Consider the following 141,187-nt stretch of genomic DNA (forward strand, 5'->3'; position numbering starts at 1 on the left):
CGACATAGCAAACGATTTTGAATAAAAAAAATAAATAATAAGTGTCCGGGGGTGGACTGTGTGGCAAATCAAATTCTTTGCATGCTTTTACATACTTGGCTAATAAATCAATCAAATTCAACGTATGTTGCAAAACATACTTGGCTAATAAAGTGTGATTATTATTATAATTAATATATTATTATTACAATACAGTTTCAGGCGGCGGCGGCGGGGACGGCAGGGGGCGCACACGCGCACGCGCACTGCAGGGCCGTCCGCCAGTGGCGCCCGGCGAGCGAGGCGCATGCGCAGGACGGCAGGCGGACTCAAAGTGGCGCGGCCGGGGCAGCGCGCGTGCGCACTGCGATCTTCTGTCCGTCGGGCGCCCGTCCAGCGAGGCGCATGCGCGGAACCAAGGCGGGCGGTGCGGAGGGGGAGGGGGGGGTGTTGCACGCACGCGCACGCGCACTGCACGGCCGTCCGCCGGTGGCCCCGAGAGGCGGGCGCGGCCAGCGGGGGCGCATGCGCGGGGCAAGGGGGGGGGGGGGGGGGGGGGCGGACGGGTCAGCGCGCGTGCGCGTGCGCACCGCCACCTTCCGTCCGACGGGCATTGTGGGGACGCGGAGAATCCCAAAATGGCGGATCTGGCGAACGAAGGTAAGGGAGTGAAAACGGGCACGGCGCTCCGGGGATGCGGGACGGACCAAGGCGCATGTTCGGCCGCGTAATCCGCCATGCACAAGGCGGAAATATCCATCCATCTGCCAGCCAGAAGGGTTACGGCAGCCCCTTCCCAATGAATGGGAGCATCAGGGGAGAGGAGTAGGACACACACCCACAACAGAACACCGGCTAACGAGGCCTCGTTGAGTTACAGGATGGGGAGGGCACACATTATTAATGACAAAATTAAGTGGAAATAATCTGTTTGATGATTTTGGAAATGAAGGATTATACGGTTGGGAAAATTACTGAAAGGGAAGGTTTAAAAATAGATCAAGCTACACCAAAGTAGGTGACAGAAAGAGACTTCTGATCTGTCTGAAAAAGAAAGGGGGAGGTATGCCAGGAGTCTAGGACGAAAAAGTAAAGTGATAGGACGCAAGAAGGGTGACACCAGGATAAAACTGATCAGGAGAAAGGAGAGGAATCCCTGTCTGTCTTTGAAGATGGGTGAAGGAAAGTAATACGGATCAGAGTAGAGGGAGCGAGTAGGGTGGAGGATGGGGTTAAGATAAAGAAGAGCTTTAGAAAACAAATGCACATTTTCCCTCCGTTTAAGGACTGTGATCCGGTTTGGGGGGGATAAAGCTAGATAGTTTGGCAAGAGGAGGCCATTTGAGGTGAACTAAGGGAAGATAATTTGGTGGAATGGGAGAAGTATGGTCAGGGCATCGTGCAGAATTGAAAGGCAACACAGACACGAAGGAAGGCAGATGTTGGAATCTTGAGTAAAACATAAGGTGCCACAGTAACTTAAAGGGTCAGCAAAGGAATGGATCAATGAGGTTTTGGGTCAGGATCCTTCAGACTAATGGGAATGGGTGGGGGAAGTGCGTTTGTTGGTGGGTGGGAGAGAATATGAGGTTGAAGGACAGACTTGGGAATGGAGTAGAGGGAAGACATGAATGACAATAATAAGAAATTCATTTGACTCTCGAGCTAGGTGTGTCATTAATTTAGATCATGTCTGATTTTTCTACGTGGGTTCATTTTTCTGCACCACCCTCCACCCTTGGGTTTTAATATCCAGATATCTATCAATTGAACTATAAGATAAAAACTGTACACAGCGCCGACCCAACCACAAATATTTGCTGTACTCAACCTGAGAAAGACAATTAATCCCTCTTAGATTTTTCTCTGTTACCTAAATTTTAATCAATTGCAATATATTACTAGCCATTCCATGTGCTATACCCTTGGTGTAGGAAGGAACTGTAGATACTGGTTTAAACCAAAGATAGACACAAAAAGCTGGAGTAACTCAACGGGTCAGACAGTATCTCTGGAGAAAAGGAATAGGTAACATCTTGGGTCGAGACCTTTCAGTCTTTTTTGGTCTGAAGAAGGGTCTCGACCCAAAATGTCACCTATTCCTTTTCTCCAGCGATGCTGTCTGACCTGCTGAATTACTCCATCTTTTTGTGTTCTCTTTGCTATAACCTTGGTTATAACCTTCCTTTATATGACCTTATTAAAGGCTTTCAGAATATCTAAATACACCTTGGGGCAACACTTTATAGCAGCAGTTAATGTTGTTATTTCACAGTAATGTAGCTACCTTATATTTCTAGTGAGCCAGGTTCAATCCTGCACTAGGTTTTATCAATGTATGAGCTTATATATTTTGTCTGTGGCAGTGTAGAAATTCCCATGTGCTCTGGTTCCTCCCATATCCATAATTGGTAAAAGGTAACTAAATAAACCAATTAAAAGCATCTTGACTGAAATACAATATAAATACTTTGCCTTTGCCTTAATTGAAGAAGGGGAGTTAATAGAAATTGAATAGGTCAAAAATATAGGAAGGGCACATTAAATACTTAGATAGACACAAAATGCTGGATGACATTTCGGGTCGAGACCCATTTTCAGACTGAATCGGGAGAGGGAGATACAGAGATAACGAAACGTAAGATGTGAAAACGAGACAAAGGGGATGAAGATCAAGGAAAATGTAGAATACATCATTGTTAGCTAGGAGAAGGTTACAACAAAGCAAACAGATAAAATGTAAACGAGGACAGTCAGACTAGTCGGAGAACTGGGAAGGGGAAGGGATGGAGAGAGAGAGGGAAGGTAAAGGTTACTTGAAGTTAGAGAAGCTAATATTCGTACCACTGGGGTGTAAGCTGCCCAAGCGAAATATGAGGTGTTCCTCCAATTTGCGCTGGGCCTCTCCTTGACAATGGAGGGGGCCTAGGACAGAAAGGTTGTGTGGGGATGGGAGGGGGTTAGCAACCGGGAGATCAGGTAGGTTTAGGTGGACTGAGCCTCCAAATACTTGGTAATAGGTTGAGGAGAACGTCCATTTGGGTTTCTAGAAGGCTTGTGACAATGCGACATAAAAGGTTGATGCACAAAATGAGAACTTTGGGCAGGTATGTTAGTATGGATCGAAGATTGGTTGTCGTATCGACAGCAAGATATCTGAATAAATAGCCTTCTTTAGGTTTGAAGAATGGTACTAGTGGCTTCTCCCAAGGACCGTTGCTTAACCCTCAATTATTTATGACGGAGTAGGGGGCAGAGTGACATATATTTGCTGATCAGACTAAAATAGGCGGGGGTGCATGTTGCACTGATAACATTTGCACAAAGTACAAATGATCTCAGTGCACTTAAATCACGTAAAGTTATCAGGCTGGTACTGCGAGTGGGTTAGAATGGCACATTGATTTTTTTTGTACGGGTATTGGAGCTCTGAAATAGGGACATATTGTCACTTGTATTAGATGTTGGTGTGGATGCACTTGGAATACTGTATATGATTTTGCACTCATTTGAGAAAAGATATACTGGCATTGGAAGCAGTAAAAGATTCACAAGGTTAATTCCTGAGAAGTGATGGTTGTTCTATAACAAAATGCAAAACAAATTACACCTGTGTTCTTTGGAATTGTGAAGAATAAAGGGTGATCTTACAGAAAGATTTATAAGAAGGCCGTCAAAGGATACAGTGGAATATGGATTGGTTACAGTATGGTTGAAGAAATGGTAGAGTGAGCTTAATTTGAGCAAGTGTGGTGTGTCACCATTTGGGAGGACAAATATAATGGGAAAGTATACAGTTGATGGCAAGACCCTTAACAGCATTGATTTACAGAAGAATCTTGTGGTCCAAGTCCATAGTTCCCCAAGAGTGGTAAAGCAAGCATATGATATACTTGCTTTCATTAGATGTGCTATAAGGAAAAGTTGGACAAATTTAGATTGTTTTCTCTGGAGCGTTCGAGGTTGAGGGGAGACCTAGACTGATGGACTCGAGCAGTATGGAAACAGTGGAGAAACATGATGAAGGTGTATGACATGATAATAGACATAGAAAGGTAGGCAGACATTTTGTGGGGTGGAAATGTCAAAGATGAGAAGGCATAGCTTTAAGGTGGGAGGGGCAAAGTTTAAAGGAGATGTGTGGGGCAAACATTTTGCATAGAGAATGGTGGGTATGCGTGGTATACCAGGGGTGGTGGTGGTGGAAACAAACACCATGGTAATATTTAAGAGGCTTTTAAATTGGCTGTTATATCCCATTGGCAGGATAGACCTTCCAGAGGTGGTGGCACTGTAGTATACAGCTGTTAGAGAGAGTATCCCCTGTTCAACATCAGCTCCAGATCCAAGGAAGACTCACGGCATTAGGTCATACGTTGGAAAGGAGACATGCTGTTCCTCCTCCCTCAGCTGATGAATCAGTGCTACTCCATGTTGAACGACACTTGGAAGAAGCACAGAATGTATTCTGAGTGGGGCACTTATATCGATTTACAGAAATAGCTTGACATCACCATCCTAGATCAAGCTGATCAAATTCTGAAGGATAAAGCTGCAAATTGAGTTTGCGGCGGGTATTGAGTAAAGCAATTTAAAGGACAAATATGCTTGATCCAGTGCAAAAAAGACTGCTGGAGGAACTCAGCGGGTCAGACTGCATCTGTTGAGGGAAATGGTTAGTCGGCGATTTGGATCAAACTCCTTCATCCAGACAGGTCAAAATAACTTGATCTAGTCCTTGCCAATATATCTGTAGATGCATCCATGATATCATTGAACAAGGCCACTGCGCTGTCCCTGTAGAGATAGAGGCTCATCTGTATATAAAGTTGCTCTCCATCTTATTATGTAGTGCTACACATATGCTAAATGGAACAGTTCAAAACTGGGCACAACGATCAACAGCAGCATAAATGTAAATCTGTAACCTTGTGTCTTGACATATTCCATAGTCTACCATTGCCTAATGGTATAAGAGTCTAGCATGTGAGTGCTAAAGAGGAGGTTGAAGCATGGGCAACCATGTTGAGACGGACGTGCCAAATAGATGATCCACTTCAGCATCTTTCTGAGTTTCTTATCAGTGAACAGCTGATTTGATTCACTCTATATGACATTGAGAAATGGCTGAGAACACTGAATGTGGCTTAGTCAATGGAGTCAGGCAGCATCATGGTTGTAATACTGAAGAACTGTGCTCCAGAACCAGACGTACCTCTGCTAAACTGTTCCAGTTCAGTAGCAAAATTCAGTTGCCTTCCAACTAGCAATGCAAAAAAACTACCCAAACCAATTTGGCTCTTCTTCCCGAATATTCTACTGTCATCGATAGTGCTATTAAACAGCACTTGCTCATTGATGCCTAGTTTGGGTTTTACCACAATCACTTGGTTCCGGAGTGACTTCCTAGTACAATAAGACATAATTTGACTGGCTGTGGCATCAAGACATGCGGGTAAAACTCAATCAATGTGTGTCACAGGAAAAATACTCCAATGGCCAGAGGCATCCTTTGCACAAAGAAAGATGGTTGCATTTGTCAAAGGCCAATCATCTCCGTCCAAAGCCTCATTGCTAGAGATTCATCAGGGCATTATCTTCAGCCCAATTTTCAACTGCTACATCATTTTCTTCTGTCAATAGACCAAAAGTGTGATGTTTGCTGATAAAGGTGCTATTGAAATTGAACATTGCGATCCTCGTCAAATGAAAGAGTCTGTGCCTGCATGCAGCAAGATATAGACAACATGCTGGCGTGGGTGAAGTGGCACATATCATTCATGCCACACAAGTGCCAGACAATAATCATTTCCAAAAATTGAGAATCCAAATTGCAATGCTTCCCATTGACATTCAAGATTGAGTCGCCCATAATCAATATCCTGTGATTATCATTAACATTAACCAAGGAATCAACTGAACCAGCCATAATACCGCGGTTGTACGTGCAGATCAGAGGCTTCTTGTCTGTGGTGAGTGACTCGCCTCCTGACGCCAAAGGCCTTTCCATCATCTGCATTGCACAGATCAGAGGTGTGATGAAGTATCCCATTTGCCTGGATGAGTTCCATGAATGCCAACAACTCAAAGCTCTGTACCATGCAGGACGAAGCTAGAGTGATTGTCACCACGTCAATCACCCTGAGCATACGTTTCCCCCACTACATTCACTGCATCATGTACCAAGTCACGAGCGTTTAACTGTCATACCTATTGAGAACAGAACAATGACATTTTAACTTGCTGTACTTTAACAGACCTATAAATTCAATAACACACATAATCTAAAAATCAAAAATATTATAAATTAATAGCCATAATAACCATAACAGTGCAACATTTAAATGCACCAATCTGAGATGAAATTAACTGGCACTTGGAAATATCTGAGTAAACAAAGAAAAATGTTGTATCAGTAACTTAATTGAAATATTTGGTATAATAGATAATGAAAGGAGTATTTTGGAATGTATTTTGCACCCGCTGAGTTTCTCCAGCAATTTTGTGTACCTTTTGGAATATAACATGGAAACACAATTTTAGCACTAGAAATAGGCCATTTAGCACCTGTGGGGAACAAAGACTTCAGGACACAAGTACTCAAAGGCTTTGAATGTAGAGGGAATGTTGAGAAGGGTTGTTTTTGAAGGCATGCAGAATAGCTGGATTCATAAATAAGGTTGTCAACTACATGAGAAATTATTCATACCTAACCGTTACAAAACATTGCCGTGCCCCCAACTGGAGTACTTTGAATACTGTACTTTGGGAAAAGTTTCAGAGGGTGAAGGGAAGATTTATAGAATAGTGCCTCAGATGAATGATATAGGGAGAAACTGGATGACATTTTTTTTTAAAGAACTTAATAGAACTGATAAAAGTTATAATTTAGGTGGCACTGTGATGGATTTGCTGCCTCGCAGCATCAGAGTGTTTGTCCTGACCTTTGGAGTACTCTGTGTGGAGTTGCATGTTCATGTGATTGTGTGGGATCACTCCGGGTCTGTACGGTAATTAGCCTCTGCAAATTGCTCTTAGTGTGTAGGGAGTGGATGTGAAAGTGGGATACATTGCTAAAGATTGGTTGAAACATTCCAAACAATCTATCAAAGTGGAGTTCGTTAAATAATTGAATATTAATTTACAGCGCTCTAAAAAAAATAAACAATTGCTCATTCAAAAAAAAACCCAGGACAAATAATGGACTGGCAGACATCAGTGCTGCACTAATTTGCAGTTACTCTGTTAAACCAGCAATGCCGATGTACATTTTGCTTGTTTCCAAATGAGAAAACTCCTGACCATTTCCTCATGGTATATTTCACTACTGTTGAACTAAAAGCAAATTTGACAGAAGTATTTTCGAGTGAAAGTGTGTTCTTGTGTCCAGGGGATACATTAGAGGAACCGCGGGTGTAAGAGGTGTGTGTTCAGTATTGCATATGTGTTATTGGATATGGAAAGCATGAATCTTCATACCATAATGGCATGGCTTGTCTATGTTTGGTAGCAAGGTTGAATAGGAGTGGAATGTTAGCGACTGTGTAAGGGCAGTGTGAGACAGACAACTGTATGGGGTGGGGCACCTGTGTGTGAAGTGAGGACAGGAGTGAGAGAATAAGAATATGAGAGAGGTTCAGGAGCAGCCCACATAGTCAATGAGCTTACACAAAAATGCTGGAGAAACCCTTCTTCAGACTGATCAATGAGCTTGTTCTTCCATTCAGTGATAATATATCGCTAAAATTTACATTAACTGCATCTTTCCACTATCTCCATTTCCTGCATTTTTTGTTTTCTTAACACCAAATCCATTGATGTTAATTGTGAATACACTCTTATACTGTGTATCCACGAGCACTGGGGCAATCCTGTGAGAACATTCTGCTTGGTAATTTGTGTGGGACTGTCCTTGTTACAGGAATCAATGCTAAATGCCTGTACAGAATAGTATATTATTATTTTATGTTCTTTACTAACTCCCTTGTAATCATTTTTCCTTGTGTGAGGAGTAGAGAGTGCACATTAACTTTGAAAGTTTATGACAATATGTTTGGTATGATAGCATTTGTAAAGAGAAACGTTTGGAAAGATTTAAGTGAGAAACATGAAAAGAATGAGAGCACAAGGAATTGTATGTGATGTAAGGCAGAAGGGAGATGTAAGGCAAATTGTGAGTGAGTGTCTGCATGTTAGAGTGGTGATTATGAGCATGCTGTCACAATAATGTACAGTATAGAAATGTGTTTGAAAGTAGCGAGGTATAGCATGGAGAAAGGTAGACAAAGGTGCTGGAGAAACTCAGCGGGTGCAGCAGCATCTATGGCGCGAAGGAAATAGGCAACGTTTTGGGCCGAAACCCCTCGGGGGTAAGAATGAGGCGATCATAAGGGTGAGAAAGCAAAATAGATTATTATGTGCTTGTAAATACTAAATTAAATCGTGTGAGATTCATATGTTTTGTATAATCATTTAGTCTTAAAGGGTGGGAAAAGGCCCTTCGGCCCAACTTGCCCACACTGACCATGTACACTAGTCCCACTTGTCTGCCTCTGGCCCATATCCCTCTAAACCTGTCATATTCATGTACCTGTCTAACTGTTTCTTAAATGTTGTGATAGTCCCTGCCTCTGGCGGAGGTGGGCAGGGTGGATATGTGTGTCAGAGATAATGTAAGGAGTACAGAGTACTTAAGTGTGATGAGTGTGCTTGATAGTGTATGTGATGGTATTGGAGATCGTATGAAGATAGGATGTGCAACTACGTTATGCGTGGCATATTGTCCATGACGAGCAATCTGTGGAGAGGATTGAATGGGGTTAGTGTTGTTGCATGAGTTAAGGAAGCATGTGGAGGTTTGGAGGGTCCTGTGGTTCAGATGGAAGCGGAAATGTGAGGGAGAAAGGATATACTGTTTGGACTTGTGCACATGTGTGACAATGCACCTGTTAAATGGAAGTATGAGATATATGTTGGAGAAAGTGAAGAAGTGCGATTCATGAATGAATGAAGGGAATGTGGAGTAAGAGGGATTGGTTGCAGATGGGTTTTAATGGACTGAATGTTTTCAGCAGTTTTCATTTGAAAGGTAGTTGTGATTTAAAATGTACATGCTAATTTCTTGTCTGTTCTTTGTTCACAGAGAAGCCTGCCATTGCACCGCCTGTTTTTGTATTCCAAAAAAACGAGAAAGGACAGAAGGTAAGCATTCTACCAAGGCACTGATTGAATTATATTTCATTTTATTAAACAACAGATCGGCAGTGAATTATAATTTGGTTGTCTTTTTATGAATTATGAAATGCCTTAAAGTTTTCACTTCTCAACCAGCATCTTGATTCTTTTTAGAGGAGTCTCTTGAGTCCAAATTAAGTGACTGCTCTGGAAATGTGTTTCAGCCATCCATTACTTGGAGCAGGGTAAATTTAGTTTCTTATTTATAATCCTTGTTTTATTATCAGAAAATGTAATATTTTTCCTTGATTATCTTCTTGACTGAATCTGCAATGAACGCTGCTTTTTTGTCACAGAAATACTATTGTAAGATCATTTTCATTAATTTTCTATTTATCAGCAATTACAGAAGTAATCTAGCTTTGGTTGTTTTTCCTGTTGAGTGTTAATGGGAGAATAATTTTGCATATTGATGACTTTCAATCCAGCATATTTTATGAGTTTTGTGAATACTTTGTTAAGTTTAGTCACCGTGTATCAATATGGCAGATACAACATTTCAGTGTGTTGGATGTAAGTTGCGTATTTCAGGATAGAAATGCAGAAGTTCTGATGGCAGGAGGGCCATTATTAAATTATTACAATTTAAGTTTCAGAAATAAATTTCATCCTGGACATGATGTTCTGGTAGCGTGTGATTGACAGTAGATTCTGATAGGTTTTAACGAATAACATTGTAAGATTATCTTTTTACGTTTTTATTGCTTTCTCTCCTGCCCCTTGGGCTTTCTGCTCCTCTCCCTTACTCCTTTGTCCTGTCATTGTCTGCAGAAGTTTCTTCCAGCTGAGCACTACTTTTTGGGGAAATTCAACTGAAATGTTCTGACCTAATGTGCAGGAAGGAACTGCAGATCCAGCTTACACTCTGCTTACACCCCAGCGGTATGAATATTGACTTCTCTAACTTCAAGTTAGGAACCGCACCTCATATTTCGCTTGAGCAGCTTACACCCCAGTGGTATGAATATTGAATTCTAACTCCGAGTAACCCTTGCTTTCTGTGGAATAAATTAATTTGGAGGGAAATTAAAGGAAAAAATGAAAAGTTACAGGTTTGCTTCAAGAGACTTTATTGTTAAATACTATTCTACGAAAATATTCTATCAACGACATAGTACCAATTGTTTCATTAGTCATAACATACTGTTCGCTTATGTTAATCTTATTCAACAACAGATGATTAATACAATTCAAACACAATGCATGCAAATCTTGACATAATTCTTTCTCATCTATCAAGCGGCCCACGTCACCATCCCCATCCCAAGCTAATCATAAGCCTCCCATTTACTGCAACGTATCTACGCTACTAGTGGCAGGGGGTGCGGGTGATCTATTGTAACTTCTCAGAAATGTAAACAAACTTCGTTATCTCCTTCCATTTCATGTTTACATTCACCATCCACAATTCATCACTTTCCCAGACTGGAGGTAATACGTCTAATCTTACTTTGCCGATTCCCACAAACTTTTTCTTCCACACTTTCTCTTTCTCCATCCCTCCCCCTCCCCCTTCCTAGTTCTCCGACCAGTCTGACTGTCCCTGATTTCATTTTATCTCTGTTTGCTTTATTGTTACCTTCTCCTAGCTAACAATGATCTATTCTACATTTTCTTTGATCTCCACACCCATTGATGTCTCGTTCTCCCACCTTACACTTCTTTATCTCAATATCTCCCTCTTCCCGACTCTCAGTCTGAAAAAGGGTCTCGAGCTGAAACGTCACCCATTCCTTCTCTCCAGAGATGCTGTCTGTCCCGCTGAGTTACTCCGGCATTTTTCTATCTTGTTCTGTCCCAATGCTGGACCTCTGTTTTTGAATAAGCTTTTGATGAGGTCTCTTAACCTTTCTCTTCCAGTTGTAGTGTTAAATTTTCTCGCTTTATTTGAAGTTGGCTGGCTATTTTGTTTCACAATAAAGCATTATATATATGCAAGTTGTTATGGATGAATTAGGAGAGAAGGAGAAAAGGAATTGGCATGTTGTTGGGAAATGTGAGAGCAGAGGTGCGAGGGTAGGCTAGAATGAACTGAATGGTGCATGAATGGTATTGTCTTTCTGCTGCCTGGATAGCGCGTAACAAAAGGTTTTCACTGTACCTTGGCACACGTGTCAATAAACTAAACTGAAACTGATGAGTTGAATTGGATAGTGGGCGGACAAGTGCTTGAAAGGGCTTGAGCAAAGGCAGTAATGGAAACGTGCCCATCGTATGCTTAGTGTGGGTTGCTGCACAAGACTGAAGGCAAAGTATTTGAAGCAAGAACAAATCAGTACAATTCATTGCATTGGAGGCTGAAAGAATGTACTTGAAAATGAGTGGGATATGGGTCCAAGTTGTGGAAGAAAGGAGAGAACGGAACATAAGTTAAGATGAGCAAAAATGCTTTTGGGTGGATACAATGTGCCATTAATGTTTAGTTTAAAAAGGTTAGCATTTTGATAAAGAATATCACTACATTGCTGATCGCTCCCAAGTTGATCTTTTTAAGTATAAATGGGATATTCGTTACTTGCACCATGAAATGGAGGTGCTGATATGGACTTTGTAAAGGGCCGTGGTCAACAGTTGTGCAAGAATAATTGTGCAAGGCGTGCCACCCTGCAAGCAGCACGACGGCTGCAACGGGCCTTTATGGCCAGCTCCTGCATAAGGTCTCAATCGGCTATTTCTATACACTTTGTACTTAATCTGGGATTGTACTTATGTCTGGTAATAATTTGCTGAACTGCATGCAACAAAAGAATTTCACTGTCCCTCGGTATCAGAGATAATAGAGAACCATTGAACCTCCCTGTTTACATGTGTAAATGGGGAAAAAGAGATTGCCTCTTTTTTGAAGAAAGGTTGGATTGCAGAAATGCAGGTATTGCAGTGACTGAATCATGCAACTGAAACAATTCCATCACAGAAGAGAAAACAAGGGCATAAGAAGTTTTGTCTGGTTCTGTAAAACTGCTGGTTTGGTATCAGTATAATAATAATAATAATATATTTTATTGTCATTGCACATAAGTGCAACGAGATTTGGATATGCAGCTTCCATCCGACATCATAACTTAAGTAACTACTAAAATTTAGGTTTAGATACCCCGAGAACATGGTTTGTAAAATAGTCAAAACAGATCAAAGTGCAGATGTGTCTGTGTGATGTGAACATCCGTGGGGGCGGGGGACACGCAGCAGGGCCGGTTCAGAGCAGCTATAGCTCTGGGAAAGAAGCTGTTCCTGAGTCTGGAGGTGCGGGCGTAGAAGGCCTTGTAACGTCTGCCGGAGGGGAGTAGTTCGAACAGTCCATTACAAGGGTGTGAGGAGTTTTTGTGAATGCTGACGGCCTTCCTGAGGCACCGTGTGTGGTAGATGCCCTCCAAGGCTGGTAGCGGTGTCTCAATGATCTTCTGCGCTCTGTGGATGACACACAGAGATGCCATACGATAATATGCTCTCTGTCGTGCAGCGGTAGAAGGTTGTCAGCAGCTGTTGGGGCAGACCAGTCCTTTTCAATGTTCTCAGAAAGAACAGTCGTTGCTTTGCCTTTTTGACCAGCGCAGCGGTTGGTGGACCATGTGAGGTCCTCTGAGATGCGAGTGCCCAGAAACTTAAAGCTGGACACTCTCTCCACACTGTCCCCGTAGGTGGAGATTGGGGGCTTATTCCCCCTTCTGTGACCTCCTGAAGTCGATAATCAGGTCCTTAGTCTTGGAGGTGTTTAGTGACAATTGTTACGTGATTATCTTCGGGCTCATTTTTGAGAAGGCTCCGTTCCTTCAACTGTAGTAAGACGCTGCAGATGTTCTACCAGTTGGTAGTAGCCAGTGCCATCTTCTTTGCTGCCATGTGCAGACGCCAATAGGATTAACAAACTCTTCAAGAAGGCTGACTCCGTCCTGGGGGCAGAGTTGGATTCATGGGAGGTGGGTCTTGGAGGAGATGACGCTCCTCAAACTGCAGAGCATCTTGGACAATACAGCTCACCCCCTCCATGACACACTGGTCAACCTGAGGAGTACCTTCAACAACACTGGTTCCACCAAGATGCAGCACAGAACGCCACAGGAGATCTTTCCCCCCTGTGGCCATCAAACTGTACAACTCCTCCACCGTCTGTCGTGGGGTAGACTGTCTCCCCCCCCCCCCAGACTTTGCACATCCCCAATCCTTTCCACTCGTCACTTTAATTTCACGTATTTTCTGTTTTATGACGGCTGGCCGATCAATTTCCCTGCTGGGATAAATAAAGTTCTATGGCATCATATTTGGTTCTTGTACCCACATTCCCTTTCACACATTTGTGCCCGGGTTCTTGAATTCCCTTTCACTCGCTTGCTTCTATGAAACATACCATGTTCACAGGAAAATTGATTATTCTCTCGTATGGCATCTAAAAGCAATTCAATCGAAAGAGTCACAAAATTCTGGAGTAACTCAACAGGTCAGGCAGTATCTCTGGAAAACTTCGATAGGTGACATTTCGGCTTGGGACCCTTCTTCATCTGAAGAAGAGTCCTGACCTGAAATGTTACCTACCCATGTTCTCCAGAGATGCTGCTGGACTCGCTAAGTCACTACAGGACTCTTTGTGTCCATTTTTGTAAACCAGCATCTGCCGTTCCTTGTTTCATTAATTGAAAGAGTGTCACGTGCAGCCTGGAAATTCTGCTTGTCCGGCACTAGTATCGTCCCTATTGTGCCTATTAATATAATTTTGAGTTCTGAAAAAGCTTGATCTGGTATCCAGAACCTGCAACCACACACGGTTCCAAGACAGTTTTCAAAAGATTTTCACAAGGTTTAATGATGTTTATAAATTGCCCCCTGTCAAATTTGGGTGTGATGTACAGAATTGCATCTTTTCCTCCCTCAGGACATCAGATAAGCCTGCTCTTTCAATACTTAAAAAAAGCTTTTAAATTGCAAGATTTAGCAAAAGGATTTAAGTATAGGAGCAGGGAGGTTCTACTGCAGTTGTACAGGGTCTTGGTGAGACCACACCTGGAGTATTGCGTACAGTTTTGGTCACCTAATCTGAGGAAAGACATTCTTGCCATAGAGGGAGTACAGAGAAGGTTCACCAAGACTGATTCCTGGGATGTCAGGACTTTCATATGAAGAAAGACTGGATAGACTCGGCTTATACTCGCTAGAATTTAGAAGATTGAGGGGGGATCTTATAGAAACTTACAAAATTTTTAAGGGGTTGGACAGGCTAGATGCAGGAAGATTGTTCCCGATGTTGGGGAAGTCCAGAACAAGGGGTCACAGTTTAAGGATAAGGGGGAAATCTTTTAGGACCGAGATGAGGAAAACATTTTTCACACAGAGAATGGTGAATCTCTGGAATTCTCTGCCACAGAAGGTAGTTGAGGTCAGTTTATTGGCTATATTTAAGAGGGAGTTAGATGTGGCCCTTGTGGCTAAAGGGATCAGGGGTATGGAGAGAAGGCAGGTACAGGATACTGAGTTGGATGATCAGCCATGATCATATTGAATGGCGGTGCAGGCTCAAAGGCCCGAATGGCCTACTCCTGCACCTATTTTCTATGTTTCTATCAAATCTCGTAAGGCTTTTCATATAACTTTGCAGAGGATTTTGTATATCTAAATCTTTTTAATAGCAAGGCTTTCCCTGGCTTGGATTTGAATGAAATGTTCCTGTTCCCAGTTCCTTCCCAACATCTTTCATCTTCCATTTCCAATCTGTCCTCTTTGCTCCTTCACACCTTGAATACAATTTTTCTTCCAACTGTTACTTTTTGCATTTCTGTGCAGCTGCTTCCTGGGTGCCACTTCATATTTATCAGTGGAAATGCAGCCCGTGGTATGGAATTTTTCCTTTATCCTTAATGCGGAACAGTAAAGGTGTCCACAATCTTCTTGGTAGATCATTTTTTTGTATTCTCCACCAGAGAGTGATTCCTTACATGAGGTGCCATCTCCACATACAAAAGCATAGGAAACAACGATATGAACAATGAAAAGTAGAACTGTGGAGATAAATAAATGAGACACAATCAGAAGGGAAGACAAAGGAAGGTCGAAAAATGAAAAAGGGGGAACAGAAACCCAGGAGATGATTATTCTTCTGACATACTGACAACTGTATGGAAGTTATTCTCGTGCTGCACGGTGGCGCAGCAGTAGAGTTGCTGCCTTTCAGCGCCGGGGACCCGGGTTTGATCCCGACTGCGGTTGCTGCCTGTACGGAGTTTGTACGTTCTTCCCGGGACTGCGTGGGTTTTCTTTGAGATCTTCGGTTTCCTCCCACACTCCAAAGACGTACAGGTTTGTAGATTAATTGGCTTGGTATAAGTGTAAATTGTCCCTAGTGTGTATAGGATAGTATTAGTGTGCGGGGATTGCTGGCCGATGTGGACTTCGTAGGACGGAGGGTCTGTTTCCGCGCTGTATCTCTATAATAAACTAAAACTAAAAGAAGATTGCAAACGTCTCAACTAGCCGGCAATTTGTCGACTTCACTTTTGTTAAGAGTTCTTAGTTGCAAAGGGCAATTGCACTATAATTTAAAATATGAATTCTGTGGGCTGTCTCTATAAAAACAGTTTTCACTTCACACCATTAAACCTTTATAGCTTTATTATATCATAGTTACTGGACGAACTTTTGGTTTTGGCCAATATAAACAGCAATGTTATACAATGGTGTGGAAAATTGGTTTCTGATTTATTTGTGTATGTTAAAACGTGCATGTAAAATACATCTCTGATGGTTTTGTCTCGTGGAGGATTTGGGATCAAGTAATAGGAAGATGTAGCTTTAACAAGTGAAAACAATTGCAAATCTTTAACACGGCTGTTTTAAATGGTTGTTGCTAATTAGCTTAAATTGGGTGCTGTTTGGTCAAAGACCTGCGGGACTCACAAACTGGTGACAAGTTAAATAAACCCCAACTAATTTGTTTTGTCCTTTTTTGTAATATTATCGTTAAATCTTTCAAATATAAAGAGTAGCTTATTTATTAGTTCATGAATTTTTAAACCCAGTCTAATGACCCACTTCTTCCAGATGGGCCTAACAAAGTCCATAGTTCATTTTTATTTGCATGATAGTTTTATTTTTCATTCAGATGCTAATCAAATACAGCAGCTGTCTTGTATTAAAAAAAAAGGCATGGGAACTAAATTTAACTTGAAGAGGTTCATAACTGAGTACAAGATAGCAATTCTTAATATTAAATGCTGTTTTATTTTGGAGAATTCACTGCATGTAATTCCTTTGTCTAAAAGAAGGAGTGTTATTTTGGGGGGAAATAACCAATTAATTTGAGAGTTGTAGTAACATAATGATTGGATTACTGCTGCTGATCTCAGGTTGCATGTTTGAATTCTACCACAGGGAATTTAAATTTGTTCGACTCAACAACATTGGAATGAACAGCAAGCACAAGTAAAAGAAGCAAAGAAACTGCTGTGTCATTAGTTTCAATTCAAATGTGGTCAAATAGAAACATAAATAATGCTAAAAGGCGAGATTTTTAATATTGTCCCAATATATTAGAAAAGGAAGTCCGTTGTTATTACCCAGTTTGGCTTACTTGTTAAGGGCCTGTTCCACTTACGCAATTTTTTTCGGCGACTTGCTGGCATCCGTCATAGACGCAGAAGGTCATCGAAAATTTTCAACATGTTGAAAATCCAGCGGCGACCAGAACAAGGTACGACTCTTTGGGCAACTACTCATGACCGTACAGGTGTCACCCCGCGACATGTCGACACGTGACGCCTGTATCGTTGTAATTAGTCGCCCAAAGAGCTGTACTTTTTTCTGGTCGACACTGGATTTTCAACGTTGAGAATTTTCGTCCCTTTACTCCAGATTGTATCTGCTTGAAATCTTCTCTCTTCATCGGGCAATTAGGCATGGGCAGTACATATTAGCTTTGCTAGTGATAACCTGAGAATAAATAAAGATGAATAGTCGTTCACCGCCATTTATAAAAGTGTCTAACCTCGATTTCTAACGTTTGAAATGTGGGCGCCACATTTTCATTCCTCTTGCAGCAGAGGGACCACTGATAATCCATGCAGCTATTTTGCTTTAAGATCTTTGGCCTGTTCTTTGCAACTAGTGTGAAGTTAAGTTGAGTTTATTGCCATATACACAAGTGCAGTGAGATGCTGGTACCGTGAACATCTTGCTTCCAACAGTATCACAGGCACATGGAATGACACAGCACACAGAAACATCAATTATACAGGACAGTGAAAATTAAAACCGTGCAAAAAAAACCTCAGTGCAAAAAAATTAGTAATCAAGTCCATGGTAGTGCAAAAGGTGATATGGAGCATTCCTTTACTGAGGTACGTTGTGGAAGCCAGTTCAAGGACCCTTTTGGTTGTGGGAAAGTAAATGGCCCTGAACCTGATGGTGTGGGGTTATAGACTTTTGTACCACTTGTCTGACGGTAGCAACAAGAAGAGGGCATGGCCTGGATTATGGGGGACCCTTGATGGGAGCTGCTGCCTTCTTGAGGTAGTGCGTCATGTAGGTGCTTTTGATGGAGGGGAGCGCTGTGCCTGTGATGGACTGGGCTAAATCCACCACTCTACAGCTTCTTGAGTTCCTGTGCTTTGACATTGCTATGACAGTAATTCGGGATAATTTCTACGGTACATCTGTATGGACGTATTATGTGGTATGCCAAATCTCTGAACAATTTCTGAAGGCAAGCCTTCTTCATGATTACAATTATGCTGTGCCCAAGACAAGTTATCTGAGATGTTTACGCCCAGGAATTTGAGGCTGCTAACACTGATCCACCAACACACTAATCAAACCTGGCACATGGTATTCCAACTTACCTTTTCTGAAGTCAACAATCAGTTCCTTGGATTTGTGAGTGAGGACGTGTTATTGTGGCACCTCTCAACCAGATATCCTATATGTCCCCTTGCCCTTGATTTGCCCAACAACAGTGATGCAGTAGGTGAATTTGTGGATGGCATTGGAGCTCTGCTTAGCCACATAGTTATGTATATAAAGAGAGTAGAGCAGGGGGCTAAACACACCACCCCCTTGAGGTGCATATGAAGGAACTGCAGATGCTGACAAACCAAAGATAGACAAAAAAGTAACTCAGCAAGACAGGCAGCATCTCTGGAGAGGAGGAATGGGTGACTTCAGGTCGAGACCCTTCTTCAGACCCGAGGTGCACTTGGATTGATGGCCAGTAAGGAGATATTGTTACCTGACTGATCCACAACTGATTGAGGAAGTGGACGATCCAGTTGCAAATGTCCAGGCCTTGGATCTTGGTGATGAGTTTGGAGAGAGGGATGATTTGTTGATTGCTGAGCTTGACATATGTGTTCCCGTTATCCAGATGGTCCAGAATGGAGAGCCAGTGAGATAGCATTTTCTGTTGACCTGTTGTGGCGATATGCAATTTGAAGCAGATCCTAGTAATTTCTGAGGCAGGAGTTGATCTGTGCCATAACCAATCTCTGGAAGCATTTCAATATGATGGACGTAAGTGCTGCTGGACAGTGGAATACAGAGAGTTGTGAGTCTGTGGAATTCTGTGCCTCAGAGGGCGGTGGAGGCCAGTTCCCTGGATACTTTCAAGAGAGAGCTTCTTAGGGCTCTTAAAGATAGCAGAGTCAGGGGGATATGGGGAGAAGGCAGGAATGGGGTACTGATTGTGGATGATCACATTGAATGGCGGTGCTGACTCCTGCACCTGTTGTCTATTGTCCATAAGGCAAGTCACCATGGTCTTCTTGGGTATCAGTACTACAGTTGACCTTTTGAAGCAGGTGGGAACCATGGACTGCAGACGAGAGATGTTGAAGATGTCCTTGAATGGTCTAACGAGTTGGTACGCATGGGTGTTTAACACCGGGCCAGCTAAGTTGTCTAGCCGGGACACTTTGCGTGGATTTACCTTCTTGAACAATGGGCTCAGCGACTGAGATTATCAGTGACTGTGGGGATCATGTAGGCATGTCAATGTTCTCTCTTCCAACGTTTCCATAAACGGCATTGATCTTAATTACTATGGATAGTGTTAAAATTCACACTTTGGCAAATATTTAATTATGCTTTTACTTAACCATATTTGAATTGGAACAGTCTACATTTGTCACAATGATGTGATCACTTTCTTGTGATAGCTGTGTGTTTTCTATTGTAAAACACCAAGCAGTGGAGGAATTCAGTGGGAAGGGAACGTCTGGGGAGGAAATTGTTTTTGGTTGGGAAGAAACCTTTCTGAAGTTGAATTGTCAAAGATTTTCTACAACTGCTACCTCTATTCAGCAACCTGGTAGCTTTGGGTTAGATGCAGATCAATCACTTCTCAAGTTCACGTTAGAAATTATATCTCTTTCTGTAGCCCATCTGTCTGCGTGCCTTCTGCAAATATTTAGATTCCTCATTTAGTTTAGTTTATTGTCACCTGTGAAAAGATTTTGTTGTGTGCTAACCAGTCAATGGAAAGACAATTACAATTGAGCCATCTACCATGATTTTTATTAATTTTAAAATTCCTTTCTTCCCTATTGTTTACAATTATGAACCGAATGACTTCCATTGTTTTTAACCTTCCTGCTAAAATATTACACAATTACAGCATTCAGAAAATTATTATTACTCTTTCTACATAAGATTTGCAGATTGCCAATGAAGAAAAATGGCAAACTCCTTGTGCCACTTTAGTAAATCAGTGGCTACGATGTTCCTTGTCACACACGTATTCTAAAATATTTCGTCTTCAGTAATATTTTGGGACTCGAGTCAATTGAGTGACTTAAATAAATGTATTACACATTAAAATGCTGAGTTGATTGTTGCTTTGAGGCACAAAATATATACTAGTTGTGTAGGAAGGAACTGCAGATGCTGGTTTACACCGAAGATAGATACAAAATCCTGGAGTAACTCATCGGGACAGGAAGCATCTCTGGATAGAAGGAATAGGTGATATTTCGGGTCGAGACCTCTCGGTCTGAAGAAGATTATACCAGTTGTATCTGACGATAGTTACATCTGACTGATTTGCATTTGAATGGAGACAAGTAATGCTAACTAGAATTGGAATGAGCTCTTTACAGTTTGTAGACAGCAATATTCTATAAACAGTAATGTTATAATGACCAGATATCTATTCAGATAGTTATCATTTACTCATTTGTGGTATGCAAGGAAAGCAGTCTCATCTAGAGACACAGGTTCAGTAAAAACATTACAGCGATGTTGGCTGAAGAATCAACATTAACCAGGATTGGAAACCTTTTGCTCCCCCATTATATTGTCAAGGGAATGGATAAAACTTGGGAAGAGATTATCGGGATTCAAGGATTAGCTCACAGGCATGTTAAAGAATGCACCATTCCCACGACACTCGGGAATCTCTGTCCCGTGACTGCTCAAAGTGGAGAAGAAATGTTGTTGAGAACATTGCGTTCATCCACTGAGAATTCAAACCTTGCATTAGCAGCTGGAGGAGAATGATACCATCAGTCTAAAGAAGGGTCCCAACTTGAAACGTTGCCTGACCTGCTGAGTTTGTGTTTTGGTCAAGATTTCAGCATCTGTAGCTCATTGTGCCTCAATTTTATTGCTTAATAAACAGATGTGCATGCAGATCAGCAAAGTCTGCACGTTTAACTATTTACTAGTTTCGTATCATTGGCACCTTTGAATTGAAGGGAGAATCGGAAGGCTGTAGAGGCCAAGTCAGTGGTTATTTTTACGGCAGTGATAGACTCTCGATGAGGTTATGGAGAGAAGGCAGGAGAATGGGGTTAGGAGGGAGAGATAGATCAGCCATGATTGACTGATAGAGTAGACTTGCCAATGGCCAAATTCTACCTCTATTCCTTATGACGTTATGACCTAATTACCCATGATTTTGTCCATTGACCCTCTTGGAACACTGTGTAAATATCAGATGAAGTCTGGGTATGGCTCAGGAGTATTGTTTAGTTTAGTTTAGAGATAGTTTAGTTTAGATATGTAGTGTGGAAACAGGCCCTTCGGCCCACCGAGTCCGCTTCGAACATCGATCCCCGCACATCCTGGACACAGTAGGGACAATTTTTACGTTTACCAAGCCAATTCACCTACAAACCTGTACGACTTTGGAGTGTGGGAGGAAACCGAAGATCTCGGAGAAAACCCATGCGGCCACGGGGAGAATGTGCAAACTCCGTACAGACATCACCCGTGGTCAGGATCGAACCCGGGTCTCCGACGCTGTAAGGCAGCAACTCTACCGCTGCGCCACTGTTGTTCTCCCTGCTGCTTCCACTCTGCCTCAAATCCATTACTCCACCTTCCAACAGTTGGACAATTCACCCACATTGACATCCGAGATCTAATAAAAGACAAATAGTGTGGCCACTCAAGCATGCAAAGTGTTGAATAAATGTTGATTATTACCTGGTGTCATACATGTTAACGTGATTTAATTTCACATTGTACAATATTGACGTGTTTTTTTGAAAAATAAAATGTTCTGATTTCATATTTAGAACATCTAAAACATTTATCATAACTGTGTTTATAGGAAAAACTTGAACCAATGAACTCGCCTACACCGCCATCAAACAAGGTAACAATAAATTAAGTTGCAAGATATCAAGATGAATTGTTGGGCTAATTTGAAACCAGAAGCAAAAGAGAACAATATACTGTGGTGCAACATAGAGTTTAGGATTGGTTTTTAAGGAAACTTAAATTACAGTGACAATAATGACATTTTTGAAATGCTGAGATACTTTTGGGGTCTGACAGTAAACGTATCTAGATTAGGAGAAGGACTGAGAATAAGAATTAGACTTGTTTTTAAGTGAATGTGGGAGCATGCGGTGCTTTATGAATGTGGTGCATATCATGGGAATCCCTTCTATTTAATTCAATTCAATTCAAATTTATTGTCATTGCACAGATACAAGTATATGTACAACGAAATGCAGTTTAGCGTCAGTCCGTAGTAATTATGCAATATAGAAATAAAAATACAGAATAAGCAAACAATGTGGACAGAGAGACTGGAGAAATCTATTGGCGGGACTCCGAGTTCAGCAATGTGATAGTGTTGTTGTAGAAGCTGTTCCTCATCCTACTAGTACGAGACCTGAGGCTCCTGTACCGCCTCCCTGATGGGAGGAGGGCAAACGGTCCATGGTTAGGGTGGGAGGGGTCTTTGATGATCTTCCCGGCCCGTCTCAGACACCGTTTTCGGTGGAGGGCATCCATGGCAGGGAGCGGGGCACCGATGATGTACTGAGCGGTTTTCACCACCCGTTGTAGTGCCTTTATAAACCTTTATAAAACTTTTTAAGACCCACATGTATATTTTATACGATTTTTAGTTCACAAGTGCTGCACGTGCAAGTTGATACGGCATAGAAACAGCAAAAAAGGTGTCGCCAGAACAATGATTACATAATGAAATCACAGTGTTGAGAAATAGAAGTGTCTCAGAAAAGGGACTTGAATTCAATGTTTACTTAGCACGTGAAAGATAATAAAGAGGAAGGAAAGTGTCTGTAAATGGCTCGATTGTAATGTACTGTCTTTCTGCTGACTGGATAGCACACAACAAAAGCTTTTCACTGTACCTTGGTACACGTGACAATAAAGTTTAGTTTCAGCAAGAGAATAAAAGGAAAACAAAAGTTTTTAAAAAACGCTTACGTTGATGTTTTTATAAATGCCTTCAGCAACAAGTCGCAGTTTGAAGGATTTTCTTAACTGATCACTCACTGTCTGGGCAAGTTAAATGGAATAGCTATATTGTTAAAACAATATTTTCGCTCTTAATTACAGTGGTAGTTTAATGCAATATCTTTAAGAAATTAAATATAAGATGCTATTTGGATGAAGCTTGAAACAAAATAATTTGACTTCAGGCAAATTGCAATTGAACATTTCCTCTTGTTCTTTAATTGTGGGCACATTAGTAACACCAAACAGATGTTCTAATGAACCATGCAAGCTCGCTATCAATATTGTTTTGGAATTTCAATTGATAAAAAAGAGGATATCATAAGCAAGAGATGTCAATGCCTGCCTTTGAAGCTTCTGATTACCTGCAGTGAACTCCTTGTTTTTAAAAACATTTAAAAGTATTAGCAATTGATAATATTAAGATTATTTTTAAAACACATAATGTTTAGAAACAATTGAATAAGTTATTATAGGGGTGGCACAGTGGCGCAGTGGTAGAGTCGCTGCCTTGCAGCACTTACAGCATCAGAGACCCAGGTTCAATCCTGGCTACGGGTACTTGTCTGTATGGAGTTTGTACATTATCCCCGTGACCGCGTGTGGTTTTCTTCGAGATCTTCGGTTTCCTCCCACACTCCAAAGATGTACAGGTTTGTAGGTTAATTGGCTTTGGTATAAATGTAAAACTTGTCCCTGGTGTGGGACGAATCCAATGTTAACTTGGCACGTGAAAGATAATAAAGAGGAAGGAAAGTGTCTGTAAATGGCTCGATTGTACGGAGTTTGTACAGTGTTAACCCTGACTGCGTGGGTTTTCTCCAGGTGTTCCAATTTTCACCCACATTCCAAAGACATGCACGTTTGTAGGTTAATTGGCTTTTGAAAATTGTCCCTAATGTGTAGGATAGTTCATTGTGATCATTGCTGATCATCCACAATCAGTACCCCGTTCTTGCCTTCTCCCCATAACCTCTGTATGGGTGATCATTGACCGACACAGACTTGGTGGGCTGAAGGGCCTGTTACCTTGCTGTATCACTAAACTACTATCACTTAAATGTTGTGAGCGTGTCTGCTTCCTCCACCAGCTCAGGCGGAGAGTTCAGACTCCAGCCACTCTTTGTAGACAAACAGAAGCTCTCACTACTAACTCAATAGCCATTGCAATGGAGAAAAATGTCTTTAACATCTAATCTATACCGATACTCCTCGTTATTATTTGTATCTCAGTCAAGTTCTTCTTCAGCCTCGCAAGGAAAACAAACCCTTCCTTTCCAATCTCTCCTCATAATAGAAATTACATTCTAGGGAGAATTTAGTTCAGAATTAAGGACGTTCTTTTAGGAAGGAGATGAGGAGAAATTTCTTTAGTCAAAGGGTGGTGAATCTGTTGAATTCTTTGCTACAGAAGGCTGTGGAGGTCAAGTCAGTGTATTTTTTTAAGGCAGAGATAGATAGATTAATCGAAGATAGACACAAAATGCTGGAGTATCTCAACGGGTCAGACAGCGTCTCTGGAGAAAAGTAATAGGTGAGGCTTCGGTTCAAGTCCCTTGTTCAGAATGTGAATCTTATTTTCATTGTTATTTTGTATGTTGTAATATGAAAATCTATGCACAGCCAGGAGTATTTTGAAATTAATTTTTCAATATATATTTTAGAGGCCTGTGGATACTTCCAACCCCGAAGACGGAGAAGGTGAGTGCACAGCCCATTCTGATATTCTTTTGAGTTCTAATTTAAGCATTGTATCTCTTTATTCAGGAATATAGATATTTAGTTGATAAACTGGGAAATCTGACCCCTGTCAGGCAGCATCTGTGGCAGTAGCAAATAACAATTCAGATCACCAAACCCTTATTTGCTTTTCTTTCCACAGATGTCGCCTGATCTGTTGAGTATTTATGGTTTTTCGATTTTACTTTTGATCTAGTATTTGGAGTATTTTGGATTTAGTATTGTGCTCGTGCTAATCTTTTCAAAATCAATATTAGAATACTTCCTGTGGTATGCTGCCAATAAAGATAGTCCATGTGAATTGTAGTCGATTGGAGATTGACCAGGTTATTAAAATTGTTGGCTGATTATAGTTAAACCTATCTTAAAATGCAAAAGCTTTTCTTTAACAAACCGCTAAGTGCATTTAATATAATACGAGTATTTATATAATTACTGCTTTTATATAATTAATGCTTTGAACCAGTTCTTTATTGCAATTCCTGCCTATGATACAAATTGTTGGCAGTGCAAAAACAGCTGAACACTTTTTGATCAGCGTAATTGTACTTATTCATTCAAAATGGTTTAATATATGATGGATGTTTAATAAAATGCACAGTATTCTTATCAGTGCAATTAATTCATTGCTTCAGATTCTGACCGAGATGATGGAAATTACCCACCACCTGTTAAAAGAGAGAGATCATCATCTTTCACACAGGTGTTCCCACCTTCCCAGCCAGGTACATGGTTTCCGTTTGAGTGATAAACCTTTTAATGTTTTCTATTGTTTGTACTCATTACTTCAATCATGGGGGTTTACGCATTTGATTCTCTTGCTGGTGATACCAAACAGTTTATTTTTGTTATATACGGGCGGTCACGGTGGCGCAGCGGTAGAGTTGCTGCCTTACAGCGCTTGCAGCGCCGGAGACCCGGGTTTGATCCCGACTACGAGTGCTGTCTGTACGGAGTTTGCACGTTCTCCCCGTGACTGCACGGGTTTTCTCCGAGATCTTCGGTTTCCTCCCACACCCCAAAGACGTGGGCTAATTGTCTTGGTATAAGTGTCAATTGCTCCTAATGTGTGTGCAGTATTGTTAAGGGGCTGTCCCACTGCGGTGACCTAATTGGCGAGTTTAGAAGAGTTTCGGATAGTTTGAAAAAATGTCATGTTGAAGACCTCCTTCGACTATGCAGAAGACCTTCTTCGACTTCCTTCGGCTATGTTGAAGACTAGCTTTGACTAGCTTCGGGAAAATTGGACACCGAATAGTGGAGAGTGAAGACAACCTCCTTCGATCTCCTTCGACCTCCCTTCGACTATGTTGGAGACTATCTACAACTACCTTCGACTACCCTCGATTACCTACGAATAACATGCCGACCTACTTGGACTAAACCTCCGAGTAAAAGAAAGTTATCGATTTTTTCAAGGGCGACCTTTTTTTACTCGCGGGCATTTTTCAAAATGTTGAAAAATACGCCCCGACCCAGCTGAGGCCTCGAGTACACGGGGACTACTCTCGAGCATGAAGGAGAGTTACAAAGACCATCTAGGACCTTGTGTCAACCATGCTGCAAGTGTGAGTCGAGGGCAAACTCGCCAGAACTCGCGGATTAGGTCGCCACAATGGGACATCCCCTTTAATGTGCGGGGATCACTGGTTGGAGGGCCAGTTTCCGCGCTGTATCTCTAAACTAAACTAAACTAAATGTAAGAGGGAATGAAAGTTAAGCAGGTCTCTACTGATAAACGAGGAATTGATAATTATAGAAAAAAAGCAACAAAGAATATCTATTTACAGGTCTATGCTTTAGGCTTACTAGGCGTAAAGTAAGGCTCCTCTATATTAGATTCATTCATAATTTAGTAAAACATTTCAAGAAAATAAAGTAACCGTCTATTTAATGTTATTTGCTGTATTTGTCAATCCACGATTCTCAGTTCCATTTTTTTTAATTGTCATTGGCCGACTTGTCAGTTGGTCACATTACATTTATGTGCATGTTCTTCGGCCCATCGAGTCTGCGCCGACCAGCGATCCCCGCACACTAACACTATCCTACATATGGGAATGGCAATTCACAATTTTAACGGAAATCAATTAGCCTACAAACCTTTGGAGTGTGGGGGGGCGGGAGACCTGAGTACCCAGAGAAACCCCACGCAGGCCACAGGGAGAACGTACAAACTCTATACAGACAGCACCCGTAGTCAGGATCGAACCCGGGTCTCTGGCACTGTAAAGCAGCAACTATACCGCTGCGCCACCGTGCTGTCTTGTTTTCGTAGAATCAGTGATAATTTATTGTATATTTATTTATTGTTGTGTTGTATTTAATGTGCTCGTAAATTTGCAGCGTAAGAATGTTGTTGCCGTCCTGATGCATATGACAGTTAAACGCTCCTGGTGCTTGCTGTCAGCTGGGCTGTGGGACAGACTGAGGAAGCTAGGCTGTACTAATGGACGGGCATGAACTGAGCCAAAATAACAGATGGATGGATGACTGGAGCATAAATGGCTAGTTCTGATACTATTGAAAGTGATCCCATATGTGATATTGGCTCAGCTCTTCATTCCCATTAGGACAATCTGACCTGCTGGGCATGTGCCACAGCTATGCTATCAGCAACATGTAACAAAGAAGCATAATTAGCTTCTACCTGTTTCCATTAGTCCATTTGACCTATATTTGACATAGCTTTGATGTTTCAGTTTGAAGCAGGGTCCCGACCCGAAACGTCACCCATCCCTTCTCTCCGGAGATGTGCTGCCTGTCCCGCTGAGTTACTCCAGCATTCTGTGTCTATCTTTGATGGTTGTGTATTCCCTTTGTGTTATCCATCCCTTCTGCTGCTATCTCTGTAACTGAAAGCCAACTTTTTAAAATCTGTTTTACCTAGTCTTCAATCTAATATTTATTTTTCCATAAATGTTGCGTGCCCTCCTGAGTGTTTCCAAAATTTTCTTTAAAAAAAAAAAAAATTCTTGGTTTCAGGATACAAGTATACATTTGTTTGTAGTCGGACTGACCAGTATTTAAGAAGGAACTGCAGATGCTGAAAAATTGAAGGTAGACAAAAATGCTGGAGAAACTCAGCGGGTGCAGCAGCATCTATGGAGCGAAGGAAATAGGCAACGTTTCGGGCCGAAACCCTTTGGGTTTCGGCCCGAAACGTCGCCTATTTCCTTCTGACCAGTGTTTAGTTAGCTTCTGTCAAGCGGAATATTGTAAAATTCTTTTTTTCTGGTAAAACGCCCATCTTGAAAGGTCCAAAGTGAAGTGAATTTGTCTTTTCAATTGCTCAACGACAAGTGAAACAGTTAGAGCTGCTGCCTCACAACTCCAATGAATCCATGTTCATTTCTGACCACTGTCAGTGATGTTTGTACATTCTCCCATTGACCGCCTGGGTTTCCTCCCTCATTCCAAAGATGGTGATTAGTTGGTTATTGGCTGGCTATTGTAAATTATCCCTTCAGTGTAGGTGATCAGTCAGACGCGGGGCTTTGTAGCATGGGTTGGCAGCGAATGCGGTTGTTTTGATCACCGCGTTATAAGAAAGATATTGTCAGGCTGAAAAGTGGGTCAGTGGTCGGAGGGGGCGTGGGAGACGGCTGCCCTGCCAGCAGCGTGTTCGTCATTTATTTTTAATGTCTCTTGGTGTGTCTTGTGTGAGGGGGGGTAAGGGGGGAACCGCTTTCGGTTGCCTCCTCCACGGAGAGACGACTTTTTCCACGTCGCCTCCCTCGCGGCCTAATACCAAGGATTGGTGCGGCCTTTCCCGGAGTCGGGCCCGGAGTTTCAGCAGCGGGCGCAGCGTGGACTTTCCATCGCGGAGCGGGCGAGCCCTTGCCGGAGTCGCCAGAAGGGAGTGCTCCGATAGCTGGCCCGCCTGACCGTTACAGCCTGAAGCCGCGGTCTGCGGAGCTTCTAGCCGTGGGCGCGGCCTCCGGAGCCTGGGACCCCTTGCTGGAGAAGAGCTCCGACCGCCGGCCCGTGGCCGATAACATCCTGAAGCCGCGGTCTCCGGTAGGGAAGCGCCGCTTCGGGACTTACCGTCCCAACGAGTGGGCTTGTACATCCGGCCGCCTGCAGTGCGATTGCGGAAGTGGACCACGGGGGAACAATGGAGGAGGACTGACTGTACTTTGTGCCTTCCACCAGAGTGGAGAATGCTGTGGTGGATGTTTGTGTTAAATATTTATGGTGAATTGTGTGTTCTTTTTTGATTGTACCGCTGCTAAAGAAATTAATTTTATTGCACTTTATTGTGTATGTGACGACTAAATTGATTGATTGATTGAAAGGGTGCAGAGAAGATTCAGACCCAGGTTCGATCCTGACTACGGAACTGTCTGTGCAGAATTTGTACGTTCTCCCTGTGACCGCGTGGGAGGTGCGACTAGTGTAAATGGGGCAGGTTGGTCAACGTGGGCAAGTTGGGCCGACGGACCCGTTTCCAAGATGTAGGCTGTGCCTGCCTAATGACTTGTTTATGCTGTTGCCTTTGTTTGTAGATTTTTAATATGTATATACTAAAATGATGTGATAATGTTTGGCAGCCTGCAGAACTGGAGTTGTTACAACTAATTTGATCTGTTGACGCTAACGGCAGCTGTCTTTATCTTGCAGTTCCAAAGAATAATGTCTTTATGCCATTGAGTTTCTGTCAGGCAGCGGCCAGCAACTCTGACTCGGAGCCAGGTAATGTCCTATAATCCATCACTCGGAAATAGTTGCCCTGTCTTTGTTCTCTTCGTGCTTTATTTGAACATTTTTGTATGTAACATCTTGAAGTGGGAAAGGTGTGCTCCTGTTGTAGACTTTGATTAAGCTTTATATGTACTCTTTGTGGGATGCAGAGTGTAATAATCCTGAAAGGAAGTGGGTAGGGGTGCATGAGTCTAAATACACATTCATTTCATGTGACGAATAAAACCGTATTGTATACCCACGGGGTATACAGCTTAAGGATAAGGGGGAAATCCTTTAAAACCGAGATGAGGAGAACTTTTTTCACACAGAGAGTGGTGAATCTCTGGAACTCTCTGCCACAGAGAGTAGTTGAGGCCAGTTTATTGGCTATATTTAAGAGGGAGTTAGATGTGGCCCTTGTGGCTAAGGGGATTAGGGGGTATGGAGAGAAGGCAGGTACGGGATACTGAGTTGGATGAGCAGCCATGATCATATTGAATGGCGGTGCAGGCTCGAAGGGCCGAATGGCCCACTTCTGCACCTAATTTCTATGTTTCTATGTTTCTAAATGATGAGCGTTTAATGCCAATGGGCCTGTATTCGCTGGAGTTAAGAAGAATGAGGGGAGACCTCAGTGAAATGTAAGGAATAGTGAAAGGCTTGGATAGAGTGGATGTGGAGAGGATGTTTCCACCAGTAGGAGAATCTAGGACTAGAGGTCATAGCCTCAGAAATAAAGGATGTTCTTTCAGGAAGGAGATGAGGAGGAATTTATTTACAGAGAGCGGTGAATCTGTGGAACTCTTTGCCACGGATGGCTGTGGTTATTGGTTAGTGGATATTTTTAAGGTAGAGATGGCGGTGCAGGCTCGAAGGGCCGAATGGCCTACTCCTGCACCTAATTTCTATGTATTGGACTTGCACAAGGACTTTGCATGGTATGAGAAGTGAATGGGTTGTGCTGCCAGATTTACTTTGTATCGTAACTTAATTAGAGCAACGTATTAATTTACTGGTTTCCCTTTCTATGTAGATGAAAAGAACATTGGCTTTCGACTGAAACCCCCGACTCTAATCCATGGCCAAGCTCCCAGTACTGGTGAGTATTATATAAGGTTGTAGAGAGACAGCGATTGTCGAAGTGAGGGCCACCAAATTCTGTGCCTGAGACGGTGGATATCTGGAACGCGTTCTGACATTGTTGCATATGTTTTAGAAAGAACTGCAGATGCTGGAAAAACCGAAGGTAGACAAAAATGCTGGAGAAACTCAGCGGGTGAGGCAGCATCTATGGAGCGAAGGAATAGGTGACGATTCGGGTTGAGACCCGGAAGGGTCTCGACCCGAAACGTCACCTATTCCTTCGCTCCATAGATGCTACCGGGTCTCAACCCGAAACGTCACCTATTCCTTCGCTCCATAGATGCTGCCTCACCCTTAAAGGTCTCGACCCGAAACGTCACCTATTCCTTCGCTCCATAGATGCTACTGGGTCTCAACCCGAAACGTCACCTATTCCTTCGCTCCATAGATGCTGCCTCACCCGCTGAGTTTCTCCAGCATTTTTATCTACCTTTATTGCATATGTAGGGCATTAACCAGACGAATCAATACGAACATGTTTGCTGGGTTATATCCTTGCTGCAACTGGAATTGAAAATACAATTGCCAATCGCGCTCTGTATTTGACTGAGAGTGAATTAATCATTTGGGTGTTGCACTTTAGCCGAAGCAGGTGGACTCCTCATATTGAATGGTGTCCGTTGAAGCTGGGACCACGCATTTGCCTGGCTCTTCGGGAACAATCTTCCTGCATCTAGCCTGTCCAACCCCTTAAGAATTTTGTAAGTTTCTATAAGATCCCCTCTCAATCTCCTAAATTCTATAGACTTGGTTTGTACTCTCTATATTTAGAATGAGAGGGGATCTTATAGTCCAAAATTCTTAAGGGGTTGGACAGGCTGGCAGGAAGATTGTTCCCGATTTTGGGAAGGTCAGGACAAGGGGGCACAGCTTAAGGATAAAGGGGAAATCCTTTAAAACCGAGGTGAGAAGAACTTTTTTCACACAGAGAGTGGTGAATCTCTGGAACTTTCTGCCACAGAGGGTAGTTGAGGCCAGTTCATTGGCTATATTTAAGAGGGAGGTAGATGTAGCCCTGAGGAAGGGGGTATGGGAGAAAGTTTCATTGAGTGCATGGCCCATATATGGCGGTAGGCTCGAACCACAAATGGCTTACTCCTGCACCTATAATAGAGCAAAAGGTGTCCAGTATTGAATGGTGTCCGTATGTTGGGACCACAGTTCTTCGCAGCTTTGAGCAAAAGAGACAAAAGTTCTGGTGTTGTCTTCCTCAACACTTGAAGCGTGAAAGTTTCATTGCGTATTAGCACAGCCTAAAAGTTGTTGGACAACTGTCCTGTGTGCTATTTGATCTTCTTCTTTCGTTTGTGCACGTCGAGTTGTTGATTGTTCATTTGATCTTCCGTTTGTGCACGTCGAAACAGGGCGGAGTCGAAACGGGCGAAGGTTGCAATCTTCCACCCCACAGTTGCAGCAAAGATGTGTCATTGTTCAGCACAGCAAAGTTCTGTATTTGCTACATTGGAAACATGGTCCTTATAAATTACTGATTAGCTATGTATTTCAACTTGACTTTGCTGCTTTTTACAGGTGGCTAAGGCTCAAATAATTTCCTGCTTATGGTCTTTTTATTAATATCGTTGGTTTGTAATTTTCAAATAGGTACAAATAATATCCCATTGACCAGGGACAGCAATTTAATTTGAAAATGTGCAAGAACATTGGAACGTATGATCCAATAGTTTCTACAACAGCAATGTTGCCTCTGCCTCGGCACGGTGGTGCAGCGGTAGAGTTGCTGCCTTACAGTGCTTGCAATGCCTGGTTCGATCCCGACTACGGGTTTGTACGTTTTCCCCATGACTGCGTGGGTTTTCTCCGAGTTTCCTCCCACGCTCCAAAGATGTGTAGGTTAATTGGCTTGGGTTTGTATACTTGGTGTAAGTATAAATTGTCCTCAGTGTGTGTAGGCTTGTGTTAATGTATGGGGATCGCTGGTCGGTGTAAACCCGGTGGGTCGAAGGGCCTGTTTCCCTGCTGTATCTCTAAACTAAACTATAAAATCCAAAGGTATTTTGAGGATATGTAGACATTTTAAACTAGGAAAGGACAGAGTACTGAAAGCTTGGCATGTTACTTTTTCCTGAAGTAATTTGAATTGAGAAAGTTTCTTAAGAACATTTATGGACAATGTAAAACGCACTGTTAGTGGAAGGAAGTAACTCAAACAACGGTACTGTATTGGTGTTAAAAACCTGTTGAAGTTCTAACTTGTAGCAAATACCAAATCGTACAATATTGAGCAGATGCATCTTCTAATGTCTTTTAAAGAAGTCAATTTCTGTGCAAATCAATTATTTATTTGGTGTTCTTTTATTCAATTTGATTTTACATAAAGCAAATGATGGCATTAAACTGCAAATATCAATACTTACAGGCCTGCCTAATTATTGCAAGAGACTGATGTATACATGTGAACATGTTTCAGTGGTATATATGGGACTGACCAACTATCAGTGTTGGCTTCGTATCTAAGTAGCCCTTTCCCAGAGATTAGATATGCTTGTGTGCATGTATCCCTAATTGTAGTAACAAACTGCGTGCATGTATGTGTGTGTCTTTATATAGTTGTATTTACAGGAATTTTTGTTGCACAAATAAATGAGAACATATATGCTGTTGGGCATTATATTTAATACTGTTTAAACATGATTGAAGTTATTAGCTGAAACATTTCCTTGTGGAAAAAAGTTGGACTCTTCAGGTTTCTTAACAACATAGATATTTGATAGCAACCTCCTTATCTGACACATTCTTGAATTTTCAGCACCATTGTGTGTATCAACACATAGTGGAAAATGATTACAAAAACAATACCCAGATAAGAGATTATTTTTGTTGTTTTACACTTTCACTCGAGGAATAAATTGATTTGCTACTGAGTGTGCTAAGCTCTGAGAATTTTGCACAGTTAGCATTACTATCAATGGGGCAGAAACTACAGCACAAATACAGTAACTTGCATGAATAGGTTAATATTGGGTATGCCTTTGTAGTTGATTTCCAGGCATGATATTTAATGCCGCCGGTCTGATCATAGGTTGATCTATGAGGCGTGGCAGGCGTTTCTAATAGGATATCAAGGCAATTTTGAATCTTTAGTGTTGTGATTTAATTTTCTGCACTTTGAAATCTTCTGAATTAGGAATGTTCTGGTTAATGTGGCGCAAATGTTAAATTTACTACAGCGAAGCATTGTACAATCTAAGAAGCAGCATATTTGACCCATCAACCTCCGTTAGTTTTATTCTGAGCATCTTATTTAATTCCATTTATCTTGTTGCACGCAGCCCATAATAATTTTGTAATGAAAGATCGAAGACATAAAATAGTTTTGCAATATTTTGTGACAGAATATGCATTCTCATAGCCCTCTGTGTTCAGAAATTGATTTCAATTCCAATTTAGTTATTTTTGTGATTTATTTAAAATTTGGGCTTTTTGCTTCATGCAGTGGAAATAACTTTGATAACTTACCTCACCATATCCTAAATGTTTTTTGGGGGGGAAAATACGTAGACTCTGGGTCTGTTGCCTCTAGCTAATCATAGAATATCATACTTTAAAAGTATTTTAAAAATTGCAACAACCTTTGGTGTTTGGAGTTTTCTTTAAAGGAATGCTTGAATTAAATAACCTTGTTCTCTGCAGTGTGTGATTTGTGATTGAATTCCTACATCAATAGCAAGTTTAGTTAAGGATATACTGCAATTTAATTGCAGGCAGTAGATGCCCCTCATTCTTGGAAATGGAAATATGTGATGTGGCAGCTTCCTAAATTAGTGAGCCTTTCCACGGTATTTGCTTATACGGTGCCTCGGTTCCTTTTTGGTAAATACTTTTTATTAAAATGTAATTTACCAGTGTAGTGTTTGTCCAATTTCTGAAAACATCAATACGAAGATGCTGGATCAATTATTAAAGCCGTATTCTTCATAGTCAGGTGTAAATGTTTCATTCCATAGAATATCAAGCTAGGAATATTTGTTTGGACCAAATATTCCATGTTGGCTTTCATTCTCCACTTGATCATGAATTCTAAATGCATATATTCACTTTGTAATCATATATTTCTCCTTTACCTCAGTCATATATCTATTCTTAAATGTCATCGTTCCTGCTTCATTGACCATCTCTGCTCTACCAGTCAGTCAGTATCAGCACCTGTTAACTTGATGAAAGCCATCTTAAAGTCGATCAATCACCCACTCTTATCAGGAAGCAATAATGTTTAAGTTGATCCATCCATCTTGTTCCTTATTACTAGTCACAATTGTCAAATTGCTTGCTAGATATATGTTAGTTTGTACTTGGTATCTATCAGTGGGTCAAGTTGGCCCAGGTTTAAATGGTTACTTGATAAAGACCTTCAACAACCGGAAAATGTCATAATAATTTTAAACTCATTCATCAAATACTTTCTTAAGTTAAGGTGAACAAATGATTTCTTAACATCTCATATTTGAACAAAAATTTGTCTAAACCCTCCAGCCACGTGTTTTTCCTGTTATCTGTGTTCAGCTCTCTTAGTTGTCTGTTTATTCTAGTTGTATTATGTAACATTCCATGTATGATTGGCATATCCTCAATTTATTGCAGAACAATCATTTATTTAGCTTTTCAAAATAAACAACAAATGTATCTGTTGATAGAACATCCACAATGATTTTCTGGGTTTGCAATATATCTTGTAACTGGATAAATATAGTGGCATATATCGATGTTGTGTTCACATGCCAATTTCTATTTAATGTGTGTATCTGCATCTTACACGTTCTTTCCGAATGCAAGGGAAATAAGTAGACCACAGGGAAAGCATATTGTAACAGGCATTTACATTATGTGCATTCATTTTTAACAATTCTGACTTTCAATGGCAAATTTTAAAAAAAAAGTTTATTTCTAGTATTCTTCTGAGGACCAGATCTCGGGCATTCAAGCCTGGCGATGCAGTCATACAGGAAGTCCAGATATCACCTTGATAAGGATATCGATAAGGCTAAAAGGGATATTTGTTCTAAACTGGAGGATGTTCGGCAGCTGTGGCAGGGCTTTCACGCCATCACTGCCTACAAGGCGAAACCAGGGCGAAGCTCAAGCGACAATGAAGCATTGCTCCCAGATGAGCTCTTAGTGTTCTCCACACGCTTTGATAGAGAGAACCCCACCTGGACCCCAATTGCCCCCAATAGTATTACAATCACAGCCACAGGGGCGACTTCAGAAAATCCTTCAGGAGGGTGAACCCTCGGAGAGGGCCTGGACCAGATGGTATACCTAGTCATATTCGTAAAAGTTGTGCAGACCAACTTGCGGAAGTTTTTGCGGACATCTTCAACCTCTCACTACTGAAGTTTGAGGTTCCTCCTGCTTTTTCCTGCAATAATTCTGGTGCCCAAGAGGAATAAGGTGACGTGCCTCAATGACTACCAATCGGTGGCATTAATGTCGATGTGATGAATTGCTATAATAGGCTCGTTATGGTGCCTTATCAACTCCTACCTTAACAAGAGACTGGAACCAATACAATTTGCGTACCACCACAACAGGTCAATGGAGGATGCGATCTCGCTGGCTCTCCACTCCGAGCTGGATCACTAGGACAATAAAAACACACACATCAGGATGTCATTCATAAACTACGGCTTGGCGTTTATCCCAAACTGGTTAGCAAGCTCAGGGAACTGGTTCTTTCCACATCCCTCTGCAACTGGATTATCGACTTCTTCATCAACAGACCACAATCTGTACAAATTGGGACCATCACTCCTTGTTAACCATCAGCACAGGAGCACCTCAAGGCTGCATGCTCAGCCCCCTGCTATACCCATTCTATATTCATGACTGTGTAGCCGGACACAGTTGCAACTTGCAATTTTCAAATTTGTTGACGACACTACCGTTGTTGGACGAATTACAGGTGACGATGCGCTACAGTAGAGGTGGGCGACCGATCGATCGACTGACCAAATGTTGCCAGCACAACAACCGTGCTCTCAACGACTCAACCAAGGAACTGATAGTTGACTTTGGAAGAGAAAGGTCGCGGATCCACAGACATCACTTCATCAACGGGATGGAGGTGGAGAGAGTCACAAACCTCAAATTCCTGGGTGTGTTTATCTCTGAAGATCTCTCCTGGACCCAGCACATTGATGCAATCATAAGGAAAGCCCATCAATGCCTCGACGTCTTTAGAAGATTTTGGAGCTTTGGGTATGTCAGCGAATAGTCTTTTGAACTTCCACAGGCGTACATAGAAAACACGTTGACTGGTTGCATCATGACCAGGTTCAGTAACTCAAACTCCCAGGAGCAAAGAAGATTGCAAAAAAAATGGTTGAAAACTGCCCTGTCCATCAAGGCTACTGACCTCCCCACCATTGAAGGGATCTACCAGGAGCTGCTGCCTCAAAAAGGCAGCCAGCATCATCAGAGGCCCATACCACCCTAACCATGCTCTCATTTCACTCCTGCCATCGGAAAGAAGGCATAGGAGCCTCAAAATTGCAACATCCAGGTTCAGGAGAAGCTTCTTCCCCAGAGCCATCAGGCTATTTGACACTATTGCCTTCAAATAGGCTGCAAACTACATAGACTATATACATATCTGTGTGCTGCTGCAGGTTAGATTTTATAGTTGCATATCGGGACATAAGACAATAATAATATCTATCCTGATGATTTTAATTTGTTTTGGGGTTGAATGATTTGGTCAGGTGTTACGTTTGCAGTAAATATTAATAGTTGAGCAGGTTGTTGTCATTTCACCCCCTTTTCATTCCTATTGATTGTTTCCACCGTAAACCTATCGGGTTTGGTTTGATTGGTGACAAAGGTCAGACTTGTTTGTCACTCTGCAGATGGATTTTAAGAATAATAATTTGCCTTGGGTTAATTTTATAATGTTTCTAAAGATTTTCTTAGAGTACCTTGGTATTAAAATACAACTATCTTTGTTTTAATAAATTGGAATATCTAATAAAATCAAACTAGTTAACTTTTGAGGGTGAAGTACAGGCCTATATGATGCAATCCAAATTATTCAAACAAACTATTTCCTGGAAACACTGTGAACAAAATTCAGAAGTTCTGTTGATTTGTATGTTGTATAAGGTGTATGGAATTTCCCTCTAACCAGCCTGAGTATTGAGTAATATCTAAAATAAATCTCTGCTTGGACACACAGCTGCTTGAATATTGTGTGGGAAGGAACTGCAGATGCTGGTTTAAACTGGAGGTAGACACAAAGTGCTGGAGTAACTCAGCGGGTCAGACAGCATGTCTGGAGACAAGGAATAGGTGACGTTTCGGGTCGAGACCCTTCTTCAGAACATTGATGGTTAAAAAACAGGCCAGGAAACCTCCCGTCTTATTCTGCTGGATTTGCATGGTGATCCCTTCTGAGTTTAAGAAAAAGGAAATTATTTGTTGGGAGAACTGCACAAAATAAATGTTACTAGGAGAAATGAAACAATAATTATCAAACTTAATTGCAAAGGAGAATGGTGACTTTGCATCCATGTCTAATGGCAATTGAATGTAATATGGCAGCAATCTGTCTAGCTTGCAAGAGGAGGATCTTGACATAAGACAAAGGAACAGTTAAATTAATTGGGCTCATCGAGATTCCTCGATTGAAAGAAAGGAAGGCATGCTAATGATTAATTCCATTAACCAGTAATGTACACAAAATAAAGTAAACAAGTATACTTTTTCATTGGTTTTATGTTATTCTTTAAAAGATCTAAAAATATATGTGTTGTAATGGATAGTTTTTAGCTGGAGAATGGTGAAGCAGGTGGAGAATGTTGAAGCTGCTGGAGGGTGGTGAAGCTATAACAATTCAGTATTCTGAAAGATACTCTGCAAATGTAGGGAAATGAAGTCCACAAGAAGACTTGGTTTTCTTCACGGATGTGAATGTTGTTGGCAACTACAGGGTTTATTATTTGGAAGTGGTGGTAGTGAGTCACTCGTTGAATTACTGCTGCTCTTTTGGAGATTGAGGACCCACGCATTTTGAGGGTGTCAGAGGTTATGAGGGAAAGGCATGACAATGGGGTTGAGAAGGAAAGATAGATCGGCCATGGCTGAATGACAGAGTAGACTTGATGGGCAGAATGACCTAATTCTGCTCCTATGACTTTCGAACTTATGAACTGTTGTTATGAACTGTTGTTCCATAATTTAGCTCAGAGAGTAGATGTGATGTGGTGGTGTTCCTTTGTCCTTCTTCTTCCTAGCAGTAGAGGCTCTGTGTTTAGGTGGCACTTTCGTGGCAGCTTTAGTGAGTGATTACAATGCACTATGTAAATGCTATACACTGCAGGCATGATGTGCCATTGTTGGCGAGAGTGCATTTTAAAGATGGTGATAGGATGGCAGTAAAGCAAGTTGTTTTGTACAGGATGATGCTCATCTACTTGGTTCTCAGCTATGTGGTGTTAAGCAGACCATCAAATCTGTTTCCTCCAAAGTGTGAAACAGTGTATAGAAAGGAACTGCAGATGCTGATTTATACTGAAGATTGAGACAAAGTGCTGGAGTAACTCAACGGGTCAGGCAGCATCTCTAGAGAACAAGGATCAGTGCCATTTCAGGTCAGGACCCTTCGTCAGACTGAAGGTATAGGGGTCCAGTTCCCTCCAGTCTGAAGAAGGGATCCAACCCAAAACGTCACCCATCCTTTTCCTCCAGAGACGCTGCCTGACCCGCTGAGTTACTCCAGCACTTTGTGTCGATCTTCGTGAGGAACTAGGTACCAAGGCAATTTCATTGAGCAAAATAATCAATTATTTATTTTGGAAGGTAATATATTTCCTTCCTTCCTTTGAGAGGATTCAAACATTGCTATTAATAACCAACCTCAACATATATGGATCAGTTTCTAAATACCAAATTAGGGATTTTTTTCAGGATGCACGATATATTTTTGAACTTGCCTGGGCCATCTGTATTTTGTTCTGGCTTTACTATCCTAGTTACGGTTCTTGTATCAATATGATCTATAGCATTTTAATACTTGTCATGTGTCTTCCAAGACATTTTAATAGGAAATAAGGTTGAATATTTTCTTTCTTTGTTATGTCGTCTCCCTAGTCTTGGAACTTCTCATTATCAAGTGACCCTTTCTTTTTTTGTGCTTTTATGTGGCTTTGAGAGAATTATTCAAAGAGCTTCCTCATCCAAAATTGCAACTGCTATTAATTTGGAACAAGATAACATTTTGATTTGTAGCAACTGGGTCTCTTTATTGATGACTACCTCATATTAGAACTTGTCTTCAGTAAGTGATTAATAGTAACCCAAATTCTCTTGGTTTTCAGCTTCTGTCATGCAAGACAAATGATTGTTTCATCTGTGGTCACACGATGAACAGTGGGTTGACCTGCTACACAAGATCATAAGCTTGGCAAAGAAACTTTGCCTGCTACAAGTCCAGAATATTTGGATCATTTTCGACCTACGTTTTGCATTTTGACTCATGCTGAAGTAACTCTTAAATGGCATCTGATGGCGGATTTGTTTTGACCATTTCAGCATAACTTGTAGGAAACAAAATTTCAAAGAGGCTATCTTCCATGAATCATCTTTGATGCCATGCATGGAGTCATAGAGTTATACAGCAGACAAAATGGGCACTTCGGCCCAAATCGCCCTTGCTGACTAAGATGTCTATCGTAGCTAGTTGTATTCACTTGCATTTGCCCCATAACTCTGAAACTTTTCTGTTCCTCGAGATGCATATTGCTTTTAGAATGCCCAATGATGTTGTTTCCTTGCATTGTGTTGGTTTCTCTGATGATCAATACATCTGCAGGAATCGGCAGAGGAAGCAGTAAATGGAAATTGTTAAAGCAGCTCAAGTGTTGCTTCTCTAACTTATAACTTTCAAAGACTAGGTAAATAATGTATTTGAAGCCTTTGTATCAGTAATTCCCTCTGCATAAATTCTTGTAATCTTACTGCATTATAATTATTTGATGTAGCACAACAAAATTTTGTCATAGGGTAGGTAATACACCACTGAAACAGGCCCCTCGGCCCAGCTCATCCATGCAAAAACAAGATGGATGACATTACAGCTAGCCCATTTGCTTGCATTTGGCCCATATCCCTCCAAACTTTTTCTATCCATATACCTGTCCAAATATCTTTTAAATGATGTTTTTGTGCCGGCCTCAACTACTTTCTCTGGCAGCTGGTTCCATATACATACCACCCTCAGTTCCCTCCCTTGTCCCATGCTGCCCTTCATAAATACTGGTACGGCATTAGCCACACTCTGTTCTGGAACCTGAACTGTGTCTAAAAACAATGCAAATATCTCTGCAATTTCTTCCCTAGCTTCCCACGAGGTTTGAGGATACGAAGGTGGCCAGGCCCTGAGCTTCATCCACCTGAATGCACATTAAGACCGTCCATGCCTCCTCTTTGATCATTTGTCCTTGGTCCAAGACATCACACTCCCTATGCCGCAGTTCCAGCGCTTCCATGATCGACTCCACAGTAAAATCACATGAGAAATATTAATTAAACTCTCACCTACTTCCTGTGGACATGTTGATCTTTAAAGGGGTTTTTCTCTCACCTTAGCACCCTTAAGTTAACGTGTACCACATATATTCACCTACTTTAAAAATCCTGAAAGGAAATGAGAATTAGGCGCTATTGTTCCTGTAATCAGCTAATAGAACGGAAATGTGACCCAATTCCATTCAATGGTTAAAGAGGATACAGGGCTACAGCCTTTGATGAGTACCCTTTTCATTTTAAGTGACAACGTTGACATTTATTTGAGAGGTTGGCTGAAATAAATAACGCTAATGGATTCGCAAAATGAAATACGCCCTCTGCCTCCAACAAGGATGCCATCCTTTTTCCAAATATTTTTGCCTCTTCTGCTGTCAAGATAAGGCCTTCTACTCTTCGAAATGTCCTCCTCGTGGGAACATGGCTTCCACTTTACTGTAGTTTGTGCAGCCTCACGCACATTACCTCCATTTCCCACAGACAAAAACAGTAATAGAGTTTTCTTGGTCCTCATCTTTCATCCCACCAGTATCCATACCCAACATATCCACTGCAATTTCCCACAGCTCTAACGTGATCCCACAACTAGTCTTCCCCTCTACCCCCTCCCCCCCACCATATTCCCTTTCTGCATTTGCAGCGACCAGCTTCTTTGTTAATTTCTGTTATTTGGTACTCATGATGTGGCCTCTTACATTCACAAAACCAAGCATCGACAGTCATCCCTTTGTCTTGTTTGCTCTTGTCTGCAATGGCCACCCTGAGATTCTGATTGCATATCATTATAACTCTCCTTTCTATTCCCACACTAACCTGTCAATTCACTGCATTCTCCAATGTTACAAACACACAGTCAGTACAGTCCAGCGCCAGAGACCTGGGTACGATCCCAACTACGGGTGCTGTACATTCTCCCAGTGACCGCATGGGTTTTTTCTGAGATCTTCAGATTCATCCCACACACCAAAGACGTCCAAGTTTGTAGGTTAATTGGCTTGGTATAGATATAAATTGTCCCTACTGTGTGTAGGATAATGTTAATATGCAGGCATTGCTGGTTGGTGCGGACTCGGTGGGCTGAAGGGCCTGTTTCTGCCCTGTATCTCTAAAACTTAAAACTAAATGGAAAACAATATCTCGTGTTCAACTTGGGTGGCTTACAGCCCAAATCTGTGAACACTATATTTTCCGATTTTATCCCTTACCCTCTTTGTGTTCTACTCCCATAGCACTCATCCATTCACCTAGTTTTCTTTTCCTCTCTGCACGTTCCCCATCTTGTCCTCCACCCGATTCCATCATTACTTCCTATCTAACATTCTGCCAGTCTCTATTCCACACCCTTCCCCACCTCTTGCTGGTGTTTCTGGCGATCATTCCTCTTCCGTCTCGATCATGATGCAAGATTCTGCCCAAAATATCAAATTATATCCTTATGACTTAATACAGTGCCCTCCGTAATGTTTGGGACAAAGACCCATCATTTATTTATTTGCCTCTGTACTCCACAATTTGATATTTGTAATTAAAAAAATCATGTGGTTAAAAAGTGCACATTGTCAGATTTCATTAAAGGGTATTTTTATACATTTTGGTTTCACCATGTAGAAATGACAGCAGTGTTTATACATAGCCCCCCCATTTCAGGACAGCATAATGTTTGGGGCACAGCAATGTCATGTAAATGAAAGTAGTCATGTTCAGTATTTTGTTGCATATCCTTTGCATCCAATGACTGCTTGAAGTCTGCGATTCATGGACATCACCATTTGCTGGGTGTCTTCTCTGGTGATGCTCTGTCAGGCCTGTATTACAACCATCTTTAGCTTATGTTTGTTTTGGGAGCTAGTCCCTTTCAGTTTTCTCTTCAGCATATAAAAGGCATGCTCAATTGGGTTCAGATCGGGTGATTGACCATTGGTTAGTTTTGAAAGACTCCTTTGTTGCTCTAGCAGTATGTTTGGGATCATTGTCTTGTTGTAGAATGTACCGCAGGCCAATGAGTTTTGAGGCATTTGTTAGAACTTGAGCAGATAGGATGTGTCCATACACTTCATAATTCATTATGCTACTACCTTCAGCAGTTGTATCATCAATGAAGATGTGAGCCAGTACCTTCAGCAGCCATACGTGCCCAGGTCATAACACCCCTACCACCGTGTTTCACAGATGAAGTGGTATGCTTTGGATCTTGGGCAGTTCCTTCTCTCCTCCATACTTTGCCATCACTCTGATATAAGTTAATCTTCGTCTCATCTGTCCACAAGACCTTTTTCCAGAACTGTGGTTGCTCTTTAAGTATTTCTTGGCAAACTGAAACCTGGCCATCCTATTTTTGCGGCTAACCAGTGGTTTGCATCTTGCAGTGTAGCCTCTGTATTTCTGTTCATGAAGTCTTCTGCAGACAGTGTTCAATGACAAATCCACACCTGACGCCTGAAGAGTGTTTCTGATCTGTCGGACAGGTATTTGGGGATTTCTCTTTATTATAGAGAGCATTCTTCTATCATCAGCTATGGAGGTCTTCCTTGGCCTGCCAGTCACTTTGCGATTAGTAAGCTCACCAGTGCTCTCTCTTCTTAATGATTTTCCAATCAGTTGATTTTGGTAAACCTAAGGTTTGGCTGATTGATGTCACTACCAGTTTTATTCTTGTTTATCAGCCTCATTATGACTTCTTTGACTTTCATTTGCACAACTTTGGTCCTCATGTTGATAAACAGCAATAAAAGTTTCCAAAGGTGATGGAAAGACTGTGTGCTGAGAGCTCTCTTATACCTGCATTAAGGAGGCAATTTAACACACCTGAGTAATTACAAACACCTGTGAAGCCATGTGTCCCAAACATTATGGTGCCCTCTCTGTATATATACAAACTGTAATTTCTACATGGTGAAACGAAAATGTATAAAAATGGCCTTTAATAAAATCTGACAATGTGCACTTTATCCACATGTGATTTTTTTCTATTTCAATTCTCAAACTGTGGAGTACAGATGCAAATAAATAAATGATGGGTCTTTGTCCCAAACACAATGGAGGACACTGTAGATGATGCTTGACCACCTGACCTCTTCCAGCATTCTAATTTTAGCAAGTATCTGTTTTCACAGGTATTTCTAGACTAGTGGTCATTTGCACAATCTGATGTCATTTTTCCTCATGGTCTAATGACCATTTTCTCTCTCGAATATGTTGGTGAATTGTATGCCACTTGTACTTTATTCATCAGACTGCAGCATTGCATTAGCCATTGAGCTTCGGCTGCAAATATTTGAAGAGTTTTGAGCTGCAAAATAACAGCAATAATTGCATCCTCCTTTCTGTTAGGCATCTTTTTTGGCATCAAACTACTGTGTTCATTTTAAACATCTTACTAACCAAAGCAGTACAGCTTCATTTCACACTCCAGTCATGCCACTGCTTGGAGCTTTAACCTCCTTGTGGACATTTTCCCAGATAGTGATGCTTTAGTGCAGTAAAATTCATAATTCACTTATTTTGTTTTCGAACTACCAGTTTACATCCCCATTTTACTTTATAGCTCCATGACCTGCAGCGGACACTGTTCAACAGGAGGAATGACTGTCTTCCTACAGTGCTCCTTAACACGACAACATTATGTTGCACTAGACTAGAATTGCAGCTTTATTCAACGCAGTATGCTTGAATGAGAACAAAGCTGAGGTGATGTAAATCAGTTGTTTGGTCTTGCAGGTCTTCCTAGTCAGAAGTCCAAGGAGCAGCAACGGAGAGTGCTACGTCCAGCTGTCCTGCAGCCACCACAGCCGAAGTCCTTTACACAAAACGGTAACTGGTTGGAACTGCAATTCCTCTTTGTACTGTCTAGCCTCTCAGAAAATTTGTTGCCAATCTGCATATGCTACTAAAGCTGCATTTCCCCTTACAATATCCATCTAATTTATTAAAAGTAAATCTCAAAATGGCCTCGCCTGAAGTATTGAGTTATTAATTCAAATTCCGTATGTTTGCTCACGTAAGCACAATTGTTTCATTGGTGTTTACGTTGAGTGTCAATTGTCAGAATTGGCTGTCTTTGTGTAATATTTTAGCTGCAGCTGTGATCAGCTGTGAACCTTCCCGGAAAAAAATTCAGTTTTCTGTATGTTTTTGTTTTTCTTTCCTTTCCCCCCCCCCCCCCCCCCCCCCCCCCCCCCCCCCCCCCCCCCCCACCCACCTCCCCCAGTGTGTGAGACCAAATAACTATTCTGCAAGTGACTATTTTTGTTCAAAGAACCAGCAAAAGTATAATGATGGGATTTATTTGAGAATCTTTCAGCTTACATTTTAACTTGCAAAGGGAAGTCAGTTTAATTTTCATCTGCAAAATGACAGGTCGTCAAATTGACTTGAATGTCATCTAACACAATTTAACGGTTATCGAGACATATCATGTCCTTCATAAAACCAGGATTCAGACTCAGAGCATTGAAGAAAGTATGGGAGCTAGCATGAAGATAAGTTAATTTGCACTTGTGTTTAGAGTCCATGGCCTAACCAGTGAGCCAATTATTATTGAATGCACGAGAAAGGTTTGAACAGTACAAAGTTCAAACTCTGAATTATTGTTTTGTAACTGTTACATAAAACCGTCTGGATTACGCTGCAGTTAATTGAGTTATTGATAGACAAAATTGTTCTTTCTAAGGGCCAGTCTTCATCTTTAACATCCACAGGTTCCATAAGTTCATAAGCAGAATTCCATATAAAATGATTGCTTGGTGCACATACATTCTTCGTTCGCATGTCCCTTTATGCTGCTCATACATCATTCTGAATTTAAACGATCCTTGTGCTTAAGACTTCAGTTTGCAATAAGCGCGATGCCAATTACCATTCGTGATTTGACAGCAGTAGCTGATGGAAAAGGCTCTATTCCTACAGGAGTTATAAAAGAGAAGAATGTACAGTACAATAATAAGGAGATGGGATGAAAGAATGGATGGTGATTTTTTGAAACAAAGCAAAGAAATAGAATTCAACATTGATGGTAAACAGTGAAACAAGGTCAATAAGTTGTATATAAACCACTGGAAGTAGTAATGAAATTTGAAAAGTGAGGAGAAACTAAGATAAGAGGAATCTTGATTTGTGATTCTTAGGATCATTCAATTTAATCTCTTGTCTGTTGATGGAAAATCATTGGCAAAATTCTCGATTAATGAACATGGCACAGTATATGACGCGCACCACTGTAAAAATGCAAAATCATGTTAAAAAATGTACACAAAGGAAAAGAAAAGTAGCAATGTTTCTTTTGGCAGAAGGATAACTTGTTTTGTGCATTTCTCATCGTAATTTCTCTAATTCCCCATTTTGAGCGTTGGGTGGTTATTTATATTTTGATTATTGAATTAGTATATTGTATAAATAACTAATTTCCATGAAGCATTAGAAAATACATTAATCATTGAAGAGGATTGGGACCTCCAAACTAGTTGCTTCAGAAATTTGTATCGTGCTGCACATTGAGTGCGTTTTAAAAGATTGGTGTCCTTGAATTAAATATCACGATTCCCGGAGGTGTGTGTGTGTGTTAAAAAAAAAAAGATTATATTGTTTCGTATGCAAGAGAACAATTGATCGATGAGCTGACCTTGTGGAAGAAAGTTAAAGTAGTGAATGATAAAAGAAGACTTTTCTCTTCAATAATGTAGACACTGAAACTTTGGTGAATTGCAAGCATTGAAAAGTTTCAATTCTTTAAGAAGGAACTGCAGATGAAGGAATTGCAGAACCGCAATTTGCAAATAGGGTCTCGGCCCGAAACGTCGCCTATTTCCTTCGCTCCATAGATGATGCCTCACCCGCTGAATTTCTCCAGTATTTTTGTCTTACCTCCAAAAGTTTCAACTGTTGTTTTTAGAAAGCTGTTCACATAGTTCTAACCATCGATGGACAAATGTTTATTCTGACGCACTGGCCCCATAATGTGACCAGTTGTCTGTGATCCCATTTTCTATATTCTAGGTCCAGTCAAGAGTGGGTTCTGGATCTCTGGTACATGATACATCTCACACACTAGTTTAATTGTTTCCACATCTCTCCAACATGTTAGCATGAACCTTAAAAGGCTCTTTGGCATTAACCACACAAATATTTCTATGTGAATTTCCAGATGTGAAATGCAAGTAAGATGAGCCTACTTGATGGTACATGGATAGGACAGTGTTTGAAGGGATATGGACCAGACGCAGGCAGGTGGGACTAGCGTAGCTCGGACATGTTGGCCGGTGTGGGCAAGTTGGGCCGAAGGGCCTGTTTCCACGCTGTATCACTCTATGACTATACTTGGTGTAAAATCAGTTTTGAAAGTTGATTACTCATTGTCTTTTAGAAAAATGCAAGACATGTTGTACTATAATATATTTTGTCATATTTGAAATTCTCATAAACTCGGCAATTTAAATCAAGCCAGTAAGTGCAAATAATGTTGTGTTGTGCTGGTCCAATTTACCTGCACCCAATTTTTTAAAGTGGGTGAAGTCTTTCAAACGTCAAACGTTTCCGAGCTATAAGTGCGTATAACGATTGCAGTATTTGTAGCACGCACTGCTACAAGCAAAACTAATTGTACTTTGTATCGATACGATCGAGGTATTGTTTGTGAGCCGTTGTATAGAATGCTACTCAAGTCAGCAGTACACAAATAAATAGTAATTCTGCTGATAGTTAATAAGGGATTATTCAGAAACCCTTGAAATCAATGTGTTTGGAAAATTATTTTTTCAAAGGTTAATTATTGTGATGTTTTTAAGTTGAGAATCCAGGCAGTGATTATTTTTGGACCATTTTGAAGTTTACGAACAGTTTTCATAAGCTCAGAATGTCAGTAAATACCTTGCAGCCAGAGTATAGTTATTGTTGCACTGTACAGTGCAGAAGAACATCATTCAGGGCATTTTGCCTGTGCTGCCTCTTGTGTAGAAACAAAATATGAAGACATTATTATTGGCCTTATCTTCCTTTGCCTTATTATCTAATTTTCCCAAACATTTGCCGAGCTATCCCCTTTGACCTGCATCAAGAATAATTTAAAAAAAAACAAATTTTCCAAGAAATTTCAAAACAGTCATTAAAATGTAATGAATCCCATTAGGACTGTTTCATCAAAAGGTCTGTGTGATTATTCATCCATAACCACCCAAAGAAATCATCTCCTGAAGAGAAGAGAGACACAAAATGCTGGAGTAATTCAGTGGGACAGGCAGCATCTCTGGATAGAAGGAATGGGTGATGTTTCAGGCTGCGACCCTTCGACAGATTGTATCTGGTCTTAAGAAGGGTCTCAACCTGAAACGCCACCCATTCTATCCAGAGATGCTGCCTGTCCTGCTGAGTTCAGGATTTTGTGTCTTTGGTTTAAACCAGCATTTGCAGTTCCCTCCTTCAACATCTCCTGTATAGAATTCTTTCCAACTCTTGAGTAATAAATCCCTTTCTATAGTGTGATGTCAGATAGTGTGATAGCTTTCTGTTTTTAATAGCCTCGTTTCTGGTGATATTATGGATTAATCATATATTCCTACCATCAACATTAAAGTAATTATGAAATTAGAAGAATGCACTGCCATTTTGTTGATGTACTCTTTTGAACCCTTGGACTTTAAGCGGAGCCATGGTCTGTTGATATTTAAACGTTACATGGATTACTGGGAGTTTACTTTGCCTGGGGGATAGCTCTTGGATTGCAATTTGGCTTGCTTGAAGAGACGGGAAATATCATCTACCCAAACTGGAATTGTCTTTCCTTGCCCTGTATTTCCTCCTCCCTGACAGTTCTGCTCTCCAACTATACCCATGCAGCTGGGTGTAGCGGAAAGCTGCAGAACGGCATGCCCCCGAATTGCTCACTACATTTCCTTTGTACTGCGTATCCAGGCCACTCTCAAAAGTGGGAGTCACCAAAGAAATACTGGGTAAATTCAACAAAGCTGTTATTGCTAGCATGGCTCTTGGAATAGGAGTACGTAATATCAGAAAATCGCCTCCTGATGTCCTCCTGTCAGTTGTCCATGCCAGGTTTTCAGCAAAACTCAGTATTAATGTTAAATCATTTCATAAACTACAGGGGCATCTAAGTCAGCAGAAGAGGTGGATGGTGTTAAAGGAGATGGCTGGTGTTTTATTTTGGTGAGGAGGCAGATCTCACTGTAGCCTCCCAGTTCTACTGTTGGTGTTTATGGCTGTTGGCAGGTTGTCCGCTTGTTTAGGTCTATGATTGTTTTATAAACACAACAATAAACGAGGAAGTTGAAAAATAAGAAATGGAGGTTATGGTCATGCCATGCTAAATTCCAACTGGTGTTTTCTACCATGACATAGTTGAATCTGTGCAAGGAAATATCTCCATTGACGTTCCTGCAAGTGTGTGCCGTGCAAACCAGTCTCTCGTATGGCAGAACATTTATTTTGCTTATGACTACCATCTGGAGAATTTGCTCCTGATTTTTCACTTGGATGAATTCCATTGTGTGGTGCCAGTATTCTGCTTTTGTAAATGGAAGGTGCATTTGTAAATGCAGTACCGAATAAGCTGCATTCTACGGCCTTAACTTTTGTCTATATCCACACCTAATAACTATCTTAATTAATCCAAAGCCAAAAGTTCTATAAAACTGTAATTGGATCTGATTGTAGTCCAATTTGTTTTTATTTTCAGTTAACAGCAGTGGAACCAATGGTGTGAGCAAGCAAACGGAAGAAGGTACCATGGCCTCATCCATAAACCTGAATAGTACATCAGACAAAGAGAGCTCTACGACCACAATTAGTCACACGGTATGTAACATTGGTCTCGGTAGCTCAATTTATTGAGGTTGAGACATATAAACAAGAGTAATCCTCCCACAACACCAGAGGTTGTGTAGTGCATTATGATATCAGTAGCATATTGTTTATGTCATAGATGTTGATGCACCTGGTTACTCGAATGTAATTTAGGTATCTCACTGATCTTTCTACATGTTATTGCTGGTGCACATGGGGCAAAGTTGGTCTGTGGCTGCCTGGTCATGAATATGTAACAAAAGTGAATGGTTGAGCAGGGTCACTCAGTACCATCATCGCCATCATTGGGAGTGTACAATAATAACCCAGCAAGGACTCTTGTAATCCTCACATCCATTTTGGCATCAATGAAGTAGGAAAGGAGGGTGAGAATTAACCATGCGCCATTATTGCTGCGATCATTCAAAATTGTACCATACTGCCCCTTGTGGTTTGAAGTAGGTATGTAGAACCCAATCTAAGCCAATTTTGAGATGTCAGTTCTTTGAATGTTAGATTTTAAGAGTTTGTTATGAATGCAATGGTGCAAAAATTGTTTGGACCTCTGAAGAGATAGATGGCTGTGCCGGGCGGGGAACACAGCTTTCTGACTAAATGCACACTGGTGAATCATCTAGCCTCCACTATAAAAAAGACACAAAGTGCGTGTGTTACTCAGCAGATCAAGCAGCATTTCTAGAGGACTTAGATGGCCGATGTTTTGGGTCGGGATGCCTCTTCAGACTGGTTGTAGTCAGGGGATGATAGCTAGGGATGAGAAAGTCAGGCAGTTAGGTAGATACAGGAGAGGGGAGTTTGATGGGCATAGATAAATAGGCTAAGGTAGGAGATGGTGCCTGTCCTGCTAAGCTACTCCAGCACTTTGTGTCTTTTTTTGTAAACCATCATCTGCGGTTTCTTGTGTCCCCAATCTTTTTCATTCCAGCCAAAATTGTTGAATACTGATTAGTTAGGAATCGTAAGGTCAGAAGGAATAGGAGTAGAATTAGGCCATTCGGCCCATCAAGTTTACTCCGCCATTCAATCGTGGCTGATCGATGGTCTCTCGCTCCTAACCCCATTCTCCTGCCTTCTCCCCATAATCTCTGACATCTGAATCCTTACTAATTTCCTTAGTAAATGTAAAGTTGATGTCCAGCCACACCACATTCTTCACTCGGTTTGCCAAATTCAGAACCGGTGATTAGTAATTCTTCATTTGCTCAGGTGTACCTTGTCTTCCCACAGATTTAACAGTTGTCCAAATTGGAATGAGGCATGCCATAGAATAGGTAGAATGTCAATGTGGATCAGATTTTTATGGATGAAAGGACTAAAAATGTTATGCAAGAGGCTAAGGTGAAAAAAAGACAGATTTTGCAGGTGTAATACTAAAGTAAGCTGATGAACAAACCATAAATCTATACATTAGATTGATTTCTGAAGATCACTGTTTGGAAAAGTAAACCTCTAACTACAATCTCAGTATTGCACTAAAGAAGTAATCGCCTTTCTTTTCTTTCAAACTTGCCTGTGGTTAATTGGAATTGAGAAGTTATCTATATAACTCAAACTACTTATTCAAAAGTTGACTTGTGTTTAACCAAAACCGGGAATTTAGACTTTCTAAGTTTTTGTTTTAACTACATTTAAAACAATGTATTTAAAATTCTGCGTGAATGCGAAATTCAATAATGAGACACGGATTTGATCCTGACTACGGGTCTACAGAGTTTGTACGTTCTCCCCGTGACCGCATGGGTTTTTCCCCGGTTGCACCGGTTTCCTCTTGCACTTCAAAGACATAGGAGTTTGTAGGTTAATTGGCTTTGGTAAAGATTGTAAATTGTCCCTCGTGTGTACGATAATGATAGTGTATGGGGATTGCTGATCAGCGCAGACTCGGTGGGCCATAGGGCCTGTTTCTGCACTGTGTAACTAAACCAAACACAAAGCATTCGTAGTAGGAGGAGGAACAGCCAATCCAAAGATGTCCGATGACCACAAGTCTATTTTATAGCAGGTCGTTGGATAATGATCAGGAGTGGGTATTGTGGCCAATTTATTTCCTTTCCCCTTGTTCATGCGCACTAATGGTCAATAGGAGAACCTGATGCAGTAAACTTGGGATAGACCAGGGATCGATCCCGGGATGATCTTTGTTTTATGGTTCAGCCCTACACTGGGCACTGGATTGCCAGTGGAGCCACATCTTAACCATTGGTATGCAGCTATCTATATGTTGAGATTGACCAAATGAGGAAGATTATTCAACATTTGCCTGCAAAGATTCTGTGTGTATGCATATTAAATGTCTCCAGTCATAATAATGTTAAACATTCGAGATGGTCGTTGTTTTTTCTTGGCATGGCACCCTGAACTGTTATTTGAAAAAAGTTGACTTTGTTTATCAATCCTTATTGCCTGTAGATTTGGGTTGAGATGGTATAGAAACATAGACATAGAAACATAGAAAATAGGTGCAGGAGTAGGCCATTCGGCCCTTCGAGCCTGCACCGCCATTCGATATGATCATGGCTGATCATCCAACTCAGTATCCCATCCCTGCCTTCTCTCCATACCCCCCCGATCCCTTTAGCCACAAGGGCCACATCTAACTCCCTCTTAAATATAGCCAATGAACTGGCCTCAACTACCTTCTGTGGCAGAGAATTCCACAGATTCGCCACTCTCTGTGTAAAAAATGATTTTCTCATCTCAGTCCTAAAATACTTCCCTCTTATCCTTAAACTGTGACCCCTAGTTCTGGACTTCCCCAACATCGGGAACAATCTTCCTGCATCGAGCCTGTCCAACCCCTTAAGAATTTTGTAAGTTTCTATAAGATCCCCCCTCAATCTTCTAAATTCTAGCGTGTACAAGCCGAGTCTATCCAGGGTACACAAAAATGCTGGAGAAACTTAGCGGGTGCAGCAGCATCTATGGAGCGAAGGAAATAGGCGACGTTTCGGGCCGAAACCCTTCTTCAGACTGATTGAGTTTATCCAGTCTTTCTTCATATGAAAGTCCTGCCATCCCAGGAATCAGTCTGGTGAACCTTCTCTGGACTCCCTCTATGGCAAGAATGTCTTTCCTCAGATTAGGAGACCAAAACTGTACGCAAACTGTATGCAGTTTACTTTGAAACGGTGTCTCCACTCTTCCAGGACAACACAAAATCAGCACTCCCATCAGAGACCAAGAGCAACTGTGAAGTAGATGAGAAGAAAAAGGAGGAGGATAGCCAGGAATCGCCTGAGAAGCCCGAGGAGCAATCGAACTTCGTATTTGGCGAAAACCTTCGAAACAGAGTGAAGGTTTGTGTTATTACAATATTAACAATTCTCCATGCTTTTAGTTGTAGTTTTAGAGATACAGCGTGGAAATAGTGTTAATGTGCGGGGATCGCTGGTCGGCGCAGCCTCGGTGGGGTCTTCGGCGCCGACCAGTGTTCCCCGCACATTAACACTATCCTACACACAATTTACATTTATTCCAAGCCAGTTAACCTACAAATCTGAGGTATACAAAAATACTGGAGAAACTCAGCGGGTGCAGCAGCATCTACGGAGCGAAGGAAATAGGCAACGTTTCGGGCCGATACCCTTCTCTGTATGTCTTTGGAGTGTGGAAGGAAACCAAAGATCTCGAAGAAAACCCATCAGGTGTAGAATGTACAGACAGCGCCTGTAGAGAGGATCGAACCCGGGTCTCTGGCGCTGTGAGGCAGCGACTCTACCACTGCACCACCGTGTCGCCACCTGTGCTGCTTCACTGACCAGTAAGGTCTTGCATGAGCACTTATTCTCTGGGTAAATTGAAGTTAAAGCAGTACATGATCTGCTGTGAAATTACCTGCTTGAAAATGTTACTGTTGCCGGATAGACAAGAATGTTGATGCATGAGGTAGGGAATATATCAGCATTATGCATCTGATGCTTCAGTGAGAATATTGGGGATGCTTCCAGTAATGAAGTCAAGCATCCGTTGTGTCCAAAGGATGAACTAATTAAGAGTGGGAAGAAATTGAAAAGATTACACTGAATAATAAGAAAAAAACTTTGCAATGTGAAGATAATTTTGAACATTGATCGTAGCCATTAAGCATTTAGAGAATGCGAAAATTCGAATGGAGAACCTGGACATGAATGAACATGAATGAACATAGTAATATAGAAAAATAGGAGCAGGAGAAGGCCATTCAGCCCTTCGAGCTAGCACCGACATTCAATATGATCATGGCTGATCATCTAAAATCAGTACCCCGTACCTGCTCTCTCCCCATATCCCTTGATTCCTTTAGCCCTAAGAGCTAAATCTAAATCACTTGAAAACATCCAGTGAATTGGCCTCCACTGCCTTCTGTGGCAGAGAATTCCACAGATTCACAACTCTCTGGGTAGAGAAGTTTTTCCTCATCTCAGTCCTAAATGGCCGACCCCTTATTCTTAAACTGTGACCCCTGGTTCTGGCCTATCCCAACATCGGGAACATTTCTCCTGCATCTAGCCTGTCCAATCCTTTAAGAATTTTATATGTTTCTATAAGATATCCTCTCATCCATCTAAATTCCAGTGAATTTAAGCCCAGTCAACCCATTCTTTTCGGAGGAGGAGCCATCTTGGGGAACGGCTGCCAACCAGCAGCCGTCCGTTTAATTCATTTTTGTTTCAGTTTTAAGTAAGTCTTGTCTTTCGTTTGTAGGAGAAATTGACTTCTTAATGTGGGGGGAAGGAGGTAATCTTACTTCTAGGTCCCTACCTGGTCGGTGAGGCAGATTTTTCTCCGGGCTGCCCGTCGACCCGTCCTCGTGGCCGCCCAGCACCTCGGCTTCGGTGGCGGCACAGCGCTGGAGCGCTATCGTGGTGCGGAGCGGGCGATGCCATGCCTGGGTCGCCGCGGTGGATTGATGCGCTGGAGCTCCGGTGAGATGTGACCGCCGAGTTCAACACCTCCGGACTGCGGGTCTGCAGAGCGGAGCGGGCGGCGCCGACTTCAACATCGGGAGCCTGGGAGCTCCAACCCGGTGCGTCCCTGTCGGCTTCGGAAGCTGACACTCCCCTGCTAGGAAGCGGCCATTCCAGGTGGCCCAGCCACTGTGAGGACTCTCCCGACGCCTGGGCAACTCCACCCGGCCAGAACGGCCAGGAACATTGGGCCTCCGTAGAGGCAATAGCGGTGGCCTCAAATAGGCCTGACTTCTGGGAGAAGTGGGGTTGGGGACTGGACTTTGGACCTTCCCCCACAGTGGTAACCATTGTGGGGGGATGATTTTTCTGTGTGTAGTTACTATGTTAGCTTGTGTCCAAGATGTCTGTCGGAAGAGAGAGTGGACGCTGGCACGCTTTAGCTGCCGCTGCTCTCTCTTCATATTGTGTTTTTTGATTTTTTTTGATTTTGTGTCTTTGGAGCGATTTCTATCTTTAATTTGTATATTGATGATGTCCTTATTATTTATTTTTCTCCGACTATATATTTTTTTCTCTTCTGTTAATCTTTGTAAGGTGTCCTTGATATTTGAAAGGCGCCCGAAAATAAAATTTATTATTATTATTATTATTCTTTCATCATATGGCAGTCCTGCCATCCTGGGAATCCCTCAATAGCAATAATGTCCTTCCTCAAATTAGGAGACCAAGATTGCACACAATACTCCAGTTGCAGTCTCACCAAGGCCCTGTACAACTGCAGTAGGACCTCCTTGCTCCTAAACTCAAATCCTCTCACAATGAAGGCTAACATGCCTAATGCTTTCTTCACTGCCTGCTGTACCTGCATGTTTACTTTCATTGACTGATGTACAAGCACACCCAGGTCTCATTGCACCTCCCCTTTTCCTAATCTGACAGCATTCAGATAATAATCTGCCTTCCTGTTCTTGCCACCAAAGTGGATCACCTCACATTTATCCACATAATACTGCATCTGCCCACTCACCCAACCTGCAGCATCATAGCATCCTCATCGCAGCTCACACTGCCACCCATTTAATTTGCTCATCTAAATCGTTAATATATATTGTAAATAACTGGGGTCCTAGCATTGAGCCTTGCAGCACCCCACTAATCGATGCACCCCACTGGTCGCTGCACACCACTAGTCACTGCATCAGATGGCAGAAAGATGAGTCAGTTGCCACAGCGTATCTATGCTCTAAACTGTTCTTATTGTAGCCATGGAATTTGTTTGACTGGCCCTGCTGAGTGTCTGTGAACTTATTTGACCAGATCCTGAGGAGTTTCGACAGTCATGATAAAGAGATGATGTTTCCTCTTGTGGGCAAATCTAGAGGCTGACTGTTTAAGGCAGAGATGAATGAGTATTTAATCTCAAAGAGTCTTCAGGGGACTCTCTTCTTGAAAGAGCAGAGAAGAAACAGTCTTTTTACGATGTGGTAGAGTCTAGATATGCAAGGATTTGGAAGCGTACTAGGCTACGCAAGAATGCTTGTTTGAGGCTGCTTTAAGATCGCCTAAGATGTTATTGAATGGGAGAACTGGCTCAGGAGATGATGGCCTCCTCCTGTTTCGAATTCATGTGTTTGTGTGTTCTTGGAAGAAACGTGGAGATCGTTCATTCAGTTTTTTGAAATAATTAAGGAAACTGATAAATTTGTGGCAACCTTTACTCTAATAAGAAGCTTTTATACAAGATGGCCTTGGGTATGGAATGAAGGGAAATGTATTTGTTCAAGGTACATTAAAGGTACATAAATTGTACAAGCCTACATTAATGTTTTTGCTCATCCTTCCATCTGTTTATTATGAAGAAGGTTCCACTGAAAGAAGCAGGAATGAAAACTATAATGTTGAAAAGGATGGGGGTGATTTATGAAGGTTGGGTTTCTTTAGAATTCCTGCTCCTAAACATGCATTCTTGATTAAAAAAAACAATCAATGGATTGTAATAGTCTGTCACAAATTTTACATACAAGGCTGTCAAATACTTTGTGTAATCTTCAAATTATAAAAAATGCAAAATAAGCACCATGTAGCGCGGAAACAGGCCCTTCGGCCCTCCGAGTCAAGTCAAGTCAAGTCAAGTCAAGTTTATTTGTCACATACACATACGAGATGTGCAGTGAAATGAAAGTGGCAATGCTCGCGGAACAACAAAACAACCAAACAAATTATAAACACAATCATAACACACATATTATTTTACATAATAAATAATAGAAGGAAAAACGTTCTGTACAGTTAGTCCCTGGTGAGAAAGGCGTTTACAGTCCGAATTGCCTCTGGGAAGAAACTCCTTCTCAACCTCTCCGTTCTCACTGCATGGCAACGGAGGCGTTTGCCTGACCGTAGCGGCTGGAACAGTCTGTTGCAGGGGTGGAAGAGGTCTCTCATGATTTTGTTTGCTCTGGAGTTGCACCTCCTGTTGTATAGTTCCTGCAGGGGGGTGAGTGAAGTTCCCATAGTGCGTTCGGCCGAGCGCACTACTCTCTGCAGAGCCTTCTTGTCCTTGGCAGAGCAATTCCCGAACCAGATGGTAATGTTCCCGGACAAGATGCTTTCCACAGCCGCTGCGTAGAAGCACTGGAGGATCCTCGGAGACACGCTGAATTTCCTCAATTGCCTGAGGTGGTAAAGGCGCTGCCTTGCCTTACTCACCAGTGCTGAGGCGTGTGATGACCATGTCATATCCTCAGAGATGTGGACTCCCAGATATTTAAAACAGTTCACCCTATCCACAGGATCCCCATTTATACTCAATGGAGTGTACGTCCTCGGATGATGTGCCCTCCTAAAGTCCATGATCAGCTCCTTCGTTTTTTTGATGCCCCAATCAGCGATTCCTGTACATTAACACTCATTAGGGACAATTTTACATTTATACCAAACCAATTAACCTACCAACCTGTGCACGTCTTTGGAGTGTGGGAGGATACCGAAGATCTCGGAGAAAACCCACGCAGTCACAGGGAGAATGTACAAACTCTTTTACCGACAGCACTTGTAGTCGGGGTGGAACCCGGATCTCTAAGCACTGTAAGGCTGCAACTCCTCCGCTGCGCCACCGTGCTGCCCGCAATACATCTAAAATATGTCAGAGCAAGAGCTGTGTATATATAATTAATGGGGGGGGGATTGTATTATAAACTTTTGCGTGTATGGTGCTCTGCATTAGCTTGTCTCCCTGTACAGGTGCACAACCTTTTATCCGACAGCCTTGGGACCAGACACTTTTCGTAATTCGGAATTTGTCGGCCTTCGGAATGGAATTTTTTTAGCGTAGATTTTAATGGCTGGCTCAGTGGTAGAGTGCTCGGCTCATATCCGCAAGGTCGCGAGTTTGCGCCTTGATCCCGGCAGTTCCTCGGTCGCGAGTTTGAGTCTTCAATGTAGTTTTTTCTTGCAGAATACATGTCTGTATGAAATGCAGTGTGTTGAATGAATTCCTGAATTTGTAAATGTGACCGCAGCATTGAATCACCTCCCGCACTCATGTCACCCTAGCGGGGCTACATGCCCTTAGGCGGCCTAAGGCGACATTTTCACACTTTCTACAAGGACTGAAAAAATGTCCGCTATTCGGAGGTTTTTGTTATTTGGATCTTCGGATAAAAGGTTGTGCACCTGTACTTTCATATTTATGGTCTGTTGCAGATAGTGGAAGGCAGCGACAGTTCAGGTGACATGAAGGAAGGTTCTGTGGATGGAGAAGCATTGCCGGCTACCAACTATTTTCTCCAGTACATCAAGCAAAATACCGCAAAGTAAGTGTTTCAACCCATTCTTCAGGGTGGCTGATGTGGCCAATGTGAATTTGTGGATTCTATCGCAGACGGGGCAGAAAGTTCCTGGTTTAGTTTTTAGTTTAGTTTAGAGATGAAGCACAGAAATACGCTCCTCGGCCCACCGAGGCCGACCAACAATCCTACACACACTAGGGACAATTTACAAATATACCAACCAGCCAATCAACCTACAAACCTGAAGGTACACAAAAATGCTGGAGAAACTCAGCGGGTGCAGCAGCATCTATGGAGCGAAGGAAATAGGTAACGTTTCGGGCCGAAACCCTTGAAGGAAATAGGCAACGTTTCAGGCCGAAACCCTTCCGGGTTTCGGCCCGAAACGTTACCTATTTCCCTCGCTCCACAGATGCTGCTGCACCCGCAGAGTTTCCCCAGCACTTTTGTTTACCTTCGATTTTCCAACATCTGCAATTCCTTCTTAAACACTTAAACATTACAAGTGCTTTTCCTCCAGAACATTGTGATCTTTATCTTTCATCCTTGGGATTGGGAACCCTGACCTATGGGCCTTTTAAAAGACTTGTGTAAGATGTAGAATAACTCCCAAACAGCCACATCCAATCTACTTTGCCAAGCTCCTGCCTATTACTGTAGTGATTAACCATCCCCTCCAAATTAACTTGTTCGCTCAAAGGCCACTCTTATCCATATCCTGTGATAAAACATACTTTTGAAAGGACACAAAGTGCTGGAGGAACTCAGCAGGTCAGGCAGCAGCATCTCAGGAGAACACGTATAAGTGGCGTTTTGGGTCGAGACCCTTCTTCAATCTGAATCAAAATGTCACCTGGCCATGTTCTCCAGAGATGCTGCTGCCTGACCTGCTGAGTTACTGTTTAAGAAGGAACTGCAGATGCTGGAAAAATCAAAGGTGGACAAAAATGGTGGAGATACTCAGCGGGTGAGGCAGCATCTATGGAGCGAAGGAATAGGTGCTGCCGAAACGTTACCTATTTCCCTCGCTCCATAGATGCTGCTGCACCCGCTGAGTTTCTCCAGCATTTTTGTGTACCTTCGATTTTCCAGCATCTGCAGTTCCTTCTTGAACATAGAAACATAGAAATTAGGTGCAGGAGTAGGCCATTCGGCCCTTCGAGCCTGCTGCCGCCATTCAATATGATCATGGCTGATCATCCAACCCAGTATCCCGTACCTGCCTTCTCTCCATACCCTCTGATCCCCTTGGCCACAAGGGCCACATCTAACTCCCTCTTAAATATAGCCAATGAACTGGCCTCAACTACCCTCTGTGGCAGAGAGTTCCAGAGATTCACCACTCTCTGTGTGAAAAAAGTTCTCCTCATCTCGGTTTTAAAGGATTTCCCCCCTTATCCTTAAGCTGTGACCCCTTGTCCTGGACTTCCCCAACATCGGGAACAATCTTCCTGCATCTAGCCTGTCCAACCCCTTAAGAATTTTGTACGTTTCTATAAGAACACAACCTACAAACCTGTACGGCTTTGGATTGTGGGAGGAAACCGGAGAAAATCGACGCAGGTCGCAGGTCGTGCATTTGAGGGCAAGTTGGTAGAGGACCTTTGCTTTGCAGATGTACTTAAGTGACCGAATTGCTGCTGACTTGGAGCTTAGCTTCTGATTATATGTATGTGCAGTCATCACCCATGTATCGATAGGGACTAGAGAATTTTGTTTGAAGAGTCGTAGAATACTGCAGCACATTGGTGGCGCTGCCTCACACAGCACCAGTGACCCGGGTTTGATCCTGACTATGGGTGATATCTGTACTGGCTTTGTGCATTTACTCAAGCTATTCCCCCTCATGATTTTGTACACCTCTATAAGAGATCCAGCCTGCCAAGCCTCTCCCTGTAGCTCAGGCCCACAAATCCCAGCAACATCCTCTTAAACCTTCTCGGTACCCTTTCCGGCTTGACAAAATCTTTTCTATGACATGGTGACCACTCTAAATGTGACCTAACGGAAACATGAGCAGCTCTTTAGAGAAAATGCAGCTGCTGTGGCTGAACTGTTGCGGGAAGCTACATCTAACTCCAGTTCTTACCCTATTTAATATGTTAAAAAGCAACCTTGCAAACTGTTGCCAAATGAATAACCACCAATGTTAAACAGCAACTTGTCAACTGTGTACAAATGTGGCTCTATCAGCTTTGCTTTTAACATGGAGATCCATGGGTATCCTAATAATTACTGTTACTCTGTTTTGTTCTACTTGTGGTTCCGTGGTTATTATTTTTACTCGTGTTTTATGTCTCTTAATTTATTGTTATATTTCATATGTAATTTTTGCGCCTCATGTGAGCTGTTATGGTGTTTGTTTATGATGTCTTGTTTATTCTTCTGTACAGCACTTTAGTCAACATTGGCTGTTTTAAAGTGCTTAACAAATAAAGTTGGATTGGATTGGATTGGATACTTGGCTGGTGCCCGGGGAATTATTGGTGATAAATAAATCAGCATTTAAAATGGGCAGTCGACTAAAATGCATCACTCTCGGCAAAAAAAAACCCCGACAGAATTAGTGTCTTGATCTTATGGATATATACAGAATACATTGTAGATCTATTACTACCGTAAGGAACTGCAGATGCTGATAAATGCACTAAAGGACACAGTGCTGGAGTAACTCAGCAGGTCAGTTCCACTACAATATGTACAATTGAAAACAGTGCATCCTTTAGAAATCTGTGCAGATAGAAGATTCTGAAGTTTTGCAGTCTTGTCACATGATCCAGGGATCTATCCCTCGAGTAGGAAGGAACTGCAGATACTGGTTTACACTGAAGATAGACACAAAATGCTGTTAGCTAGGAGAACGATCTATTCTAACAATGAACCTCATCATCTCCTTTGATGTCTCATTTTCACACCTTACCTTCCATATCTCTGTGTCTCCCTCTCCCCAGACTGAGTCTGAAGAAGGCATCTCGACCCGAAACATCACCCATTCCTTCTCTCCAGAGATAATGCCTGTTCCGCTGAGTTACTCCAGCATTTTGTGTCCAACCTTTGAGTCTTTCTCTGTGCCCATCCTGAGGTTGAGAAATATGCTTCATGATATGACCAGTGCTTTTAGTACAGCATTATGTATGGTAGTCTTAGGCATGACTTGGTGTTAAGCTCAGCTTTCTCTTTGCTTTGCTTTGAATGTGCTAAGTCCTAGGATTCACCATCGCTTCTAGATCATTTTCAGGTTCCCTAAAAACAATTGAACAATTTTCCAATTTTTCCAACATGCAGTGTTTTTGCCTTCTCATAATGTCTTACGTTCTTTGTCGAGCAGCATCAATATTTTTTAATTTTAATCAAATTTTTTTTTTCCTCACCCTATTGCAGTCTTCTGGACTCTGGAGAAAATGCTGAGAGCAATGCAAAAAGCCCCAAGTTTGTTTTTGGAGAGAACATGAGTGAAAGGGTATTGGTATGTAGTGTGAACTCGATAATCTTACCTATATTCTCTTCACTTTGATTGAAAAGTGATCACAATTATTATACATTTTCTTAAGAGTAGGAGCGATACTAATGTATGCTTGTATTCACTGGAGTTTAGAAGGATGAGGGGGGGGGGGGGGGGGGGGATCTTATAGAAACATATAAAATTATAAAAGGACTGGACAAACTAGATGCAAGGAAAATGTTCCCAATGTTGGGCGAGTCCAGAACCCGGGGCCAAAAGGGGAGGTCATTTAAGACTGAGGTGAGAAAAAGCTTTTTCACCAGAGAGTTGTGAATTTATGGAATTCCCTGTCACAGACGGCAGTGGAGGCCAAGTCACTGGATGGATTTAAGAGAGAGTTAGATAGAGCTCTAGGGGCTAGTGGAGTCAAGGGATATGGGGAGAAGGCCGGCACGGGTTATTGATAGGGGACGATCAGCCATGATCACAATGAATGGTGGTGCTGGCTCGAAGGGCCGAATGGCCTCCTCCTGCACCTATTTTCTATGTTTTCTAATGCACATGAATGGTTTATTCTGCATATTGCAGTTGAATACGTTGACATTTTTATAGCATGATGTGATGTTCAAGAAGTCAAGTCATGAGAGTTTATTGTCATGTGTCCCAGATAGGACAATGAAATTCTTGCTTGCTGCAGCACAACAGAGTATTGTAGGCAAAAATACAGAACAGTTCAGTTCAATACACACATAAATAAGCAGACGAAGTCCAATAGGCCGTTACAGTTCAGAGTCTGTTTGTTGGCAAGTTTAATAACCCGATGGCTGTGGGGACGAAGCTGTTCCTGAACCTGGATGTAACAGATTTCAGGCTCCTCCCGTACCTTCTACCCGATGGCAGCGGAGAGATGAGTGCGTGGCCAGGATGGTGTGGGTCCTAGATGATGTTGGCTGCCTTTTTGAGGCAGCGACTGCGATAGATTCCTCGTCGATTTCTCGACGCACCCATCCCCCCCCCCCCCCCCCCCCCCCCCCCATGCCAGGTCCTTCCCTGTGTTCCTACTTCATTGCGTTCTATTCTAACATAACAATCCTTCCCAATGGTCACCTACTTTGTGTCCATTGGGAAGGATTGTCACGTTAGAATAGAATGCAATGAAGTAGGAAGGAAGATAGGGAAGGACCTGGCATGGAGGGGGGGGGGGGTGTAGTGAAATAAGAAGGACCTGGCGTGTGGGGTGGCACCGAGAAGAGGGACCCGGCTTGGGGAGGGGCCGAGAGCTAAAAGGGACCTCTGTGAACGAAGAGTGCCCAAACATGACTCTTAATACAGAGTACTCTTTGTATCTTTGTCGGTGCCAGAAATGTGGCGACTCTTTTGTGGACTTTTGTCTATTGTATGCAAAAAAACCATAGACCATAAACCATGGACATGTGACCATAAAGTCTCGCCTTCAAGTGTTCAGTCTTGCACGTGGGATTTCTAAGGACAAGTGAATTCTACTTGCAGAGTTTTCCACGGCCAGGCGATGCGTGCACTGAAAGCAACAGTGACCAGCTCTTTGCAGAAAACCCACCCGCTGCATCAGGATCTGCATCTGAAACATCACAGGAAACCACACCAGAGAAAGGTAATAACTGATGTGTTATAGACATGGAACTCATGTTGATGCTTCTAATGGTCTCATATGTAATGGATTCAACTTCTACGTACGAGTTATCGTTTTACTGAAAATGTATTGTTCTATCATAGAACAGGAACAGGCCCACCAAGTCTGCACCAACAATGATGCCAGTCTAACTAATCCCATCTGGCTGCATATGGTCCGTATCCCTGTATTCCCCACCTATTCAAATGTCTTGTCTAAATGCCTCTTAAATTATGTTACTGTCTCTGCTTCTATTACTTCCCTAGTAGCGCATTCCAGGCACTTAGTGCACTGAGTGTGTTAAAGAAAAAAGTTAGCCGTACACTTTTCCTGTAAACCTGTGTCCCTCTCACCTTAAACCTAGGTCCTCCTGTATTTGATATTTCTCTATCCTCGGATAGATTCCGTCAGGTCCTGGCAACTTATTCACCTTAATGTTTTTCAAGACACCCAACGACATGTCCTTATTAATATCAACAAGCCAATCATGATCTTCCTGATGCAAAGTACTCATTGAGGACCTTGTCCAATTCCTCCGGCTCCACATACAAATAACCTCCATTGTTCTTGAGTGAGCCATCCCCTTCCCATGCTACTCAATGGCCCCTTTTAGCCCTGATAATTCCTTGTTTATTTTTCCTGCTTGCTATAAGTCCCTTCAGGGACTTAAACCTTACAGGTAGACAAAAGTGCTGGAGAAACTCAGCGGGTGCAGCAGCATCTATGGAGCGAAGGAAATAGGTAACGTTTCGGGCCGAAACCCTTGAAGGAAATAGGCAACGTTTCGGCCCGAAACGTTACCTATTTCCCTCGCTCCACAGATGCTGCTGCACCCGCTGAGTTTCTCTAGCACTTTTGTCTACCTTCGATTTTCCAGCATCTGCAATTCCTTCTTAAACACTTAAACATTACAAGTGCTTTTCCTCCAGAACAATGTGATCTTTATCTTTCATCCTTGGGATTGGGAACCCTGACCTATTGGCCTTTTAAAAGACTTGTGTAAGATGTAGAATAACTCCCAAACAGCCACATCCAATCTACTTTGCCAAGCTCCTGCCTATTACTGTAGTGATTAACCATCCCCTCCAAATTAACTTGTTCGCTCAAAGGCCACTCTTATCCATATCCTGTGATTAAACATACTTTTGAAAGGACACAAAGTGCTGGAGGAACTCAGCAGGTCAGGCAGCAGCATCTCAGGAGAACACGTATAAGTGCCGTTTTGGGTCGAGACCCTTCTTCAATCTGAACCAAAATGTCGCCTGGCCATGTTCTCCAGGGATGCTGCTGCCTGACCTGCTGAGTTACTGTTTAAGAAGGAACTGCAGATGCTGGAAAAATCAAAGGTGGACAAAAATGCTGGAGAAACTCAGCGGGTGAGGCAGCATCTATGGAGCGAAGGAATAGGTGCTGCCGAAATGTCACTTATTCCTTCGCTCCATAGATGGTGCCTCACCCGCTGAGTTTCTCCGGCATTTTTGTCTACCTGCTGAGTTACTGTGGCATTTTGTGTCCTTTTCTGTATTAACCAGCATTTGCAGTTCTTTGTCTCTACATTAAAATGTACTTCATCAAATTATTCCTATAACTCTCATTTTGGAAATAGCGCAGGTCTACAGTTTGCCTCTGTGCAGTAGATTAGCACTTGCTCCTCTGTAAGCAACTTGTTCTTTTATAAGATAGGTAAGTGCTCAGTGCTTCAGTTTGAAAACACAGACATTTCTTACAATTTAAAGTCATGTCATTTTTTTTCTCTTTCATTCTCCTGGTAAATGTTAATTTATTATTATTATAAATTGTAAATTCTAAGAAACATTTCTGTTAAGGTGCATCCCTCTTTAGCATTCTTTGGAGACATCTTGATTGCAGTATTTACTTCCTGTCAGTCTGCCTGGGTTCATCACTTGCCACTTTATATAAATCTGGCCCAAAGTGCACTCTGTGGTAAATCTCTACTATCTTCAGGGCAAATGAAACTGGTAAAGGCTGTATTCGGGTGCTTGTGTGAAAACTCTTGAGTTTGGCTAATCTCTGAGTTTGCAAGAATTCCTTCTTTCAGAGATTTTGAAATGTGTACCGACTTGACATTGAAGATAAAAGTGATCATTGATTATTTTTGGCCAGAAACTAATCAATGTATTCAAACGCCAAAACAGGACCCTGATTCAAGCTGGATTGTTATAAATCCTTTCCACAGAAAAGATATTAAGTCCAGCAGACCTCCTTTAGTCAATGTTAAATACGTTGTATGGAGGTAAAGATTCATTTGACATTTTGATTTACTGTTATGGGATGATTGTCTCGGTAACACCAGTTACTGTATTTGAAGGGGAAAGAATATCGTGTCATGTTCATTGAGGACCTAACAGTCCCAAATTCATGTAAATATTAATTAACTTCCAGTAAACAATGTGACAGAATCACTGGAGGAGTCTGCAGCTGCTTACACCAAAGCAACAGCCAAGAAATGTTTGTTGAAAAAAGTTGAGGTTATCACAGGAGAGGAAGCAGAAAGTAACGTCTTACAGGTATGTGATTGAAACTCCAGAAATACCTGTTCTTTCAGTTTGAGTTGACTATTTGGAGAATGCTACACATAGCATTTAAATTTAAGTTGGTACATTTGAAAATCTTTATCATTGTCTACTTTTGTAGCAGTTCCAGTTAGAAACACACTTTCGAGGCCACCATATACTGGGGAAAAGCAGCCAATATAGATTGGTCGCGACCAGTCCCTCAGAAGCAGTTTGACACACAATGCTGGAGTAACTCAGCGGGAAAGGCAGCATCTCTGAATAGAATGAATGGGTGACGTTTCGGGTCGAGACAGGTCTGAAGAAGGGTCTCGACCCGAAATTTCACCCAGAGATGCTGCCTGTCCCGCTGAGTTACTCCAGTATATTGTGTCTACGGTGTAAACCAGCACTTGCAGTTCCTTCCTACACTCCTCAGGAGCAGTTTGTTGTTCAGGTAAGCTGCTCTGTTGCATTTACACTGCTATTTAGTTGGCTTTTACAGATTCCTCATCTCAATATCCCGCATTCTTTCTTGTTCCCTCAACACTTTGTTTCTACCTCTGTTTTTAAACTTAAATCAAGCCTGTGGTTCACTAACTGTTCCAGGGTTTCAATAATTTTCAAACTATTCTTAATTCGATCTAAGGATTCAAATCATCATCCGGTAATGTACATGAAGCCTTTTCAGAGCTATTTTGTTATTGCTATTATAGATTGTTTTGTTCAAGAATTGACAATGATCATGTAAAGATTTTTTTTATTATTCGATCGAGTTTTGTATTTTCACTGAGTTTCAGGTGTCATTTTGAACCTTTGTGTTGTGTACCTTTTGATGTTCGATGTAGTTACATTGTTGAATTAATCTCCTTGGTTAATCCGTGTGATATTATTGATAAGGTGCCCACCATTCCTCATGAACATTGATCCAGCCACCTTAGTATAAAAAAATAAACCTCGTGTTAATTGTGAGAGTTGTGGAATTCTCTGCCTCAGAAGGCAGTGGAGTCCGATTCACTGGATGCATTCAAAAGAGAGTTAGATAGAGCTCTTGGGGCTAGCAGAATCAAGGGATATGGGGAGAAGGCAGGAACGGGTTACTGATTGTGGATGATCACATTGAATGGCGGCGTTGGTTCGAAGGGCCGAATGGCCTACTCCTGCACCTATTTTCTATGTTTCTATGTCAGCACTTGTACTCTTTTTCCAGGCTGGCATTCTTAATTTTTTTACTTTCTTCTTAAAAAAGCAGGATTTTGATTTCGATGAGTGCTTTGTCCATTCATGGAAGATCGAGACCCTTAAGGGTGAGGCAGCATCTATGGAGCGAAGGAATAGGTGACTTTTCGGGTCGAGACCCTTCAGGGTGAGGCAGCATCTATGGAGCGAAGGAATAGGTGACGTTTCGGGTCGAGACCCTTCCGGGTCTCGACCCGAAACTTCACCTATTCCTTCGCTCCATAGATGCTGCCTCACCCGCTGAGTTTATCCAGCATTTTTGTCCACCTTTGATTTTTCCAGCAAATGCAGTTCCTTCTTAAAAACGTCTCGCTGAAAGGGAGCATTTAGCTGAAAGATGTTCAACATGGATCGTCTTCAACCACTATGTGAGGGTTTTTGTTCTTTCATTCCAAAAAATCCTTTTTAGTTTGTCAAATTGCACCTCAATGAAATGTTTCTAGCAGAATAATAAATTCACTCGTTGCATTGAGAAGATAACTCTTTAAAAAAACGTAACTGGTGCTGCACACCAGGGTTGACTGCAACATTAACATCCATTTATTGGAAATGCTGCTAGAATCAACTAGTGTTTGGCTGAGAAAAGTGGAGTGTGCTGTTCACTATTAAATGTGGAACACGGCAATTACATTTTACATGTTAAAATTAAGCAGTTTTACAGTAAGTCGTGGTTTGCAGCTTTATGCCAGAGCATCATGATACCAAGTGGTTACATGAGAAAGATTTGTGAGAGCATTATCGGTTGACGAGACAGCAACAATAACTGATAGACATAACATCGCAAGATTATCATTTTAATATTGGAGGTGCTTACATTTTATTTCCTAGGCAAGAAGTCTCTCTAAGATTTAGTAATAGGCTGTGGAGAGCAAAGATCCTATAGCGGAGCAAGATAGACCACTCCTGCTAAATGCAAAGGGCTGACGTGTAGTACGCAACGGAGCGGAACGTGGGCCTTTTTTTCATCCATTTCCGTAACCCGACCCGACTCGCAGTGTAATCAACGTTGCGGGGGAACAGTTTGTGTTAATAAATTAAAATTCTGAAAATGAGGAGAAGATTTTTACCAAATAACTTTTATTTTTACGAGGATGTTTCCGTAACCGGCTTCCGTCTCCGCGCTAGTATCCTATGGGATCTTTGGTGCGGAGACGGAAGCCGGTTACGGAAATGGGGCCGAAAATTACCCATGAATTTGCCCGCGACCGTACTACGTCTTTTTCGTCGAGTGGACTATCTTGCTCGCTATAGGGTCTTTGGTGGAGAGTGGGAGTGTCAGGTTACCAGCTCTTTACTATCACCTCATAGTCAGGTTATGCAGCACTGAAACAAGCCTTCGACACAAATTTATTCACCCAAACGTGTCTTCCTGAGCTCATCCCATTTGCTTGCATTTGGCCCATACCTCTCTCAATCTTTCCTATGCACATTCCTGTCCAAATGTTCTTTTAAACATTGTAATTGGACCTGCCTTTCCCACCTCCTTTGACAGCTCATTCCACATATCACCACTCTGTGTGGAAGAATGTGCCTCTCAGGTTCTTTCAGTTGGGTATGCAAAGATGCTCACCGGCTTCTGAAAGGTTTGTTCTCGTGTATCCCCTGTCCTGTGGATTCCACTTGCCTCTTGCCTCTTTCACGTGTGATGTCCAATGAACCTGGTTGCTTGTAATATGTACAACTTCAAAGGATGCTGCAAGTTCATGCCCATACCTCCTGATAATGTGTCATTAAAGATGGAACAGATATTCAACATTTGTTAATAGACACAAAAAGCTGGAGTAACTCAGCAGGCCAGACAGCATCTCTGGAGAGAAGGAATTGGTGACGTTTCGGTTTGAGACACTTCTTTTACTTTTAATTCTACAATTAACTTCTTCAACATGTGTAGGGAGGAACTGCAGATGTTAGTTTATATTGAAGATAGACACAAAATGCTGGAATAACTCAGTGGGACAGGCAGCATCTCTGGATAGAAGGAATGGGTGACGTTTCGGGTCAAGACACTTCTCACAATTGACTTCTTCAATAATTGTTAGTTTATTTGTCTTGCCTGCATTACCTGGCCCTGCTTTACTCTGGCGTCAGAGCTAAAAAAAAAAAGAGCTTGCAGTGGCACTCTCTTAATTCTTTGTGGTACTCTTTTTGGTCCAAGATATTGGTCTCCATCAGAACTCTCTCGGTTATGATTGTGATAACAAATTAACAATCTGTTAAAAACTAAACAAACTTTAAGCTCCCTCATAAAAATTAAGAAGGAATCTTCAGTTAAAGCCCTACTAGGAGAGGATATAGAGGAATGCACCAACTAATGCAACCTTTCAAATGAGAACAAAATATTGGAAACGGATTTTAGTGAAATTTACAGTTTGGAATCATATGCCTTCTTATTTAATGATAATCATTTAATTTTTTTTCATAGTTGCATATCAATCTGTGTGTGGTTTGGACGTTTAACCTGCTGGTTGGGAGGCTAATATTTCTTGGCTTCAGAATCTTCTTGATTAATTTCAGATGCAATGTAAGCTGTTTGTATTTGACAAGACATCACAGTCGTGGGTCGAGAGGGGAAGAGGTCTCTTGAGGCTCAATGACATGGCGTCTGGTGATGACGGAGCATTGCAATCAAGGCTAGGTATGCTTTCATTTTCTGTACGTTTTTGATAATTTAATCAGTGACAATTCGTAGTGCTTCCTAAAATAACGTAGTCTATAAACAGTAGTGCACATTTTGGTTTTCTTAACCTGGCAATACCTGGTGAAAAGTCCAATTCGGTTTAGTTCAGTTTATTGTCACGTGTACCGAGGTAGGTACAGTGAAAAGCTTTTGCTGCGTGCTAACCAGTTAGCAGAACGACATATGATATATTATTACAATTGATCCATTTATAGTGTATCATAGTTAAAGTAAGAAATGTTGCTGTAAGAGTAGAGATTTAACAGTGTGGAGCGATTGTGATATGAGTTTGTAGATCTGCTTCTGCGGCCAGCATGCATATAGTCGCCTGGGTCTTTGCTGGTTAAAGCTTTCATGATTATTAACTACATTGCGTGATGCAAAAATTGTGATTTTGTACATAGGAGGCGCTGTCCTGTGCACGGCTGCCCTGCCAGCAGTTGTCTGTCTTTTCACCGTTTTATTTTTAGTTAGTTAAAGTGTTTTGTTTGGAGGTCTAGACTTTTTTATGTGGGGGGTGGGGGGGGGAAGGGGGAAACTACCTTTCAGGGTCCCTACCTGGTCGGAGAGGCAGCTTTTCTCCGGGCTGCAGCTTCGACCCGTCCTCGCGGCCTACCAGCGGGCCTGGAGCGGCGTTTCCTGTCGGGGACCGCCCAGAACCTCGGCTTCGGCGGCGGCACAGCGCTGGAGCGCTATCGTGGAGCGGGCGATGCCTTGCCTGGGTCGCCGCGCTGGAGCTCCGGTGAGCTGAGACCGCCGGGAACAACATCGCGGAGCTGCGGGTCTGAGGAGCGGCCAGCTGCGGGCGGCGGCGCCGAACTTTACACCGGGAGCCTGGGATCTCGCGACGAGATCGCCAGTTGTGGAGCTCCAACCGGCGCGGCCTTGTCGGCTTCGGAAGCCGCGGCCTCCAGTACGGAGGCGGCCGTTCCAGGGTTCCCATGCCGCTGTGAGGACTCTCCCGACGCCGGAGCACCACCACCCGGCGAGAACGGCCAGGAACATCGGGCCTCCGTAGAGGCAACTGTGGAGGCCTCAATAGGCCCGACTATGGGTGAACTGGGGTTGGGGACTGGACTTTGTGCCTTCCCTCATGGTGGGAGCCATTGTGGGGGGATGTTCTTTGTGTTTAAGACTCTCATTGGTGTTATGTCTGTATTCTTTTTTTGTGTGCTGCAAAATGGCAAAAAGCATTTCACTTCATTACACCTCGGTGTATGTGAATGTGACCAATAAAATACCTTTGATACCAGCAAAAAAAAACGTGATTGATGCCATCTGATCCAGTATTCAGTGATCTCTTTATGAATATTTATCAGTTTTACGTTTTGAGTGTGAAGTAAAGAATTTGCAATGATAGGAATTGTCACTGATTTGTTTCTATTTGGATTTGTGAAATAACTTCCTTATAGAAGCATTGAACTTTGTTTCATGAGAGACTGCCATAAGACAGAGAAGACTGCCTGTGAAACTGTAGAAAGATTTCAGGTACTTCATGGACCAAGATCTCAATTACTTTAAGGAATGTGAATGTGTGTCTAGTTGTCAGAACTGATGGAAATTGTGAAAGTTGATCCATTGAATGCAGAGGGTGGAAGGTGAGGACCTGATAACTCTGTTTTTATGCTGTCCAAGAGGGGAGAGGATGAGAGCAAAGATGCAAGAAATGGATGGGATATGGTCAAAGGCTCGATCCACTTTGTGGAGGGAAGCCAAGGTTCACAAAGAAGAAAATCATTTCATAATCTCTGCGTGAAAATTGTCCCTTTACCAGTGCAGCGAAAACCGAGAATCTGGGAGAATGGAATGGAGTCTGTACGTGATGCAAGGTGGAAGAAATATAATACAGTTAATTGTGACATTTTTGGGTTTGTAATGGATGTTTGTGGTTAGCCTGTAACACGAGATGAAGAGATCAGGAAACAGGAAGGGAAGAGTGGTCTTTGTGGTTTTTCAGTTTGCAAGAGAGCCTGTCTTCTAACCAGCTGATACACTTTTGTTTAAGTTTTTGGTTTAAGGAACCAGAGCAAGAGGGAATTGGCACTAGCTACCAAAGCAAACATAGGTCTGGCATTGTTCATGAGAAAACATAATAATTGTAAAAGACATTCCCTAAACCAAGACTGCCAAAATATCAGATCAGTTTCAGCTGAGCACTGATTGATTGCAATCTTCAAACAGATTTATCATGGGCACTCGGATACCAGTTTAAAATATAGTGGTATGGTTCTTATTCTAAAGGTACTGAACAGGATGCAACATTGACTATGTTTCCATTGCTCTCCTTGCTCTGTTGCAGTGATGCGGACTCAAGGCAGCCTCAGATTGATTCTAAATACCAAACTCTGGGCTCAAATGCAAATTGACAAAGCCAGTGAAAAGAGTATTCGGATCACAGCCATGGATGCAGAGGACCAAGGTGTCAAAGTCTTTCTAATTTCGGTATGTCTGCTCCATTTATTTTAAGAACTCAAACGTCAGCCTTTATTGCCTTGTTTTGGGATGTTCAAACCATATAATCACAGGCGGAAAGGGATTAGGGATTAAAGACAAACGCACTGAACTAGGTGGGGAATGAAAAGGACCTTTAATTGGGGATAAGGGGATAGTTGATCATTGAGCTAAGTTTATTCATCCATATAAATGTTGTAGATTAAGCTATCATAAATTGATCAGAACCTGTGCTAAAATGGCAATAAATGTAATAAGGATAAAGGGGATATGGGGAGAAGGCAGGAACGGGGTACTGATTGTGGATGATCAGCCATCTTCTTCTTCTTGCATATGGTGTGTGCAGCCTAAAGTTGTAGGACAACTTGTTCTATTTGATCTTGTTTGATTGTGCACGCCAGGTTGATTGCATTAGTCGAAACAGGGCGGACCACGTGAAGGTTGCAATCTTCCGCCCCAATGATCAACCATGATCACATTGAATGGCGATGCTGGCTCGAAGGGCCAAATGGCCTACTCCTGCACCTATTGTCTGGGAGAAGGGTGGGAGTGGAAATAGAGAAGGAACATGCAGAAAAGGATAAGAGGGAATTTATTGCAAGTTTGATAGGTGAGCGGCCAGTTTACATTTCAGCTTTGGAATCCTCAAAATAATATGATCCAAGTAGAACAAAACAATGTGAAGGCCAAGGATTAAATTATAAATGCAGGACTACAGATACGAGGCAGACAGACAGACACATTGGCACACAACACATGTATATTGACATGATGTGTGTAGGACAGAACGGCTGATGCTGGTTTACACCGAAGATAGACGCAAATTACTGGAGCAACTAAGCGGGACAGGCAGCATCTCTGGAGAAAAGGAATAGGTGGCGTTTCGGGTCGGAACCCTTCAGACTGTATTGGCAAAATGGAAGATAGTAGATGGTTAAATAGCAATTGTGTGATTAAAATGGGAGGAGGAACCGAAAGATACGAAAGCATATAACTGAGAAATGGGACGCTGAAGCAAATGGAAAGCAGAGGAAACCGTCAACACAAGATATTCTTGGAGAAGAAGGGTCTCGACCCGAAACGTCACCTATTCCTTTCCTCCAGAGATGCTGCCTGCCGCGCTTAGATACTCCAGTACTTTGCGTCTATTTTCGGTGTAAACCAGCATCTGTCCTATACACTTCATGTCAATATATATGTGTTGTGTGTCTTAAAGAAAGGGGCAAAAGTGCTAGGTTTATACTCCTGCCCTAGTCCAACATCTGCCAGAGGTCAGACCCCATGTGCATCCACTTTCAGAGATTGAGGTATAAACTGTGGAATTGGTGCGATTGCTTCAACTCAACTGGTGAGAGCGAGTTACATGTGAACGATTGTACGGACACATAATTAAATGGATGGTCTATTTCAGAGGCCAAGCCTTGGTTTGTCTTGGTTTGGCTGATGGTGGATTCCTTTGATACGGTACATTTTTGGACAATCCAGACGGAAATTTACCATGGACCTGATCCATTGCAAAAAAAAACATGGTCAGAAGAACAGCGCACACCGAGTCTACCTATTTGCATGCCGAGCCAGAGAATGCTCCGGGATTCAAGTGTGGAAAGAATTCCATCCCTCAGTGTATTCATCACAAAAAGCAAGGTTGGGAAATCTGGAATTCATTGCCACGGGCGGCCAGGTCATTGGGTATTTTAAGGTGGAGATTGACGGATTCTTGATTAATAAGGGTGTCCAGGGTTGTGGGGAGAAGGCAGGAGAAGTGGTAAGTGTGATATTGGGTGATCTGGTCAGCAATGAGTGGCATAAGGTAGATAAAAGTGCTGGAGAAACTCAGCGGGTGCAGCAGCATCTATGGAGCAAAGGAAATAGGCAACGTTTCGGGCCGAAACCCTTCTGGGTTTCGGCCCGAAACGTTGCCTATTTCCTTCAAGGGTTTTCGGCCCGAAACGTTGCCTATTTCCTTCGCTCCATAGATGCTGCTGCACCCGCTGAGTTTTCTCCAGCACTTTTGTAACGACATCGGGTTACACGGGGTTGAGAAGGAAAAATAGATCAGCCTTGGTTGAATGGCAGAGTTGATTCGATGGTCTAATTCTGCTCCTATGACTTAGTACCTATAAACTTACATTATACCATAGGATGCACGTGTGTGTGTGTGTCTGCCTGTCTGTCTGTCTCTTTAGTGATTAATGGGGCTGTTCCACTGTACGAGCTAATTCAAGAGTTCTCCCGAGTTTCCCCTGATTCGAACTCGGAGAATTACGGTAATGGCTGTTCGTAGGTACTCAGGGCTCTCGTGGACATTTTTCAACATGAGTCTTCCCGAGCTTACCACGTTTACCGAGTACCTGCCGTTAGCGTTACGAGCCGTTAAGAGATGTCCTGAGCTCCGACGTGCCCGCTACGTACATTCTACGTGCTTACCACGAGTTTGATTTTTTTTTAAAGCTCGGGAGAGCTCTTGAATTAGCTCGTACAGTGGGACAGCCTCCTAAATTCCTTCTATAAGAAGAGATGATCCATATAACCATATAACAATTACAGCACGGAAACGGCCATCTCGGCCCTACAAGTCCGTGCCGAACAACTTTTTTTCCCTTAGTCCCACCTGCCTGCACTCATACCATAACCCTCCATTCCCTTCTCATCCATATGCCTATCCAATTTATTTTTAAATGAATATTTTATTCCATAGCATAAACTTGAAACTGCATGAAAAATGATGTTGCAGACAGCCACATACAATACTGGAGTAATTCAGGCAGTATCTCTGGACGGAAGGAACTGGTGACGTTTTGGGTCGAGACCCTTATTCAGACATTAGAAATTGTGTCAGTAATTGAAAATAGATCCTTCTACTCTTCTCGTTGGCAGCTGCCCTAATTGTGTTATGGATTTTGTTGTTTAAGTCGGGAAAAGTAGATTTTAATTTTGTTTGCGACTGATTGCAGGCCAGTTCAAAAGATGCTGGACAACTGTATTCAGCACTACATCACCGTATTTTGGCGTTGAGAAGTCGCTCTGAGCAGGAGCCGGAACCTCCGTGTATAACTTCAGAGTCGGGAGTGACACAGTCAAATGAGGAAGATAGTGACGATGATGACGATGAAGTTATTGTTCCTGCTTCAACAACGAGTGGTGAGTGTGATATTGGGTGATCTGGTCAGTAATGAGTGGCATAAGGTAGATAAAAGTGCTGGAGAAACTCAGCGGGTGCAGCAGCATCTATGGAGCAAAGGAAATAGGCAACGTTTCGGGTCGAAACCCGGAAGGGTTTCGGGCCGAAACGTTGCCTATTTCCTTTGCTCCATAGATGCTGCTGCACCCGCTGAGTTTCTCCAGCACTTTTGTAAGGATGTCGGGTTACACCATACCTTGGGTTTTGGGCCGAAACATTGCCTACTTCCTTCGCTCCATAGATGCTGCTGCACCCGCTGAGTTTCTCCAGCACTTTTGTAAGGATGTCAGGTTACACCATACCTTGGTACCTTGTGTTTTGGGCCGAAACGTTGCCTACTTCCTTCGCTCCATAGATGCTGCTGCACCCGCTGAGTTTCTCCAGCACTTTTGTCTACCTTCGATTTTCCAGCATCTGCAGTTCTGTCTTAAGCAATGAGTGGCAAAGTTAGAGAACACATTAATGTCTGCTAACCAATTAAAGAAAGCTACTCCAATATAGGTCATGAGGAATAGGAGTAGAATTAGGCCATTCGGCCCATCAAGTCCACTCCGCCATTCAATCATGGCTCATCTATCTCTTCCTCCTAATCCCATTCTCCTGACTTCGCCCCATAACCTCTGACACCCGTACTAATCAAGAATCTATCTATCTCTGCCTTAAAAATATCAACTGACGGCCTCCACAGCCTTCTGTGGCAAAGAATTCCACAGATTCACCACCCTCTGACTAAAGAAATTTCTCCTCATCTCCTTCCTAAAAGAACGTCCTTTAATTTTGAGCCTGTGGCCTCTGGTCCTAGACTCTCCCTCTAGTGGAAACATCCTCTCCACCTCCCCTCTATCCAGGCCTTTCACTATTCTGTATGTGTTTCAATGAGATCCCCCCTCATTTTTCTAAACCCCAGCGAGAACAGGCCCAGTGCCGACAAACGCTCATCATAGGTTAACCTAGTCATTCCTGGGATCATTCTTGTAAACTATAGTTAAACTGATTTTAAACAGACACATAATTAACTCCAGTAGACCAACTTCCCTAAAATATATGTAAATACCGCCAATATAAAATTAATTTTATTTAATTTGTTTATCCATTTTTGAGTTTAGAGACAAGGGGGGGCAGTGGACTTTTAATGTGGCATTATTATGGGCTGTGCTGATTTAATGTGCTCTGCTTACAAACTAGTGATCGAATAAAATGCTATGGATATCTCTTGGCTACCAAATTCAATCTAGTTGACTTTGATATATAAAACAAGTACTAAAAGCCAAAAGGCTTTTAGATTTAGATTTAATCATTTCTTATAGAGGGGCTTTGAGTTCCTGATGAGCTATTTTATGTCACCTAGGAAATAGTATTTTGATTGGAGGGGGGGGGATATTGCCACAGGCACCTGTGGAAGCCAAACCATTGGGTATTAAGGCAGAGATTGGCAGATTCTTGATTAGCAAGGGTGTCAAGAGTTATGGGGAGAAGGCAGGGGAATGGGGTTGAGAGGAAAAAAATAGATCAGCCCTGATAGAATGACGGAGTAGACTCGATGGGCCAATGACCTCATTCTGCTCCTATGACTCATGAACTGATATTCCTAAAACTAAATTGGAAATAAAGACAAGAAACCGAACCTGCTGAACATTTACAAAACCTGTCCTGTATTTATTTCAGATTTTCAGCATCTGCAGACTTTATTATCCTTTGTTATAATACAGAAAGTTATATTACACTAATGATTATAATGCTCTGTGTGGTTATTTAAAAGTCTTGCTATCAAAGCAGTTTCTACCTCGTTGTAATGCTAGGACAGATTTTGTCCTGGGAACCTAACAATGAAGTTTGGCTGCCCAGCCCATGTAATGTTATGGAGCTGTGTGACGGTGCTGTCCAGCTGCCATCAAGAATGTAAAGGACATTAGATGGATGTGGAATTGCTGACTGAATGCAGGTTTGAAGTGGCCATGTAAAAATAGACAGTCCACACCTACAGAGCTAACATCAACCACACTCTGTTCCTTTGCACAATGAAGCCAATGCTGACTTTGTAGACGTACGTTTGGTTGGATGAAATGACAACCAAATCCAACAAGGGGCCATTTCTTGGATAATGCTGGGAGAATATTTTAAAGAAGTGTTTAATTTAAGGTGCATTTAAGGTGTAACTTATTAATGATTAATGTCAGGGAAAATTTCCAAGTGCTTTTTTTTTAAATGTCAATGTTTATCGACTGTATAGAAACATAGAAATTAGGTGCAGGAGTAGGCCATTCGGCCCTTCGAGCCTGCACCGCCATTCAATATGATCATGGCTGATCATCCAACTCAGTATCCCGTACCTGCCTTCTCTCCATACCCTCTGATCCCCTTGGCCACAAGGGCCACCTCTAACTCCCTCTTAAATATAGCCAATGAACTTGCCTCGACTACCCTCTGCGGCAGAGAGTTCCAGAGATTCACCACTCTCTGTGTGAAAAAAGTTCTCCTCATCTCGGTTTTAAAGGATTTCCCCCTTATCCTTAAGCTGTGACCCCTTGTCCTGGACTTCCCCAACATCGGGAACAATCTTCCTGCATTGAGCCTGTCCAACCCCTTAAGAATTTTGTAAGTTTCTATAAGATCCTCCCTCAATCTTCTAAATTCTAGAGAGTATAAACCAAGTCTATCCAGTCTTTCTTCATAAGACAGTCCTGACATCCCAGGAATCAGTCTGGTATTTTCTTGTCCCATGATGATTTATGTGGACAGCAAACATAAATCCTAAAGTTGGGCGGCACGGTGGCGCAGCGGTAGAGTTGCTGCCTCACAGCGCCAGAGACCCGGGTTCGATCCTGGCTACTGCTGCTGTTTGTACGGAGTTTGTACATTCTCCCCATGGCCTGCATGGCTTTTCTCTGAGATCTCCAGAGTCCTCCCACACTCCAAGGACGTACAAGTTTGGAGGTTAATTGTCGTGGCATAAATGTAAACATTGTCCCTAGTGTGTGTAGGATAGTGTTAATGTGTGGTGATCGCTGGTCGGTGCGGATTCAATGGGCCGAAGGGCCTGTTTCCACGCGGTATCTCTAAACTAAACGAAACTAACATGTAAGGCACACAAGTATGCTGGAGAAACTCAGCGGGTGCAGCAGCATCTATGGAGCGAAGGAAATAGGCAACGTTTCGGGCCGAAACCCAAAGGAAATAGACAACGTTTCGGGTCGAAACCCAAAGGGTTTCGGCCCGAAACGTTGCCTATTTCCTTCGCTCCATAGATGCTGCTGCACCCGCTGAGTTTCTCCAACATTCTTGTGTACCTTCAATTTTCCAACATCTGCAGATCCTTCTTAAACTAACATGTAACTTGTTTGGGGAAATTGGAATCAAATCAGAAAAGGATCTAAGTACTCAGGTAGGGCATTTCTGTGGCATGTGGAAGAGATTTAACACTTCAAGATATTGACCTTCATTCGGAGTTGTGAAATGATACATAAGTTGTGGATTGATGGCATGTATATGGAGCACAAAGATAATAAAAAGGAAAGCTGCATTAGGGAGGAGAGGGAGAGCTGAAAGAAGGTGCTAAAGACTAGTAAAGAACAAAAAGTAGGCAACATAAGAGAGGACAAATGAAATGTGCAATTAATAGAAGAGGAGTGAGAAGTCAACTAGAAAGATGCTGTCATTTAGTTCCAACAAACGAGGTTCAATGCTGACCTCAGGTGGCAACGCTGGAGTTTGCATGTTCAACGTGATGGTTTCTACCACATGCTGTCCACATCTCACAGACATGCAGATAGGTTACTTGGTTGACTATAAGTTGTTCCTGGTGTAGTTGGGTGGCAGAGCAATTCGAGGGAAGTTGAGGGGCATGTGAGAGAGAATAGCTTACTGGAGGATATGTGGTACTACACTACAATCAATTTAGCTGCAATTGCTACATGGTGAAACCAAAATTTATTAAAAAAATACCCTTTAATAAAATCTGACAAAAGTGCACCAACTACATGTGATTGTGATTCTATCACAAATCTCAAATTGTGGAGTACAGATGCAAATAAATAAATGATGGGTCTTAGTCCCAAACATTATGGAGGGCACTGGTATTGAGACTACAGTCATGCCTGGTAATAAATTCATACGTTCTGGGAGCAGAGTTAGGCTGTTCGGCCCATCGAGTCTATTCTGCCATTCAATCGTGGCTGACCTATCTTTCCCTCTCAACCCCATTCTCCTGCCTACGTCCTATAAAGCCTGACACCCGTACTAATCAAGAATCTGTCCATCTCTGCCTTAAAAATATCCGTTGACTCGGCCTCCACAGCCCAGTCAGGGGGGGTAAAGTGTAAACTAAGGGCGGGAGGGAAGAAACACAGCGTTTTGGGGAGGGGGGGTTAAACAAATGGAAATTCACAGGCCAGGGAGCCGCAGAGACCCCCGGCCTCACAAGCGGTGCGCCGGAGACGTGCCCCGTACCCACGCTCCTTTCAAACTGCTCGCTCTCACCCCTCCTGCAACCGGAAGCTGCACATACAAGGAATTTGCCTTGGTGCTCCGCTTGCAAGTGATAACATGACATGCAGTGACAATTAAGAATGACACATAAAACATTAAACATTAATAATAAAACATTATTGATTAAACATGCGAATTAAATAAAATACCAGAGCAAAAGTTCCTACGCTTTTCTGTGCAAACTTTCTTAGAGGCACATAGTGAGCCACGCTCTGGTCTCTGACACCTCACCCATGGCTATCAATTATAAACATGTATCTGCAAGGGCGTGGAGATGTCTAGCTTTCCACCATGTGTAATATGAATTGAAATTACTCTAGATATTCAGGGATTTTTAAATATCTCACGTCGGAAGCATTTCCTGGTCGAACAAACTTGTTAAGATTCTATCCAAAATGCCAGAGCAGGGATTTCTTGCACCAATATGTTAATTGTGTCACCAGATCTCTGTTCAAAGCTCGATTAAGAGCCATGCTAAGACAGGAACAACAGATGCTGGTTTATACTGAAGATAGGAATTAACTGCTGGAGTAATTCAGTGGGTCAGGCAGCATCTATGGAGAAAAAGGATGGGGGTGGCGTTTTAGGTTGGGACCCTTTGGTGAAGAGTCACGTTTTTAATCCTGTTGCCACATTCAAGATAGAAATGATGGCTGGTTTGCATTCCAGTCTGATTGAAATTGCATGAAGAAGGGTCTCGACACGAAACGTCACCCATTCCTTCTCTCCAGAGATGCTGCCTGTCCCTCTGAGCTACTCCAGCTGTTTGTGTCTATCTTCGACTTAATTTGATTTTTTGGCTACAAGAATTGGTGTAATTTTTAAAATATTTGACAAGACAAGATTATATTACGCCAGGGCCTGTTTTATTTTGCTGTCTTAGTAGATTTACCTTTTCTTTGAATTTTTGGGGAAATTTTTCTCATGCATTGGAATTTCAAGTTATGATTTTGAAAAAAAAAACCCATCAGAGTGTATCCGGAATAACTAATACTTCTTGCCTTATTTATTTTTAGGCTCTTGTGACACAGATGACAAACAGACTACAGGAAGCACATAGCAACATCGGAACTCATCCGCTTGCAAGGTTTCCGCTCCAGGGACTTGCAGGCAACTCTGTGGACACCCCAGACCAGTGTTTTATTTTTCAGGCATTGTTGAAGATGAACTCTAGACTGGGCCCAGCACATCTCACTGGCGGCCGGTGCCTTCCTATCCTTGTGTTTTGTCCGAATTAATGGCTTTCACATGGTAAACTGAGAAACGGCTGGTTTTCTGTTTGGGATACGGAGGCTCATCATATTGATGAGTGAAACTCGCTCTCTGTCTCTTGAATGGCTCAGCAAAGGCACTTCACTTTTCCAATGGGACTTTATTCAGTACAGCCAGTGTGCACAAAGTTATGAGTTGTTATCAGTGTCTGTCTCTTTCACACACCTATCCACATATGCATTTTATGTTCTGGCAAATGAGTGCACAGTGGTCAGATTTTTTGCAACTTAGAAGAGGAGAATTTTCAAGGATTGCATCTCAAAGCAGCAGTAAATATTAACAAACTGTGACTTACAACGGACTGTAGGCAAAGAGCCCTGATGTCTCATTTTTCCGATGTTATTACTGGGACTCGTGTTGTGCTGGGTTTTATTTTTTATTTCTTTGAAGAGTTACGCTTGTGTGTTCACAGAATCCTGCAATTTGGGCTTTTTTGTACACAGTAATATTTTTGTTCTTGATGTAACCAAGAACTTTGGTAAATCTGGGGGGGGGGGGGGGGGGGGGGGGGGTGGGGGGGGGGGGGGGGGGGGGGGTAACACAGGGAGAAGCTGAGAGGAGGTTACTGAGCTGTAAATTAAAGTGTGCTTTTCCCTTTACTGTCTACTTGCTTTTGCAGCAAGCCTTGGAAGCGGGAATGTGATAGTTAAATTTTAGCACAGAAATGATTAGTATGTAATGTTTCCTGTTCAAAAAAGAAAAAGACAAAAAACCTCCAAATTATTATTTTTTGTTTATTTCTTCAGAGCCGCTTCGAGTAATTTGGGGTCGGATCTGCGTAGGTCAGTTTTGTGTTTTTCACTGTCGCTGTAACTTTCTTTACACTGAATAGCCGAGAGTTCTGATACAAACGAATGGAATAAAATCCACCCTATCCTCTCCCGACCCCCTCCCGACCTGACCGAGCTGGAAAGTGGTTTCTTTTTTTGCTAAAAAAAAAAAGCCTTAGCTCCTAGAGGAAGTCATTACTGATGTGGTTGAAAAGTTTGTGTAAGATTACTATATCAAAATGTATTTCTGGATTACATTAAACATTTAACAAAACACATTGTTTATGTTATATAGGTTATGTGGGGGTATAATGCTCTTTATATTTCATGTCCAGCTTTTTTTCCAGAGTGCCCATCTGTCAATTTACAATTAATAATAAATGTGGGCCTTTTTTCTAATTCTGTTATGACAGTATACACATTCTGTGAAGACGAGGATTGGCAAATAGTCCCCGACAGTAACTTAACCTTCCAACGGCTAAATTTATTACTTCTAAATGGAATCCGCCTTTCTGAGAACATGTAACGAGAGAGAGCTTTTTACATTTTTGATGTGGTCTGACTTCTTTGAAACTGTGAAAGGCACCAATGGTTCTTTCAAACTCACGTTCCATCTCACTCATGATCGAAGAATGGCACTAATGAAATAAAGGCTGCGTTTATGTAAAAATATTGACCCAAACCTCAGCTGTGAGAAAATAGGTCGAGTAGATTGCTAGTGATCCCCAATATACAGTGCCCTCCGTAATGTTTGGGACAAAGACCCACCGGTTTGTTTATTTGCCTCTGTACTCCACAATTTGAGATTTGTAATAGAAAAAATCACATGTGGTTAAAGTGCACATTGTCAGATTTTAATAAAGGCCATTTTTATACATTTTGGTTTCACCATGTAGAAATTACAGCAGTGTTTATACATAGCCCCCCCATTTCAGGGCAGTATAATGTTTGGGACACAGCAATGTAATGCAAATGAAAGTAGTCATGTTTAGTATTTTGTTGCATATCCTTTGCGTGCAATGACTGCTTGGTCTGTGATTCATGGACATCACCAGTTGCTGGGTGTCTTCTCTGGTGATGCTCTGCCGGGCCTGTATTGCAGCCATCTTTAGCTTATGCTTGTTTTAGGGGCTTGTCCCCTTCAGTTTTCTTGTCATCATATAAAAGGCATGCTCAATTGGGTTCAGATCGGGTGGTTGACTTGGCCACTCAAGAATTGACCATTTTGTAGTTTTTAAAAAATTCTTTGTTGCTTTAGCAGTATGTTTGGGATCAATGTCTTGCTGTAGAATGAACTGCTGGCCAATGAGTTTTGAGGCATTTGTTTGAACTTGAGCAGATAGGATGTGTCTATACACTTCAGAATTCATTATGCTACTACCATAAGCAGTTGTATCATCAATGAAGATAAGTGAGCCAGTACCTTCAGCAGCCATACATGCCCAGGCCATAACACCCCCACCACTGTGTTTTACAGATGAGGTGGTATGCTTTGGATCCTGGACAGTTCCTTCTCTCTCTCTTGCCATCACTCTAATCTTTGTCTCATCTGTCCACAAGAACTTTTTCCAGAACTGTGGTTGCTCTTTTAAGTACTTCTTGACAAACTGTAACCTGGCCATCCTATTTTTGCAGCTAACCAGTGGTTTGCATCTTGCAGTGTAGCCTCTGTATTTCTGTTCATGAAGTCTTCTGCGGACAGTGGTCATTGGCAAATCCACACCTGACTCCTGAAGAGTGTTTCTGATCTGTCGGACAGGTGTTTGGAGATTTTTCTTTAATATAGAGAGAATTCTTCTGTCATCAGCTGTGGAGGACTTCCTTGGCCTTCCAGTCCCTTTGCGTTTAGTAAGCTCACCAGTGCTCTCTTTCTTCTTAATGATGTTTCAAATGGTTGATTTTGGTAAGCCTAAGGTTTGGCTGATGTCTCTAACAGTTTTATTTGTGTTTCTCAGTCTCATAATGGCTTATTTGACTTTCATTGGCACAACTTTGGTCCTCATGTTGATAAACAGCAGTAAAAGTTTCCAAAGGTGATGGAAAGACGGGAGGAAAGACGAGGTGCTGAGAGCTCTCTCATTCCTGCATTAAGGAGGCAATTTAACACACCTGAGCAATTACTAACACCTGTGAAGCCATGTGTCCCAAACATTATGGTGCCCTGAAATGAGAGGACTATGTATAAACACAGGTGTCATTTCTACATGTTGAAACCAAAATCTGACAATGTGCACTTTAACCACGTGATTTTTTCTATTACAAATCTCAAATTGTGTACAGAGGCAAATAAATAAATAATGGGTGTTCAAGAAGGAACTGCAGATGCTGGAAAATTGAAGGTAGACAAAAATGCTGGAGAAACTCAACGGGTGCAGCAGCATCTATGGAGCGAAGGGAAATGGGCAACGTTTCGGGCCGAAACCCTTCAAACTATGGGTCGTTGTCCCAAAGATTATGGAGAGACCTGCAATGACATCCCAATGTTTATTTACGTTGGGTATTGGGTGAGGGTTTATTGCAAGCAGGGATAGAGGTAATAATCACGATAGGGTATTTATACAGTAAACACTCGTTTTAACGGACCACTCTATAACGGATTTCGGTCATAGCGGGCTGACCTACCAACGACCACCTCTGGCCCTCACCACCTCCCTGGTCACTCACAGCTCCGGCCACCTTCGCCCCCACGCGGCTTCCCCGGCCACGCCTGCCGCCACCACCGCCGACCCTTACCAGCGCTCCCGCCGCCCGCGACCAGTGACTCCGCCGATCCTCGCTCACACGGGGACGGGGACGAGGACGGCAAAGCGCCCAGTTCCAGACCGAGAGCCTGAAGAAGCGTCTCGTCCTGAAATGTCACCCGTCCAACATTCCGCAGCCCGATGTCGCCCGACCTGCTGAGTTACATCCAGCGCTTTGTGTCCTTTTGTGTATTGAAACCAGCGACTGCAGTCGTTTGTTTCGACTAACTTTTACGATAATTGCTTACTCGGTTATAGCGGACTGTTTTAAGAAAGAACTGCAGATGCTGGAAAAATCGAAGGTAGGCAAAAAATGCTGGAGAAGCTCAGCGGGTGAGGCAGCATCCATGGAGCGAAGGAATAGGTGACGTTTCGGGTCGAGACCCTTCCAGAAACTCAGCGGGTGAGGCAGCATCTATGGAGCGAAGGAATAGGTGACGTTTCGGGTCGAGACCCGGAAGGGTCTCGACCCGAAACGTCACCTATTCCTTCGCTCCACAGATGCTGCCTCACCCACTGAGTTTCTCCAGCAATTTTGTCTACCTTTGATTATATCAGACAATGTGCAATAACAAACGCTATTCCCCCATCCCCCAATGATCCGTTATAATGAGGGTTTACTGTATTATAAAGGTTTTCATTAAGAATTGGACTTCTATTCGTCCTTTTAGTTTTCTCCTCCATCCACAGCCACTTTGTTGCATCCGATTGGTGCTGGCTCGACGGGCCGAATGGCCTACTGCACCTAATCTCTATATTGATCTATTGGAATGCATTTTCAGAAACAAGTGTCTCTCTCATTGACAGCTAAATTTGACTCCCAGCTCTTTCTTGCATGCTTTAATATCCTTCCTTCCTTTTTTTGATTAAATTGACCGAATCTGCCCCAATTGTGGCTTGTGTGAACTGTTTCACATTTCAGCCCTTCGTAAGGATTTTTTTTTTCCTTTTCTCCCTCATTAATTAACTTTGTGATATCTTAAATTTATTACTTGTTTATTGCAAAATGGAAAAAACACATAATCAATAAAAAATGTGAAAATCCTTTTAAACCCACCCTAAATTGAGTGGTAAAAATTCTGAACTTGGTATTCATAACCAATCCCTGCATTCCTAATGAATACTGTCATAGTGATACAGTGTGGAAACAAGCCCTTCAGCCCAACTTGCCCATACTAGCTCCACTAGTCCCACCTGCCTGTGTTTGGTCCATATCCCTGCAAACCTATCCTATGCATGTACCTGTCTAACTTTCTTAAATGTTGGGATAGTCCCAGCCTCAACTACCTCCTCTGGCAGCTTGTCCATACACCCACCACCCTTTGTGTGAAAAGTTACCCCTCAGATTCCTATTTTCCCCTTCACCTTAAACCTATGTCCTCTGGTCCTCGATTCACCTACTCTGGGCAAGAGACTTGATTACTCTGTGCATCTACTCGATCTATTCCTCTCAAGATTTTACACACATCCATAAGATCACCCCTCATCCTCCTGAGCTCCAAGGAATATAGTCCCGGCCTACTCAACCTCTCCCTGCAGCTCAGACCCTCTAGCCCTGCCAACATCCTTGTAAATCTTATCTATACCCTTCCAGCTTGACAACATCTTTCCTATAACATGGTGCCCAGAACTGAACTCAATACAGGTACTCCTAAGTGCAGCCTCGCCAACGTCTTATACAACTGCAACTTGACCTCCCAACGTCTATACTCAATACTTTGACTGATGAAGGCCAGTGTGCCAAACGCCTTTCTAACCGCCCTATCCACCAGCAGCTCCACCTTCAAGGAACCATGCACATGAACTCCTAGATCTGTCTGCTCTACAACACTCCCTAGAGCCCTACCATTCACTGTGTAGGTCCTGCCCATGTTAGACTTCCTAAATTGCAACACCTCACATTTCTCTGTCCCTTCATTTAAAATCTGGCTTTCATAGCGCTGATAATTTCTTCAACATTGTGCAATTAATAACATCCTAATATATAGGGATGGAGTTTGTTATCGGAAAATGCTGCTCTTACGTGGTAAGTAGTGATAAGATTGAAATTTTAAGCCCAGTTAGTGAAAGATGTCAGATTCCTGATGACAAATATTCCAGGAAGGATAGACACAAAATGCTGGATGGAATAACTCAGCCGGTCAAGCAGTATCCATGGAGAAAAAAGATAGGTGTCGTGTGGGGTGGGACCCCTTCTTCATCACCCATCCTTTTTCTCCAGAGATGCTGCCCGACCCACTGAGTTACTCCAGCACTTTGTGTCTTATCATTGGTATCAAGCAACATCTGCAGTTCCTTGCTTCTACATTTTGTCTATTTCAGTAAGGACCCTGATGAACTATAGTTGTTGGATAAGCTGAATTCTGCAGGAATGGTTTATGAAATGAGAGTGACAGAATGATAAAGGTTTCTAGAAACGCAGGCACAAGAGTATTTTAATAAATTTGGAACTGTTGACAGAGGGTATGTTTAGCAAAGGAGGTTTGCTGCCTTTTGACATCACACGATATTTTCGTCGAAAATTGATACGGTAAAAATCTCTCGTGCTCAGGAGCTTGAAGCAGTTGGTGAAAAGGTTTGCTTTCACAAAGTGTAAAAGGTAAGGCTAACTGGAATTGTTCATATTTTTGGGGAAATGACAAGGCCACCTAGTCTGTCAAAATTAGCGTGATACGTGTCATATTTTTTTTGAAAAATGTTGATTTATTAAGATGGTTATTTATAGGACACAGGTTCTTTTTTTCCTTTAAATTGACAATATTCCTTCTTATAGACCGCAAGTTGCTTGTTTAAAGATGCCCCAGTGGTGCAAATAATAATGCATGAAATAATATTACCATCTTTAAAGAGGTAGATCTGAATATTTTGATGAAACAAAGTTTTTTTAGAGATACAGCATGAAAACAGGCCCTTTGGCCCACCGAGTCCACGCCGACCAGCATCACTTTGAACAATTTACTGAAGCCAATTAATCTACAAACCTGCGCGTCTTTGGAATGTGGGAGGAAACCGGAGCACCAGGAGAAAACCCACACGGTCGCAGTGAGAACGTGCAAACTCTGCACAGACAGAGGTGGGGTTAGTGGGGGGGTGAGGGGACCATTCTACCAGGACCATTACAAATAGTTGCCAAAAAAACAAGCAGCAACTGGTTTAGTTCAGTGATACAGGATGGAAACAGGCACTTCGGCCCAAGGAGATCACACCGACCGCCCATCACCCATTTTCACACTAGTTCTATGTTATTCTGCTCCCATCACACTGGGAGTTATTTAAGTAAAGCATTAATTCATTCATTTACAGAGGCCAATGAACCTACAAACCCGTGTGCCTTTGGGGATGTGTGAGCACCTGGTAGAAACCAAGGCAGGGAGAAACTTCACACAGACTGCACCTGAAGGTCAGGATCGAACCTGGGTCTCTGGGGCTGTGAGGCTGCAGTTCTGCCAGCCGTGCCAGTATACCACCTTAAATTGTGATCTGAAGTTGAGAAAATAGAATAAAATGCCTGATTAAACTTCAATGGGTTATTTATTGAGCTTGCTTAGAGATTTGTGAGAACATTTTGAGAAACAGAAAAAATTGAAATAGAGGATCCAAATTAATTGAAACTCAGGGCCACATGTTGATCGAAAAGAGGTGATCCACACTGCTGCGACCTAATCTGCATTTGGTCTCCCTATTTGTGGAAAAGGCCAACTTATTGAGCAGTAAATATAAAATACAGGTGTCAGAGGTTACGGGGAGAAGACAGGAGAATGGGTTTAGGAGGGAGAGATAGATCAGCCATGATTGAATGGTGGAGTAGACTTGATGGGCCGAATGGCCTAATTCTGCTCCTATCTCTTATTTACCACTGTGGAGAGAATCCTTGATCAAGCAGGCGGTGGGAGTGAAGGTAATGCAATCCAATAGGTATTATAATAAGATATTTCAGACCATGGAAAGCTGGGAGAGTGCCCTTGCAAGAAATGGGTTGTGCAGGCAAGGTCACAAGAGGAATTGCTGTTGTTTAGGTTGCGGTTGATATAGAATAGTCAAGGGAGAGAGAAGGGGGACAGAGAGAAACTGGAGGGAGGTGGTGTGGAGACTCTAGGATGTATGTGCAGGGAGAATGTGGCTGGAGAGGTCAGAGCCAGGGGGTCAAAGCCTCAGGATGCAGGGTAGGCCATTTAGAACCCAGATTCATCTCCAGTTCACTCACTGTGGGATTTCTCTACCACCCACGGCAGTGATTTTTCCTAATAATATCCTAATAATAAACAAACAAATATGAATAATAAGTCAAAGTCAAAATAGCCTTTATTGTCATTCAGACCTTTCGGTCTGAACGCAATTCCGTTGCCTTGCAGTCATACATATAATAAAATGACAAAAACACACAATAAACACAAATTTAACATCCACCACAGTGAGTTCACCAGGTACCTCCTCACTGTGATGGAAGGCAAAAATCTTAATAATAATTTTAATAGTTAAACTTATTACTAGTTTTTAAATTATTATTAAGAAAAATCTCACAATAATATATATTGTGATTTTTCCTAACAATAATAAATAACTATGAATAATAATTTATGATTATTAATAGTTAAACTTATTATTAATCGTTTTTTTTAAATTATCCTCATAATAATTCCTCATCATAATAATGATTTATGATTATTATTAATAGTTAAACTATAATTAGTAATAGTTTAAAACAATTACAAGGAGAAATCTCACAATATTATATAATGGGATTTTTCCAGATAATAAAAAAAACTGATTAATAATATATGATTATTATTAATAGTCAACTATTATTTATAGTTTAAAAAAAAATATTATTAGGAAAAAATCTCACAATAATATATATTGTGATTTTTCCTAACAATAATAAATAACTGAATAATAATTTATGATTATTAATGGTTAAACTTATTATTAATCGGTTTTTTTAGATTATCCTCATAATAATTCCTCATCATAATAATGATTTATGATTATTATTAATAGTTAAACTATAATTAGTAATAGTTTAAAACAATTACAAGGAGAAATCTCACAATAATATATAATGGGATTTTTCCAGATAATAAAAAAAAACTGATTAATAATATGTGATTATTATTAATAGTCAACTATTATTTATAGTTTAAAAAAAATTATTATGAGGAAAAATCTCACTCAATAATATATAATATGATAATTGCATCTTTAACTACAACTACTGTACCAAAGATAGATTATATGATAATATATGATTATTATTAATAGTCAACTGTTATTTATAGTTAAAAAAAAAATATTATCAGGAAAAATCTCACTCAATAATATATAATATGATAATTGCATCTTTAACTACAACTACTGTACCAAAGATCTTATAGCTATAAGATCTTTGTACTGTACTGCCAGGGTTTATATCAAAGATCTTTGGTTTATATATTGAGCATATGTGGGTGTGAATGGCCCGTTAGCTTGGGAGGCGGTGTCTGAGCTGAGCGTCTTTGGGGCAAGCTATTCACACAGGGGGGATGATGCAGTAAGGGGAGATCTTGATGCAGCAATGTGCTGCCTTGCAGTCGGGTTAAATATATGTTTGCAAACTCCTCTTGTCCCTGTGCATGTCCCTCCCTGCAAGATGCAGCCCCAGTTTGAAGCGCGCACCGGGGAGGGGTGCAACGACTAGGGCGTGTGACCCTGCAAGTTGCAATGGTCTTGGAGACGTCGGAGCCAAAGGTTGGAGCTGGGTTTTGGGTTTCGCTTTCGGTTCCATCTCTCCTCCTCCTCCTTCTCCGCCTCTGGCCGCTGGTGTTGGTGTTGGTGTTGGCTGGACAATGGCCGATGGCCCGCCGCCGGTGTGGCTGGAAGAGGAGCTAACATGCCCCATCTGCCTGCACATCTACACCGACCCGGTCATCCTCAACTGTAAGCACAGCTTCTGCCAAGCCTGTATCGAGGAGTCGTGGAGGGAGCCGGAGTCTGGACTCTACTCCTGCCCCGAGTGCCGGGCCAATTACAGGGAGAAACCTGCGCTGAAGAGGAACTTCAAGCTGGCCAACATCGCCCAGAAATACCAAGCGGTGAACGGCGGGCCGGTGGCTCTGCCCTGCAACTATTGCACCAGGAAGAAGCTGTCTGCCGTCAAGACATGCCTCAAGTGTGAAGCGTCCATGTGTGCCAAGCACCTCAAGCACCACCGGGAGAACGCAGTGTTCAAGAACCACCCTCTCATCGACCCCACGGCGGACATGTCCACCTGGAAGTGCGTGGAGCACAAGAAGCTGCTGGAGATCTACTGCAAAGACGACAAAGTCTGTATCTGCTGTCTCTGCCCGGTGGTGGGTAGGCACAAGAATCACAACTGTTGCAGCATTAGTGAAGGCGAGCAGGAGCTGAGGGTGTGTATGCCTCGTATACAACAGAGGGGAGGATTAATTACTTAATCACTTCATCGATATTATGCTGCAGCAAGCAAGAATGTCATTGCCCTATCTGGGACACATGACAATAAAACTCTTAAATATTAAAGTGGGCTGACTTCTAAGGCCCACCTTAATATTTAAGTCAAGTCAAGAGAGTTTTATTGTCATGCCACTCATTCCTTCTACCTGTCTGTCCTGCTGAGCTGCTCCAGCATTTTGTGTCTATCTTTTGTCTTTCTGCTGACTGGTTAGCACGCAACAAAAGCTTTTCACTGTACCTCGGTACTCCTGACAATAAACCAAACTAAACTAGACAATAAACAAACTAAACTCTGAGTATAGAAGCTGGGATGTAATGTTAAAATTGTACAAGGCATTGGTGAGACCAAATCTGGAGTATGGTGTACAATTTTGGTCACCCAATTATAGGAAGGATGTCAACAAAATAGAGAGAGTACAGAGGAGATTTACTAGAATGTTGCCTGGGTTTCAACAACTAAGTTACAGAGATAGGTTGAATAAGTTAGGTCTTTATTCTCTGGAGCGCAGAAGGTTAAGAGGTGACCTGATAGAGGTCTTTAAAATGATGAGAGGGATAGACAGAGTTGATGTGGACAAGCTTTTCCCTTTGAGAATAGGGAAGATTCAAACAAGAGGACATGACTTCAGAATTAAGGGACAGAAGTTTAGGGGTAACATGAGGGGGATCTTCTTTACGCAGAGAGTGGTGGCGGTGTGGAATGAGCTCCCAGTGGAAGTGGTGGAGGCAGGTTCATTGGTATCATTTAAAAATAAATTGGATAGGCATATGGATGAGAAGGGAATGGAGGGTTATGGTACGAGTGCAGGCAGGTGGGACTAAGGGGAAAAAAATTTGTTCGGCATGGACTTGTAGGGCCGAGATGGCCTGTTTCCGTGCTGTAATTGTTCTATGCTTATATGGTTATAGTTAAAGACAGCGTGGAAACAGACCCTTCAGCCCATCACGCCCCATCTAAACTAGCCCCACCTGTCTGCATTTGGTGCCCCTCAGGATCCTATGAAATCTGACCCCCCCCTCCCCCCCCCCCCCCCCACCTTAGATCTCGGTCCCGTGGTTTTTCATTCCCCTACTTTGGGTAAAAGATTTTGTGCATTTACCGTACTTACCTGCGGGGCCCAATATCCCTCTAAACCTTTCCGACCCCTGCACTTGTCCACTCAAGTACGTCCTCCAGCAGCTCATTCCATACGCCCATCACCTTTTGCCCCCTCAGGTTCCTATTAAATCTTTCTCCCTCACCTTAAACCTATGTCTTCTGGTTCTTGATTCCCCTACTCTGAGACAGAGAGTCACAGTGTGGAAATGAACCCTTCGCCCTAACTTACCTCCTCATCTCCTTCCTAAACAAGCGTCCTTTAATTCTGAGGCTGTGCCCTCACGTTCTGGACTCTCCCACTGTGTGGAAACATCCTCTCCATATCCATTCAGTCCAGGCCTTTTACTGTTCGGTAAGTTTCAATGAGGCCCCCTCATCCTTCTAAACTCCAGCGAGTGCTGTCAAACACTCATCACATGTTAACCCCCTCATGCCTGGGGTAATTCTCGTAAACCTTCACTGGACTGCTCCTTTTTTCTCCACCTTCGCCTCAGTAACCAGATTTAAGAACTTGTTTTTGATTTATTTTAAGGATCACCTGCAGCAGCAGATAGACAAGGTCAGGGCAAATACCACAGCCATCCAAGCCGGCATCCTGCACCTGCAGACACAGAAGCAAAAGACACAGGTGAGTGACTTTAGACCTGACTTTAGAGATACAGCGTGGACCTGCGGCCCACCAGCGATCACCCCGTACACTATCACTATCCTACACACATTAGGGGCAATTTACAATCTTACCAAAGCCAATTAACCTACAAACCTGCACGTCTTTGGAGTGTGGGAGGAAACCGGAGCTCCCGGAGAAAACCCACGCAGGTCATGGGGAGAACGTACAAACTCCGTACAGACAGCACCCGTAGTCAGGATCGAACCTGGGTCTCTGGCGCAGTAACACAGCAACTCTACCGCTGCGCCACCGTGCCGAGCATACATTATAAAAGAACTGATGACATCTATTGTAACTACTGAGCATGTTTTTATTTCTTAGATGGGCGCATTTAGTGTCTGTTTATTTTGTGAGATTTTGTAATTTATAAAAAAATGCTGGAAACAGTTTTTATAAGTTCATTAGTCACAGGAGCAGAATTAGGCCATTCTGCACATCGAGTCTATTCTGCCATTCAAACTGTCTTTTAATTACTTTTTGATTTATTAATCTTTGGGAGTTATTGCAATTATTTCGGCCAGGATGGATAGACTAGGATTTCTTAAAGATAGCGGAGTCAGGGGATATGGGGAGAAGGCAGGAACGGGGTTAGAGATGATTAGCCATGATCACATTGAATGGCGGTGCTGGGTCGAAGGGCCAAATGGCCTACTCCTGCACCTATAGTCTGTTGTCTATAATGCCGGAGTAACTCAGCGGGACAGGCAGCATCTCTGGAGAGATAGAATGGGTGACGTTTCGGGTCGAGACCCTTCTTCAGACTGATTAGGGATGATCACATTGGCTCGAAGGGCCGAATGGCCAAGTCCTGCACCTTTTGTCAGTAATAGGTTATCACTCTTTGTGTGATCCAACACAAATCTAGAGGTCGGCTCGGTGTTTAGTTTGTTTAGTTTGGAGATACAGCGCGGAAACAGGCCCTTCTTCCCGCCAAGTTCGTACTGACCAGTGAACCCCCCCCACACTAACACTATCCTGCACACACTAGGGACGATTTTTACACGTATACCACGTCAATTAACCTACAAATCTGCGTGTGTATGGAGTGTGGGAAGAAACCGAAGATCACGAGAAAACCCACGCAGGTCACGGGGAGGGCGTACAAACTCCGTACGGACAAGCACCCGTGGCCAGGATCGAACCCGGGTCTCTGTTGTTGTTAGCGCTGTAAAGGGCCTGCCACACTTTCACGAACTAATTCACCACCTTTTTTACTCGTGGACATTTTTCATCAGGCTAGAAAAAACGCCCCGACCTACTTGATGCCACGAGTACCTACGACTAGCGTCTCGACCTACCTACGACCTCGTGACGACCATGCTGCGAGTATGAGTCAAGGGCAAACTCGGCAGAGGCCGTGAAAGTGGGACAGGCCCTTTAGGCAGCAACTCTATCCGTGTGTGTCTTCTCCGGGCGCTCCAGTTTACTCCCACATCTACTGATGTAGATTCATCAAGAAAGTTGATGTGGACAAGCTTTTCCCTTTGAGAATAGGGAAGATTCAAACAAGAGGACATGACTTCAGAAGATTAAGGGACAGAAGTTTAGGGGTAACATGAGGGGGAACTTCTTTACTCAGAGAGTGGTAGCGGTGTGGAATGAGCTTCCAGTGGAAGTGGTGGAGGCAGGTTCATTGGTATCATTTAAAAATAAATTGGATAGGCATATGGATGAGAAGGGAATGGAGGGTTATGGTATGAGTGCAGGCAGGTGGGACTAAGGGGAAAAAAAAGTTGTTCGGCACGAACTTGTAGGGCCGAGATGGCCTGTTTCCGTGCTGTAATTGTTATATGGTTAAAACAGCGTGGAGTCAGTTGACTAACAGTGTAATGATCGAAATGCATTTCTACTTACCAGAACCTGATCAGGGAAAGCAAAGCCCATGTCCAGGAGCGGTGTATGGCTCTGCGGAATTACTTTGAGAATGAAGAGAAGGAAGCATTGAAGTATCTCGACACAGTCCAGACCCAGGTCACAGGAGACATTGATGCACAGATTTTTGCTTTGGAAGACAAGATGGAAGTCTTTGAGAGAAATATGGCTGATTTCAGTAATCTTTTAATGAATATGGAAAAACTAGTCTTCATACAGGTAATGGGAACTTTGTATTTTTTCTTTGTGGATCTGAAACTGTGCAGTTTAATGCCTTTGGTTTGATTTCACAAGTTCATAAGAGATGGGAGCAGAATTAGGCCATTCAGACTGTCAGGTCTGTTCTGCCATTCAATCGTGGCTGATCTATCTTTCCCTCTGAACCCCATTCTCCTGCCTTCTCCCCGAAACCCCTGAAAGCCTTTCCCAAAGTCAGGGGAGTATGGGATTACTGCGGCTGCCAGCAAAGTGGTTTACCGTACACAGGGGTTGTGACAGAGGGCTTGTGTTCCTCGGGAACCTCCATAGTCATACAGCATGGGGTGGCACAGTGACGGCAGAGGGGAAGAGTTGCTGCCTTACAAGTCACAACAAGGCCCTTCGACCCAACTCGTCAATGCAGAGGAAGTTTCCTATCTCAACTTGTCCCATTTGCCTGCATCTGCCCCAGATCCCTCTAAACCCATTCTTGCCAGATCTATTTTTGCAGATAGATAGATCGATACAAGTTCCTGATCATAAATTAATCCAAGTGTATTCGCAATAATATAATTAATTGCCAAAAATTATATGACAAAGGTATATGAATATCCAAATTAATTATTTTATCTCATTTCTTTCAGGGATTTAATTCAATGAGAACAAGGTAAGAGAAATTAAGTGTTACAATCCAATTAAATTGATTAGATCTCCCAACAGTATTGTGCAGACATCAATATGGCCTCTTGCTATCATTCTGTTTGAACCAATTTGCACTGTATGTCATGAACTGGTTTTTGAAGGTCAGTTTTACATAGAAACATAGAAATTAGGTGCAAGAGTAGGCCATTCGGCCCTTCGAGCCTGCACCGCCATTCAATATGATCATGGCCGATCATCCAACTCAGTATCCCGTACCTGCCTTCTCTCCATACCCCCTGATCCCCTTAGCCACAAGGGCCACATCTTAAATATAGCCAATGAACTGGTCTCAACTACTTTCTGTGGCAGAGAATTCCACAGATTCACCACTATCTGTGTAAAAAATGATTTCGTTAACTAATCATATTCTCTCTTCAGGATTGGGCATTTCCATATGAATAAATTGGTAAATTTATTCAGGATGTAATGGTTGTTGAATCAGGACGATTTGGGTTAAAAGGTCACGCTAGCAATCAACTGACATTTAAGATTAATTTTGGCATAGATAGATAGATAGCCTTTTATTGTCATTCAGACCGAAGTCTGAACGAAATTGCAGCAGTCATACATATAATACAATACAATAAAACAACAAACACACATTAACATCCACCACAGTGAGTCCACCCAGCATCTCCTCACTGTGATGGAGGCAAAAGTCTTAGGTCGCAGTCTCTTCCCTCCTCTTCTCCCTCTGCGCTGGGGCGATACAGGGGGTGATGTTAAAACAGTCCCGCGGCTCAAACACCGCGGCCCGGGGTGGTTGAAGCTGCCGCCCACCAGTCCTGCAGACGCAGCTGCTGGCCCGCGGCTGAACCCCGGACTCAGGCCACCACCGCCAGAACACCGTCCCAGCCACCCTCACGTGAGTACTGCGCCGTCTTCAGCCTCGGGCTGGGCCGCCCCGACATGGGCGTCGCTTCTCCCCCAGACCGGGCCGCCCCGACTTGGGCGCCGAACCTCCCCCGGGCTGCCAGCGCCGCACCTCCCCGAGCTCGGCCGCTCCGACGGGAGCCTCGTTCCACCCTCGGGCTGGCCGTCCTCACGGGAGCGTCCCAGCTTCTTCCAGCCCTGAGCCGGACCACCCTCACGGGAGCGAGCTCAGAGCGAGTCCTGACGGTGCTCTGCCTCCGGAGCCTCGAGGTCGTCAGCTCCATTAGGCCTCAGCGCAGACGGAGGCAGAGAAGGGGAATACGACAAAAAGGTCGTATTCCCCCGCAGGGAGAGACTGCAAACCCCGTTTCAACCCCCCCCCCCCCCCCCAAAAAACACAAACTAAAACCAAAAAACTAGACTAACCAAACAAAATAAACAACATAAAAAACACAAAGACAACGGGACCGCTGGTAAGCCGTTGCAGCCAGAGCCGCACCGCCACTCCGAATAGTGCTGGATTGTTGAAGGAACTGTCTTTCGGGGATTAAATTAAAACATGGAAGTATCTGGGAGGCACGGAGGCGCAGCGGTAGATTTGTTGCCTCACAGCGCCAAAGACCCGGGTTCAATCCTGACTATGGGTGCTTGTCTGTACGGAGTTTGTACGTTCTCCCCGTGACCTGCGTGGGTTTTCACTGAGATATTTGCTTTCCTCCCACACTCCAAAGACGTACAGGTCTGTAGGTTAATAGGCTTGGTATAAAAAAAAATTTAAATGGTGAATGTAAAATAGTCCCTGGTGTGTGTAGGGTAGTGTTAGTATGCGGGGATCGCTGGTTGGTGTAGACCCGGTGGGCTGAAGGGCCTGTTTCTGTGTTGTATCTCTAAACCAAAAAACGAAAACGATTTAAAGTGAGTTTATAACCAATTGTTTTGGCTCATTCTCCTGGAGCGATCGTCACCATTTGTTTTTCAATGAATACGGTTCTTTTCCTTTTTTAGTTTAGTTTAGAGATACAGTGTGGAAACAGGCCCTTCGGCCCAACGAGTCTGCACTGACCAGCGATCCCTGCACACTAACACTATCCTACGCACATTATGGATAATTTACATTTACACCAGGCCAATTCACCAACAAACCTGCACGTCTTTGGAGCGTGGGAGGAGACCAAAGATCTCGGAGAAAACCCACGCAGGTCACGGGGAGAACGTACAAACAGCGCCCGTAGTCAGGATCGAACCCGGGTCTCCGGCGCTGTGAGGCAGCAACTCTACCGCTGCTCCACCGTGTGTTCAGTACACCCAATGTATTATAAACCCAGTATAATGGCAGTTTTAGTAATGTTCTCAAGGTCGAACCTTGATAGCCGTAACTTCTCGTAGGATGTGGTGGAGGTACAGTTCACACCCTCACCGAGCTCCGGAGGAAGTCGGAATAAATCTTCCAGCCGTTGAATCTTGATTAATTATTTTTTATAGAAGTTATACAAGCCAATGATATAGTCCACCATTTTCCATTCTTCATAGCTGTTCCAATCATAACATAAACTTGCTCTAAGCCCGTAATCATGTCCATGACTCATAGCTCTGGGCTCAGCTCATGGCTCCACTCAATCCCACGAGGTGAACTGGAACTATATTAACAAGCCTGTGTTGGCCTCTTCAGATATAGACACGCACCTCTATGTAATTATATCAATAGACAGCAGGTGCAGGAGTAGGCCATTTGGCCCTTCGAGCCAGCACCGCCATTCAATGTGATCATGGCTGATCATCCACAATCAGTACCCCGTTCCTGCCTTCTCCCCATATCCCCTGACTCCGCTATTGTTAAGAGCCCTATCCAGCTCTCTCTTGAAAGCATCCAGAGAACCGGCCTCCACCACTCTCTGAGGCAGAGAATTCCACAGACTCACTACTCTCTGTGAGAAAAAGTGTTTCCTTGTCTCCGTTCTAATATCCCTACACCTACAATCGTACATACAGATACGGATTAAAATATTAAAACTGTTAGACCTGGCTATAATATTCTGACAAGCTTAACGGCTCCTACACCCAGTCCACTGCATATTTTACAGAATAAAAGAGGCATCGGAACCACTGGGACCACAGCCGTTACCACCAGACGTTAGTAAAGTCACCGGTGACAAGGTGAACTGGATACAGAAACAGTACGAAATGGTGTCGCGGCTCGAGAGGGACCGAGACGTGATGGCAACCGTGTGTGAGTACAACGCTGCTTGTTCCTCGCGCTTTCAACTGTAGAGATGCAGCGCGGAAACAGGCCCTTCGGCCCATCGAGTCCGCGTCGACCAGCGATCACCCCGTCTGTACACCAGCACTATCCCACACACTCTAGGGACAATTTACAATTTTACCGAAGTCAAATTAACCTGCAAACCTGCACGTCTTTGGAGTGTGGGAAGAAACCGGAGCCCTCAGAGAAAATGCACGGGGGTCACGGAGAGAATGTACAAACTCCGTACAGACAGCACCTGTAGTCAGGATCGAACCCGTGTCTCTGGCGCTGTGAGGCAGCAACTCATTTTAGGGCAGGATGGAATGAATTGTCCTCCTGTATGTACATCAGGAGGGAAAATCACAATGATAATAAATGTGAAAACGCACACACCTCCAGATTCAGGGACAGTGTCTTCCCAGCTGTTATCAGGCAACTGAATCATCCTACCACAACCAGAGAGCGGTCCTGAACTACTATCTACCTCATTGGTGACCCTCGGACTATCCTTGATCGGACTTTGCTGGCTTTACCTTGCACTAAACGTTATTCCCTTATCATGTATCTGTACACTGTGAATGGATCGATTGTAATCATGTATTGTCTTTCCGCTGACTGGTTAGCGCGCAACAGAAGCTTTTCACTGTACCTCGTTACACGTGACAATGATCTGAAGCGAACTGAATAACTGCTATGGGTATTGATATTATTGGCATGGGAACCGAGAGACAGTGAAAAAATGTGTTTGCGTACTGACTGGTCAGATCATATAGACACAACCATAATCAAGTCATGCACATGTACAGTTACAACAAAGAGAACAGAATCTCTTGTTACAGTTAAAGGGAAAGTGCAGATTAAAAAAAGCGCAAGGGCCACAATTGGTAGGTTGGGAGATTGGGGCCGCACCTGTAGTTGATGAGGGGATCATTCAGTAGTGTGAGGTCGAGGCAGCAGAAGGGAACGGCAGTATTGTCTAGATATCCTCAGTTCTTTTCTAATGCACACTTGGCACGGTGGCATGTAGAGTGGTGGAGTTGCTGCCTCACGGGTTCGATCCTGACTACGGGTCCTGGCTGTACGGAGTTTGTACGTTCTCCCTGTGTCCGCGTGGGTTTTCTCCGGGTGCTCCGGTTTCCTCCCACACTCCAAAGATGAGCGGGTTTGTACGTTAATTGGCTTTGGTATCATTGTAAATTGTGTGTGTGTGTGTGTGTGTGCGTGTGCGTGCGTGCGTGTGTGTGTGTGTGTGTGTGTGTGTGTGTGTGTGTGTGTGTAAAGGATAGAGCTGGTGTACAGGGCGATTGCTGGCTGGCATGGGCTCGGTGGGCCGAAGGGCCTGGTTTCCGTGTGTGCTGTATCTCTATAAAGGTGGCGTCTAAAGTCACTCACCTGCGCCGTTTCATTCTGCGTCCATGTTTTCCGCGCTGTATCTCTATAAAGGTGACGTCTAAAGTCACTCACCTGCGCCGTTTCATTCTGCGTCCGTGGTTTCCGCGCTGTATCTCTCTCTCTCACGTCTACAGATGAACAATTAACTCAGACGTCGTTTGCTTTGCAGACGGACGGACACCGACTCTGGACTTGGAGACCGCCCACCGCTGCGTGACGTTGTCGGACGACAGACGGGGGGCGTCTAGCGTCCCAGACAGACAGCCCTACCCAGCCCACCGCAAGAGGTTCGACTGGTGGGGGCAGGTGCTGGCCTCGGAGGGAATCAACGGCGGGCGCTCCTACTGGGAGGTGGAGACAGCGGCAGCTCACGGCAGGTGGGGGGTGGGCGTTTGCTACGGCAGCATGAAGCGCAAGGGCAGGGACAAGGAGAGCGCGCTCGGAGGGAACAAAAAATCCTGGAGCGTCTGCTCGCAAAACAACAACGGCCTTTGGAATTACCTGTCGGGATCACGTTCAGTCTCAGCCCAGCACAACGATATCGTCACTGATATCACGCTTCCCGTCATCTCTAAGGTGGGAGTCTTTGTCGACTTTGATGCCGGAATCATTTCATTCTACAGTGTATCAGACAGCAAGCTGAGCCTGATCTGCACGTTTCAACAGCAGTCGTTCTCTGAGTCTCTCTACCCTGCTCTCAGAGTTGGTGATGTCAACACATCACTCACAATGTCCCCCCTTAACTGATTGCTCCAGTTTCATATTTTCTAACCATTTTAGACTTAGCAACAAATTTCCTTTAGCACCAAATAGAAATGCAAGTTGGCGTGTTATACTCAGTTATTTTATTTTGCGTTAAACCCTGTAGTATAAGTAGAGGGTTTACTGTAGGGCGGCGCAGTGGTAGAGTTGCTGCCTCACAGAGACCCGGGTTCGATCCCGACTACGGGTGCTGTCTGTACGGCGTTTGCACGTTCTCCCCGTGACCTGCGTGGGTTTTCTCCGAGATCTTCGGTTTCCTCCCACACTCCAAAGACGTGCAGGTTTGTTGGTTAATTGGCTTGGTGTAATTGTGAATTGTCCCTAGTGTGTGTAGGATAGTGTTAGTGTGCGGGGATCGCTGATCGGTGTGGACTTGGTGGGCCAAAGGGCCCTGTTTCCGCGCTGTATCTCTAAACTATACAAAACTAAAATTAAAAGTCTGGCTGTTCTAACTCCTGAGTCTACAAATCCTTACAGTGGACACCAAATGCAGGAGTAACTCAGCGGGTCAGGCAGTATCTGTGGAGAACATGGATAGGTGACGTTTCACAGAGTGCTGGAGTAACTCAGCGGGTCAGGCAGCATCTGTGGAGAACATGGATAGGTGATGTTTCGGGTCGGGACCCTTCTTCAGTCCCAATTCGAAACGTCACCTATCCATAAGTTCGTAAGTCATCGGAGCAGAATTAGGCCGTTTGGCCCATTGAGTCTCCTCTACCATTCAATGATGGTCGATGTATTTTTTCCTCAGCCCCATTCTCCTGCCTTCCCCCCATAACCCTCGCCAGATTTACTAATGAAAAATCTTTCAATCTCCGCCCTAAGGGCCTGTCCCACGAGCATGCGACTCCATGCGGCAAGCGCGACCTAACGTGGTCGCTTGAGCCGTACGGCCTCGCGGGGCCGGTCCCACTTCGATCGCCGGAGCCGTATGGAGTTGTGCGGAGCTGGTCCCAACATCGCGCGGGGCTCCGAAAAACTGACACTCCGCAACCGCCTCGATGCCGTGTCACTCACTCGACCTCCGCGCGGCTCCCGCTTCTGGTTTGGTCGCGCTTGCTTGCCGCATGACGTACGGCTCAAGCGACCACGTTAGGTTGCGCTTGCAGCATGCAGGCGTATGCTGGTGGGACCGGCCCTTTAACAATACCCATTGACACGGCCTCCACAGCCGTCTGTGGCGATGAATCCCACAGATTCACCACCCCGTCTGACGAGAGAAATCCCTCCCCTCTCCTGGGGACCATTATCCGTGACCTCCGGAGATGTTGCCTAACCTGCTGAGTTACTCCAGCACTTTGTGCCCTTTAGTGTATGAACCAGCACCTGCAGTTCCTTGTTTCTACATCCTAATCCTTACAGTAGATTCCCACAGAATACAGGAGACTTAACCCAGCGACCAGCAGGATTCAGGGAAAGTTTTGTCAAGAAATTTCAAATGCTGTCGGTGTCGATATCTGTCTAATCAGGGAACTAAATATCTTGACAAGCAATAAAATGCAAATAAATGTGGTGAAGTGGAGAAAGTATTGATTAGTTAGTCGCCCCAATCACAGATTATCGGTTATTTTATGAGGTTTTTTTGGTTTAGATTAGAGATACAATGTGGAAACAGGCCCTTCAGCCCACCGAGTCCATGCTGACCAGCCGTCCCTATCCTACACACACTAGGGACAATTTACAATTTTACCGAAGGCATTTAACCTACAAACCTGCACGTCCTTGGAGTGTGGGAGGAAACCGGAGCTCCCGGAGAAAACCCACGCAGGTCACGGGGAGAACGTACAAACTCCGTACAGACAGCACCCGTAGTTGGGATCGAACCCGGGTATCTGCCGCTGTAAGGCAGCAACTCTACCGCTGCGCCACCGTGCCGCCCCTTAGCATTAAACATGTGCTCACTGCCCTGTTCCCAGTTGCCTCTCTGTAATATCAGATCTGGCTAACCCCTATCTCCAACTACCATGGGACGGCTTGTGATCGATGCTGCCTGCCCTGCTCAGATACTCCAGCACTTTGTGTCTTTCTCTCAGTAAACCAACATCTGCAGTTCCTTGTTTCTACGGGGCAGCTGTTGACGGTGAAGGACGTGACGACCTCGTGGTGCATCATAACTTCCACCGTCTCCACCCACCAGCGCAGTATCGCCAGACATGCTTTGTTAATCTCTTAGAGCCAGCGTTGGTGGATTTGAAACTTTTGAGTTTATCTGGTGTGAATTTGCTTCGCATTCTTTCACTGAACACCAGAGGGCGGTGTTGCTTCACTGAAAGAATTCTAACACTTTGTTATACTCTGAATGGTGGCGCAGCGGGTAGAGTCGCTGCCTCACGGCGCCAGAGACCCGGGTTCGATCCTGACCACGGGTGCTGTCCCCTACAGAGTTTGTACCTTCTCCCAGTGACCGAGTGGGTTTTCTCCGGGTGCTCCTGTTTCAGGACCAGGGGTCACACAGTTTAAGAATAAGGGGTAGACCATCTAGGGAGTGAGATGACGATTTTTCACCCAGAGAGTTGTGAATGTGTGGAATTCTCTGCCACAGAAGGCAGTGGAGGCCAATTCACTGGATTCTTGGTTTCTTGGTCCTCCAAAATATTGGAAATGGAATTTAAACTGGAGGTGGTGAAGGGAGGACTTAAGCCAGAAAGGGTTATTGGGAAGAAAGAGCTACTTTAAATTTAGTTGCATCTGGTTGGGTAACTGTAGTAGGGTGGAGATTATTCCATGCTTTAATTGTGCGGGGGAAGAACGAATTGCTGTACACATCTGTCTTTGTAACTGGGATCACAAATTGGATCGAATGCCCTCGTCTGCTCCTAATTGGTTTGGGTTTGGTGTAGGTCTTGAAATGTTTTCATGGGGGAGTTAGATTTAGCTCTTAGAGCTAACGGAATCAAGGGATATGTGGAGAAAGCAGGAGAGTTTGAATGTAGAGCAGGGGTGGGCAACCTTGTTCTGCATAGGGGCTGGGACGCATGTCTGTGACCAGATGATGGGCCACATCTATCACGTGTACACATGGATCCCACCCCGGATTGATGGCAGGCATCAAATCACATGTTCACAGAAGGTAGACAAAAATGCTGGAGAAACTCAGCGGGTGAGGCAGCCTCATGCAATCCTTGCATGTCTCACCCGCTGAGTTTCTCCAGAATTTGTTGTCTACCTTCGATTTTTCCAGCATCTGCAGTTCTTTGTTAAACGTGTTCACAGAAGGTGCGCGGCCGTGCCGGCGGCTTTGCGCAGGATACGGTACGGCCAGCGCTCGGCGTGCCGGATGATTTCGGGTTTAGGGGCCGCATTCGGCCCGGGGGCCGTACAATCACTCAATCATCCTGCTCTGTGATCTATTGCTAATGGTTTCCACACTGCTCCTCTAAACCACACGGGAGACTCTTCATGTGTTGGAAGGAACTGCAGACGCTGGTTTAAAACACAGAATGCCGGAGTAACTCAGCGGGACGGGCAGCATCTCTGGAGAGAAGGAATGGGGGTCTTCTCCAGTCAGAAGATGGGTCTCGAACCCGAAACGTCACTCATTCCTTCTCTCAGGGGGACTGTTCGTGTTATCTGCAGCAGCTTTGCAAACAGGTTCTCCCCGAATGTATATGCCACGGCAGTCGAGAGCAACTCAGTACTCTAGATATTTGAAATATTGATGTAGTTTAAACCATTTAATTGCTGCATGATCTATTTTTATACCTTGCTTCTGGTCATTGGCGAACTCGTCACGATGTTACTGTCTGATGTATGTGTCTCTCTGCATGAGGTACAGTCCCATTTCTGTGCTGTGTGGACCGACACTTGCCACTACCAAAAATATTTATTTGTATCTATCTTTAATGACAGTGCTATTTGAGAGGAGGCTGAAATAACGTCACAAATCATCGGAGCGGAATTAGGCCATTCGGCCCATCAGGTCTACTCCGCCATTCAATCATGGCAGGTCTACCTCTCCCTCTCAACCCCATTCTCCTGCCATCTCCCCACAATCCCAGAGAGTGGTGAGTCTGTGGAATTCTCTGCCTCAGAGGGCGGTGGAGGCAGGTTCTCTGGATACTTTCAGGAGAGAGATAGATAGGGCTCTTTAAAAATAGCGGAGTCAGGGGATATGGGGAGAAGGCAGGAACTTGGGTACTGATTGGGGGTGATCAGCCATGATCACATTGAATGGCGGTGCTGGCTCGAAGGGCCGAATGGCCTACTCCAGCATCTATTGTCTATTGACTCCCGTACTGATCAAGAATCTATCTATCTCTGCCTTAAAAATATCCACTGCCTTGTTCTGCTAGAAGCTGCTGATGGGGTTTTCCCATCACCAATATTCCTCCCTCTGGCTAAAGAGATTCCTCCTCATCTCCTTCCTAAAAGAACGTCCTTTAAAGCTGAGGCTCTACACTGGAGCAGGCCCCTGCATCACACGCTGCATCGATCAGCAGATTCTCTTCACCATTTCTGCAGCAATGAGCAGTGTAACGGTGTTGACAAAAATGCTGGAGAAACTCAGCGGGTGAGGCAGCATCTATGGAGCGAAGGAAATAGGTGACTATCTTTAAACTAAACAGCTATACAGGGCAATGGGGGAGGGATATAGCTCTGTACACCTTGCTCTCGAACGGAAACGCACCAACATCAAAGCTAGAAAAACAACACATTGTTTGAATTGACATTTCATGATGTGTGAAGCTTTATTTTTTTTTATGTAGCTTTTGTATTTTATACTGAATGATAGAATCTACAAAATTTTTTTTTAAATGAATAAAACGTGTTTTATTTACTTCAGTGTCGAATATTTATTTGAGAGAGCAGCGATGTGCAATTCACCGTTACATAGAAACATAGAAATTAGGTGCAGGAGTAGGCCATTCGGCCCTTCGAGCCTGCACCGCCATTCAATATGATCATGGCTGATCATCCAACTCAGTATCCCGTACCTGCCTTCTCTCCATACCCCCTGATCCCCTTAGCCACAAGGGCCACATCCAACTCCCTCTTAAATATAGCCAATGAACTGGCCTCAACTACCCTCTGTGGCAGAGAGTTCCAGAGATTCACCACTCTCTGCGTGAACAAAGTTCTTCTCATCTCGGTTTTAAAGGATTTCCCCTTTATCCTTAAGCTGTGACCCCTTGTCCTGGACTTCCCTAACATCGGGAACAATCTTCCTGCATCTAGCCTGTCCAACCCCTTAAGAATTTTGTAAGTTTCTATAAGTTACGACAGCATAATTTAAGGGCTGGGGTTATTGTGTTATGAAGCTACACTTTCGACACCTTGGAGAACTCAAGGCTGCGCCTGGTTCTGAACATGTGATATCCACTTCAGTCAGCACGGTGGTAGAGTTGCTGCCTCACAGCGCCAGAGACCCGGGTTCGATCCTGACTGCGGGTGTTGTCTGCAGTTCACCCTGTGACCACGAGGGTTTTCTCCAGGTGCTCTGGTTTCCTTCCACACACAAAGACGGGCAGGTTTATAGGTTTTCACAAGACTGCACTGACCAGCGATACCCCGCACATTTATGCTATTATACACACACACTGGGGACAATTTACAATTCACGCTAGTGGGTAGCATAGTGGGTGATCGCTAGTCTCGATGCCTGTTTCCACTCTGTATCTCTAAAGTCCCACATCATCATGAGACTTAAGTGGTCCTTCAGGGCACAATAGACAATAGGTGCAGGAGTAGGCCATTCGGCCCTTCGAGCCATTCAATGTGATCATGGCTGATCATCCCCAATCAGTACCCCGTTCCTGCCTTCTCCCCATATCCCCTGACTCAGCTATTTTTAAGAGCCCTATCTAGCTCTCTCTTGAAAGTATCCAGAGAACCCGCCTCCACGGCAGAGAATTCCACAGACTCACCACTCTCTGTGTGAAAAAGTGTTTCCTCATCTCCGTTCTAAATGGCTTACCCCTTATTCTTAAACTGTGTGCCCCTGGTTCTGGACTCCCCCAACATCGGAACATGTTTCCTGCCCTAGCGTGTCCAAACCTTTATAATCTTATATGTTTCACAAGATTCCCAGAGTGTACAAGCCCAGCCGCCATTCTCTAGCATGTCCCCGCCAAAATTAACTTTAATAATCTTATATGCTCTTCAATAAGAATCCCTTCCTCATCCTTCTAAACCCAGAGTGTACAATACCCAGGTGCTCCATTCTCACTAGCATATGTACAGTGCCCGGACCTCTTTGCCACCTCCGGGATGCCATTTGCTTTCTTCACTTTCCTTGTAAACCTGCTTACTTTCATAGACTGATGTACAAGGGCCCCTAGATCCCATTGTACTTCCCCACTCCCTCAATAGCAAGCCTGTCCTGTCCTTCCTAAGACCAATGTGATACCTGAAATTAGGGGACCAAAAAGCTGCACACAATTGAGGTCCAGGTGTGGTGTCTCACTGAGGGGACAAAAAATACAACTGCAGAAGGAGATCTTGTTGACTTTATAGTTTGGAACTGCCATGCTGGAGAAGCGAAGGTTACACAGCAAAGCTGGAGAAACTCAGCGGTAATGCAGCAGCATCTATGGAGGGGAAGGAGTCTGAAGAAGGGTTTCGGCCCGAAACGTTGCCTATTTCCTTCGCTCCATAGATGCTGCTGCACCCGCTGAGTTTCTCCAGCTTTTCTGTGTAACCTGCAGAAGGACCTCTTTGCTCCTATACTCGATTCCTCTTTATAAAGGCCAACATGCCATTTGCTTTCTTCACTGCCTGCTGTACCTGCATGCTTACTTTCATAGACTGATGTACAAGGACCCCTAGATCCCGTTGTACTTCCCCTTTTCCCAACTTGACGCCATTTAGATAGTAATCTGCCTTCCTGTTTTTGCTACCAAAGTGGATAACCTGACATTCATGAAGCTTGAGGCATGACACAACCGGATTGAGGTTACAGGACAAGGTGTATCGTACGTGATGGGACAAAAATAAAGCATTTCTCTGCAGTGTTTCAGATCTTGTTGACTGTAATAGTTTGTATTTCCATAGTAATGAGCGATGTTGACTGGCAGGTCCCAGCCTGTTCACGAGTAATGCACAAGAATTCCCCTTGGGGGGGAGCTTGTGTTTTAGCCGTGATGTTACTGCTGAACGACCAAAATAATGTCCATCATTCAAAGCTCACGCTCCTCAGTCAAAGTGCTGGATGGTCACAGAGTGATACAGCGTGGAAACAGGCCCAACTTGCCCACACCCGCCAACATGTCCCATCTACACTAGTCCCACCTGCCTGCGTTTGGCCCATATCCCTCCAAACTTGTCCGATCCATGTACCTGTCCAAATGTTTCTTCAATCTGCCTCAACTACCTCCTCTGGCAGCTCGTTCCATACACCCACCTCCCTGCCCTGTATGTGAAAAATATCACCCCTTGGGTTCCTATGAAACCTTTCCCCCTCCCTCACCTTAAATGCTTGTCCTCTGGTTCCCGATTCCCCTACTCTGTGCAAGAGACAATGTGTGTCTACCCGAACTATTCCCCTCGTGGTTTTTGTGCACATGTCATTTTGTCATTTGTGATTTTAAATTATTCTTTTGGTCTCTTGGGCTTACAGTATTGAGGGTAAATCTCCCTGCAATCCATGTGCAGGAGGGTTTTTGAATGAAAGATCTTTTAAGATGTGATGAGGGCAGATTGTCCTAAGTCACCACAACCTTGCCTCTTGCAATCAGTGTCCAGTCTGGTTAGATTATTTTTTTTTAAATTGGAGTAAGAACAAGCAGTCATACGGGCTCATTAATGTAACAAAATGTCCCAAAACTCTGCAGAGGAGTTAGCAAACAAAAATAGTCGGGAAAAATGAATCATTTTATGGGGCTGCCAGGATCCAGAGACCCGGGTTCAGGGTTTCGAGGTCAGTTTATTGTCACATGTTCCAGTTAAGGTACAGTGATATTGGAGTTAACGTACAGCCATACGAAGTGAAAAAGCAACAAGACACAGCCACGTAAAAGTTAACACAAACATCCACCACAGTGGAGTCCACATTCCTCACTGTGATGGAAGGCAATAAAGTTCAATCTTCTTTCTCTTGTTCTCCCGCGGTCGGGGCAGTTGAACCATCTTCAGTTGGGGTGATTAAAGCCCCCTCCCCTCCATGGCCGACCATCGAAGCCCCCGTCGGGGTGATCGAAACTCCCACGTCGGGGTGGTTGAAACTCTCCACGGCATGGAGCTCCCGAGTCGGCCTCTTCTAACCGGAGACCGCGGGCTTTACGGTGTTAAAGTCCACAGGCCCCGCGGTTGGAGCCTCGAGCCTCGATCCCCGGCAAAGGGATCACAAGCTCCGTGATGTTAAAGTCCCGCTAACTCCCGCGGCTTGGAGCACCCGTCGGTTTCCAGGAAAGGCCACCAACTCCACGATGTTAGGCCGCAGTGGGGACGGAGATACGATACGGAAAAAAAATCACATCTCCATCGAGGTAAGGGATTGAAAAACAGGTTTCCCCCCAACCCCCCCCCCCCCCCCCCCCCCCCCCCCCCCCCCCCCCCCCCCACACACACACACACACACACATACACGCACACATAAAACAAACCAAGGAACACTAAAACATACTTTTCAACACATACTAAAAATAACAGAAAGAAGAAAGGTTGTTGGCGAGGTTCGATCCCGACTACAGGTGCTGTCTGTGCGGAGTTTGCATGTTCTCCCCGTGACCTGCGTGGGTTTTCTCCGGGTGCTGCGGTTTCCACCCACCATCCAAAGGCAGAATAGAAACATAGAAATTAGAAATTAGGTGTAGGATTCGGCCCTTCGAGCCTGCACCGCCATTCAATATGATCATGGCTGATCATCCAACTCAGTATCCCGTACCTACCATGGTTTGTAGGTTAATTGGCTTCTGTAAATTGTAATTTGTCCCTGGTGTGTGTAGGATAGTGATAGTGTACGGGGTGATTGCTGGTCGGCACGGGCTCGGTGGGCCGAAGGGCATGTTTCTACGATGTGAATTAACGAGGTTAATTCCCAGGATGGCGGGACTGTCATATGCTGGGAGAATGGAACAGCTGGGCTTGTGCACTCTGGAGTTTAGAAGGGTGAGAGGGGATCTTTGTATTGTATTGTATTGAATTCAATTTATTGTCATTGTCTCAATTAGAGACAACAAAATAAATTTCCCTTACAGGCTGTATCATAAAAATAAATAAATAATAAATAATAAAACGTATGAAAAATAAAATTGAATTAAAATAAGGCACAAACACAGAAAGTCCACGACACAACATAACATAAATGGCACCAAGGTGAGGATGGCTTATTGAAACATATAAGATTATTAAGGGTTTGGACAAGCTAGAGGCAGGAAACATGTTCCCCATGTTGGGGGAGTCCAGAACCAGGGGCCACACAGTTTAAGAATAAGTGGGAAGCCATTTAGAACGGAGTTGAGGAAAAACTTTTTCACACAGAGAGTGGTGAGTCTGTGGAATTCTCTGCTTTGTAGGACAACTTGTTCTATTTGACCTTGTTTGATTGGGCACGCCGGGTTGATTGCATTTGTCGAAACAGGGAACCACATGAAGGTTGCAATCTCCCACCCCAAACAGGGTACTGATTCTGGGTGATCAGCCATGGTCATCGTGAATGGCGGTGCTGGCTCGAAGGCTGAATAGACTACTCCTGCACCTATTTTCTATGTTTCTATTATGGATTTGAGCCCTTCACGTACAGTAGAGAGGGGCACAGCAGCGGTGATTCATGTTAATATGTTGTTATAAACAGCAGACAAGAGCTCAATGAGCAGGAGTTAAATGCTAGAAACCTTTGAAGTGCTCCTGGTATAATTACTGTGTTTTTCTGCCATGTAAATAGACAGGAAGGCTGGAGCAGTGATTAAAAATACTGGTTCGTGAATGTGTTTTATAAATACTCCGCTATTGGGTTTTTTTATTTGGGTTGCTAGGAGACACTTGGTTGGAGACAGACACAAAAATGCTGGAGTAACTCAGCGGGACGGGCGGCATCTCTGGAGAGAAGGGATGGGTGACGTCTCGGGTCGAGACCCTTCTCCCGATGTTGGGGAAGTCCAGGACAAGGGGTCACAACTGAAGGATAAGGGGGAAATCCTTTAAAACCGAGATGAGGAGAACTTTTTTCACACAGAGAGTGGTGAATCTCTGGAACTCTCTGCCACAGAGGGTAGTTGAGGCCAGTTTACTGGCTATATTTAGGAGGGAGTTAGATGTGGCCCTTGATGCCAAGGGGATCAGAGGGTATGGAGAGAAGGCAGGTACGGGATACTGAGTTGGATGATCAGCCATGATCATATTGAATGGCTGTGCAGGCTCGAAGGGCCGAATGGCCTACTCCAGCACCTAATTTCTATGTTTCTATGTTTCAGACTGGGTGGAGCATGTGGGGATCAGTGCTGGAATCATGGTGAAAGGGGACCACAAGTCAAAGTGTAACACACAAGCATAATACCGTCTGAAGAAGGGTCTCGACCCGAAACGTCACCCATTCCTTCCCTCCAGAGATGCTGCCAGACCCGCCGAGTTACTCCAGCATTTCGTGTCTACCTTCAGCAAAATGCCGCAGATGCAAGATGTCCGAGATGAAACAGAACACGGTGGAGGCCGACAAGACTGTCCCGTCTGAAACAGGTGATGTTTCAGGCCAGGGTTCCAACTCTCCTCCTTTCTCCCCATATTCGGTCCCGCTGAGTCTTTTCAGCATTTTGTGATTTGTTTAAATCCACAGAAGTGGATATTTGTACAGCAGAGATCGATGGATTCTTGATTGGTCTGGGTGCCAGGGGTTATGGGGAGAAGGCAGGAGAATGGGGTTGGGAGGGAGAGATAGATCAGCCATGATTGAATGACAGAGTAGACTTGATGGGCCGAGTGGCCTCATTCTGCTCCTATCACTTATGACCTTATCATCTTATGATCTAGCTTGTGACCAGAGGTGAAAGTAATTCCACTGCTCAAGTCTTCAAGAGATTGTAGACAGTTGATAAAAATGATCTAGGAAACTGTCGGACATGATGAATATCTCAAATGCTGAGCTAACTGGGAAGTTCGCAAGTGGAAGGCAGGAGAATGGGGTTAGGAGGGAGAGATAGATCACCCATGATTGAATGGCAGAGTAGACGTGATGGGCCGAATGGCCTAATTCTACTCCTATCACTTAGGAACTTATAAATTTAAAACTGAGAGGCGCAGGTCACCTTTTGGACAGAGGGAGACCCGTGGTGAGCAAAGAGTCACGGTGTGACAACTCTGAGACACAGGCTGGGAATAGGGCGACCACTGTGCATGACCTCTGGTGGCCTGATGGTGTCCATAGACCCTGTTGACGGAGACTCCTAATGGCGAACCCTTCTCAACATTGGCTCCTCCAAGAAATTCCCCATTCCGCAGCGGTAGAGTTGCTGCCTCACAGCGCCACAGACCTGAATTCGATCTTGACCACAGGTGCTGTCCGTGCGGACAATACTAAACATTGATACCAAATACCAAACCCACAAAATCCCGACTATCTAGACAAAAATACTTCAATGTTACATAGAAACATAGAAAATAGGTGCAGGAAGAGGCCATTCGGCCCTTCAAGCCAGCACCGCCATTCATTGTGAGCATGGCTGATCATCCCCTATCAATAACCCGTGCCTGCCTTCTCCCCATATCCCTTGATTACACTAGCCCCTAGAACTCTCTCAAATCCATCCAGTAACTTGGCCTCCACTGCCCTCAGTGGCAGGGAATTCCACAAATTCGCTACGCTCTGGGTAAAAAAAGTTTTTCTCACCTCAGTCTTAAATAACCTCCCCTTTATTCTAAGACTGTGGCCCCTGGTTCTGGACTTGCCCAACATTGGAAACATTTTTCCTGCATCGAGCTTGTCCAGTCCTTTTATAATTTTATATGATTCTATAAGATCTCCCCTCATCCTTCTAAACTCCAGTGAATACAAGCCTAGTCTTTTCAATCTTTCCTCATATGACAGTCCCGCCATCTCAGAGATCAATCTCGTGAACCTACGCTGCACTACCTCAATCACAAGGATGTCCTTCCTCAAATTAGGAGACCAAAACTGCACCCTCATTAACACCACCCAGGTGCAGACATAACCCCAGGAAAAGGGGCGGGCGACCTGCTCGGGCAGAGTCCTCTTCCGCTATGCAGGGTCGACCAAGGTACCCACGTCCTGGAGTCCCAGCACCTGGAGTATTGCGTGCAGTTTTGGTCTCCTAATCTGGGGAAAGACATTCTTGCCATAGAGGGAGTACAGAGAAGGTTCACCAGACTGATTCCTGGGATGGCAGGACTTTCATATGAAGAAAGACTGGATAGACTCGGCTTGTACTCGCTAGAATTTAGAAGATTGAGGGGGTATCGCATAGAAACGTACAGAATTCTTAAGGGGTTGGACAGGCTAGATGCAGGAAGATTGTTCCCGATGTTGGGGAAGTCCAGGACAAGGGGTCACAGTTTAAGGATAAAGGGGAAGTCTTTTAGGACCAAGATGAGAAAAACATTTTTTACACGGAGAGTGGTGAATCTGTGGAATTCTCTGCCACAGAAGGTAGTTGAGGCCACAGTTCATTGGCTATATTTAAGAGGGAGTTAGATGCGGCCCTTGTGGCTAAAGGGATCAGGGGGGTATGGAGAGAAGGCAGGTACAGGATACTGAGTTGGATGATCAGCCATGATCATATTGAATGGCGGTGCAGGCTCGAAGGGCCGAATGGCCTCTACTCCTGCACCTATTTTCTATGTTTCTATGTTTCGACGTCCCTCTCCGCGGTTGACCATTGAGCAGCCCTAGGCCAGATGTTACCAGCGGTGCCCTGGGGATGTGATGGAGGCTTCGAACACTTGCTCGAATCCTTTCCCCTCGTCCACTTGCTAATCCCCAGCCGTGACACAGCTCAGGATTGAGTATCTGTTTCAGGACCGGCAAAGTACGCAGGCCCGTTATTAAAATGTAAAAACCTGTAACGTTAAAGCCGCCTGTTCAATGTTCCCTGACTTCATCTGCTCTCAGTGGCAGTATGAGAGGCTCCTTGTAATCTGAACCCTGGCTTGGAGAATACCAACACCCCTTCCAAATATTGAATGAGACGGTGCGAGAAACTTGTATGAAATCAACTCTCTCCTTAAATTGTCCGTGGAAAATTGTAATCATCCCACCTTTCAAAAAGAATCCTGTCAAAAATCACAGGTTTTTACTCAATTGTGTTTCGTGTAGCTGCCTGCTGTGGTTAAAGTCTATGTAATGGCATCAGGGGATAAAACACTCCAGCTTCCTCCCGCGTCCCCCAAAACATGTGGGATTTGTAGGTTCAGACTCCCGGGATGGGCTGAGTCTCTGAATGATCGCTGGGAACGAAGAGAGACCCTGGTTCGATCCCGACGACGGGTGTTGTCTGAACGGAGTTTGCATGTTCTTCCTGTGACCTGCGTGGGTTTTCTCCGGGTGCTCCGGTTTCCTCCCACACTCCAAAGACGTGCAGGTAAATTTGTAGGTAAATTGGCTTCGGTAAAGTTGTAACTTGTTCCAGAGTGTGTGTGGGATAGTGTTAGTGTGCTGGGGTCGCTGGTCAGTACGGACTCGGTGGGCCGAAGGGCAGTATCTCTGTGTTGAATTTCTGTCATTCGTAACTGTCACTGTATGTCATGTTGTTACTTGTGGGCGGAGCACCAAGGCAAATTCCTTGTATGTGAATACTTGGCCAAAAAACTTACAGTATTTCTAAACTAAACTAAACTGTTCCTGATGCCATTTTGTTGAGCTGTCTCAACAAGAAATTCTGTCAGTAATGAGACAAGATAGATAGACAACATCTCCCAAATGCTTCGTCGGAGCAGGCAGTGCCCTTGGTCGAATGGCGACCTCTACAATTGGTCTGAGAGTGCGTTTTGCAGATAGATTGGCAGATTACCAGCCAAATTCAGTCAGGCAGCAGTCAGTATTAAAGGATATGCAGTCATGATTGCAACCTGGATGCCTTGGGACGTGATTGCCAAGACCAAGGAGGTTGAGATGCTGTCAGTGCATCTCCATTTACAAGCCCCTGTCGGCAAACAGTTGAGCATGCTGATGCTGTTTTGAAATGTATAAATTCATGACGGACTCGACACAGGTCAGTTGTGGAGAGGATGTTTCCACTTGTGGGAAAAATCCTGAACTAAGGTCACTAGTTAAAATTTCAGACAGAGATGATTCAAAGTATTTTTAGACTTTGGACTTTTGGAGAGACATCGCAGAAACAGGGCCTTTCGCCCACCGAGTCTGCACCGACCAGCGATCCCAGTACACCAGCACTCTCTGACACACACTAGGATTCATTTACAATTCACAGGCACCATTTAACCCACAATCATGCACATCTTTGTGGTGCGGGAGGAAACCGGACACCTGGACCACATGGTCACAGAGGGAACGTGGAAACTCCGCACAGTCAGCACACGTCGTCAATAGGTGCTGTCTATGTGGAGTTTGCACGTTCTCCCTGTCACCACGTGGGTTTTCTCCGGGTTCTCCGGCTCCAGAGATGTGTGGGATTGTAGGTCCATTGGTGTGGAATAAATGTAAATTGTCCCAAGTGTGTAGGTTGGTGTTAGTGTGCGGGGATCACTGGCCGGCACAGACTCGCTGGGCCGAAGGGCCTGTTTACGTCTTGTATCTCTAAATTAAACATCCCTCCTCAGATATGGGTCCTCAGTGGGAGTAAAATCAGCCTTGATCACATTACAAGGTGATGCCGGTCGACAGCTTGGTCACTCACCTCTGCTCCTGTGTTTTCTTTAAGGCAGAGATGGATAGATCCTTGATTATAAACATTGAAACATAGAAAATAGGTGCAGGAGTAGGCCATTCGGCCCTTCGAGCCTGCACCGACATTCAATATGATCATGGCTGATCATCCAACTCAGTATCCCGTACCTGCCTTCTCTCCATACCCCCTGATCCCTTTAGCCACAAGGGCCACATCTAACTCCCTCTTAAATATAGCCAATGAACTGTGGCCTCAACTACCTTCTGCGGCAGAGAATTCCACAGATTCACCACTCTCTGTGTGAAAAAAAGTTCTTCTCATTTCGGTCCTAAAAGATTCCCCCTTTATCCTTAAACTGGGACCCCTTGTCCTGGACTTCCCCAACATCGGGAACAATCTTCCTGCATCTAGCCTGTCCAACCCCTTAAGAATTTTGTACGTTTCTATAAGATCCCCCCTCAACCTTCTAAATTCTAGCGAGTACAAGCCAAGTCTTTCCAGATTAGTGTGGGAGTCAGGGGTCACGGGGAGAAGGCAGGAGAATGGGGTTAGGAGGGAGAGATAGATCAGCCATGATTAAATGGCGGAGTAGACATGATGGGCCGAATGGCCTAATTCTACTCCCATCACTTATCATCTTATGATCTAGCTTGTGACCAGAGGTGAAGGTAATTCTGCACCTATTACTTATGACCATATTTAGGTTAGTTTAGTTGATTGTCACGTGTACCGAGGTACAGTGAAAAACCTTGAATGGAGCTGCCTTTGGTTGCTTCCAAGATGGGGCCCAACGGTGGCTACCACTGGAGCAGGCCTACATTCACATATTGGTCCACATCCTTCAATCTCTGCTCCTCCACCAACATCTATACACCGTAAATGGCTCCATCGTGTTGCCTTTCCGCTGACTGGTTAGGACGCGACAAAAGCTGTTCACCGCACCTCGGTACATAGAAACATAGAAACATGGAAATTAGGTGCAGGAGTAGGCCATTCGGCCTTCGAGCCTGCACAAGCCATTCAATATGATCATGGCTGATCATCCAACTCAGTATCCCGTACCTGCCTTCTCTCCATACCCCCGCTGATCCCCTTAGCCACAAGGGCCACAACGCGACTAACTCCCTCTGCAATATCAGCCGAACTGTGGCCAGCAAATTAGGCCTCTGTGGCAGAGAATTCCAGAGATTCACCACTCTCTTGTGAATAGAAACATCTTCTCATCTCGAAATTAGGTGCAGGAGTTCCCCCTTATCCCCTTCTGTGACCCTTGTCCTGGACTTCAATATGATCATGGGATCATCAATCTTCCTGTACATCTAGCTGTCCATACCCTCTAAGAATTTTGTAAGGGTTTCTATAAGATCCCTCTTAAATCTTCTAAATGACTAGAGCGTATAAATCCATGACTGTCTATCCAGTCCCTCTCAACCCCATAAGACAGTCCCCCGTGACATCCCAGACATCAGCACTATACAGGAATCTGTCTATAAATTAAACTGAACTGAATTTACACTCTTGCCTGACAGGACATGAGGCCTATCATCGGCACAAGGCCGTCAGTGTTCTGCACAATGGCTGATCATTGCTTGGACATGGAGGAGCGCTGACTCATTAAGACCGCCGATCTTAAGAAGCCACCTCACAACGCGACTGGAACACAGGCCGCTGCAGTTCACCGGTTCATACCAGCAGAATTAGGCCATTCGGCCCATCTAGTCTACTCCAGCCGTTCAATCATAGAAACATAGAAAATCATAGAAATTAGGTGCAGGAGTAGGCCATTCGGCCCTTCGAGCCTGCACCGCCATTCAATATGATCATGGCTGATCATCCAACTCAGTATCCCGTACCTGCCTTCTCTCCATACCCTCTGATCCCCTTAGCCACAAGGGCCACATCTAACTCCCTCTTAAATATAGCTATCATGACTAAATATAAATCATGACTGATCTATCTTTCCCTCTCAACCCCATTCTCCTGCCTTCTCCCCGTGACCCCTGACACCCGCACTAATCAGGAATCTGTCTAAAAATTACTCCACTTGGAAATATTTCCACTTGGAATTCCACTGGGAATGGGGATTCCAAGCGAGGGCAGCGAGGAGGAGCGGGAATCGATCGTGCTCCTTTCCAAGTTCTGGATGTATTTAATTTAGTTTAGAGATACAGCGCGGAAACAGGCCCTTCGGCCCACCGAGTCCGCGCCGACCAGCGATCCCCGCACACTAACACTATCACACACACACACACACACACACACGCACACGCACACACACATGGGAAAATCTTACAATTGTTCCAAGCCAATTAACCTACGAACCCACACGTCTTTGGAGTGTGGGAGGAAACCGGAGCACCTGGAGAAAACCCACGCGGGTCACGGGGAGAACGTACAAACTCCGTACAGACAGCACCCGCAGTCAGGATGGAACCCGGGTCTCTGGCGCCGTGAGGCAGCAACTCTACCGCTGCACCACCCTGCTAGTCCAAAGGATGAAAGCAAGACGCTTATTTTCTTTTTAATTCCCTCCTTGGTCCGAATGCAAACTCCCTCTTGTGGCGCTGCTGACAGCTGACGGCCTGGTTGTGGGAGATTAGCTCAGTGTGAATACGGAACGGTGGATGTACCGCACACACAACACACACACACACACACACACACACACACACACACACACACCACACACACACACACACACACACACACACACACACACACACACACACACACACACACACACACACACACACACACACACACACACACGTGTTAACTCACTCCTCACGGCTGTGGGAATGTACCATGCGTACTCGCGTATCATCAGCACTTTGGGAGGGATGGGAGTCTCTTGCCCAAGTCAGGTGCATCAAGGACCAGAGGACATAGGTTTAAGGTGAAGGGGAAAAGATTTAACAGGAACCTTGGATGATGAAGCACAAGAAGCGACAAGCACGGACTCGACGGGCCGAAGGGCCTGTTTCCGCGCCGTGTCTCTGAACTAAACCTAAACTCAACTTAATAAGATGCGAATGATGTTTCTGAACGAGAGTATGTGTTGGTCACAGGGGGAGTGTTGAGCAGAGGCCTGCTCTTCCTAATCTAGATCAACGTCTCGTAGATGAACACTGACTGCAGACCCTGTCAGGTTTAATGGTGACGCTAATACAGGAGGAACTCTGGAGAGAGAGGATGCAGCTAAATTAGGCAGGAGGATTTAAATTAATTATACACTTGGGTAGAGAAATATTAGATGACAAAAGAATGGAGGAAACAGATGGTGAAGCTTTGTGGGAGAGTTAGACAGGGTTACACAAGATTAGTACGGGGGTCTGGGGGACTATGGGGAGAAGGCAGGAGAATGGGGTTGAGTGGGAGAGATGGATCAACCATGATTGAATGGCGGAGTAGATTTTCAGCTTGGAGATACATCGGGCAAACAGGCCCTTCGGCCCACTGAGTCCGTGCCAACCATCGATCCACGCACCAACCAACATACACTGGGGGCTACACACACTCACACCAAGCCAGTTAGCCTGCACGTCTGTGGAGTGTGGGAGGAAACCGGAGGAGCAACCGGAGAAAACCCACGCAGAGAACTCACGGAGAGAACGTGCAAACACCGTACAGACAGCACCCGTAGTCAGGATTGAACCGGGGCCTCTGGCGCTGTGAGGCAGCAACTCTGCCCCATGCGCCACCCTACTTGGATAGCATGCAAGACAAAGCTTTGCACTGTACCTCAGTACACGTGACAACAACAATGCTAAACCTGGGCCGTCACTCTTAGCTCCACCTGGATGGAATGAAAACGTTTTGCCTGCCATGAATAGGAATCAAGGATCAAGCAAGCTTTAGAAATACTCAGTCCGCACAACGTCTTGGCTCAAACTTCTGAGATAAAAATACATAGCGGGTGGCACGGTGGCGCATGGGGTAGAGTTGCTGCCTTGCATCGCGGAGACCCGGGTTCGATCCTGACTACGGGCGCTGTCTGTACGGAGTTTGTACGTTCTCCCCGTGACCTGCGTGGGTTTTCCCCGGGTGCTCCGGTTACTTTCCACACTCCAAAGTCGTGTGGGTTTGTAGGTTAATTGGCTTCGGTAAAAATTGTAAATTGTCACCAGTGTGTGTAGGATGGTGCTAGTGTACGGGGGGGTCGCTGGTCGGCGCGGACTCGGTGGGTTGAAGGGCCGTGTATGTTCCGTGCTGTATCTCTAAATGAAACTAAACTAAGCTAAAATAAGCTCAACTAAATTAAACTAAATTTGAGTTTGAAAAATGATACCGACCCAAAACGTCAAACGTCCCCCCATCCATATTCCCCCGGAGATGTTGCCTGACACGCTGAGTTACTCCAGCACTTTGTGTCATTCTTTGGCAAAAAAAAATGTTTACGAATGGAACTTTATAAGATAAATGTCAAGACAGATAGAAAAGGTAAATATTCCAATATTCCAAAACAAAAGAAGAAGTAAATAGAAGATAGACACATAATGCTGGAGTAACTCAGCGATACAAGCAGCATCTCTGGAGAGAAGGAATGGGCGACGTTTCGGGTCGAGACCCTTCTTCAGGCTAGAAGTTGACTCGTGAGACAGACGTGAACTTCTAATAGACCCGGAGTCTGACGAATATTGACGTCTTTAAGCCATCTAATTTCTGCACGATCTATTTTCTCCAGTCCGAAACGTCACCCATCCCTTCCCTCCAGAGATGCTGCCTATCCTGCTGCGTTACTCCAGCATTTTGTAGGTTAAACCATCTTCGGTTTAAACCAGCACCTGCAGTTCCTCCTTCCCTGAACAAGTAGATTAGGACTGGAGGTCGCAAGTTAAAGTTGTCACGTGAATCTGATGAAGATTCCAATATTGAGAAAGAGCGATGAATGTTTGGAAATGTTTAACAGCCCATTGTCACTTGGGATTTACAAAATACGGAGCCGCCAGTGTATTGGAGGGTCTCCCTTTGATGGGGCTGTGGGTCTTGTCTTGTTCTTGGATTCTCTTGTGTTCTTAAGTTTCCATCGGAGTTGGTAGTGCCTGCAGGTTGATCCAGCGAGAAAGGCAGGTAGGTCATGTTTCCGTCTCATCCGAGCCGCAGTCAGATCGGGTAGAAAGCCTATTGTGAGTTGGACACTCTGACTGACAACCCGGTCTTTGTCAGAGACATATTGCCTTGTGTGGCCATTGTCCTGCTCATCAATGTTACAGGTTGAGCTGAGGCGGGAGAGAACTTGATGCCATCTCCAGTTACCGCCCTCCTTCAGTATCCAAACACGGTTTGTTACTGGAGTCGTGCTCTTGGCCTTGTCTCGATGACAAAAGAATATCTTCATCTTCACCCGCTCAGGGTGACACCTGGCATGGTTTTGCTTTGTCGTGAGCTGTTCCGTTGCGGAGTTGGGGCCTGGAGGTGCGGGGGGGGGGGGGGAGGGTGGGGTGGGGAGGGTGACTTACAGAGTCGCCAGAGAAAGGCAGGGGTCACCGCCTACTGATTGTGTTTCCGCAAATAATGGTGAGCGGCTTATGTGAGCTCGCAGGTGAGGGACCTGAGGCTTCTGAATGTGGTCTGCTCCACTCCCACCCTGGCACTGATACCGGACTGGGAAAGAACTGCAGATAGAGGCATAGACGCGAGGAGTGATACAGTGTGGAAACAGGCCCATCGGCCCAACTTGCCCACGCCAGCCAACATGCCCCATTTACATGATTGTGGATGATCAGCCATGATCACATTGAATGGCGGTGCTGGCTCGAAGGGCCGAATGGCCTACTCCTGCACCTATTATCTATTGTCCACACTAGTCCCACCTGCCTGCGCTTGGTCCATATCCCTCCAAACCTGTTCTATCCCGCTATGTACAGTGGCTTGCAAAAGTTTTCATACGCCGTGAACTTTTTGCCCATTCTTCTTTGCAAAATAGCTCAAGCTCAGTCAGATTGGATGGAGTGCGTCTGTGAACAGCAATTTTCAAGTCTTGCCAGAGATTCTCAATTGGATTTAGGTTTGGACTTTGACTGGGCCATTCTAACACATGAATATGCTTTGATCTAAACCATTCCATTGTAGCTCTGGCTGTATGTTCAGGGTCGTTGTCCTGCTGGAAGGTGAACCTCCGCCCCAGTCTCAAGTCTTTTGCAGACTCTAACAGGTTTTCTTCCAAGATTGCCCTGTATTTGGCTCCATCCATCTTTCCATCAACTCTGACCAGCTTCCCTGTCCCTGCTGAAGAAAAGCATCCCCACAGCATGATGCTGCCACACCATGTTTCACAGTGGGGATGGTGTGTTCAGGGTGATGTGCAGTGTTAGTTTTCCGCCACACATAGCATTTTGCATTTAGGCCAAAAACTTCAATTTTGGTCTCATCTGACCAGAGCACCTTCCTCCACATGTTTGCTGTGTCCCCCACATGGCTTGTGGCAAACTGCAAACGGGACTTCTTATGGCTTTTTTTCAACAATGGCTTTCTTCTTGCCAATCTTCCATAAAGGCCCGATTTGTGGAGTGCACGACTAATAGTTGTCCTGTGGACAGATTCTCCCACCTGAGCTGTGGATCTCTGCAGCTCCTCCAGAGTTACCATGGGCCTCTTGGCTGCTTCTCTGATCAATGCTCTCCTTGCCCGGCCTGTCAGTTTAGGTGGACAGCCATGTCTTGGTAGGTTTGCAGTTGTGCCATACTCTTTCCATCTCTTTTCGGATGATGGATTGAACAGTGCTCCGTGAGATGTTCAAAGCTTGGGATATTTTTTTTTAACCTAACCCTGTTTTAAACTTCTCCACAACTTTATCCCTGACCTGTCTGGTGTGTTCCTTGGGCTTCATGATGCTGTTTGTTCACTAATGTTCTCTAACAAACCTCCGAGGCCTTCACAGAACAGCTGTATTTATACTGAGATTAGATTACACACAAGTGGACTCTATTTACTAATTAGGTGACTTCTGAAGGCAATTGGTTGCACTGGATTTTATTTAGGGGTATCAGAGTAAAGGGGGCTGAATACTTTTGCACGCCACTTTGTGTTGGTCTATCACATAAAATCCCAATAAAATACATTTACGTTTGTGGTTGTAACGTGACAAAATGTGGAAATGTTCAAGGGGCATGAATACTTTTGCAAGCCACTGTACCTGTCCAACTGTTTCTTAAATGTTGCGATAGTCCCAGCCTCAACTACCTCCTCTGGCAGGTAGACAAAAATGCTGGAGAAACTCAGCGGGTACAGCAACCTGCCTGCACTTGGCACATATCCCTCTAAACTTGACCTATCCATATACCGCTCTAAATAGATAATGGACAATAGGTGCAGGAGTAGGCCATTCGGCCCTTCAAGCCAGCACTGCCATTCAATGTGATCATGGCTGATCATCCCCAATCAGTACCCCGTTCCTGCCTTCACCCCATATCCTCTGACTCCGCTATCTTTAAGAACCCTATCTAGCTCTCTCTTGAAAGTATCTAGGGAACCGGCCTCCACCGCCCTCTGAGGCAGAGAATTCCACAGACTCACAACTCTCTGCGTGAAAAAGTGTTTCCTCATCTCAGTTCTAAATGGCTTACCCCTTATTCTTAAACTGTGGCCGCTGGTTCTGGACTCCCCCAACATCAGGAACATGTTTCCTGCCTTTAGCATGTCCAAACCTTTAATAATCTTATATGTTTCAATAAGATATCCTCTCATCCTTCTAAATTCCAGAGTGTACAAGCCCAGCCGCTCCATTCTAACAACATATGACAGTCTCGCCATCCTGGGAATTAACCTTGTAAACCTACGCTGCACTCCCTCAATAGCAAGAATGTCTTTCCTCAGCTTGTTCAAACCCTTAATATTCAATTCAATTCAATTCAATTCAACTTTAATGTCATCGCACAAATACAAGTATGAGTACAACAAAATGCAGTTTTGCGTCAGTCCGTAGTAGTTGTACATAAAGAAAAAAAAAATAGAAAGAGAGAAGATACAGAATAATCAAAAAATACAGAATAATTAAACAATGGGGACGGAGGGACCGGAGAAATCTATTGGCGGGACTCCGAGTTCAGCAGTGTGATTGTATTGTTGTAGAAGCTGTTCCTCATCCTACTAGTACGTGACCTGAGGCTCCTGTACCACCTCCCTGATGGGAGGAGGGCAAACAGTCCATGGTTGGGGTGTGAGGGGTCTTTGATGATCTTCCCAGCCCGTCTCAGACACCGTTTTCGGTGGAGGGCATCCATGGCAGGGAGCGGGGCACCGATGATGATAAAGGTTCTTTAGACGTTGCCTGCTTAAGTACCTGCCTCAACTCCTTCCAGAGCACGCAGCTTTTTACTGTACCTCGGTACGTGTGACAATAAGCTAAAACTAGGCTAAACGCTTGATAGATCTGGGGATTAATAAAAGGGAGGGGATTTTTTTTTCGATGCAGGATGATTCAGGTGTTGCTGATGTAGTTACAGGTAGCTGGGACTCACACGCTGAGTAATGATGTCTCAACGTTCCACTTTGTGACTTGGGCTCATTATCAAATTCTCCTGTAGATGTCTGCTCTGGAAACAGTATCTAGAAACTGGATGTTGCAGGTGGCTAAGGGAAACAAATCATCTTAAACCTTCCCCCTAGAGTATAAAACTGTGTCCGGCAAAAAAATCCTGTTGCTCATCAACCTCCACTGACCAGATATTAATCCCTTGAGAACTGGATCTAATTATTTTTGGTTTTTTTAAGCATTGTGTAATTTTAATATATTTGTTACAGTAAAGCTGTTGGAGGCAAGGGACCAAAAACCGCCGCACATGTGGGAAAGGATACTTCCTGGTTGGAGCTGGCGATTTATGAGGTGCCGTATTCAGCAAGTCGACTTTTGACAGCATTCTGCAAGTCGGCTAACGTGGGCAAAAGATTCATCCTGCATCGGATTTCATGAATCTCTGTTTGAGGTGAGGGTGGGAGGGAGGGGGGGGGGGGGGGGAACCTGAGGGGGTAACTTTTTTTTTTACAATGAGGGTGGTGGGTGTATGGAACGAGCTGCCGGAGGAGGTAGTTGAGGCAGGGACTATCACAACGTTTAAGAAACATTTAGACAGGTGCGTGGATAGGACGGGTTTGGAGGCTGCCAGGCGGTAGAGTTGCTGCCTCGCTGCGCAGGGTGCTGTCTGTACGGAGTTTGCACGTTCTCCCTGTGACCGCGTGGGTTTCCTCCGGGTGCTCCGGTTTCCTCCCACACTCCAAAGACGTGCGGGTTGGTAGATCACTTGGCTTCTGTAAGTTGTAAATTGTCCCTAGTGTGTGTCGGGTGGAACTAGTGTACAGGGTGATTGTTGGTCGGTGTGGACTCGATGGGCCGAAGGGCCTGTTTCCGCGCTGTATCTCTCTAAACGAAAAAACGCAGTGTGGGGAAGGGTTCGAACCTGAAACGTCACCCACCCCTTTTCTCCAAAAGGTTGCTGCCCGAGCGGTAGAGTTACTCCAGCACCTTGTGTCTATCCTCGATATAAACCAGCGTATTTTTAATGTGGGAATTCCTGCGGGCATTGGAAGGGCAGGTCTCTGTTTGAAGGAGAAGGAAGAATGTCTTTTGAAGCCGGTGATGGAAGTGCAACTTCACCCGAGGCATGGTGTCCCCGCCCACTGCAAGTCTGGGCTGAGACTTGCCCACTTGGGATGTCACACGAGGCTCCCCCCCCCCCCCCCCCCCCCCCCCGTACTGCTGGAGGCTGAACGCTGGATTCTCCTGTATACCAAGGTTAATTCCCGGGATGGCGGGACTGTCATATGCTGAGAGAATGGAGCAGCTGGGCTTGTACACACCGGAGTTTAGAAGGATGAGAGGGAATCTCAGTGAAACATACAAGTTTGTTAAGGGCTTGGACGCGCTAGAGGCAGGAAACATGTTCCCGATGTTGGGGGAGCCCAGAACCAGGGGCCACACAGTTTAAGAACGGAGACGAGGAAACACTTTTTTTTCACAGAGAGTGGCGAGTCTGTGGAATTCTCTGCCTCAGAGGGCGGTGGAGGCCGGTTCTCTGGATGCTTTCAAGAGAGAGCTAGATAGGGCTCTTAAAAATAGAGGTGTCAGGGGATATGGGGAGAAGGCAGGAACGGGGAACTGATTGGGGATGATCAGCCTTGATCACATTGAATGGTGGTGCTGGCTCGAAGGGCCGAATGGCCTAGTCCTACACCTATTGTCTATTGTCTATTGACCGCGTTAGTTTCCTCCGGGTGCTCCAGATTCCCCCCACACTCCAAAGTTGAGCAGGTTTCCCTCTCCCCTGACTCTCTGTCTGAAGAAGGGTCTCGACCCAAAACGCCACCTATTCCTTCTCTCCACAGATGCTGCCTCACCCACTGAGTTTCTCCAGCATTTTTTGTCAACCTTCGATTTTTCCAGCATCTGCACAGTTCCTTCTGAAACATTTAAGATAAATCGTTTGCTTGCTGCTAGAGTCCGTCGCCCACAGCCTTTGCCTTCTGTCACGCGAATAGCTGCCTTTAATCCTCTCTCCAACGAGGCAAGCATGGTTCAATTGTAAATGTGTCTTACTACATGTTAGAGCATAAAATCGCTTAATCATCCTGATCTGTGAACTATTACTAATGGATTAATGTCAGGGGGGCTGCAAATAGCAGCACACAGCAATCTAGAAGTGAGCTCTCTGATCCAACCCTCTAACACCAAGCCAGCGAGCTGTAACTCATTATTTACCATTGCCTTTCCGGACAATACTCCAAATGCAGTGTTTAAGAAGGAACTGCAGATGCTGGAGAATCGAAGGTTACACAAAAAAGCTGGAGAAACTCAGCGGGTGCAGCAGCATCTATGGAGCGAAGGAAATAGGCAACGTTTCGGGCCGAAACTCAGCGGGTGCAGCAGCATCTATGGAGCGAAGGAAATAGGCAACGTTTCGGGCCGAAACACAGCGGGTGCAGCAGCATCTATGCAGCGAAGGAAATAGGCAACGTTTCGGGCCGAAACTCAGCGGGTGCAGCAGCTTCTATGGAGCGAAGGAAATAGGTAACGTTTCGGGCCGAAACCCTTCTGGGTTTCGGCCCGAAACGTTGTCTATTTCCTTCCGGGTTTCGGCCCGAAACGTCGCCTATTTCCTTCGCTCCATAGATGCTGCTGCACCCGCTGAGTTTCTCCAGCTTTTTTGTGTAACCTTCAATACTCCAAATGCAGCCTGAACAATAAACCCTGAGAGGATTAAATTACTGGTTTTGACACCGAGTCAAACACCTCGAAGATACATTGTGTTATTCGATCCGCATTGTTGAAAACAGCTTTACTTTTGACTGGAAGCTTCAGAGGGTGACAGTCATGTTAAAAAAAAAATCCCTCTCCTCTCCCCACTTTTGTTAATGGACGCAGGCCCAATATATACACTGTATAGTTCCTGCTGCCATGTTTAACTCTGCGATAAAACCCATCTGCCCTTTCTCATGCGAGTGCTCGTCTCTGTTGATACAACGCGGTATCAGGGACCAGTGAAGAAGGTGTCTCTCCGTCCCCGCCCGGCTCCTTAAGCAAACACGGATGACATGTTTACGCCAGTACTTGAATGATCGTCCCCCCCAAGTTCAGAAACGAGAAGTCTTGACATCTGCACCGTTTGTAATCAAAGGATTTCTTTCCCCACTGATAAGATCTGAGAGAAGAGTGTAGAGTGTGTCAGGGTTCATGTCTCCCACCCTCCCCCAGAGCTGCAAGGTACAGCGCACTTTGTGAACTTTGTGTTGTGAAATCCCATCCAAACTTTAACTGAAGATGGCAAGAGAAGTCTTCTTCTTCTTCTTGCGTATGGCGGGCACAGCCTAAAGTTGCCGGACAACTTGTTCTATTTGATCTTATTTGATTGTACACAGCGGGTTGATTGCATTCGTCGAAACAGGGCGGACCACGTGAAGGTTGCAATCTCCCCACCCCGCAAGATAAACCAAAAAAGCTGAGCATGATATCGCAAGGACTATCCCAACGTTTAAGTAATGTTTAGACAGGTACATGGATAGGACAGGCTTAGGGGGAGATGGGCCAAATGCAGGCAGGTGGGACTACTGTAGATGGGACATGTTGGCCGGTGTGGGCAAGTTGGGCCAAAGGGACTGTTGCCACTCTGTGACTCATTGAATGGCGCTGCTGGCTCAAAGGGCCGAATGGCCTACGCCTGCAACTATTGTCTATTGTCTATGACTCTGGCACTATGATCCTACAGCTGACGGGGTGGAGAGAGAGGGGAAAGCAAGGGCTACTTGAAGTTAGAGAAGTCAATGTTCATACCGCTGGGGTGTAAGCTGCCCAAATGAAATATGAGTTGCTGTTCCTCAAATTTGTACTGGGCCTCACTCTGACAGTGGAGGAGGCCCAGGACTGAAAGGTCGGATTGGGAATGGGAGGGGGTGTTAAAGTGTTGAGCAACTGGGAGATCAGGTAGGTTTAGGCAAATGTTGATGTCGTCCAGAGCTCTCCCCACTTCTCTGGGTTGGGTACACCAGTCTTTAGATAGTTCCCAGCTCCTTGTAATCTCCATCAGTGACACTGGTTCACACAATCATAAGCATGGTAAGTTTATATAAATGCTATTGGTGTACAAGCCGTGTCATACGTGGAAATTAATGAAGGTTTCTACATAGATTAGTACTCTCTGGCAGACAGCTTCCAGGTTTCTGTCACTGATGGAACTAAAGTCAAGTGTAGAACAGCTTGACATTCCGCTTCTAGAGACTGGTCATTCTAATGGTCCCGCAAAATGCAAGCTCTTAGTTCATGCCAAATAAACAGCATAGATAGATCAGAGACAAGCCTTTCTTGTTTTTGACCAGGGGTCAAGGGGTCAAGGCCAAATTGGACATGACATACTGTCGTAGAAACAAGGAACTGCAGATGCCGGTTTTATCGGGATGCAAGGCAGCGCGGTTTGGGAACAACTCCATTGCAGGGACAGACACACAAAAATATCCAGAGTAACTCAGCGGGACAGGCAGCATCTTTGGAGAGAAGGAATAGGTGACGTTTCGGGTTGAGACCCTTACAGGTAAGGCAGCATCTATGGAGCGAAGGAATAGGTGACATTTCGGGTCGAGACCCTTCCGGGTCTCGACCCGAAACGTCACCTATTCCTTCGCTCCATAGATGCTGCCTGTCCCGCTGAGTTACTCCAGCATTCTATGTTTATCTCCAGTGTAAACCAGCATCTGCAGTTCCTTCCTACACTACACAAAACTACCCTAAACTAAACGACACTACGTTAAAACTAAAACAAACGACATCTCGTGCAAGGAATAATCTCCAGATAGAGAAATAGCAGAGAGTTGTGGACGCAGCCCAGACCATCACACAAACCAACCTCCCTTCCATTGACTCCATCTACACCTCACGCTGCCTCGGCAAGGCCAGCAGCATCATCAAGGACCAGTCTCACCCCTCGGTCACTCCCTCTTCTCCCCTCCCCCATTGGGCAAGAGGTACAAAAGTGTGAAACCGCACACCTCCAGATTCAGGGACAGTTTCTTCCCAGCTGTTATCGGGCAACTGAACCATCCTACCACAACCAGAGAGCAGTCCTGAACTACTATCTACCTCATTGGAGACTCTTGGATTATCCTTGATCGGACTTTACTGGATATCATCCTGCACGAAACATTATTCATGCTATTCCCTTTATCATGAGTCTGGCTCAATTCTAATCACCCATTTTATTTCCGCTGACTGGCTATCAGGGAACCAAAGCTTTTCACTGTACCTCAGTACAAGTGACAATAAACTAAACTCATACCAAAGGTAGACACAAAGTGCTGGAATAACTCAGCGGGTCAGGCAGCACCTCTGGAGAAAAAGGATGGGTGATGTTTCGGGCTAAGTCGGGTCTGAAGAAGGGTCCCGACATGGAACGTTACCCATCCTTTTTCTCCAGAGGTGCTGCCTGACCCGCTGAGCTACTCCAGGTCTTTGTGTCTACTGGTGATATGGTATCGTCTGGCTTAATTCCAACATTCATCCATGTCTGAGCAGGAAGATTGCATCTCCAGTGTGTGGCATCTCCAGTGTGTGGCATCTCCAGTGTGCGGCATCTCCAGTGTGTGGCGTAACTTTGAAGTCAAGTTCAAGTAGCAAACAATCAGTACTTTCAATGGTTTCCTTGTTATCACGTGTGCCAAGGTGCAGTGAAATGCTATTTTTGCCCACCGCACGGGCCAGGACGTGAGCGGGTAAGATCATCTTTAAGAACTTAGGAAAGGCTTGTCTCTGACCTATGCTCTTTAAAGTAAGTACTTTAAGACTTTGCCTTCCATCACAGTGAGGAGGTGTCTGGTAGACTCACTGTGGTGGATGTTAAACCGTGTTAAGTGTGTGTTTTGTTATTTTATGCTATGTTATGATGCAAGGTTCACAATTTTGTTCAGACTGAAATGTCTGAATGACAATAAAGGATACTTTTATAATTTTTTAAAATACTTTTATCTCTGACCCCTCTCACCCTGGCCACAAACTCTTTGAATCACTTCCCTCTGGAAGGCAACTCCGGACTGACAAAGCTGCCACAGCCAGACATAAACACAGCTTTTTTTCCACGAGTCAACAGCCAAAAATCTGTAGCCTCCTTTTGCTCTGGTATTTTATTTAATTCACATGTTTAATCGATAAATGTTTTATTATTAATGTTTAATGTTTTATGTGTCATTCCTAACTGTCACTGTGTGTCATGTTGTCACTTGCGGGCGGAGCACCAAGGCAAATTCCTTGTATGTGAATACTTGGCCAATAAACTTATTCATTCATTCATTCAGCTCAGCAAGACTGTCACCACACACAAGCACAATCCCCAAGTTGGTTCAGAATGTTCAGAACAGCCCACTGTGTTCATATGCAAATGGGGTGCCATTTTTACGCCATTGCCCAGTCGACCATGAAGGCCCGTGGCAGCCGTCGGCCCATTCCGGCCGTTCCTCTCCTCGCTCCGCTCTCTCCAGCCCCCGTTCCGGGGAGGTGAGGGGGTGGGGGACACATCCCGCAGCCAACCTGGAGGGTGCAGAAGGTAACACCTGGCTTTTCTAACTGGGCCTTTTATCCAGTGTCTGCTGCCATAAGGGTTTTAACGTAAAGCTGAACTCAGAATTCATCCGTCACCTTGCAGCTGATTTACAGGGTTTGTCAACACAAACATGAAACTGCAGTTCAGTGTGAGAAGGAGCTGCAGCTGCAGGTTTACACCGAAGATAGAGACACAAACTTGCTGGAGTGGGGCAGCACGGTGGCGCAGCGGTAGAGTTGCTGCCTCACAGCGCCAGAGACCCGGGCTTGAACCTGACGACGGGTGCTGCCTGTACGGAGTTTGCACCCTGTCACCTGCGTGGGTTTTCTCCGGGTGCTCCGGTTTCCTCCCAGACACACAGGTTTGTAGGTTCCACAAAAAAGCTGGAGAAACTCAGCGGGTGCAGCAGCATCTATGGAGCGAAGGAAACAGGCAACGTTTCGGGCCGGTTTCGGCCCGAAACGTTGCCTGTTTCCTTCGCTCCATAGATGCTGCTGCACCCGCTGAGTTTCTCCAGCTTTTTTGTGTAACCTTCGATTCTCCAGCATCTGCAGTTCCCTCTTAAAAACAGTTTGTAGGTTCATTGGGTTGGTATAAATGTAAATTGTCCCCAAGATAGCAAATGGCGTGTATGATAGTGATCGCTGGTCGGCACGGACTCGTGGGGCCGAAGGGCCTGTTTCTGCGTTGTATCTCTAAACGTAACTAAATTAAACTCAGCGGGTCGGGCAGCATCTCTGGAGAAACGGAACAGGTGACGTTTCGGGTCGAGACCCTTCTTCAGACTGAGAGTCGGGGGAGAGGGAAACTAGAGATATGAAAAGTTACAAAGAACATAGGAATGAAAGGTGTGAAAAGACGAGTCTAAGCCAACACTAATGATCATGGAAAGGCGGAGCCCACAATGGTCCATTGTTGGCTGTGGGGAAGTAATAACGAGGGGGTACGAACAGTGAAGTTAAGGTGGACGCAGCTGCAATCCTTTGTTTGAAAGGTTTCTATCACAGAGAGCTTTAAAGCACCAAGATTAATAACTGCCTGCTAATTTCTCCATTACAAAGCCAGTTACTTCAGAAAAAATGCAGCTGTTCTAGACATTCTTTGTAGGTTTTCTTCACCACACCCATCCCCACATCCACCGTACTCTTCCCAATCTCCCACCATCGTTTAGTTTAGTTTAGTTTAGAGATACAGCGCAGAAACAGGCCCTTCGGCCCACCGAGTCTGCACCGACCAGCGATCCCCACACACTGGGGACAATTTACAATTTTACAGAAGCCAATTAACTTGCAAACCTGCACGTCTTTGGAGTGTGGGAGGAAACCGGAGAAAATCCACGCAGGTCACGTTGAACGTGCAAACTCCGTACAGACAGCACCCGTAGTCAGGATGGAACATAGAAACATAGAACATCGAAAATAGGTGCAGGAGTAGGCCATTCGGCCCTTCAAGCCTGCACCACCATTCAATATGATCATGGCTGATCATCCAACTCAGTATCCCATCCCTGCCTTCTCTCCATACCCCCTGATCCCTTTAGCCACAAGGGCCACTTCTAACTCCCTCTTAAATATAGCCAATGAACTGTGGCCTCAACTACCCTCTGTGGCAGAGAGTTCCACAGATTCACCATTCTCTGTGTGAAAAATGTTTTTCTCATCTCGGTCCTAAAAGATTTCCCCTTTATCCTTAAACTGTGACCCCTTGTCCTGGACTTCCCCAACATCGGGAACAATCTTCCTGCATCTAGCCTGTCCAACCCCTTAAGATTTTGTAAGTTTCTACAAGATCCCCCCTCAATCTTCTAAATTCTAGCGAGTACAAGCCGAGTCTATCCAGTCTTTCTTCATATGAAAGTCCTGACATCCCAGGAATCAGTCTGGTGAACCTTCTCTGTACTCCCTCTATGGCAAGAATGCCTTTCCTCAGATTAGGAGACCAAAACTGTACGCAATACTCCAGGTGTGGTCTCACCAAGACCCTGTACAACTGCAGTAGAACCTCCCTGCTCCTATACTCAAATCCTTTTGCTATGAATGCTAACATACCCGGGTCTCTGGCGCTGTGAGGCAGCAACTCTACCGCTGCACCACCGCGCTGCCCTTGTTTTAAAAAAACCTTTAAACGTTTTTTTGCATTCTTTGCTCATTTCCACAGGTTGCACTAGGTTCTGTCAGGCTGGGGATGATCCGTTCACACACAGAGTTGGATAAAGTTCACAGAAGAGCAGGAGCATTTGCAGAGAAATTAAACACCAACAAGAGATGCAAAGGACTGATGCGTGGCTTCACACTGTCCAACACTAAGCTGCTCGCCGCCACTGTTTGCCTTCTAAGTAATCCAAAGCAGAGCATTCAGATAAGGTATTTAAGAGGGAACTGCAGATGCTGGAGAATCGAAGGTTACACAGAAAAGCTGGAGAAACTCAGCGGGTGCAGCAGCATCTATGGAGCGGAGGAAATAGGCAACGTTTCGGGCCGAAACGTTGCCTATTTCCTTCGCTCCATAGATGCTGCTGCACCCGCTGAGTTTCTCCAGCTTTTCTGTGTAACATTCAGATAAGGTACACTTGTTCTCTTGTAAAATAGACACAAGTGCTGGAGCAACTCAGCGGGACAGGCAGCATCTCTGGAGAGAAGGAATGGGTGACGTTTCGGGTCGAGACCCTTCTTCAGACCTCATCTCCTTTGATGTCTCGTTCTCACACCTTGCACTTCCTTATCTCTGCGTCTGACTTTCAGTCTGAAGAAGGGTCTCGACCCGAAACATCGCCCTTTCCTTCTCTCCAGAGATGCTGCCAGTCCCGCTGAGTTACTCCAGCATTCTGTGTCTATCTTTGGTGTAAAGCATCATCTGCTGTTCCTTCCTACACGTTTCTCCTGCTCCTGATGTTTGTGCGAGCACCACACCATTTCCACCCTCCCCATTGAGCTCGTACCCAGTACTTTATTTCTTGTTGGGTGACCGAGGTTAAGCCTCATGTTTGTAATCCATTACCCCGTTACTTGTGATGTGTCACGCTGTAACACGGTGCAGCTGGAAGCAGTCAGTGCAGGACAAGTGGCCTCATGTTTGATCAAAGTAATCGTACCGAGAACCACGGTGGTGCAGCAGATCAAAGAGAGCCCAAGGGTCTCAAAAGGTCATAAGGAATATGAGTAGAATCAGGCCATTCGGCCCATCTAGTCTACTCCGCCATTCAATCGTTGCTGATCTATCTCTCCCTCCTAACCCCATTCTCCTGCCTTCTCCCCATATCCTCTGACACCTGTACCCCCATGAGATGGATAGTAGATCAGGACCGCTCTCTAGTTGGTGGTTGGATGGTTCAGTTGCCTGATAACAGCCGGGAAGAAACTGTCCCTGAATCTGGAGGTGTGTGTGCGTGCGTTTTCACACTTCTGTACCTCTTGCCCGATGGGAGAGGGGAGAAGAGGGAGTGGCTGGGGGGTGAGGCTGGTCCTTGATGATGCTGCTGTCCTTGCTGCTTTGTACATTCTCCCCATGACCATATGGGGTTTCTCCAGGTTTGTAGGTGAATTGGCTTGGTCTGGGTGTGATTTGTCCCCAGTGTGTGTAGGATAGTGTTTAGTGTTCAGGGTGATCGCTGGAAAGCACGAGAAGGAATGGGTGACGTTTCAGAAGAAGCATCTCGGCCTGAAACATCACCCATTCATTCTGTCCTGGCTGGCTGAGTTACTCCAGCATTTTATAGACAATAGACAATAGGTGCAGGAGTAGGCCATTCGGCCCTTCGAGCCAGCACCGCCATTCAATGTGATCATGGCTGATCATCCACAATCAGTACCCCGTTCCTGCCTTCTCCCCATATCCCCTGACTCCGCTATCTTTAAGAGCCCTATCTAGCTCTCTCTTGAAAGTATCCAGAGAACCTGCCTCCACCGGGCCTTCAATGGAACTGCATGTGGGAAGCTGAGTATAATGCTGCTAACCAGTAGCACAAGGAGCCAGGGCCAAACCTCCACCCACACAGGGCACAAGCAAGAGTGTTGAATTAAATATAATCCGTCTCTGAATGGGCGATGCATTCTGCCCATTATGCCCAGGGCCCACTGCAGTTTGAACCCGCAGATTTTCCACATTGAGAATATCCTGGTCAATTCGAGGTCTCGAGTCAAGGGTCACACGTTACAAACTGGACAATGACATTCAGCACAACAGAATATGTGAACATAGTATTCATAAGGCCATAAGTGATAGGAGCAAAATTAGGCCAATCGGCCCTTCAAGTCTATCCCACCATTCAATCATGGTGGATCTATCTCTCCCTCCTAACCCCATTCTCCTGCCTTCTCCCCATAACCCCTGACACCCGTACTAATCAAACGTGTCAATTATATAATAAAGTTCAGTATATATACATATATATATGTGTGAGTGTGTGTGTGTGTATATACAGAGAGAGAGAGAGAGAGAGAGGTAGAGAGAGATAGAGGTAGAGTGAGATAGAGAGGGAGAGGTGGAGGGGGAGAGAGGGAGAGGGAGAGAGGAGAGGGAGAGGGAGAGAGAGGGAGAGAGAGAGATAGAGAGGGAGAGAGAGATAGAGAGATGGGGAGAGAGAGAGAGAGGAGAGGGAGAGGGAGAGGGGAGAGGGAGAGAGAGAGAGAGAGAGAGCACACTATAATAGTGCAAAAAGACAAAACCAATATCCCCGTCTATGAGAGTTAGAGAGCTGATTTGGAGGTTGTCAGGGAGAGGGAGAGGGAGAGGGATGGCCGAAGGGAGGAAGCTGAGAGAGAGAGCAAACTGGATGTTGCAAAAAGCTTTCTGGCTCCTGTACCTATGTAGTTCAGAGCGGAGATGTTTATGTGATGGCTGTAGGGAGGAAGGCTCCTGAACCTGGATGTGTGCAGCTTTCTGCTCCTGTATACTGCCCGATGGCTTGTTTGAGGCACAGCACATCTTGCCCACACTTGTCGATTTCCCCCCAGTGTGTTGTGTGAGTTCCCCGATGACATCCTCCCCCCCCACACACATCTGCCCCACACTTGTCCCTTTGTTCCCCCGTTTCCAGTTCCCCCCCCCCCCCCCCCCCCCCCCCCTCCCCCCTTCCCCCCCTCCCCCCCCCATAAAAAACCCATTCCTCTAGATTTCAACAAAGCTGAAACTACAAATGCAGAGCAATCGAAAAGAGAAAAAGGAACGGCAACTTTCAGAACAAGACAATGTCAGCTCCAAGACCATAACTCATGCACGTCATATAAACCCCTCTCTGTAGAACCTGCCATTGAATATAAAGAACCATCTTTGCCTCTGAGCATGGGATGACATTGCTTCCTTTGTTATCTCCACATACTCTGTCTGCCCCACATTTATACATGCATTCCTAATACTAATATTAAAACAGCCTTGATCCACGATAATATCCGGAAAAAAGCTCGGAACAAAATACTTCCTATTCAGGACTCAATGCAGGATTCCAATAGAACGATTCTCATTGCAATCCCATTGTGCAGGCTCCCAGTATACTGACCCCTTCATTCATATGTATAGGATGCCATTATACATATTCCCTGAGGACCAAAATGCTTCTTCCCATTCAAGGCCATTGTGTTGGACTGCTGATCAAAGTATGGCATTGATGTACTGTATCCTGTTTCTACAGTACTGCTCACTAATTACGTTTTAATGGTGAACGCAGCCAGTCCAGGGGTAATTGTAAGTGACCTTCTGGAGATTAACTCCCTTTAGTGTAACAGCCCCTTTCATATTGGATCTCCTTCTGTTTGGGTTTCAGTAGTCCGTTCAATGTTTAAACAGTTTGCTAGACAGGGCAGTGGAAATTGTCTGCTCTCCGAGCTGGTTGTTGAGGCGGGACATTTTTGGTTACAGGGACTATAACTGTGGTCCAGAAAGTTGCAAATCCACTCAGCAGAGAGTTGTGGATTTATGGAAATTCCCTGCCACAGAGGGCAGTGGAGGTCAAGTCACTGGATGGATTCAAGAGAGAGTTAGATAGTGCTGGGGAAGTCCAGAACAAGGGGTCATAGTTTAAGGATAAGGGGGAAATCTTTTAGGACCGAGATGAGGAAAACATTTTTCACACAGAGAGTGGTGAATCTCTGGAATACTCCGCCGCAGAAGGTAGTTGAGGCCAGCTCATTGGCTATATTTAAGAGGGAATTAGATGTGGCCCTTGTGGCTAAAGGGATCAGGGGGTATGGAGAGAAGGCAGGTACAGGATACTGAGTTGGATGATCAGCCATGATCATATTGAATTGCGGTGCAGGGCTCGAAGGGCCGAATGGCCTCATCCTGCACCTATTTTTTATGTTTCTATGTTTCTAGGGGCTAGTGGAGTCAAGGGATATGGGGAGAAGGGCAGGCACGGGTTATTGATTGGGGACGATCAGCCATGATCACAATGAATGGCGGTGCTGGCTCGAAGGGCCGAATGGCCTCATCCTGCACCTATTTTCTATGTTTCGATGTTAAAACACATTTGGTGCGATGGAAATTGTGAAGTTACAAGGACTGGCCATCGTGGCCTGAGCCATTTGATGTCTGAAGAAGGGTCTCGACCTGAAATGTCACCCAATCCTTCTCTCCAGAGATGCGGCCTGTCCCGCTGAGTTACTGTATCTTCCTCTTCTTCTTCTTCCTCTTAGTCCCCCTTCAGTCGTGGCTGACCATGGGTATCTCCAGGGTGTTACGTGGGGGAGATTGCTGCACAGACAGAACTGGGTCAGGATCCAGTGGCGTGGAATCCAAGACGACCAGAGACCCTTTTCTGCCGCAGCCTTCATCCGCCTTCCCAGCCGTTGTGACGTTAGCTCCACTAAGGTCAGACACCGTCCTCCGCCTGTTCCACCGTTGAGGTCTTCCACCAGATTTTTGTGTCTATCTTCTGACAATTAAACAGGCGAAGTCTCAGGAACCCCAGGTCATCGAGTTCATGCCCAACTCCGCAAGGCTGACATAGCCTGTGTGTTTTGTTACGGGGATAGATATGCTTGTCTGAGTATAGAAGCTGGGATGTAATGTTAAAATTGTACAGGGCATTGGTGAGACCAAATCTGGAGTATGGTGTACAGTTTTGGTCGCCCAATTATAGGAAGGATGTCAACAAAATAGAGAGAGTGCAGAGGAGATTTACTAGAATGTTGCCTGGGTTTCAGCAACTAAGTTACAGAGATAGCTTGAATAAGTTAGGTCTTTATTCTCTGGAGCGCAGAAGGTTAAGGGGGGACTTGATAGAGGTCTTTAAAATGATGAGAGGGATAGACAGAGTTGATGTGGGCAAGCTTTTCCCTTTGAGAATAGGGAAGATTCAAACAAGAGGACATGACTTCAGAATTAAGGGACAGAAGTTTAGGGGTAATATGAGGGGGAACTTCTTTACTCAGAGAGTGGTAGCCGTGTGGAATGAGCTTCCAGTGGAAGTGGTGGAGGCAGGTTCGATTTTATCATTTAAAAATAAATTGGATAGGTATATGGATGGGAAAGGAATGGAGGGTTATGGTACGAGTGCAGGCAGGTGGGACTAAGTGAAAAAAAGTTGTTTGGCATGGACTCGTAGGGCTGAGATGGCCTGTTTCCGTGCTGTAATTGTTATATGGTTATAGGGTTATATGGTCTTCCCATTGTGTATGGTCTACTTTGTCACCATTCACTCCAAATAGCTCATGGTGTAAGTTCGCCCAAAGAACCTTTTCTTGAATGGAGAAAAAGGACAGGTGATGTTTCGGGTCGGGACCCTTTCTCAGACTGAAAGACGTTCAGTCTAAAGAATGGTCCTGACCCAAAACATCACCTATCCTTTTCCTCCGGAGACACTGCCCAACCCACGGAGTTACTCCAGCACTTTGTGTCTATCATTGGTATAAGCCAACTCCTGCAGTTCTTTGGGCCTCCTCCATGGCCAGAGTGAGCACCGCTGGAAATTGGAGGAACAGCACCTCATATTCCGCTTGGGCAGTCTGCACCCTAGTGGCATAAACATTGAATTCTCCCATTTCCGGTAGCCCTTGCTGTCTCCTCCCCTTCTCAGCTCTCCCTCAGCCCTCAGACTCCTCCTCTTCCTTTTTCCTTTTTCCTTTCTTCGCTGGAGAAAAGGAATAGGTGACGTTTCGGGTCGGGACGAAGTCTGAAGAAGGGTCCCGACCCCGAAACGTCACCTATTCCTTTTCCCCCCAAAGATGCTAACGGACCCGCTGAGTTACTCCTAGGATCCGTACACACTTTGAGCGCGTTTGGTGAACTCACATCAATGAGACTTTCAACCCAAAATCCTCCTGTCTGATGTGGAACGGAAGGTGCGGGAGTAACTCAGCGGGCCAGGCAGCATCCGCGGAGGACGAGGATAGACATCTCGTGTATTATAAATGAAACTCGGCCACAGAGGGGTCTGCCCGCGAGTTCTGTTTACAGCACAGTGGGACACGGTGAACTGAAGCCTGACACTTCAGAATAGTTAATCAGATAACTTCTGGTGCCTCATAAATTTTTGATCTGCTTGGACCTGGTGCATTAAAAAGCCAGGTCTTTGTTCACATTGTGGACTCTTGAGGCAGTCTTAAACCCTGCTGTTGCTGGTGAGTGCTCTCTCCATGAGAAAGACACCAGGACAAACAAACTAGGCAGATCCATATGAAGGAAATACAACACAAAACACACCAGGTGCAGAAGCATCTATGGAGCGAAGGAAATAGGCAACGTTTCGGGCCGAAACCCTTTGGGTTTCGACCCGAAACGTTGCCTATTTCCTTTGGGTTTCGGCCCGAAACGTTGCCTATTTTCTCATTCGCTCCATAGATGCTGTTCCACCCGCTGAGTTTCTCCAGCATTTTTGTCTACCTCCGATTTTCCAGCATCTGCAGTTCCTTCTTAAACACAAAACACACCAGCCCTGTCCTCAATAAAAACTAGTCACCAGCAGGTACACATTGAGGAGCCCACACTTACTATTTATTTTGACAAGCAGCTATTGGGAAATGTTAAAATCTAAAGGCCCAATAGACAATAGACAATAGGTGCAGGGGTAGGCCATTCGGCCCTTCGAGCCAGCACCGCCATTCAAAGTGATCACGGCTGATCATCCCCAATCAGTAGCCCGTTCCTGCCTTCTCCCCATAACCCCTGACACCCGTACTAATCGAGAATCTACAGAATCTATCTCGCCTTAAAAATATCCACTGACTTGGCCTCCACAGCCTTCTGTGGCAAAGAGTTCCACAGATTCGCCACCCTCTGACTAAAGAAATTTCACCCCATCTTCCTAAAGGAACGTCCTTTAATTCTGAGGCTGTGTCCTCTGGTCCTAGACTCTCCCACTAGTGGAAACATCCTCTCCACATCCACTCTATCCAGGACTTTCACTATTCGGTAAGTTTCAATGAGGTATCCCCCTCATCCTTCTAAACTCCAACAAGTCCAGGCCCAACGCTGTGAAACACTCATCCGAAGTTAACCCACTTATTCCTGGGATCATTTTCTCTCTCCCCAGAACCAGCACATCCTTCCTCAGATTATGGTGCCTGGAATTGCTCACAATAGTCCAAATAGACCTGGCCATCGCCTTATAGAGAGCCTCAGTATTACATCCATGATCCACTGCTCAGTCCTGGTACCGCCATGTGTTGGAGCGTTGTGTGCGGTGGAACACATTCTAACGTCTGAGGTGGGTTCAATGTCCATACAATATGTGAATGTCACTTGCAAAGGATTCGGTGTGGGATCAGGTCTTGACCCCCCCCCCCTCCCTCCCCTCCTGGAATGGGCAATCTTGACCCCCCCCCCCTCCCTTTTCAACAAAACCAAGTATTTGACCCCCCCCTTTACAGAGATGGATTGGGGAAGTCTTGACCCCCCCCCCTCCTGGAATGGGCAAGTCCTTACAAACCCCCCCCCTGGAAAAAGAAAAAAGACCACTTCTGCACCGTTATCAAGGTGTCAACACTCTGAAACATCGCCCCAGACCAAACGTAGACTGGCGAGGGAAGGCACTGAACATTCCTCAGTTCCGCCTGGACCGACCTGATCTCCCCCCGAGCCAAACACTTCAATTCCCCCTCCTCATTCCCACACTGACCTTTCTGTCCTGGCCCTCTGCCATTGCGAAGCTGGATCATCGAGCAAATTGGAGGAACAGCATTCAGATTTTGGACTGGGCAGCTTACACCCCCCTCCTGGACTTCAAGTCTTGACCCCCCATCCCCCCTCTCTCCCCCCCCCTCCCCCACCCAAGGTCCATCTTCTGCTTCCATTTCTCACCTAGCAGACAGCTATACATGGCCCGTTTCCA

The 141,187-nt window shown here is 44.3% G+C and overlaps 2 protein-coding genes across 4 annotated transcripts; both read left to right on the plus strand.

Annotated features, from left to right (window-relative positions):
• Positions 1–544: 544 nt before the first annotated feature.
• LOC129710999 (ran-binding protein 3-like) lies at positions 545–82,450 on the plus strand. Of its 3 annotated transcripts, XM_055658336.1 has the most exons (18): positions 545–639; positions 9,122–9,180; positions 21,743–21,787; positions 24,570–24,606; positions 25,281–25,370; positions 29,269–29,340; positions 30,365–30,430; positions 44,728–44,820; positions 49,694–49,812; positions 52,968–53,117; positions 58,413–58,522; positions 61,880–61,964; positions 63,450–63,570; positions 65,992–66,116; positions 69,855–69,975; positions 72,317–72,459; positions 75,423–75,609; positions 81,151–82,450. In XM_055658336.1, the coding sequence occupies exons 1-18, from the start codon at positions 618–620 to the stop codon at positions 81,192–81,194; spliced, it is 1,689 nt and encodes a 562-aa protein (XP_055514311.1). In that variant the 5' UTR covers positions 545–617; the 3' UTR covers positions 81,195–82,450. The 3 variants fall into 3 exon arrangements, with proteins under 3 accessions (XP_055514311.1, XP_055514313.1, XP_055514312.1); XM_055658338.1 differs by lacking the exon at positions 44,728–44,820; XM_055658337.1 differs by lacking the exon at positions 21,743–21,787 and having other exon boundaries at positions 553–639.
• A 7,977-nt stretch (positions 82,451–90,427) lies between these two features.
• Positions 90,428–105,970, plus strand: LOC129710998 (E3 ubiquitin-protein ligase TRIM21-like). The gene is made up of 6 exons (XM_055658335.1): positions 90,428–91,303; positions 92,999–93,094; positions 94,994–95,227; positions 95,851–95,873; positions 98,863–99,008; positions 100,585–105,970. Exons 1-6 carry the CDS (start codon positions 90,527–90,529, stop codon positions 101,160–101,162), a joined length of 1,854 nt encoding a protein of 617 aa, XP_055514310.1. The 5' UTR covers positions 90,428–90,526; the 3' UTR covers positions 101,163–105,970.
• Positions 105,971–141,187: the final 35,217 nt, after the last annotated feature.

This window comes from Leucoraja erinacea, chromosome 29 (assembly GCF_028641065.1).
Source record: "Leucoraja erinacea ecotype New England chromosome 29, Leri_hhj_1, whole genome shotgun sequence".
Taxonomy (NCBI): Eukaryota; Metazoa; Chordata; class Chondrichthyes; order Rajiformes; family Rajidae; genus Leucoraja; species Leucoraja erinaceus.

What these genes read in the sequence shown, in the direction of transcription:
- LOC129710999 (XM_055658336.1), top strand. Translation starts at nt 618, where the DNA reads ATGGCGGATCTGGCGAACGAAG. An exon ending in GTTCCCACCTTCCCAGCCAG is followed by an intron (nt 25,371 to 29,268) that starts GTACATGGTTTC and finishes TTTATCTTGCAG; the next exon opens with TTCCAAAGAATAATGTCTTT. An exon ending in AGCATTGCAATCAAGGCTAG is followed by an intron (nt 69,976 to 72,316) that starts GTATGCTTTCAT and finishes GCTCTGTTGCAG; the next exon opens with TGATGCGGACTCAAGGCAGC.
- LOC129710998 (XM_055658335.1), top strand. Translation starts at nt 90,527, where the DNA reads ATGTCCCTCCCTGCAAGATGCAGCCCCAGTTTGAAGCGCGCACCGGGG. An exon ending in AAGGCGAGCAGGAGCTGAGG is followed by an intron (nt 91,304 to 92,998) that starts GTGTGTATGCCT and finishes ATTTATTTTAAG; the next exon opens with GATCACCTGCAGCAGCAGAT. An exon ending in AGACGTGATGGCAACCGTGT is followed by an intron (nt 99,009 to 100,584) that starts GTGAGTACAACG and finishes TTTGCTTTGCAG; the next exon opens with ACGGACGGACACCGACTCTG.